This window comes from Miscanthus floridulus, chromosome 1 (genome assembly GCF_019320115.1).
Source record: "Miscanthus floridulus cultivar M001 chromosome 1, ASM1932011v1, whole genome shotgun sequence".
Classification (NCBI taxonomy): domain Eukaryota; kingdom Viridiplantae; phylum Streptophyta; class Magnoliopsida; order Poales; family Poaceae; genus Miscanthus; species Miscanthus floridulus.
In genome coordinates, this window is record NC_089580.1 from 92636122 (window position 1) to 92780300 (window position 144179).

Here is a 144179-nt window from a genome sequence, read left to right on the forward strand (position 1 = left end):
ACTGATGCCTAGTCACTTAGCCTGCGCAGTGACTGTGGCCATTGAAAGTCCCAACGTGAGTCGGAACTTCCGACAGTCGGAAGTCCCGACCCAAGTCGGGAGTCCCGACCCAAGTCTGTACGATACAATTGGACTATATACATTCTAATGAATTTACATTTAATCAGTGTACTAGATTTGTGCCTTTTCAACACACAAAACACATGAAATGGCATGTGAGATCATGTACCGAGCTAGGGTACAGAGTTCCTTTGACTAAACCTAAGATGCCTTAGGTAATTAAACTAAACAACAAACACATAGATGTGCCATGTGAATAAGATAAAGTCGTCCTAGTAGTGTGGCCACATAGCAAATTATGTTGCACCTTCTCCGAAGTAGCCTTCCATTGTTGGTGGTGGCGACGGCGGAGGACCCTTGTTCCTGTGATTAGGACAGGTGCAATATGAATCATTGCAGAGTGCCTTCTGTGAATCGGCACCATTTTGTTGTCGTCCTATCCGTCGTCCTTGTAACCGCTGTTAACTTCCCTTTCTAGATCGAAGATACGGTCCTACAGGTAGTAGATGTATTCCGCATGCGGATAAATAGGTCGAGGATCGACCCACCTAGTGAACTCTCAGTTTTCTTCAACCAAAGAAGACTATAATAAGTATGTCATGTAAGTTGTATTGACGAGGAACATATTGAAGAAACAAATACTAATAGCAAGTACCCATGCTCGCGGGCATTTGAAGAAACGACGACCTCCATCTATTCCCTCAGTGAACATCTGCACTTGGCAGTCCTCACCAAGCATGCATTTTGGCCACTCTTCTTTCCGTTCATCATATCCTCTCAGTGGTGCCTCTTTGGTGAAATTACTTTTGCTCTCAACTGGGAACCTCTCATAAAGAGCTTCCTCAAAGAAATCAGGACCAAGAGGACCCTCCCACCTAATGGTTGTTCCCTTCTCCTTTCCTCTCCTTCTGGACGACCCTCCAAACATTGGTACCACAACGAAAGAAAATGCTGAGGAGTGCTCTTCTTCCTTGTTGTGTGTGTGAATGAGAGGGAGTGATGGGTTATTTATAGGTTCAGATGTGGAATGGAGGTCTCTCAATGTGCCATCTCAGCGATCCGTGTGCCCCTTCACCTCAGCCCTTGGATCAAACAATCATAAGATGGATAGTGGAGATGGAGTGGAGTTGTGCTTCCTTGCATGCCGGTACTATGTTAGTGAAGTGATAAATCGCTGCTGTCATTGTAACTAAAAAGTCTATTTTCATTGTCTAAAAAGCCTTTATTCGTTCACTGTTACTTGAAAAGCCTAGATTCATCTACAAAGCGTCTGTACGATATGATTGGACTATACATGTTCTAATGAATTTACATTTAATCTGTGTACTATATTTGTGCCTTTTTAGCAATGTAGAATGATTAATGATTCACGGAAAAAAATCGCAAGAGTTTTCCTTGTTTCAGGAGCATCCACAGTTATAAACAGAGACATTATTATATAATCTAAACATTTAATCATCCAAAGAGCACAATGCAACCACAAAGAACATCACAATCAACATAAAATGTCCTGCACAGTCCAAATAGTCCACAATGTCCATACAGTCCCAAATTGTTACAGGAAAATAAATACAAAATCTATAATAATGCATACTAACATCTGCCACAACCCTCACAGCCTCCTATTCTTACCCTTACCCTTGTGATTGAGAGCGCTCGTACTTGGAGTGTAAGGGTCCGGTGGACGACATTGCCTAGTGCCTGGAGGCTGTGTAGGCTGAGTCGAGGGAGTGTCATGGAGCTAAGAGGGTCCAAGCTCCTTGTGCCTTTGGTCCACGTCGTCCTCGTCCCTGTCCCCTGTAGCTACTTGGCTTGAGGAACCTAAGCCTCCTCTGCCTGTGGAAGGAACGTACATGTTTTGCATCGTGTCTGTCCTGCAACCACAACGAGCAGCCGTACGACGTAGCTGACATGACAACCTCTATTGTACAAAATTATGTTAACTAAAAGAATTTAACGTATTAATAATATGTTTAAAAGAATATTTTGAATCTTACGTCCAGGAAGCTACGCATGTAGTCGTCCCTGACTCTCGGCCGAACGCGCTCAATTTCTTCAACGGAGCATTTGAGTGTATTGCCCTGCAACAAAGTTCTCAGTAATAATACTTCTGAACAGATAGCAATGGTAGTCCAGTGCGGCCACGGTGGTCCAGCGCGGGCATGGGGCATGGGGTGGGCATGGCGAGTGAGAGGGCGCGCGGGCGCCGACGGCCGGGTGCGGGAGAGGGCGCTGGTGGTTCGGCGCTCGGGCGAGGGAAAAGCAAGTGAGAGAGGGAGAGGAGAGAAAGGATTGGGGCCCATACGTAAGGCAGGCTCAGCGCCAGTCACCCTGGCGCCGAGCTTGGTTCTAAGATCTACGGCGCCGAGCTTGGCGCCAGGGTGACTGGCGCCGAGCTTCCTGCCTTGTCACCACCACGTTGGATTCGAGCCCAAGAGCTTGGCGCCAGGGACACTGGCACTGAGCAGTGTAAGCTCGGCGCCAATAACGATGGCGCCGAGCTAAGGGTCTAGATTTTGAAATCTTTCCTCCAGGGACATATTTGTGAAAAATTTCCAAAAAAAGGCTTAAAAATAAAAAAAACCGAAGTTGTGGAGTGCCAAGGAAGGCGACACGGGAGGCCGGCTACAGCCACAGCCCACAGCCGCCCCTGAGGGAACGCCACTGAATTCTGGGCCAGAACCCAACATGCATCCACCTCGTTTATCAGTACTAACGGTAGCCTACAGCCTTCTTGGGCACACTTGACCGGCTCTATTTGGGCCTTCAAGAATTTCACATGGTCCGATATCTTTTGTATTTAGGCTACGGAAAGGATTTGTAAAGACGATTAAAATTTATTAATTGATTTATAGAGAACCCGTTTTTATCTATGTATCCTAAAAGCTAATCTTTGATTTCTAGAGGCGAACAACAAAGTACCATACCTCTAAAGATAGTTTTCTAGAAGTTACAAATCGGCCAAAAAATAGCAAACATTTTTTTCGATCTTGAAAGAATCTTCACTAATATGGAACCCCACAGCAACACATGTGCGCCGCCTAGGACTTATTAACTCACAAGGCTCGCATGAGCTCCCATGCATAGGGTCACTCGTCACTGTTGGAGGGGAGCTTCCTCCCCAAGGGTCCTCCAAAGCTAACCCTCCTCTATGTATGTGCTGTGCTTTCAGGCAGGCCATGGGCCAGAACTGGCGGCCGAAGGTCAGAGGAGTCTTTGGAGAAAGCTTTGGAGAGTAGGTGATCGCAAGTGAAGATAGCCCTTGAAAGACAGGCCAAGGGCTAGAGTTGCTTTCGATGAAACCTTCAAAGAGAAGGTGACCGAAGATGAAGAGAGCCCTTAAGAGGTAGGCCCAGGGTCAATGGAGCCCTCGATGAAACCTTTAGAGAGAAGGAGACCAAAGGATGCTAGAGGTCCTCAGTAGGTGAAGCCTCCTGACCTGTGCTTAGAGGACTCTGGGATCCACGAAGACTCTGTCCGACCCTAGGGTTGGATGTGCTGTGGTGAAGAATTTGAGGGTTGCGGCCCGAGAAGGAAGGAGCCCAAGAGGGCCCATATTTGTAAAGGAGTGGAATGTTCCCCTATGGCCTTATGTCTGTAACAGTAAATAGGGATGAAAAATGGAAATGGATATACGAACTATCCGATATCTATATCCGCTAAAACTTGTAATATGTATATCCGTATTCATAGTCGTTAATGTGGATACTAAATTGATATATCCGAATCCGCTTTTCAATGTTTTTCTCTATCGATTTCAGATCCGTATTAAAAAATATCCGCAAAGAAAACAAGGTATCATTAACCTACTTAAAAGTTTTCTCCCCATAACAAGTGTCCAATTATTTAATTTTATTATAACTAATAATGCATTGAACCCATTTAATATTATATCTATAAATAACTTTTAGTATTGATTTAAAATTATTAATGATACATAAAGACTAAATTAATTTTAGTATTTTTCTGATTTAGTTTAATCATAATATATTTATTCTTTTAAATCATTGTAATAGTTTAGTTTATTTATTTATTGATGTAAATTATTTTATATAAATTTATAATTTCATGATAAATGTTTATATAAATATAATATTGATTGATTAATTGATATATTTAATTATTAAATATTTATTGATAACTATATTATTTTCATGTGCTATCCTTGTCTGTGTTATATACACAAATGATTTTAATCTATACTTGTGTGAGAATGTTTTTTGTAATTCCGATACTATTGATAAATTAATTGTTTTCTACCATTTTTATTTGAATTTCTTCACTTGATCTATTATTTTATTCAATATTATCCATTATAATTTAATTTACTTCGATATTGAAGATTATTAGAAGTGTACCTTCATTTAGTTCACTTTAGTTAACGATGTACTTAGTAGTAAAATTTTATTCATGTACGTTAAATTTAACAATATACATTTTGAGTTGGCTTGAGTAAATATCAGAATACAAATTTAAATCCACGACATCTGTTTTGTATTTGTATCAAAAAATATCTGAATCCGTATTCGTATTCGAATTAAAATGTGGTAAAAGGTGATATCCGGATCCGATTCCATGCGGATTTGATCAGTTTCCATCCTTAACAATTAAGATCCTAGGAATATCATGTAGCAGGTAGAGAGCATTCCCAGAATGACAAAAAGGTATATACCCATATCCTATAAAAGGAGAACAAAGCAATAGTAAAGAAGAGAATTCATTGCCCCACCAATCACTTTGTCACTAGCCTCGTAATCCATGATCCTATTACAAAGGTCCGAACCTAGACCATAGGCTAGTCTCAATGGGTTTTATGGCGTTGTTAATGAGACTGCCATGTCATATAGAATGAAGAAAATTTGGATGAAACACCCGCTCTTAATGTAAAGTTTCATTCTACAATTTTATATGCATTTAATTTCATGACTCATAAAGAGCTAGCAGTCGTGCCAAGAGAGTCTCATCTAGATGAAACTCATTTCTTCTCTCTTTTTAAATATATTGCCATGTCATAAAAAATGCATATGTGATAAACTATTTAATTAGTATAAATGAAACTCATATGAAACTATCACTGAGACAGGTCTTAGGGAGAGGCTAGATCAATAGTCACTGGCCAATTGTGGAATGCTATACTTTTTCCATTAACTTTCATGAATGTTGTAATATATATTTGGCCTTAAACAATTTTAAATGAAAAAATTTGAACTATAAGGTTTAAAATCTCCAGCACTAAAACTTTACTTTAGAGTCTCTCCATCTGACATCGTTTAAAAAGTTTTTAAAAAATTGAAAATTTTAAAATATAAGAACTTAAAACAAGATTTTTGGGACCCTAAATGATTTCAAATGAAAACAAGATCAACTACAAAGTTGTAGATCTCTTTGAGTTCTTAAACTTTGATGTAATGTTTGTCTTAATCTAACTCGATTTGATGAGTAGATCTATGTTGCAGTTTTAGATGAGTAGATCTCCACACCTACGCACGCACCCTCCACCTCAACAAATTCAATCAAGTGGAAGTGTGAGGATGTTAGGTCGAAAACTAAGCGAGCCTGACCGACAGAACGGAAGCTACATGGTAGTACATGCCATTTGTGGGTCGTCGGATTGCAGACAACGTAGCACTGTAATCCATCAGGCCCAGCACACCAACAAAGGACAAGGCCGCTGCTGATGAGGACATCCCTTCCATTGATACAACCACACCTGCTGCACAACAAGGTCCGATGACAAGAGCACGAGCACGACAACTTAATTATTAGGTAAAGTCGTTCCTCGCTGTTCATACAAACTCGTCTCAGAATTGGATGCTACTAAATCATGGTGATGATTGTCTTATTCTTAGGAATGTTGGTCAAGACCCCATTGCCTCATGTTTAGACCCCATGATGAGGATGGAGCAGCCGAACAAGTGGGAATCATCATTAATAGGGCGCTCAGCTCATCTCGAGACAACATGAAACACTCCATCAAAAGTACCATAACTCCTTGATACGAGATCTAATGAAGGTGGTTTTTGACTTGTTGGAAAGAGCACATCGTCCTCTTTTAGATGGGTCCAACCCCACTATCAGAATCTACCGAAGCTGTGCGCAGCAAGCAAAAGGACGCACAGACCTATAGCTTGGGCCTGAGCCTTGTACTGACTACAACCCATTGAGGGACGCCTAGATTAGGGTTTCCCACTCCCCCTTGTGCTCTCCTCCTTATAAATAGAACCAGCAGCCATCAGAATGAGGGTGGGTTTTGTTTAGATGCAAGATAGCTACTGCTTCTTCCTTGTAAACGCGTGTGTCAACTAGACCACCCGATTTGCTAGTTTCAAGACCCCAACTTGTGATTCAGATTCAGCCTTTGGCTTAAATCCGTGAGTTATTTGCTTGTTCATCTTGTTCTTGCTTGTTCTCGGTTGCTTGCAGGTTCATGGTGTTCTTGGCACGACAAGAACATCACAATCAGAGCCGGCGTACCTGTTGCTAAGGCGCAGCAACCTTGTGGTCATTGTAGTCGGACAACCAACATCGAATCCACCCCAAATTGAGTTTATCCACACTCACCAAAAGATCAAGAACAACCCCTTGTCCCATCATGTGGTAATCAGAGCAAGGTTCTTTGGTGAGTGATTTACCATTCATTACTTTACCTATAGTCCAGAAATATAAAAATAGGATAGAACTAAAATTCCAAACACAAGTTTGAGCCTTTGCTGATCTGCTTAGTTCTTTGTTTGTTGAGTTTGTGGTTTACATCGTGGTGTCAAGTGCTGGTTCTTAGGTTCTAATCCTTTAGAGTTTCGAGCTCTTGTCACATTTCAGTCACCACACAATCCGTTGTTGCCTTTCCCCCCACTTCAGCCACTGCAATCTCCACCAATACCACCACCACCACCACCAAAAGCACCGCTGCTCTCTCGACCTTTTTGCTGAAACCCTCACCACCATCACCTTCAGCCGCGCCTACACAAACACTACCTTATGCACCTGTCCTTTTGGTGCAAATCTGAGTACACTCAGTTTTGAAAATAAGAGAGTTCAAATTGCATATTTGTACTACTTGTTGCAATCCTTATCCCTAGTAAAAGAAAGTCTATGCTACTTGCTGCATTCTTGTTATAATCATATTGCAAAAGTTCAATTTGTGCTGCTTGTCGAAAAGAAAAGAAAAGAAAAGAAAAAGAAAACATAATAGAAAATAGAAAAGAAAAAGAAAGGAAAAGGAGGAAAGAAAGAAAAAAAAGAAGGGTTAAGTTGATGCTATTTACTCTCATCATTTCCATTGTTTGCTACTGTCCGGTGACAACATTTGTGTCTAGGCTCGCGTCTCTAGCACGGGTTAGCCTAGGACCAGCACGGTACTATCTATGAACAATTATTCAACTTGCATTGACTAACGTGGTTCTAGCTGTACCTTGATTTTTTAAGCCACCTACAGCTCCACAAATTATCTACAACGTCACAGGGTTCTACTTTCTACTACTTGTGTTGTTCTTGTCGTCGCCAACACCATCTACATAGCAAGGTAAGGACATGTAAGAACTCGGTTGCACATGCTGATAGAATGAAAATTGTTGTCACCTAATTAAGTTAGTTGATAGGACATATTTTCTTGTGATTCCCTTGCTACATACTAATCATGGCAGGAGAAGGTGAAAGGACCCCTCCACAATCACCTCGATCGAAAGCCTTGCTGCAACACTTTGAACGCAAAGTGAGGCTCCATGCTAAACACCTTGATGAGGATGTTCGTGTCACCAATGAGCGCCTTGGTCAATTGGAGATGGCTCAGATGGAGACCAACACCAAGTTGGCTTCCTTGGAAGGCACTCTTGGTTCTGTTAATACATCTCTTGTAGGTCTCTTGGAGCGATTGGAGAGGATGGAACATAATTGCTGTGATGGTTTCGAACAACGCAATCACAACAACAACAACAACACCATGGGCAGTGCTGCTGGTCATGATGAAGAAGAATATGCAGCGGACACTGGGCTAGATGAGGAGGTGAATGGTCATTGACGCATCGAACAACATCGCCGCCGCCATGAGATAGGTCCTCGCCCACCACGGTAAGAGGTACGTGCCAATGACTCATTTGGCAAGATTAAATTCACCATACCTGCTTTTGATGGCAGGTATAATCCTGATATGTACCTTAGTTGGGAATTAGCTGTTGATCAGAAATTTACTTGCCATGATTTCCCTAAGGACAAACGTGTTAGGGCTGCCACTAGTGAGTTTACTGACTTTGCCTCTGTTTGGTGGTCTGAATACCATCGTAAGAACCCAAATAACACACCAACTTGGGATGCTTTGAAACGGGTCATGCAGGCTAGATTTGTTCCTTCTTATTATGCCCGTGATCTTTTACATAAGTTGCTACAATTGAGGCAAGGATCCAAATCTATAGAAGAGTACTATCAAGAGCTACAAATGGGTATGCTTCGTTGTGGGCTAGAGGAAAATGAGGATGGTGCCATAGCTAGATTTATGGGTGGGCTAAACCGGGAGATTCAGGACATTCTAGCTTACATGGAATATAATTCTGTCAATCGTTTATTTCACCTTGCTTGTAAAGCTAAACGAGAAGTGCAGGGACGACGAGCTAGCATGAGGGCTAACATTCCTACAGGTCGTGCTAGCCCATGGACACCCTCCAATGCAGCTGCACCATCAACACGTGCTCCCACGCAATCTTCCTCGACCATCAAGCCACGCTCCTCTACAACAAATTCTGTACCATGCCCAAGTGAACCAACTAGAGGAGCAATGGCTACATTTGCCAAGAGTTCATCCTCGGTGGTATCCACGGGGAGAACAAGGGATATTCAGTGCCCACGCTGCAAAGGATATGGCCACGTACGCAAGGACTGCCCAAGCACACATGTGATGGTTGTGCGAGCTGATGGTGGGTACTCCTCTGCTAGTGATTTTGATGAAGAAACATATGCTTTGCTTGCTGCTAACAATGTAGCAGAAGGAGATGATTTCCAACAAGACGAAGAGCACATTGGGGCTGAAGCTGCTGAGCACTATGAGAGACTCGTGGTGCAGCGGGTGCTAAGTGCCCAAATGGAGAGGGCTGAACAAAATCAGCGCCACACTTTGTTTCAAACCAAGTGTGTGATCAAGGAACGCTCTTGCCGTGTGATCATAGATGGAGGAAGCTGCAACAACTTGGCAAGTGCTGAAATGGTGGAGAAGCTTTTGTTGAGCACAAAACCACACCCGCAGCCTTACTACATTCAGTGGCTTAATAGCAGCGGCAAGGTGAAGGTAACCCGATTGGTAAGGGTAGAGTTTGCCATTGGTTCTTATCATGATTCCATTGACTGCGATGTTGTGAATATGCAAGCATGCTCTATGTTGTTAGGTAGGCCATGGCAGTTTGATAAAGATTCCTTGTACTTTGGTAAAACAAATCAATACTCTTTTGTGCATAATGACAAGAAGATTGTGTTGCACCCCATGTCCCCTGAGGCTATTCTAAGAGATGAACTTGCTAGAGCTAGCAAACTTAAGAATCAGGCTATTGCTAGTGAAAATCAGATTGTCGCTAATGAACTTGAGAAACATAAGAAGAAGTCTAACAAATCTGTTCATCATAATAAAAATGAGATCAAGCTGAAAGGCTCTTGTTACTTTGCCACGAAATCTGATTTGGATGAGATTGATACTTGCAATGCTATATGCTATGCTTTGGTTTGCAAAGAAACTTTGTTTTCACTTGAGGATACTCCTATTTCTTTGCCTCCTGCTGTCACTAACCTTTTGCAGGAGTACGCCGATGTTTTCCCAAGGGAGGTACCACCAGGACTGCCACCAATTCGGGGAATTGAGCACCAGATTGACCTCATTCCTGGGGCCTCCTTGCCAAATCGTGCTCCTTACAGGACCAACCCGGAGGAAACTAAAGAGATACAGCGCCAAGTGCAAGAATTGCTTGACAAAGGTTATGTGCGTGAGTCTCTTAGCCCTTGCGCTGTTCCTGTACTTTTAGTTCCTAAGAAAGATGGATCCTAGCGCATGTGTGTGGATTGTAGAGCGATTAATAATATCACAATTAGATATCATCATCCAATTCCTAGACTAGATGATATGCTTGATGAATTGAGCGGCTCAATTGTGTTCTCTAAAATTGATTTGCATAGTGGTTACCACCAGATTCGCATGAAGTTAGGAGATGAATGGAAAACAACATTTAAAACCAAGTTCGGTCTATATGAGTGGTTAGTCATGCCTTTTGGCCTCACTAATGCACCCAGCACTTTCATGAGATTAATGAATGAAGTTTTACGTGCTTTCATTGGCAGATTTGTGGTGGTATACTTTGATGACATTATGATATATAGCAAAACTTTGGAGGAACATCTTGATCATTTACGTGCTGTTTTTGATGCTTTACGTAATGCTCAATTATTTGGTAATCTTGAGAAGTGCACGTTTTGCACAGATCGAGTCTCTTTCCTTGGCTATGTTGTGACCCCGCAGGGTATTGAAGTTGATCAAGCCAAGGTCGAGGCAATTCATAGCTGGCCAGTTCCCACTACGATTACACAAATAAGAAGTTTTCTAGGACTTGCGGGGTTCTATCGCCGCTTTGTGAGGGACTTTAGCACCATTGCAGCCCTGCTACATGAGCTCACCAAGAAGGGTGTGGCATTCACTTGTGCTGCAGCACACAGGAATGCATTCGACACGCTAAAAGATAAGTTAACACACGCACCTTTACTCCAACTTCCTGATTTCAACAAAACCTTTGAGCTTGAATGTGATGCTAGTGGAATTGGGTTGGGTGGTGTGCTGTTACAAGAGGGAAAACCTATGTCGTATTTCAGTGAAAAGTTGAGTGGCCCTAGTTTGAACTATTCTACTTATGATAAGGAATTGCTTGCTCTAGTTCGGACTTTGGAAACATGGCAGCATTATTTATGGCCCAAAGAGTTTGTCATACATTCTGATCATGAATCTTTGAAACACATCCGTAGTCAAGCAAAACTGAACCGTAGACATGCCAAGTGGGTTGAATTCATCGAGTCCTTTCCTTATGTCATCAAACACAAAAAGGGGAAGGAAAATATAATTGCTGATGCTTTGTCTAGACGTTACACCATGCTTTCACAACTTGAATTTAAAATCTTTGGTTTGGAAACTATTAAGGAACAATATGCACATGACAATGATTTCCAAGATGTATTGCTGAATTGCCAAGAGGGGAAAACATGGAACAGATTCGTCCTCACCGACGGGTTTGTCTTTAGAGCTAACAAGCTATGCATTCCAGCTAGCTCTATGCGTTTGTTATTGTTGCAGGAAGCACATGGAGGAGGACTCATGGGACATTTTGGTGTGAAAAAGACAGAGGACATCCTTGCTGGTCATTTCTTTTGGCCCAAGATGAGGAGAGATGTGGAGAGGTTCGTTGCTCGCTGCACAACATGCCAGAAAGCTAAGTCACGCCTTAATCCTCATGGTTTATACATGCCTCTTCCTATTCCAAGTGCACAGTGGGAAGATATTTCAATGGACTTTGTTTTAGGACTGCCTAGAACAAAGAAGGGGAGGGATAGTGTGTTTGTTGTTGTGGAAAGATTTTCTAAAATGGCACATTTCATACCATGTCATAAGAGCGATGATGCTACACATGTTGCTGATTTGTTCTTTCATGAGATTGTTCGATTGCACGGTGTGCCTAACACCATTGTTTCTGATCGGGATGCAAAATTTCGTAGTCATTTTTGGAGAACTTTGTGGGCTAAGCTAGTGACTAAGCTTTTATTTTCCACTACTTGTCATCCCCAAACTGATGGACAAACTGAGATTGTCAATAGAACATTATCTACTTTGCTTAGGGCTGTTTTGAAAAAGAATATAAAAATGTGGGAAGAGTGCTTGCCTCATGTTGAGTTTGCTTATAATAGTTCACAGCATTCTACCACTAAGAAAAGCCCTTTTGAGATTGTTTATGGGTTTGTGCCACATGCTCCTATTGATTTGTTACCTCTTCCGACCTCGGAGCGAGTGAACTTTGATGCTAAACAACATGCTGAACTGATCTTAAAATTGCATGAAACCACTAAAGAGACAATAGAGTGCATGAATGCGAAGTATAAACAAGCTAGTAGCAAAGGGAAGAAACATGTCATTTTTGAACCAGGTGATCTAGTTTGGCTCCATTTGAGAAAAAATAGGTTCCCTAATTTGTGAAAGTCTAAGTTGCTGCCTAGAGCCGATGGTCCTTTTAAAGTGTTAGAAAGGATTAATGATAATACATACAAACTTGAGCTACTTGTAGCTTTTGGGGTTAGCCCCACATTTAACATTGCAGATTTGAAGCCATATTTGGGAGAAGAGGATGAACTAGAGTCGAGGACGACTCAAATGCAAGAAGGGGAGGATGACGAGGACATCCCTTCCATTGATACAACCACACCTACTGCACAACAAGGTCCGATGACAAGAGCTCGAGCATGACAACTTAATTATCAGGTAAAGTCGTTCCTCGCTGTTCATACAAACTCGTCTCAGAATTGGATGCTACTAAATCATGGTGATGATTGTCTTATTCTTAGGAATGTTGGTAAAGACCCCATTGCCTCATGTTTAGACCCCATGATGAGGATGGAGCAGCCGAACAAGTGGGAATCATCATTAATGGGGCGCTCAGCTCATCTCGAGATAGCAGGAAACACTCCATCAAAAGTACCATAACTCCTTGATATGACATCCAATGAAGGTGGTTTTTGACTTGTTGGAAAGAGCGCATCGTCCTCTTTCAGATGGGTCCAACCCCACTATCAGAATCTACCGAAGCTGTGCGCAGCAAGCAAAAGGACACACAGACCTATAGCTTGGGCCTAGGCCTTGTACTGACTACAGCCCATTAAGGGATGCCCAGATTGGGGTTTCCCACTCCCCCTTGTGCTCTCCTCCTTATAAATAGAACCAGCAACCATCAGAATGAGGGTGTGTTTTGTTTAGATGCAAGATAGCTGCTGCTTCTTCCTTGTAAACGCATGTGTCGACTAGACCACCCGATTTGCTTGTTTCAAGACCCCAACTTGTGATTCAGATTTAGCCTTTGGCTTAAATCCGTGAGTTATTTGCTTGTTCATCTTGTTCTTGCTTGTTCTCGGTTGCTTGTAGGTTCATGGTGTTCTTGGCACGGCAAGAACATCACAATCGGAGCCGGTGTACCTATTGCTAAGGCACAACAACCTTGTGGTCGTTGTAGTCAGACAACCAACATCGAATCCACCCCAAATCGAGTTTATCCACACTCACCAAAAGATCAGGAACAACCCCTTGTCCCATCAGCTGCAACAATCTGAGACTATAACTTTTTGAAGGGGGAAAGGCAAGAAGGACAAGGAGGGTCGTTCACAAGTGAAGCTGGTGAAGTGGCAATTGCCCTTCCACCAGCTGCCATAGAAGAAGCCAATGACAGTCTATGAAAGCTTCTTACGGTGATAGGAGTCAGAGATGACATGATTCCAGGAGCAACAGACACACTTGCAGCAGCACAAGGACTGGACGGGAAGGTAGAGGAAGATATGCCAAGCACATCGTCTAAGAGGCTGTCCACTACATTCCTCATGTTGGGGGCCTCCTTCATCTGGAAGGACACCACCAACCAAAGAGATGAGGCCGCCCTGCTATGAATTGCATCAATAAACATTAGTAAGGAGATGAGTTTCGAGGAGAAGGGACTGCGATGCAAGTAAGGCCTTATTACACTTGCCTTTGGATCTGATGGCAGTGATCACGAGTGGCAACCCCGGTGACAGCAGCAGCTTGTTGGCCAGTGGATCTATGTGGGAATCCGGCGATGTGCATCGGCACGGATCAAGAGCTAAGAAGTGCTGATGAGCAGGAGCGGCGATGACAAACATCAGCAATGAGGAAAAGAAAAGCTATGTGTGTGTGGGGGAGTGAGGGCGGCGGTGGGGTGGGGGGTGCAGGGGGGTTAGGGGGGATGTTGGTGTAGGGGTTGCTTTCTCTCTATGTAATTTTTACAGCACGTGGGAATCGAACTTTCATCAGTTCCGCATGGAGGGTTCAAACACGGGATTGGAAATTTTGCAACTAAGCAATGGTGAATGCGTAGTGCCATCACCGGTGGCTAGGTCCTATTACCACCAGGAGACCTCCGTATGATACGGTGATGAACACTAAGGCACACAATCTCAATGCTTGTCATTAAAACAAAGCAAAATAGCGCACTTAGAAAACTAAGAAAAGCACAATTCCAGTACTCAGATTTAAAGGAAGCCAACTTGAGTTCGATGATGAATAATAAGGCACACAGATTTACATTGAAAGAAAGCCAAAACATGCACTTAGAAAACATAAGGAAAGCACAATGCCCGTACTCTCGGATTGAAAGGAATCCAACTTGAGTTCCATACATTCATACCAAATAAGTAGGTGGACACTACCAAGCTAACAAGCATACCGAAAGCTGAAATGCAGATACTAATTTGGCTAACACTATGCAAAAGTTAAGAGGCCTTCATATGTATATCATTGGTTGCATAATTAATCATTCTCCATGTAGATCTTAGTCGACCTCCATGGGATCATTGTGAATCTCCATAAGATCCTACAGATCGTTGTCGACCTCCACGGGATCATTATCAATCTCCATGTCATCCCGAGCCTTGACCACTACAACCCTGTCCACACCCATTGGTATACTTTCATTTAGCTCATCGATTTTGTTCACAAACCACTGATTCGGTGAACCAATACTAAGGACAATAAGGCCCATAAGCCGCACTCCATGGATATACAAGGCCACAAACTCTAGAATGAGAAGATGCATTTTTATCTGTAGATCCAACAAAATTACTGTAGCTAGGTTGGAGGTGAAGGAGCAGAGAGCACGAGAGAGCAATACAAAGGAATATAGAATCCAGTGAAGGAGAAGATCTAGTGTAGTTGCCTTAGATCCTGATGGAGCAGAGAAATAGGGACGGCACGCTGAAGATTTGTGCGCCGGTGAGGTTGGAGGTCAAGGAGCAGTGAGCACACGAGAGGCTGCCTTTCGTCTAGCGCTAGCAGGGTGAAGCAAAGCAAGGGAGCAGAGTTGGGAATGGATGGGAGGAAGGTGTGGTAGGACCGTAGGAGAGTCTATATATAGTTCAATAAATTGGTTGCCCCTGTACCAGGGTCTAGTGTCTAGGGAAGTAGGATACCTCCAACACATCAATTGATACTTGGATCCACTATCATTTAAAGTTCAATAAATGGAACACCTGGTTAATCACCTTGTATTTAGTTCCACAATAGTTGTACAAAAGTGATAGATTTCAGTCCGACACTTCAATTGATACTTGGATCTACTATCATTTACAGTTCAATAAATTGAATACCTGGTTAATCACCTTACATTTAGTTCAACAATAGTTATACAAAAGTGACAGATTTTAGTTCAACACATAAATTGATACTTGAATCTACTGCGGTGAACTAAGCAACTTACCAATAAACATACCAAGAACTAAGGTAAGTACAAAATAGGTGAAACTAGAATAGGAAGCAGATTTCTTTCTCAAAGGTACGAAATCTTTCATCATCTTCGTTGGAACCCTGGACATTTCTTTATTCTGTGGCATAATCTCTTCCTCCTCCTGCAGATGTTCTTCATTTGTTGTAACATTGGCCTCCGCCTTCAGCTCCCAAATCTTGTTACGTAAATCCAAAATCAAAGTCCACAGAAATTTTTCATATTTGGGATCGTGCCACTTAAAGAACCTGTAATCTAAGTTGGGCTATGAAAAAACCAAATTACCATAAGTACTGCAGGATCTCAGCATTTACATTGTGAAAATAGAATGAACAAAAAAGAAATCGAGTTACATTATTTGCCCTGTAGCATCGGTGATACCAACATCCTGGGTTTCCATCACTCCACGAAATCCACCGAGGCTTGTTCAAGCCGCAGCGACACAAAAATGGTGGCTGGTATGCGTAGGGGTGGTTCTCAACATAACACGGGATGGGTAGCCCCTCCCATTGTAGCCTCCTCCATTGGAAGCCGATGTTCTTCTCGCGACGGTGCCTTGGGATGGTGCCAACCACTGGGAGGAGTTGGAGCTAGATGCAGCCATGGAGCAGTAAGGGTTCAAAGTGTTGCACACTCTAAGTGAAGAGGTCGGCCCATGTCTTTTGTCTATGCTTTTGCCTCCTGCTAAGGCACCAAAACGTCCTTCAAAACCCTCGTACTCCAACCAAGAAGAAATGTTGTGCCACTGGCGGCTCAGGTGTAAGGTCGAGATGGTGGACTAGAGGGGGGGTGAATAGTCCTTTCTAAAATTAATCGCGTCTGCTAACCGAAACAAGTGCGGAATTAAAACTATCGGTCTAGCCAAGACTACACCCCTCTATCTATGTTTTCTAGCACCTTCCAAAGATACTAATTAAGCAACAAAGGTGCTGGGCTAGCTAGAGCTCACCAAACCAATTTTAGAAGCAAGGTCACACAAACCTTTGCCACTAGTACTTTAAGCAACAAGGGAGCTTCTACACATGCTAGTAAGCAAAAACACAAAGCCACCTAATGCTCACTAACAATGCTCAATAACAAGGCAACCAATGCCAAATTAGAGAGCGCAATTACTTAGCTACACAAACTAAGCAATGTGACTAACAAGGTCACACAAACCAAATTAGCCACGCAAGGGAGCTACTTCTATGCTACACAAGCAAGAAGGTAACTAGTAAGCTAGACAAGCTAACTAATTATAAGAGCAACTACACAAGCACAATATATGCAAAAGTAATTACAAGCTTGTGTAATGAGGATGCAAACCAACTGGAAGAACAAGGTTGACACGGTGATTTTTCTCCCAAGGTTCACGTGTTTGCCAACACGCTAGTCCCCGTTGTGTCGACCGCTCACTTGGTGGTTCGGCGGCTAATTGGCATCACCTGCCAAGCCCGCACGTCGGGCACCGCAAGAACCTACCCCGAAAGTGAGGATAGCTCAATGACACGCTCAACTAGAGTTGCTCTTCGTGGCTCCCGCGGGGCGAGCACAATGCCCCTCACAAAGCTCTTCTCCGGAGCACCGCACAAGCTTCTTGCGAGCTTCAACGGAGACCACCACCAAGCCATCTAGGAGGTGGCAACCTCCAAGAGTAACAAGCACCACCGGCTTGCAACTCGATCACCTAGTGCCACTCGATGCAACCTCACGATGCAATCGCACTAGAATCGCTCTCTCACACAATCAGATGATCACTATCAAGCATATGTGAGATGAAGGGCTCCCAAGCACTCACAAGCATGGACACAAAGTCTCCTGAGGTGCTTAGCTCCAGCCATGGTTGAGGCCACCTTCTATTTATAGCCCCACGGGCTAAACTAGCCGTTACCTCTTCACTGGGCAAAACTCGAGAAGACCGGACGCTCCAGTCCGATCGACCGGATGCTGGACCTCAGCGTCCGGTCGTGCGATGCACGCCACATGTCCCCTTCTTCAAATGCTGTTCATCTGATCTCAATGGTCATCTAACGACCGGACACTCCAGCTTGAACTAACCGGACGTAGCAACCCCAGCGTCCGGTCGTTTCCAGTAAGGTACCAGACATGACCAGACGTGTCCGGTCGATCGTGATCGGACGCACTACCAGCGTCTGGTCACTTCCAGCTTCTCTGCTCTACCTGCGTCATCACACATCACCCTAACCAGATGCATACGGCCAGCGTCCAGTCACTTCTAGTGCCAGCGTCCGGTCAATGACCGACACCTACCCGCTGACTACCACTACTGATCGGACGCTGGAACCCAGCGTCCAGTCACTGTGTGACTAGAGTCCGGTCCACTCTGTGGGACCCTATCTTTTCTATATAGCGCACCAGTGGCACCATCGGACTGTCCGCACTCTACGGGCAGACACTCCGTCGGTGGAGTTCCTAACCCTTCTCGCCACCGTTTTATCACCAAGTTGATCCACATCAACTCCAACTCCATCTCCTTTGTAAATGTGCCAACACCACCAAGTGTACACCATCATGTGTATGTGTGTTAGCTTTTCACAAACATTTCCCAAAGGATTAGCCACTCAACTTGCCACGCCACTCAATCCTAGCGATGATGCAAAGTTAGATCACTCGAGTGGCACTAGATGACCGATATGCAATCAAGTTTGCCCCTCTTGATAGTACGGCCATCTATCCTAAACCCGGTCATCAACTTCTCTACACACCTATGACCGGTGAAATGAAATGCCCTAGGTTATACCTTTGCCTTGCGCATTCCATTCCATCTCCGCCAATGTTGATGCAACACATGCATCAACATGATCAACAATGATATGATTCACTTCATATCATCACGTGATCATATTGGTTCATCGATCTTGACATCACTTGCTTTTCACCGTTGCCTTCGTCCATCGGCGCCAAGTCTTGCTCAAGCTTCACCGCCACGTGGTCCATTGCTCCAAAGCCTCCGACTTGCCCTTCACGCTTGCAACCGGTCCATCAAGCCAAGTCTTATCTTGATCTTCTCCACCTTGATCACATGAGTCAATGTCATGTCTCTTGTGCAATGAGCTCCTTCATCATCACATGTGTGAGCTTTGCAACATCTCCAAGCCATTTTCACCTTCATGGCATATGTTGCTCACACACATGTACCTGTGGACTAATTACCTGTGTATCTCACATAAACACAATTAGTCCACCTAGGTTGTCACTTAATTACCAAAACCACACGAGGACCTTTCAATCTCCCCCTTTTTGGTAATTGATGACAACTCTACAAAGATATGGAAATTAAGCTCTTTTGGATTCATGTTGCTTGCCCAAGCAATTTTACCATGTGAAAATGATTTTGGACAAGTACCACAAACCTAAAATGGTAGTATTTGCTCCCCCTACATATGTGCTAGAGTGTTTGATTTTGAAGGTCTCACATATGCATAGATTAAAATTATGGGAGAGTAATTACTACTAAATGATGCTAAGGTGTATAGAATATACCTTTGAAGCGTGTACCAATCGGAGTTGCACCTTTGAGTTCATCCTTAGCACCATGGTTAGCTAGATATCACTTGAAAATAAAAGCACTAGATACCTTGTGAGATCAACATTAAAAGCAAGGTACTAGCATTACTTGAAAAACATATCAAGTGTCTAGCTATCATCCTATGCATGCTAGTTATCAAATCATCATTCAAGTTCTACAACTAGCATACACCACACAAGCATGCATATTGAATTTGAAAGCTTATGCAATGCAAGCAAGCACATGAATATGCATATATCAAATGCAACCAATCAAAGTTCATGAGCTTGCTCCCCCCTACTTGTGTGCTTCTCTTGTCCAAGAATTTTGATCCATCTCTTTTCTTCAATGTTGCTCCCTCTTTGTCCATGTCCAACCTCTACTTCTTTGAGCTTTTATATCTTATCTCTTATCTTTGTACAATCTCTCCCCCTTTGTCATCAATTTCCATAAAAGGTGAGCTTCTCATTGATGCAAAGGTATACGTTTGGGGTAGATGGTTGAGGCTTGAATCTTGCATTTTTGATGGACATCACTTGATTGTTGGAATGACATCACTTGTAGATACCACATGTAACTCATACCACTTGTATCTTGTGTAAGGCTTCTTGAGATACCACACATAGGATCTTTGATCTTGATACCAATTTGTGTGACACCTCCCCCTATGTGATAGCATGGGTCATCCATTTGATACACTTGAGCTCTTGTAGGTGAGGGATGCATTCTTCATTTAATGATCAGTTAAAGTTGAGGATCACTTGTGGAACCATGTTCTTGCATGATTGATATTATGTGTAGATGTGAAATCACTTGAAAGAATCTTCTAGTATGGAACCACTTATTGGATTTTTCAATAAAAACCATTTCTTGAACATTTGCTATCTTCATGAGTACCACTTATAGGATATCACTTATGAGTTGATCTAGACATCATTTGTAGGTTCTTGATAAAGTACTTGAGTCTAGATACCATTTGAAACAAACAAACTAGATACCCATTTGCATTGTTGTCTTGTGCTTGTACTCTTATCACTATCATGAGCTTCTATGATTGACTTGAACTAAATTGATTTGCCTAAGCTTCCAAGTCCGGTTTGAACCAATGACAAGCTTCTTCACACCTCTTGCAAGGGTTATCTTGCCAATGTTGTACTTGTCATTTGTTAGCAATCCAAATTAAGTCAAGTAATTGGGTTCACTAGCTCTTGAACAAGTTCATATACTCACCACTAGATCAATTAATCATTCAAGCAATAGTGGTAGGCTATGATTGTAAACATTTCATTTGTTATGCATGATCCTATGAAGTATGTACTATATGCACTAACCGCTTACTAGTAAGGGATGAAATGATCATGCACATTACAATGATACATTTGCCATGTTGGAGTAGAGGATAGTCATATAGATTCCAATTCATTACTCCAATAGCAATGTGAAGTCCAATTATAAGCTTGGTGAAGACCAATAGATACCATGTTGAATTCCATTCTTCACCCATATGAAATGAATACCACTTATGATCAAGTGCTCTTTCTTGTTGTGGTTGGCTTGCTTCATCTTTTGATCAATGCTTGTATGAGAGCATCAACGTGAGAATACCCTTTGAAATATCATGACTAGCTGTCTTTTGGGTGTTGCTTGATTTTCTTGATCAACCCTTTTGATTGCTTCAACTAAGCATCTCAAATGTTCCTCAGATCACCACTTCCATGTTAGCCTTCCAAGTACCACACTTGGTTCACCTACACATAGGCGGTAAGCCCCTACACTAGGGAGAAGTGACCTCTCTCCAAGAATCATTCTTGATACTCACTTGAAATGACTTGATTGATTGATCCAAGTGATGGACTTAACTTGGTGAGTAACCTTGATTCCTTCTTTAAGTCCTTTTCTTTCTTCTTGTTTAAGTCCTTTTCTTTCTACCAAATGATTTCCAATAGTCACTAGAACTTAAACTTCAACTTCATCTTGAGTTTGATCTTGATCTTTCAATTTGAGTACCGAATGTGTGCAAAATACACTCCACCTTCAAATAGCCTTGTACTCTTTGATTGTCTTGCTTCTATATCATCTCAAAATCAAACTTAGGTACCTCAAACACTTGTAAACATGTTTCCAACTTGAGGACCTTTCAGTCAAAGTGACTCTAGATCAATCCAACATTTGTCACTTTTCTGATAGATTTTGTACCCTTCAAAGAAATAAGCATATCTCCCAAAGTACAAATCCAAATACCACTAAATTTGGTGGAGGTGTGCAACACTAAGTTACCTAGCTGCTGTAAAAATTTTAGCTTCATTTGACTTCTAGATTGCTATCAGATTTCAATTCGTCCACCACTGCTTCATGCTGAAAACAGCTGCACTATAGCTGACAAGATCCACTCCAAAACTATAACACCCTAGGTGTTTGGCTTCCACATTTGCACTTGCATTTCATGAACATGAGCATCATTCATTCATTCATAAGCTCATATCACATGAAACATGAATTTGAAACATGGCAACATGTTGCATATGTCATGTGTGTTGTTTCTTGTATGAAATGAAAAGTGTGCAACACTTAAGTGCAACATGTGCAACTCACTTTAGGATAATATGGTTAGTTAATACTATGCAACAAGATCATGAAACGTGTGAAACATGACTATGAAACATTGTAACATTTCATGTGTTTTTCATTGTTTCAGTACATACGATGCTAGATTCTTGTGCGACCAAGGTGTGGTGTGGCTAATAATTCTTTTAAACAACTTAGTGACACCTAGAATGTCATTTGGAACATTGTTCATATTGATCATGTTGCCTAAATAGGATTTCAAAAAGTGATTTGACTTGTTTTGACCCCTAAACCCTTTTGTTTGACTGTTTAAAAAGTGTAGCTTAGGATGTATGCATGTCCGAGCAACCTAAAGCAAAGTTGTAGCAAATTTTATAAGGAACAAACTTTGTTTAGGAGCCAAGTCAAGAAAATGTGCACAACATGTTCAAAAATGGCCCACAAGTCAGTTTTGAGATCTATTTTGTAACTCCGAAAATTTTCTAAGTCACAAAGCATGTTTCAGTTCCTTGTACTGATGTTTAGTGCAGTGTATCTCCCAAACAAAGCGAAACCAGCTTGAGCTCCAATTGTAAAAGTTGTAGTTCAAATGTAGATGTTCAACTTTGTCAATTACACCTTGAGCTATATCATCACGAATTAGGAGTGAATCAGTGTCAAACTTCGCCTGTCAGTCGGGATCGATGAGCTCTGAAACACGAGGTTCAGACCGGTTATGGCTGACCGAGGTCAGAAGATGGCCGCCGTGTGGCCACCATGTGCCTAGCTTGGTATGACCGCGCCGCGCACTGGCCGGCTTGAAGTGGAGAACGCCCTGCTGCCCTCCGCACGCCCTCTGCCTTCTCATTCGCTTCCTCCGCTCGTAGCAGCAGCAGCCGAGGCGCAGCTGCTCCGCCATTGCTGCCAAGGAGCTCCGCCATCGCTGGGCTCACTCACCACTGCAATAACACGACCGCTAGCTCCACAACCGCTCTGCTGTGTCCTCCTCTGCCTCATCGACCTTCTAACTGAGTCAATCGTGCTGTAGGTAAGGACCCTTGGCTAGTTTTCCGACGCCGTAGCCATGGCCATACCTCGCCGGAGTTGTGGTTCGTCGTGGCCAGCGCATCACCGCACCGTTCCTTCTTCCCTAGCCTTCATTCCGTCTTCTCTAGCATGCATAGTTGCTCTAGTAATGATGCTACCAACGAAGCCAGTCCGGCTGAGCCGGAACACGGCCATGCACCACCGCGCCATGGTCGCCGCCGGTGACTTCACATGGCTACACTCGAGCACTTCACCACAGCCATTAGCAGTAGCATAGACAGGTTCGCCTTGGTCACTGGAAGCTGATGCGCGCTTTGTCTGGGTACCTAGCACTGGGGTTCGCCAGAGCGTCGCCGTGTGCCATGGCCGAGCCGCTGTGCGCCATGGTCGGCGTACCTAGAGGTCGATAGAGCTTAGTTGGTGTAGGTCAATCGATGCGGGAGATCGTGACGGTCACGGAGGTAACCTCCTCGTCGCCGGAGAAGTCGCCGTCGGCGAGCTTCACCGCTGCCGCGCCATCGTGAGCGTCTTCCCTGTTTTCGTCTCACTGACAAGCGGGTCCGGCTGACACCCGGGTCCCACACGTCAGTGACTGCTTGCTCCAAAGGATAGTTCAAATTTCCAGTTTTGAATGCTGTTTTGTAAATTTTGTAACTCCAAATGTGTAGATCCAAATGGTGTGATTCAAATTTTATTAGACTCACAGTGAGGTCTAGTATTTAAGAAAAATATGTCTTGAGCACATGATGCAGAAATTTTGGATGAATTAAATAGGAACTTGAAAGGTGTTTTTGAATGCATGCAAACTTGTTTAAATCATATCTTGAGTTTCTGTGATCCAAAAATTATGAAATTTTGTGGGTAAGCTAGTCTTGCTTAGTAGAAGCTCTGGTTAAAATTTGAGAGTCATTGCATGTATAGTTTTGGAGTTATAGATTCTCCTTTTATCATTGATGGATACTTGTGTGAATTTTTGTAAATTATCTAGGAATCCTATGACCATGCAACTTGTTGGGTAGTATCTTAGTACCTTAAGGATGCTAGGAAAAATATGAAATCTATTGCTTGACACTTTTCATTAAGGTTTCCTAATTATGCCATTTTAAGCCATTATGCCTTATCATTTTTGTGTAGGCTGTTATACTTACTCAAATGGTGTGAAATTTTTATGGTAGTCTACTTAGAGCATGTAGTATCTACTGTAATTTTTGTAGATTTAATGGTGTAGTTTTCATATATGTTTACCATTTCCTCTAATTAATTAAATAAATTAAGAAAGGTATTAGAAGAAATATTTTGGTGATGAACACCCTACTTTATGGTGTTCTTGTGGTATGAGTAATAAGTGAGTAGAGTTAGTTTTGTTCTAATTATGTGTTTGTATCATAAGTTAATAATTATTTCGTTTGCATTGTGTCCCTCTGGACAGATCTGGGGACTTTAGAAAGTTCCCTATGATATTTTGGTTTGCTGTGAATGTGATGAATACAAAAGTTGTGGATAATTTATGTATGTAGCTCCTGTCAAAAATTGAGGGCATTTGGCCCAGTAGTTTAGGAACTACAGATGTTTAAAGTTAGGTTCCAGTTTTACCTACTCTCTATCATGTGTGGACATATTTCTGTTGATTGATGAATTCGACCTGGTAAAGGTTTGAATCATGCTTTGAGGTCATGAAAATTCATTGTAGACAATTTCATAAGCTTTCCAAATTGTCTTGTTGCATGTCATTTGGATTTATAAATCTCCAGTTATGGCTAGTTTACTGTACCGCTACATAGTCTTCATTTTGCTGAAATACAAATGCTTGAGTGTATGCTTGTGCAGTGTTCTCGATTGATTGTTTAGGGGTTAGCCTAACTTGAGAATATGCTTAGGTACAGGTGCTAGGTCATTAACTGAAGATGAGCAATTATACATTAGGTTGTATAAACTTGGTAAGTAAAGTGATTTGAATAGGGCTTATGTTGGAATATGCAGACTGCAGCGAACATGTGCATTCCCCGAGCATCCCTGACATTCGTCATGTGCATCCATGATATTTATCTTGCGCATTCATGCAATAGGTGCGCCGGAGGGAGTGACGTTGCTGGAGTTCGAGGGAGCCAACCAGGAGGAGGAGCCCGAGGTGCAGGAAGCCGACGAAGCAGCCGCCGCGGAGGAGCTGCCCGAGTGCCCTGACCACCAGCCTTCCTCGTTCCTGAAAGGCAAGCCCCAGAGCATACTAAGTCTCCCATGTTTTTACAAGTACATTGAGTATCTTTTATTTGTTGATGATGCATTAAGTATAGGAATTGGTTGGAATCAATTGCAGCATTATATATCCCTCCTTGTCCAGATATCGCACTAGAATCCTATTTAAGTTCAGGAATGGGTTAAATGCTTAGCCATGCTTAGTGCGGTAGAAGTCAGGTGATTTCCTGTCACCTGTGAGCTTTAGGATGAGGTGGATCAAGGTTGGCTATATTTGCTATCGTGAAAAAGAACCATGTTAATAATGAATTAAGACCGGGCGGAGTCTTGTGTAGGTTTGGACATAGTGACTCCGTCTGAGTCATTTAAGGACCGATACACTATATGTCCTTATGTCATGTTGAATGCAGCCTAACACTTAGCTGGCCGGATAAGTCGTTCCGACCGCGAAGCCTAGTAGCTCGGTTCAGACCGGGGATGCGAGCAGGGGTCCGCAATATGGATGGAAGTAAGGATGTGCAGGGAACCATTAGGCGTAAGCCCAAGGGCGGGTTAAGTCACCGAGCACTCAGTGGCAGAGTGGTTCTCTGATTTTGTGGCACTATTTCGGACTCGTGACTTCTGAATTGTACCAACGGTGACATGTTTGTGACCCTGATGGGGGAAGCAGGGTTTGTGTTAGGAATACCCCTCCAGCTGGATAGGAATTCGATTCGAATCAGCCGTCTCTCCCTGGATAGTGAGAACTTGACTGAGCAGCGGCACCGTAGATTCAATTAATTTAACGATATGGTTAAATGGATGATGATGATAAGGTTGCCACAATGAATACCTGATATGGTTATTAATGTTTGCACCCTAATAAAATGATTGCTTAGTACAGGTGCTAATATAGTTGACAGGTTAATGGCTAAAAGTCACTGCTAGTTCAGGTTAAGAGTTGATCTTATTACTTATGCTTTTCCACAAAAAGAAAGTGTCAGCCAGATCCACTACATTAAGCTATGCATAATCCTTGGTGTCATTTGTTTGGTTTTCGACGGGTAAGTCTAGCTGAGTACATTCTCGTACTTAGGGTTTATTCCCTCTTGTTGCAGATGACCTTCTATATCACGGATTCTGTAAGTATTGTCTCCACCCAGCGGGTGATGAAGACTAGATCATGGGCATGATCTCTGTTCTCTTATCTGAATGCTTTTGCGGGTTGTGATCAGCGAACCAGTATTTGTATTTGAACTCGGGTGTGTAAGTTAAACTATTTGCTTCCGCATGTTTTACAAGACTGGTTTTGTAATAACGATGGACTCTGTGATGATGTAATCTATTTGCGAACGTCTACGAAATGTTGTAACGTATGATATGTTATGTTGAATTACTGTGATCTTGGTTGTATGCAAGTTGGTTTGAAATCCTTCAAGATTTTGGTTGACTACCAGGTTTATATGGGCTCAAGTTCGAGAATTTGATCGTTTCGGCGATTGTTTTTGTACTTGTGCTCTTATAAATTGGTCGGTTCTATGACAGCTAGCATCAGAGCTAGATTCAACTATTAAACATGTCTTACGGCTATTTAAAACAAAAGCTTTTGTTGTAAAAACGGTTTTCCAACTTATAGTTATATATAAGTGGTCAAAAATCAAAATGTTTATGGTATACTGGTGATCACATCCCTTATAGCCCACTTAAGGACTTCTAGGTGGCTTATATATAATTACTAACTTGGGGGAATTGATTGTTTCTATTTCGTCGTCCATGCGGCGTGATATTGCATGGATGCCATTCGCTTGAATGGTAATGTATGGATCAATTGCCTCTACGCTAAGGTAAGTGTGAGTTACGAAGAGCATGACCATCCAACCATCGGTCTAGAGGAGAGCTAGTTGTGGTTACTGGAGTATTTACATGTGACATACATGTATATATGAAGGTACTTAATTGTGGGTACATTTGTCGGGTAGTTTGGATACCGAAGTATATATATCGGGGGGATGTATATATGGAGAGTATCTTAGTTACTACTTGTGATTATTAGCATTATATCTTGTTGGGTTGGGCTACAATGAAGTTTTCTGCAGGTACGCTAACAATGCACCGTGTAGATCGACTAGTTACCACTAATTGAGAGAACGTATGTATGCCACCGTATATTCTGCTAAAGCTTAAATTTTCATAGGTTTGTGAGGACGTACGGAACGCGCATGCATCATATTCACTCATGTCATTCATATTGCATTACTCCCTCCCTTATAATTGCTTATCCCAAGTGTAAAGTGCAATCTCTCAGCAAAATAATCCTCTCACGTGAATTGCATCCCTTTTTGATACAGATGGCCGCACCCGTGTTTTCTACTGGTAGCAGCACCTTTTTTGACTAGTTTGGTACTCCCACCTTGCTCTGGAGGGTGCTCTGTTCAGTTGGGTACCCGGAGGCACCCAGCTACATGTGGAGACAGGCAGTACCATTGGGAGATGTACCATGGTACGTCGTAACCTTTGTAGTGCCGCAAAACCCCACAAGACCATTGTGGCATGGGTGGAGCATTGAGACTGATGGACGAAGCCCATGGGAAGCCGCTCAGGTTGCTGCCCTTGATGTGCTGATGGATATAGCACAGAGCTTCAAGGATGAGTTAGTGGGTGGACCAGCTTCATCCATTCCCCGAGTGTCTCCTACTGAGGCTGAGTGGACTCAGGACGTTGGTCAGGCCTTGGTTCAAGGCCGTGGCGAACGTGTGCAGAGTGACAACGCTGGAATGAGTGCTATGATGGTAGTCTTGAAGCTTTGTCGAGTTAGGCAAAACACCCTCTCTAGTGCGCTAGACGAAGCTGGCAAGGCAATGGCAGCCCAGCACAAGTTCAGGTTGCGTGCCCGCAAGTATCGCCGTAGGGCGGATGCATGTGGGAGAGCTCAGCAAGAAGTTGAGGAGATTCGTGGTATTGCAAATTATCGTCTGTAGCAGTGGGGTCAAACCGCACACGAGAGAGACGAGCTTCATAACCAGCTGATGAACCTCACTATTGAGAGAGATGAGGCTGCACAAGAGTTGGATCGTGTGACCCGTCATAGGGATGCAGCTTTAGAGTTAGCAGAAGAAAGACGTCGAGGTTGGATTTTGGTTAACCACAATGCCTTTCAAAGAGAGCAAGCACTACAAGAACAGCTTGAAGAGCTTCAGGTTGAGCACCATCAGCTGCACAACCATCTGTTTCCTATTCCTCGCCCCGTACCAAGGTATCCAAATGTGGGTGGACCTCAAGTGATTGAGGCCGATGATGAAGAAGAGGACGTGCAGATGTATGACAATGCAGCTGAGCCTGCAGATGAAGAAGAAGAGGAAGACCCAGAAGAAGTCCAAGGTGTCTCTGATGTGGACAGCGATCAGTTCGATGAGTAGTTCGTTAGCAAGTTTCACTAGTTAAGCTTTTGCAGTCAATTGATGTAATGAACTTAAGTACGAAGACTGATGTTGGATGTACCCTTTTAAATTCGAACTCGACATGTAATGTACTTTAATTCGCTCCCTCCGGGATGCGTATCGTGATGGTTAAGTTTAAAACTTGTCATGTTGGAATGCACTGCGTATGGTGCTAGTAATCTACTTGATGATGTGGTGATTGGAGAATGAATTATTGCCTCTATTTATTGTATGAAGTTTTTCATTCTCGTTAGTAAATTCAGTTTGGCACAATTACATTGTTCCTCTCCAATGTGCTAACATCATCAATAATTACTGGTTGTGCATTGTGCAGATGCCTCGTACTCGTTCCACCGGTGCGGGTGATGATGATGATCTTCCACCGCCACCACCACCCACACCAACGGAATTAATAGCAATGCTTGCGGAAGGACAGCGCACTATGGCCGAGGCCCTTCGTATGATTGCGAATCGGGATGGCCGTGGTCCACGCCAAGGACCAAAACCAAATCAATACAGTGATTTCAAGGATTTCCTTGACATGAAACCTCCGATCTTCAAGGAGGCTGAGGAGCCTCTACAAGCTGATGAGTGGTTGAATACTCTCGAGCAGAAGTTCCATCTGCTCCGCTTGACTGAGGTGCTGAAGACTGAGTACGCATCTCACCAACTGCATGGGCCAGATGGCATTTGGTGGAGTCATCATCGGTCCACTATGCCCGCTAATGCCCAAATCACTTGGGATCAGTTCAAGTCTGCTTTCAGGGGAAATTACATTCCTCCTGGTCTCATGGCGATCAAGCATACAAAGTTCATAAAGCTAACCCAGGGGAACAAGAGCTTGAATGAATACCTACAGGCTTTCAACAACCTTGCAAGGTATGCTACCGAGTTTGTGGACATCGATGCCAAGAAGATTGCTAGCTTCAAGCAGGGACTTAGCCCCAAATTGATGAAGACCATGGGAAATTGCAAGTGTGCTCTTTTTAATGAGTTTGTGAGTGATGCCTTATCGCAAGAGAACAACAATGTTGTGTATGCTGCTTTGAAAAGTCATAAGCGGGCCTATGAGGTGGGCGCCTCACAATCCAAGGCTCCCATCACACAGAGGGCTCCATTCCGTCCTCCAGCGTCAGCTGCTAAGTTCCGCCCACCACTGAAGAAGAACCCCGCCTAGACTGGGTTTCACAAGGCGTTTACAGTTGCTCTTCCCAAGGGCACTACCAGTTAGGGCAGTTCTAGTGTGCCACCCAGCAACATGCTGTGCTGGAATTGCAACAAGCCAGGCCACTGGTCGAGGAAGTGTCCTTACCCTAAGAAGAACAACTACCAAGGTGGCCGTCAGGGGCAGGTGAACCACACTAATATTACTGAAATTCCTTCAGGAGAGGTAGTGACTGCTGGTAAGTTTCTGATTGATCAACACCCCGCAGTTGTACTATTTGATTCAGGTGCTTCGCATTCCTTTATTAGTCCAGCATTTGCATCCAAGTTCATGCAGAAAACATATACTGTTGAGGGTGAGTGTTATTGTATTAGGGCTGCCAGTGGTATTATCCCAACCAAGCTGGTAGTTGGGGATGTACAATTTGAGATAGAGGGGCGAAGTTATCAGGTTGATCTGGTAGTTTTATCGGGGCTAGGTATCGACATGATATTGGGAATGAATTGGATGAGCCGTCATGGAGTGCTTATTGATACATCGACTAGGGTAGTCATGCTCAGAGATCCTGGTAATCAGGAGGGTTTTCTAGTATAGTTACCCCGTGACATCAATCTTTCTTGCACAACCAATGCGGTGCAAGCAAAGTCTCTGGCAGATATCCCTGTCGTGTGTGACTTTTTGGATGTTTTCCCGATGATTTGCCTGGATTGCCCCTGGATCGGGAAGTGGAATTCAAGATAGAGTTGCTTCCTGGCACAACTCCCATCTCTAGAAGGCCATATAGAATGCCTCCCAATGAACTAGCCGAACTTAAGACCCAGTTGAATGAACTTTTAAAGAAAGGCCTTATCCGTCCTAGTTCATCTCCGTGGGGGTGCCCAGCTATCTTTATGAAGAAGAAGGATCAATCCCTACGCATGTGTGTAGATTATAGACCCTTGAATGCAGTTTCAATCAAGAATAAGTACCCTCTGCCACGCATAGATATCTTATTTGATCAGTTATCTAAAGCAAAAGTCTTTTCTAAGATTGATTTGAGATCTGGGTATCATCAAATCAAAATTCGGCCTAAGGATGTCCCAAAAACCGCATTCTCTACAAGATATGGTCTATATGAGTACCTTGTGTTTATGCCCGAGTTGGACAAAATTGTGGTGGTATTTATTGATGATATCTTGGTCTATTCTGAGAATGAAGATGATCACGTTGAACATTTGTGGGTGGTTCTCACTAGATTGCGGGAACACCAGCTGCATGCAAAGTTTAGCAAATGTGAATTTTGGCTTCGTGAGGTACCTTTTCTTGGACACGTGTTGTCCGATGGTGGAATTATGGTTGATCCCACCAAAGTGCAAGAAGTGTTGAACTGGAAGGCTCCAATCTCGGTGCACGTGGTTCAGAGTTTTCTGGGGTTGGCTGGCTATTATCATCGCTTCATCCCGGATTTCTCTAAAATAGCCATGCCTATGACTCGATTGCTGCAAAAAGACATGAAGTTTGTCTGGACTCCGGAATGTGATGCGGCTTTCCACACCCTGCGAACTCTTCTAACTTCGGCCCCGGTTTTGGCACAATCGGATATCGAGAAACCTTTTGATGTGTTCTGTGATGCATCAGGTATTGGGTTAGGAGGTGTTCTTATGCAAGAGGGTAGAGTCATTGCTTATACCTCTCGCCAACTTCGAAAGCATGAAGTAAATTATCCAACGCATGACTTGGAACTCGCTGCTGTTGTTCATGCTTTGAAGGCCTGGAGACATTATTTACTTGGCAATGTGTGCAACATCTACACTGATCATAAAAGTCTCAAGTACATCTTCACTCAACCAGAGTTGAATATGCATTCAGAGAAGATGGCTCGAGTTGATCAAGGATTATAACCTCCAAGTGCACTATCACCCTGGCAAGGCAAACGTCGTAGCGGATGCCTTAAGCAGGAAATCTCATTGCCACTCTTTGATTGAAAGTGACGTCCATTTGTCAAAGCTCCTTCATCCTACAGTCCTTCACAACATCACTATCAGTTGTACTCTACAGAGTCGAATTATCGAGCTACAGAAGACAGATGCCGGTGTGTTTCACATCAAGCGCAAGATGAAAGAGCAAGAAACCAAACATTTTCGAGTAGATGAGGAAGGCGTGTTATGGTTCAAGGATAGGTTGGTAGTTCCAAAGGATAGAGAACTTAGAAATCAAATCATATCCAAAGCCCATTCTTCTAAATTATCTATTCATCCTGGTAGTAGCAAAATGTATCACTGAATTGAAGCCTCGATTTTGGTGGACCAAAATGAAGAAAGAGATAGCCGCTTATGTGGCTAGGTGTGACACTTGTTGTCGGGTCAAGGCTGTGCACATGAAAGCTGGATTACTTCAGCCACTGTCTATTCCAGGTTGGAAATGGGAGGAGATAAGTATGGATTTTATTGTTGGACTCCCTACTACGTCAGAGGAATTTTAACTCCATTTGGGTGATTGTAGACCGTCTGACCAAGTCCTGCACACTTCATTCCTATCCGCATAGATTTCCATCCGACCGACTATGCGGAGTTGTATTTCAATCAGATAGTCCGACTTCATGGGATCCCTCATACTATTGTCTCGGATAGAGGACCACAGTTCACTGCTCGCTTTTGGGAGCACTTACACGGATTATTAGGAACTAAGCTAGTAAGAAGTTCTGCCTATCATCCGCAAACCAATGGGCAAACTGAACGAGTGAATCAAATTTTAGAAGATATGTTGAGAGCATGTGTCATCTCGGCTAAGGGCTCATGGGAAAAATGGTTGCCCCTAGCTGAATTCTCGTACAATAATAGTTATCAAGAGAGCATCAAGATGGCACCGTTTGAAGCTTTGTATGGCTGAAAGTGTAGAACCCCTGTTAAATTGGGTAGAAGCCGGTGAAAGGAGATATTATGGAATTGATTTTGTTCAAGAAGCCAAAGAACAAGTCCGTACTATCCAAACCCACATGGCCAGCAGCTCAAGCTAGGCAGAAAAGTTATGCTGATCGACGTAGAAAACCTATTGAGTTCGAAGTTGGAGACTTCGTTTACCTGAAAGTCTCACCTATGAAGAGTGTCCAGCGCTTTGGTGTGAAGCGAAAGCTTGCACCGAGATATGTTGGCCCGTTTGAAATCATTGGACAAAGTGGTAAGGTGGCGTACAAGATTCAATTACCTCCTGAGATGAGTGCTATCTTCAATGTCTTTCATGTATCCCAATTGAAGAAATGTCTTCGCATCCCTGAAGAGAGAGTTCCATTGGGGGATATCGAGTTAAAATCTGATTTGACCTTTGAGGAAAAGCCGGTCCGAGTGATTGACACTCGTGAGCGAGTGACTCGGAGTCGGGTGGTCAAGTTTTACAAAGTCATGTGGAGTAATCAGGGTAGTGAACGCGATGCAACGTGGGAAAGAGAAGATTATTTGAGGGATGGTTATAAGGAATTCTATCAACAATGGTACGCTTTTCAAATCTCGGGATGAGATTTTTATAAGGGGGGAGGGCTGTTACACCCCAGGTGTTTGGCTTCCACATTTGCACTTGCATTTCATGAACATGAGCATCATTCATTCATTCATAAGCTTATATCACATGAAACATGAATTTGAAACATGGCAACATGTTGCATATGTCATGTGTGTTGTTTCTTGTATGAAATGAAAAGTGTGCAACACTTAAGTGCAACATGTGCAACTCACTTTAGGGAAATATGGTTAGTTAATACTATGCAACAAGATCATGAAACATGTGAAACATGACTATGAAACATTGTAACATTTCATGTGTTTTTCATTGTTTCAGTACATACGATGCTTGATTCTTGTGTGACCAAGGTGTGGTGTGGCTAATAATTCTTTTAAACAACTTAGTGACACCTAGAATGTCATTTGGAACATTGTTCATATTGATCATGTTGCCTAAATAGGATTTCAAAAAGTGGTTTGACTTGTTTTGACCCCTAAACCCTTTTGTTTGACTGTTTAAAAAGTGTAGCTTAGGATGTATGCATGTCCGAGCAACCTAAAGCAAAGTTGTAGCAAATTTTATAAGGAACAAACTTTGTTTAGGAGCCAAGTCAAGAAAATGTGCGCAACATGTTCAAAAATGGCCCACAAGTCAGTTTTGAGATCTATTTTGTAACTCCAAAAATTTTCTAAGTCACAAAGCATGTTTTAGTTCCTTGTACTGATGTTTAGTGCAGTGTATCTCCCAAACAAAGCCAAACCAGCTCGAGCTCCAATTTTAAAAGTTGTAGTTCACATGTAGATGTTCAACTTTGTCAATTACACCTTGAGCTATATCATCACGAATTAGGAGTGAATCAGTGTCAAACTTTGCCTGTCAGTCAGGATTGATGAGCTCTGAAACGTGAGGTTCAGACCGGTTATGGTCGACCAAGGTCAGAAGATGGCCGCCGCGTGGCCACCACAGGCCTGGCTTGGCCTGACCGTGTCGTGCGCTGGCCGGCTTGAAGTGGAGAACGCCCTGCTGCCCTCCGCACGCGCTCTGCCTTCTCCTTTGCTTCCTCCGCTTGCAGTAGCAGCAGCCGAGGCGCAGCCGCTCCGCCATTGCTGCCAAGGAGCTCCACCATCGCTGGGCTCACTCGCCACCGCAAAAACACAACCGCCAACTCCACAACCGCTCCGCTGTGTCCTCCTCTACCTCATCGACCTTCTAGCTGAGTCAATCGTGCTGTAGGTAAGGACCCTTGGCTAGTTTTCCGACGCGTAGCCATGGCCATTCCTCGCCGGAGTTGCGGTTCGTCGTGGCCAGCGCATCACCACACCGTTCCTTCTTCCCTAGCCTTCGTTTCGTCTTCTCTAGCATGTGTAGTTGCTCTAGTAATGATGCTACCGACGAAGCCAGTCCGGCTGAGCCGGAACACGGCCACGCACCACGCGCCATGGTCGCTGCCGGTGACTTCACATGGCTACACTCGAGCACTTCACTGCAGCCATTAGTAGTAGCATAGACAGGTTCGCCTTGGTCACTGGAAGCTGATGCACGCTTTGTATCAGGGTACCTAGTGCCGGGGTTCGCCGAGAGCAGCCGCCGTGCGCCATGGGCCGAGCCCCGTGCGCCATGGCCGGCGTACCTAGATGTCGATAGAGCTTAGTGGTGGTGTAGGTCAATCGGATGCGGGAGATCAGTGACGGTCACGGAGGTAACCTCCTCGTCGCCGGAGAAGTCGCCGTCGGATGAGCTTCACCTGCTGCCGTGCAGTCGCGAGCGTCTCCCCTGTTTTCAGTCTCACTGACAAGTGGAGTCCGGCTGACACCGGGTCCCACACGTCCAGTGACTGCTTGCTCCAAAGGATAGTTCAAATTTCCAGTTTTGAAATGTTGTTTTGTAAATTTGTAACTCCAAATGTGTAGATCCAAATGGTGTGATTCAAATTTTAGTTAGACTCATCGTGAGGTCTAGTATTTAAGAAAATATGTCTTGAGCACATGATGCTAGAAATTTTGATGAATTAAATAGGAACTTGAAAGGTGTTTTTGAATGCATGCAAACTTGTTTAAATCATATCTTGAGTTTCTGTGATCCAAAAATTATGAAATTTTGTGGGTAAGCTAGTCTTGCTTAGTAGAAGCTCTGGTTAAAATTTGAGAGTCATTGCATGTATAGTTTTGGAGTTATAGATTTTCCTTTTATCATTGATGGATACTTGTGTGAATTTTTGTAAATTATCTAGGAATCCTATGACCATGAAACTTGTTGGGTAGTATCTTAGTACCTTAAGGATGCTAGGAAAAATATGAAATCTATTGCTTGACACTTTTCACTAAGGTTTCCTAATTATGCCATTTTAAGCCATTATGCCTTATCATTTTTGTGTAGGCTGTTATACTTACTCAAATGGTGTGAAATTTTTATGGTAGTCTACTTAGAGCATGTAGTATCTACTGTAATTTTTGTATATTTAATGGTGTAGTTTTCATATATGTTTACCATTTCCTCTAATTAATTAAATAAATTAAGAAAGGTATTAGAAGAAATATTTTGGTGATGAACACCCTACTTTATGGTGTTCTTGTGATATGAGTAATAAGTGAGTAGAGTTAGTTTTGTCCAATTATGTGTTTGCATCATAAGTTAATAATTATTTCGTTTGCATTATGTCCCTCTAGGACAGATCTGGGGACTTTAGAAAGTTCCCCATGATATTTTGGTTTGCCTGTGAATGTGATGAATACAAAAGTTGTGGATAATTTATGTATGTAGCTCCTGTAAAAAATTGAGGGCATTTGGCCCTAGTAGTTTAGGAACTACAGATGTTTAAAGTTAGGTTCCAGTTTTACCTACTCTCTATCATGTGTGGACAGATTTCTGTTGATTGATGAATTCGACCTGGTAAAGGTTTGAATCATGCTTTGAGGTCTGAAAATTCATCGTAGACAATTTCATAAGCTTTCCAAATTGTCTTGTTGCATGTCATTTGGATTTATAAATCTCCAGTTATGGCTAGTTTACTGTACCGCTACATAGTCTTCATTTTGCTGAAATACAAATGCTTGAGTGTATGCTTGTGCAGTGTTCTCGATTGATTGTTTAGGGGTTAGCCTAACTTGAGAATATGCTTAGGTGCAGGTGCTAGGTCATTAACTGAAGATGAGCAATTATACATTAGGTTGTATAAACTTGGTAAGTAAAGTGATTTGAATAGGGCTTATGTTGGAATATGCAGACTGCAGCGAACATGTGCATTCCCCGAGCATCCCTGACATTCGTCATGTGCATCCATGATATTTATCTTGCGCATTCATGCAATAGGTGTGCCGGAGGGAGTGACGTTGCTGGAGTTCGAGGGAGCCAACCAGGAGGAGGAGCCCGAGGTGCAGGAAGCCGACGAAGCAGCCGCCGCGGAGGAGCTGCCCGAGTGCCCTGACCACCAGCCTTCCTCGTTCCTGAAAGGCAAGCCCCGGAGCATACTAAGTCTCCCATGTTTTTACAAGTACATTGAGTATCTTTTATTCATTGATGATGCATTAAGTATAGGAATTGGTTGGAACCAATTGCTGCATTATATATCCCTCCTTGTCCAGATATCGCACTGGAATCCTATTTAAGTTCAGGAACGGGTTAAATGCTTAGCCATGCTTAGTGCGGTAGAAGTCAGGTGATTTCCTGTCACCTGCGAGCTTTAGGATGAGGTGGATCACTGGTTGGCTATATTTGCTATCGTGAAAAGAACCATGTTAATAATGAATTAAGACCGGGCGGAGTCTTGTGTAGGTTTGGACATAGTGACTCCGTCTGAGTCATTTAAGGACCTGATACGCTGTACGTCCTTATGTCATGTTGAACATAGCCTAACACTTAGCTGGCCAGATAAGTCGTTCCGACCGCGAAGCCTAGTAGCTCGGTTCAGGCCGGGGACACGAGCAGGGGTCCTGCAATCTGGATGGAAGTAAGGATGTGCAGGGAACCATTGGCGTAAGCCCAAGGGCGGGTTAAGTCACCGAGCACTCATGGCAGAGTGGTTCTCTGATTTTGCGGCACTAGTTCGGACTCGCGACTTCTGAATTGTACCAATGGTGACTTGTTTGCGACCCTGACGGGGGAAGCAGGTTTGTGTTAGGAATACCCCTCCAGCTGGATAGGAATCGATTCGAATCGCCGTCTCTCCCGGATAGTGAGAACTTGACTGAGCAGCGGCAACGTAGATTCAATTAATTTAACGATATGGTTAAATGGATGATGATGATAAGGTTGCCACAATGAATACCTGATATGGTTATTAATGTTTGCACCCTAATAAAATGATTGCTTAGTACAGGTGCTAATATAGTTGACAGGTTAATGGCTAAAAGTCACTGCTAGTTCAGGTTAAGAGTTGATCTTATTACTTATGCTTTTCCGCAAAAAGAAAGTGTCAGCCAGATCCACTACATTAAGCTATGCATAATCCTTGGTGTCATTTGTTTGGTTTTCGACGGGTAAGTCTAGCTGAGTACATTCTCGTACTCAGGGTTTATTCCCTCTTGTTGCAGATGACCTTCTATATCAGGGATTCTGTAAGTATTGTCTCCACCCAGCGGGTGATGAAGACTAGATCATGGGCATGATCTCTGTTCTCTTATCTGAATGCTTTTGCGGGTTGTGATCAGCGAACCAGTATTTGTATTTGAACTCGGGTGTGTAAGTTAAACTATTTGCTTCCGCATGTTTTACAAGACTGGTTTTGTAATAACGATGACTCTGTGATGATGTAATCTATTTGCGAACGTCTGCGAAATGTTGTAACGTACGATATGTTATGTTGAATTACTGTGATCTTGGTTGTATGCAAGTTGGTTTGAAATCCTTCGAGATTTCGGTTGACTACCGGGTTTATATGGGCTCAAGTTCGAGAATTTGATCGTTTCGGCGATTGTTTTTGTACTTGTGCTCTTATAAATTGGTCGGTTCTGTGACAGCCGGCATCAGAGCTAGATTCAACATTAAACATGTCTTACGGCTATTTAAAACAAAAGCTTTTGTTGTAAAAACGGTTTTCCAACTTATAGTTATATATAAGTGGTCAAAAATCAAAATTTTTATGGTATACTTGTGATCACATCCCTTATAGCCCACTTAAGGACTTCTAGGTGGCTTATATATAATTACTAACTTGGGGGAATTGATTGTTTCTATTTCGTCGTCCATGCGGCGTGATATTGCATGGATGCCATTCGCTTGAATGGTAATGTATGGATCAATTGCCTCTACGCTAAGGTAAGTGTGAGTTGCTGAGAGCATGACCGTCTAACCGTCGGTCTAGGGGAGAGCTAGTTGTGGTTACTGGAGTATTTACATGTTGCATACATGTATATATGAAGGTACTTAATTGTGGGTACATTTGTCGGTAGTTTGGATACCGAAGTATATATATCGGGGGGATGTATATATGGAGAGTATCTTAGTTACTACTTGTGATTAATTAGCATTATAGCTTGTTGGGTTGGGCTGCAATGAAGTTTTCTGTAGGTACGCTAACAATGCACCGTGTAGATCGACTAGTTACCACTAATTGAGAGAACGTATGTATGCCACCGTATATTCTGCTAAAGCTTAAATTTTCATAGGTTTGTGAGGACGTACGGAACGCGCATGCATCATATTCACTCATGTCATTCATATTGCATTACTCCCTCCCTTATAATTGCTTATCCCAAGTGTAAAGTGCAATCTCTCAGCAAAATAATCCTCTCACGTGAATTGCATCCCTTTTTGATACAGATGGCCGCGACCCGTGTTTCCTACTGGTAGCAGCACCTTTTTGGACCAGTTCGGTACTCCCACCCTTGCTCTGGAGGGTGCTCAGTTTCAGTTGGGTACCCAGAGGCACCCTAGCTACATGTGGAGATAGGCGGTACCATTGGGAGATGTACCATGGTACGTCGTAACCTTTGTAGTGCCGCAAAACCCCACAAGACCGTTGTGGCATGGGTGGAGCATTGAGACTGATGGACAAAGCCCATGGGAAGCCGCTCAGGTTGCTGCCCTTGATGTGCTGATGGATATAGCACAGAGCTTCGAGGATGAGTTAGTGGGTGGACCTGCTTCATCCATTCCCCGAGTGTCTCCTACTGAGGCTGAGTGGACTCAGGACGTTGGTCAGGCCTTGGTTCGAGGCCGTGGCAACGTGTGCAGAGTGACAATGCTGGAATGAGTGCTATGATGGTAGTCTTGAAGCTTTGTCGAGTCAGGCAAAACACCCTCTCTAGTGCGCTAGACGAAGCTGGCAAGGCAATGGCAGCCCAGCACAAGTTCAGGTTGCGTGCCCGCAAGTATCGCCGTAGGGCGGATGCATGTGGGAGAGCTCAGCAAGAAGTTGAGGAGATTCGTGGTATTGCAAATTATCGTCTGTAGCAGTGGGGGTCAAACCACACGCGAGAGAGACGAGCTTCATAACCAGCTGATGAACCTCACTATTGAGAGAGATGAGGCTACACAAGAGTTGGATCGTGTGACCCGTCATAGGGATGCAGCTTTAGAGTTAGTAGAAGAAAGACGTCGGGGTTGGATTTTGGCTAACCACAACGCCTTTCAAAGAGAGCAAGCACTACAAGAATAGCTTGAAGAGCTTCAGGTTGAGCACCATCAGCTGCCCAACCGTCTGTTTCCTATTCCTCGCCCCGTACCAAGGTATCCAAATGTGGGTGGACCTCAAGTGATTGAGGCCGATGATGAAGAAGAGGACGTGCAGATGTATGACAATGCAGCTGAGCCTATAGATGAAGAAGAAGAGGAAGACCTAGAAGAAGTCCAAGGTGTCTCTGATGTGGACAGCGATCAGTTCGATGAGTAGTTCGTTAGCAAGTGTCACTAGTTAAGCTTTTGCAGTCATTGATGTAATGAACTTAAGTACGAAGACTGATGTTGGATGTACCCTTTTAAATTTGAACTCAACATGTAATGTACTTTAATTCGCTCCCTCCGGGATGCGTATCGTGATGGTTAAGTTTAAAACTTATCATGTTGGAATGCACTGCGTATGGCGCTAGTAATCTACTTGATGATTGTGGTGATTGGAGAATGAATTATTGCCTCTGTTTATTGTATGAAGTTTTTCATTCTCGTCAGTAAATTCAGTTTGGCACAATTACATTGTTCCTCTCCAATGTGCTAACATCATCAATAATTACTGGTTGTGCATTGTGCAGATGCCTCGTACTCGTTCCACCGGTGCGGGTGATGATGATGATCTTCCACCGCCACCATCACCCACACCAACGGAATTAATAGCAATGCTTGCGGAAGGACAATGCACTATGGCCGAGGCCCTCCATACGATTGCGAATTGGGATGGCCGTGGTCCACACCAAGGACCAAAACCAAATCAATACAGTGATTTCAAGGATTTCCTTGACATGAAACCTCCGATCTTCAAGGAGGCTGAGGAGCCTCTACAAGCTGATGAGTGGTTGAATACTCTCGAGCAGAAGTTCCATCTGCTCCGCTTGACTGAGGTGCTGAAGACTGAGTACGCATCTCACCAACTGCATGGGCCAGATGGCATTTGGTGGAGTCATCATCGGTCCCACTATGCCTGCTAATGCCCAAATCACTTGGGATCAGTTCAAGTCTGCTTTCAGGGGAAATTACATTCCTCTTGGTCTCATGGCGATCAAGCATACAAAGTTCATAAAGCTAACCCAGGGGAACAAGAGCTTGAATGAATACCTGCAGGCTTTCAACAACCTTGCAAGGTATGCTACCGAGTTTGTGGACACCGATGCCAAGAAGATTGCTAGCTTCAAGCAGGGACTTAGCCCCAAATTGATGAAGACCATGGGAAATTGCAAGTGTGCTCTTTTTAATGAGTTTGTGAGTGATGCCTTATCGCAAGAGAACAACAATGCTGTGTATGCTGCTTCGAAAAGTCATAAGCGGGCCTATGAGGCGGGCGCCTCACAATCCAAGGCTCCGTCACACAGAGGGCTCCATTCCGTCCTCCAGCATCAGCTACTAAGTTCCGCCCACCACTGAAGAAGAACCCCGTCCAGACTGGGTTTCGCAAGGCGTTTACAGTTGCTCTTCCCAAGGGCACTACCAGTCAGGGCAGTTCCAGTGTGCCACCCAGCAACATGCCGTGCTGGAATTGCAACAAGGCAGTTGAATGAACTTTTAAAGAAAGGCCTTATCCATCCAAGTTCATCTCCGTGGGGGTGCCCAGCTATCTTTGTGAAGAAGAAGGATCAATCCCTATGCATGTGTGTAGATTATAGACCCTTGAATGCAGTTTCAATCAAGAATAAGTACCCTCTGCCACGCATAGATATCTTATTTGATCAGTTGTCTAAAGCAAAAGTCTTTTCTAAGATTGATTTGAGATCTGGGTATCATCAAATCAAAATTCAGCCTAAGGATGTCCCAAAAACCACATTCTCTACAAGATATGGTCTATATGAGTTCCTTGTTATGTCTTTTGGATTGACCAATGCCCCCGCACATTTTATGTATCTGATGAATTCGGTGTTTATGCCCGAGTTGGACAAATTTGTGGTGGTATTTATTGATGATATCTTGGTCTATTCTAAGAATGAAGATGATCACGTTGAACATTTGCGGGTGGTTCTCACTAGATTGCGGGAACACCAGCTGTATGCAAAGTTTAGCAAATGTGAATTTTGGCTTTGTGAGGTACCTTTTCTTGGACACGTGTTGTCCGATGGTGTAATTATGGTTGATCCCACCAAGGTGCAAGAAGTGTTGAACTGGAAGGCTCTAATCTCGATGCACGTGGTTTGGAGTTTTCTGGGGTTGGCTGGCTATTATCGTCGCTTCATCCCGGATTTCTCTAAAATAGCCATGCCTATGACTCGATTGCTGCAAAAAGACATGAAGTTTGTCTGGACTCTGGAATGTGATGCGGCTTTCCACACCCTGCGAACTCTTCTAACTTCGGCCCCAGTTTTGGCACAACCGGATATCGAGAAACCTTTTGATGTGTTCTGTGATGCATCAGGTATTGGGTTAGGAGGTGTTCTTATGCAAGAGGGTAGAGTCATTGCTTATACCTCTCACCAACTTCGAAAGCATGAAGTAAATTATCCAACGCATGACTTGGAACTCGCTGCTGTTGTTCATGCTTTGAAGGCCTAGAGACATTATTTACTTGGCAATGTGTGCAACATCTACACTGATCATAAAAGTCTCAAGTACATCTTCACTCAACCAGAGTTGAATATGCATCAGAGAAGATGGCTCGAGTTGATCAAGGATTATAACCTCCAAGTGCACTATCACCTTGGCAAGGCAAACGTCGTAGCGGATGCCTTAAGCAGGAAATCTCATTGCCACTCTTTGATTGAAAGTGACGTCCATTTGTCAAAGCTCCTTCATCCTACAGTCCTTCACAACATCACTATTAGTTGTACTCTACAGAGTCGAATTATTGAGCTACAAAAGACAGATGCCGGTGTGTTTCACATCAAGCGCAAGATGAAAGAGCAAGAAACCAAACATTTTCGAGTAGATGAGGAAGGCGTGTTATGGTTCAAGGATAGGTTGGTAGTTCCGAAGGATAGAGAACTTAGAAATCAAATCATATCCAAAGCCCATTCTTCTAAATTATCTATTCATCCTGGTAGTAGCAAAATGTATCATGAATTGAAGCCTCGATTTTGGTGGACCAAAATGAAGAAAGAGATAGCCGCTTATGTGGCTAGGTGTGACACTTGTTGTCGGGTCAAGGCTGTGCACATGAAAGCTGGATTACTTCAGCCACTGTCTATTCCAGGTTGGAAATGGGAGGAGATAAGTATGGATTTTATTGTTGGACTCCCTACTACTCAGAGGAATTTTAACTCCATTTGGGTGAATGTAGACCATCTTACCAAGTCTGCACACTTCATTCCCGTCCACATAGATTTCCGTCCGACCGACTATGCGGAGTTGTATTTCAATCAGATAGTCCGACTTCATGGGATCCCTCATACTATTGTCTCGGATAGAGGACCATAGTTCACTGCTCGCTTTTGGGAGCACTTACACGGATTATTAGGAACTAAGCTAGTAAGAAGTTCTGCCTATCATCCGCAAACCAATGGGCAAACTGAACGAGTGAATCAAATTTTAGAAGATATGTTGAGAGCATGTGTCATCTCGGCTAAGGGCTCATGGGAAAAATGGTTGCCCCTAGCTGAATTCTTGTACAATAATAGTTATCAAGAGAGCATCAAGATGGCACTGTTTGAAGCTTTGTATGGCTGAAAGTGTAGAACCCCGTTAAATTGGGTAGAAGCCGGTGAAAGGAGATATTATGGAATTGATTTTGTTCAAGAAGCCGAAGAACAAGTCCATACTATCCAAACCCACATGGCCGCAGCTCAAGCTAGGCAGAAAAGTTATGTTGATCGACGTAGAAAACCTATTGAGTTCAAAGTTGGAGACTTCGTTTACCTAAAAGTCTCACCTATGAAGAGTGTCCAGCGCTTTGGTGTGAAGCGAAAGCTTGCGCCGAGATATGTTGGCCCGTTTGAAATCATTGGACAATGTGGTAAGGTGGCGTACAATATTCAATTACCTCCTGAGATGAGTGCTATCTTCAATTTTTTTCATGTATCCCAATTGAAGAAATGTCTTCGCGTCCCTGAAGAGAGAGTTCCATTGGGGGATATCGAGTTAAAATCTGATTTGACCTTTGAGGAAAAGCCGGTCTGAGTGATTGACACTCGTGAGCGAGTGACTCGGAGTCCAGTGGTCAAGTTTTACAAAGTCATGTGGAGTAATCAGGGTAGTGAACGTGATGCAACGTGGGAAAGAGAAGATTATTTGAGGGGTGGTTATAAGGAATTCTATCAACAATGGTACGCTTTTCAAATCTCAGGACGAGATTTTTATAAGGGGGGAGGGCTGTAACACCCCAGGTGTTTGGCTTCCACATTTGCACTTGCATTTCATGAACATGAGCATCATTCATTCATTCATAAGCTTATATCACGTGAAACATGAATTTGAAACATGGCAACATGTTGCATATGTCATGTGTGTTGTTTCTTGTATGAAATGAAAAGTGTGCAACACTTAAGTGCAACATGTGCAGCTCACTTTAGGGAAATATGGTTAGTTAATACTATGCAACAAGATCATGAAACGTGTGAAACATGACTATGAAACATTGTAACATTTCATGTGTTTTTCATTGTTTTAGTACATACGATGCTTGATTCTTGTGTGACCAAGGTGTGGTGTGGCTAATAATTCTTTTAAACAACTTAGTGACACCTAGAATGTCATTTGGAACATTGTTCATATTGATCATGTTGCCTAAATAGGATTTCAAAAAGTGGTTTGACTTGTTTTGACCCCTAAACCCTTTTGTTTGACTGTTTAAAAAGTGTAGCTTAGGATGTTTGCATGTCTGAGCAACCTAAAGCAAAGTTGTAGCAAATTTTATAAGGAACAAACTTTGTTTAGGAGCCAAGTCATGAAAATGTGCACAACATGTTCAAAAATGGCCCACAAGTCAGTTTTGAGATCTATTTTGTAACTCTGAAAATTTTCTAAGTCACAAAGCATGTTTCAGTTCCTTGTACTGATGTTTAGCGTAGTGTATCTCCCAAACAAAGCCAAACCAGCTTGAGCTCCAATTGTAAAAGTTGTAGTTCACATGTAGATGTTCAACTTTGTCAATTACACCTTGAGCTATATCATCACGGATTAGGAGTGAATCAGTGTCAAACTTCGCCTGTTAGTCGGGATCGATGAGCTCTGAAACACGAGGTTCAGACCGGTCATGGCCGACCAAGGTCAGAAGATGGCTGCCGCGTGGCTGTCACGCGCCTGGCTTGGCCTGACCGTGCCGTGCACTGGCTGGCTTGAAGTGGAGAATGCCCTGCTGCCCTCCGCATGCGCTCTGCCTTCTCCTTCACTTCCTCCGCTCACAGCAGCAGCAGCTGAGGCGCAGCCGCTCCGCCATTACTGCCAAGGAGCTCCACCGTCGCTGGGCTCACTCGCCGCCGCAAAAACGCGACCGCCAGCTCCACAACCGCTCCGCTGTGTCCTCGTCTACCTCATCGACCTTCTAGCTGAGTAAATTGTGATGTAGGTAAGGACCCTTGGCCAGTTTTCCGACGCCGTAGCCATGGCCATACCTCACCGGAGTTGCGGTTCGTCGTGGCCAGCGCATCACCGCACCGTTCCTTCTTCCCTAGCCTTCGTTTTGTCTTCTCTAGCACGCGTAGTTGCCCTAGTAATGATGCTACCGATGAAGCCAGTCTAGCTGAGCCGAAACACGGCCACGCACCACTGCGCCATGGTCGCCGCCGGTGACTTCACATGGCTACACTCGAGCACTTCACCGCAGCCATTAGCAGTAGCATAGACAGGTTCGCCTTGGTCACTGGAAGCTGATGCACGCTTTATCAGGGTACCTAGCGCCGGGGTTCGCCGGAGCGCCGCCGTGCGCCATGGCCGAGCCACCGTGCGCCATGGCCGGCGTACCTAGACGTTGATAGAGCTTAGGTGGTGTAGGTCAATCGATGCGGGAGATCGTGACGGTCACGGAGGTAACCTCCTCGTCGCCGGAGAAGTCGCCGTCGGCGAGCTTCACTGCTGCCGCGCCGTCGCGAGCGTCTCCCCTGTTTTTGTCTCACTGACAAGCGAGTCCGGCTGACACCCGGGTCCCACACGTCAGTGACTGCTTGCTCCAAAGGATAGTTCAAATTTCCAGTTTTGAATGCTGTTTTGTAAATTTTGTAACTCCAAATGTGTAGATCCAAATGGTGTGATTCAAATTTTGTTAGACTCATAGTGGGGTCTAGTATTTAAGAAAAATATGTCTTGAGCACATGATGTAGAAATTTTGGATGAATTAAATAGGAACTTGAAAGGTGTTTTTGAATGCGTGCAAATTTGTTTAAATCATATCTTGAGTTTCTGTGATCCAAAAATTATGAAATTTTGTGGGTAAGCTAGTCTTGCTTAGTAGAAGCTCTGGTTAAAATTTGAGAGTCATTGCATATATAGTTTTTGAGTTATAGATTTTCCTTTTATCATTGATGGATACTTGTGTGGATTTTTGTAAATTATCTAGGAATCCTATGACCATGAAACTTGTTGGGTAGTATCTTAGTACCTTAAGGATGCTAGGAAAAATATGAAATCTGTTGCTTGACACTTTTCACTAAGGTTTCCTAATTATGCCATTTTAAGCCATTATGCCTTATCATTCTTGTGTAGGCTGTTATACTTACTCAAATGGTGTGAAATTTTTATGGTAGTCTACTTAGAGCATGTAGTATCTACTGTAATTTTTATAGATTTAATGGTGTAGTTTTCATATATGTTTACCATTTCCTCTAATTAATTAAATAAATTAAGAAAGGTATTAGAAGGAATGTTTTGGTGATGAACACCCTACTTTCTGGTGTTCTTGTGATATGAGTAATAAGTGAGTAGAGTTAGTTTTGTCCAATTATGTGTTTACATCATAAGTTAATAATTATTTCGTTTGCATTATGTCCCTCTGGACAGATCTGGGGACTTTAGAAAGTTCCCCATGATATTTTGGTTTGCTGTGAATGTGATGAATACAAAAGTTGTGGATAATTTATGTATGTAGCTCCTGTAAAAAATTGAGGGCATTTGGCCTAGTAGTTTAGGAACTATAGTTGTTTAAAGTTAGGTTCCAGTTTTACCTACTCTCTGTCATGTGTGGACAGATTTCTGTTGATTGATGAATTCGATGTGGTAAAGGTTTGAATCATGCTTTGAGGTCTGAACATGCATTGTAGACAATTTCATAAGCTTTCCAAATTGTCTTATTGCATGTCATTTGGATTTATAAATCTCCTGTTATGGCTAGTTTACTGTACCGCTACATAGTCTTCATTTTGCTGAAATACAAATGCTTGAGTGTATGCTTGTGCAGTGTTCTCGATTGATTGTTTAGGGGTTAGCCTAACTTGAGAATATGCTTAGGTGTAGGTGCTAGGTCATTAACTGAAGATGAGCAATTATACATTAGGTTGTATAAACTTGGTAAGTAAAGTGATTTGAATAGGGCTTATGTTGGAATATGCAGACTGCAGCGAACATGTGCATTCCCCGAGCATCCCTGACATTCGTCATGTGCATCCATAATATTTATCTTGCGCATTCATGCAATAGGTGTGCCGGAGGGAGTGATGTTGCTGGAGTTCGAGGGAGCCAACCAGGAGGAGGAGCCCGAGGTGCAAGAAGCCGACGAAGCACCCGCCGCGGAGGAGCTGCCCGAGTGCCCTGACCACCAGCCTTCCTCGTTCCTGAACGGCAAGCCCCGGAGCATACTAAGTCTCCCATGTTTTTACAAGTACATTGAGTATCTTTTATTCATTGATGATGCATTAAGTATAGGAATTGGTTGGAACCAATTGCTGCATTATATATCCCTCCTTGTCTAGATATCGTACTGGAATCCTATTTAAGTTCAGGAACGGGTTAAATGCTTAGCCATGCTTAGTGCGGTAGAAGTCAGATGATTTCCTGTCACCTGCGAGCTTTAGGATGAGGTGGATCACGGTTGGCTATATTTGCTATCATGGAAAAGAGCCATGTTAATAATGAATTAAGACCGGGCGGAGTCTTGTGTAGGTTTGGACATAGTGACTCCGTCTGAGTCGTTTAAGGACCGATACGCTGTACGTCCTTATGTCATGTTGAACATAGCCTAACACTTAGCTGGCCAGATAAGTCGTTCCGACCGCGAAGCCTAGTAGCTCGGTTTAGGCCGGGGACACGAGCAGGGGTCCGCAATCTGGATGGAAGTAAGGATGTGCAGGGAACCATTGGTGTAAGCCCAAGGGCGGGTTAAGTCACCGAGCACTCATGGCAGAGTGGTTCTCTGATTTTGCGGCACTGTTCGGACTCACGACTTCTGAATTGTACCAACGGTGACTTGTTTGCGACCCTGACGGGGGAAGCAGGGTTTGTGTTAGGAATACCCCTCCAGCTGGATAGGAATCGATTCGAATCGTCGTCTCTCCCGGATAGTGAGAACTTGACTGAGCAGCGACAACGTAGATTCAATTAATTTAACGATATAGTTAAATGGATGATGATGATAAGGTTGCCACAATGAATACCTGATATGGTTATTAATGTTTGCACCCTAATAAAATGATTGCTTAGTACAGGTGCTAATATAGTTGACAGGTTAATGGCTAAAAGTCACTGCTAGTTCAGGTTAAGAGTTGATCTTATTACTTATGCTTTTCCGCAAAAAGAAAGTGTCAGCCAGATCCACTACATTAAGCTATGCATAATCCTTGGTGTCATTTGTTTGGTTTTCAATGGGTAAGTCTAGCTGAGTACATTCTCGTACTCAGGGTTTATTCCCTCTTGTTGCAGATGACCTTCTATATCAGGGATTCTGTAAGTATTGTCTCCACCCGACGGGTGATGAAGACTAGATCATGGGCATGATCTCTGTTCTCTTATCTGAATCCTTTTGTGGGTTGTGATCAGCGAACCAGTATTTGTATTTGAACTCGGGTGTGTAAGTTAAACTATTTGCTTCCGCATGTTTTACAAGACTGGTTTTGTAATAACGATGACTCTGTGATGATGTAATCTATTTGCGAACGTCTACGAAATGTTGTAACGTACGATATGTTATGTTGAATTACTGTGATCTTGGTTGTATGCAAGTTGGTTTGAAATCCTTCGAGATTTTGGTTGACTACCGGGTTTATATGGGTTCAAGTTCGAGAATTTGATTGTTTCGGCGATTGTTTTTGTACTTGTGCTCTTATAAATTGGTCGGTTCTATGACAAAAACCGAAGCATTTCTTATCCAATTCTCATGAAAATTGTACATCATCTTATACCATAAGTCTAGAGCATCTACACCAATTTTTATGCCAATCCAATAAGTGTTGATTACTCAAACATGGCTAAGATCACAGCTCACTCAGATTTTCAATATAGGATAGATTTCAATCACTTGAGCTAACTTGAAACTAACTCGTTTGAATACTTTCACAAGACATAAATCCATTCAAACCACTTACTAAAAGTCATCTCATGAATTTATCCAACACAAGTCAATCCAAACTTGACTACTAATCAATTTATCCATTCAAACATCTCATAGCAAGCAACATTGCATATTTATCCAATTCAATCAACTCATATGCACCCAAATGAAATGATCAACAAGAGATATACCTTGGTTAGCTCATGATCATCCAACTAGCAAGCTTCAACTCAATTATTTGCAAGTCATCAAATATATCCAATGAATTACCAACAACTTGAATTATAACACTTGTATGTTGATAGCACTTTGGACTTCACTCAATTTTCACTTAGCATTGGGTTTGGATGTGCACTAGGCTTCATATCTTGACTCAACATATGATGATCAATATGAAATCAATTGAATCATGTCTCCAATGCCGATGGTACCTACAATCAATCATCCACTTCTTGATGGTACCCAAACAAGTTTGGGTCCTCTCAAGTTAGGAGCAACATACTTAGGCAACTCCTTAGTATGACTAGCGGGATGTCTTGTAATAACAACCATAGAGGTACCATTACCATCCTTTCTAAGCATGTTATCATCAACAATTGAAATAGGCTTAGAAATGTCACCTAGGGGACATGAATGTGCCATGTGTCCCCTTTCCCAGCATGAGTAGCACTTTCTCTTTGCTTGAGCCTTCTCTTCTTTGCTCATGTGGTGCTTCTCATTGCCTTGCCTTTCATGGATTGCTTGAGCCTTCTTCTCAAGCTTGGTAGGACACTTAGAGGCAAAGTGTCCCATACTTCCACACTTGAAGCACTTGATGTGAGCATAATCTTTCTTCTCATCTTCATTCTTGCTCATCATCTTGGCATCTTGAGTTTGCATTGGATGCCTTGCCTTTCCACCCCTTCTTGGTTTCTTCTTCTTTATCATCAAATCACCACTATCTTCATGGTTGATCTTGATTTGCTCTTGGGTGTCTTCTCTTGCTCAACTTGTGGCTTTGGTTGAGGCTCTTTTAGTTGCTTCACCAATTGCTTGGTTGGGCACATTGAGGTAAGGTGACCCCGAGTGCGGCACTTGAAGCACTTCACATACCTTAGCCTCTCTTCCTCTTTCTTCAACTTGAGCTTTTCTTTATTGGGGCAACCATTTGCAAGATGTCCCACTTCATGGCACTTGAAGCACATGAAATGAGAGAGCTTCTCTTGTTCTTGCTTCTTCATCTCTCTTTCATATCTTCTCTTGCCCCATCTTTTGCCCTTGATCTTGCTCTTGTTGAAGCCAATGCCACTTATATCATTTTGGCTTTCTTGATGATTGACTTTGCTAGTCTTGAAGCCGACTCCACTCTTGTCACCAAAGTTTCTTTGAGTCTTCAACATATGCTCAAAGGTGACTTGAGAGTTGTAACACCTCTCTAACTTGTTGTTCAATTTCTTCACTTGTTCATTGAGCTCATTGTTCTCCTTCAAAAGGTTAGTCTCACAAGACATAGAAGTAGAACAAGCATCTATATGCAAAGAACATGGCATTTCTAATAAATCATCACAAGAGGTGGATACATGCTTCTTGCCTACATCACAAGGGTTAGCAACATTTTGCAATTTATCATTTGATCCATGTGATGAGCTCTCATTATTTTTAAGTTTCTTTGTAAACACTTTAATGAGAGAAGCATGTTGTTCTAATAATTCATCATGAGATGCAAGTAGTGTCTCATGATTCAATTTAAGCTCATCATGTGAAGATTTAAAAGCATCAAGTAATTTCTTATGTTCTTCACAAGAATTCTTTAGAAATGAGTTTTCATTTTCTAATTTCATTGTTTTAGCTTTCTCATTTTCTAAAGACATGTTCATGCTAGCAAGTCTACTAACAAGCTCATCATATGAATCAACATGATCAACCACATTATCATTTGATACCTTGGTGTCACCTTGTGACATGAAGCAATGTGGTGATGTAGTTGGAGAGCTTGTAGTAGCATTTTCATCATGGCTTGAGCATGAACCATCATCACCATCAAGTGTGCATGGGGTAGCATCATCACTTGCAACACTTGTGGCGTCATCATCAACCTTGTCAAGTGAACTTGTAGTGGATCGATCATCATCATCACTTGACCATGAGGTGGAGCAATCTTTCACAATCGCCACATTGTGATCATGCTCGACACACTCATGCGCCTCCTTCTTAGGCTCATCCTCCTTCTTGAATTTGTCATCATCCCATGTGGAGGAATCGCCATAGAAGGCTTGGAGTGCCATCCACATATCATGAGCACTCATAATAAAGAGCACGATGATCAAGTTGTAAGCAATCCTCTTGTGCTTGGGTTAGGTTGTCCTTATCCAAAGCATCACGAGAGAAACCAACAACAATGATCCACCATGCCTTGGGACCCAAATCACAGAAATGATCAAGCATATGATGTTTCCACCGTGCATAGTGTGTGTCATAAAAAATGTGTGTGTCACAAACAACTTCTAGCCCAAAGTTTGCCATCCTCTCAGGTCGGTAAAGACCACAAATGAGAGACTGGGCTCTGATACCACTTGTAAGGTCGAGATGGCGGACTAGAGGGGGGGTGAATAGTCATTTCTAAAATTAATCATGTCGGCTAACCGAAACAAGTGCGGAATTAAAACTATCAGTCTAGCCAAGACTACACCCCTCTATCTATGTTTTCTAGCACCTTCCAAAGATACTAATTAAGCAACAAAGGTGCCGGGCTAGATAGAGCTCACCTAACCAATTTTAGAAGCAAGGTCACACAAACCTATGCCACTAGTACTTTAAGCAACAAGGGAGCTTCTACACATGCTAGTAAGCAAAAGCACAAAGCCACCTAATGCTCACTAACAATGCTGAATAACAAGGCAACCAATGCCAAATTAGAGAGCGCAATTACTTAGCTACACAAACTAAGCAATGTGACTAACAAGGTCACACAAACCAAATTAGCCACGCAAGGGAGCTACTTCTATGCTACACAAGCAAGAAGGTAACTAGTAAGCTACACAAGCTAACTAATTATAAGAGCAACTACACAAGCACAATATATGCAAAAGTAATTACAAGCTTGTGTAATGAGGATGCAAACCAACTGGAAGAACAAGGTTGACATGGTGATTTTTCTCCCGAGGTTCACGTGTTTGCCAACACGCTAGTCCCCATTGTGTCGACCGCTCACTTGGTGGTTCGGCGGCTAATTGGCATCACCTACCAAGCCCGCACATCGGGCACCGCAAGAACCTACCCCGAAAGTGAGGGTAGCTCAATGACACGCTCAACTAGAGTTGCTCTTCGTGGCTCCAGCGGGGTGAGCACAATGCCCCTCACAAAGCTCTTCTCCGGAGCACCGCACAAGCTTCTTGTGGGCTTCAATGGAAACCACCACCAAGCCGTCTAGGAGGTGGCAACCTCCAAGAGTAACAAGCACCACCGACTTGCAACTCGATCACCTAGTGCCACTCGATGCAACCTCACAATGCAATCACACTAGAATCGCTCTCTCACACAAATCGGATGATCACTATCAAGCATATGTGAGATGAAGGGCTCCCAAGCACACACAAGCATGGACACAAAGTCCCCTGAGGTGCTCAGCTCCAGCCATGGTCGAGGGCACCTTCTATTTATAGCCTCATGGGCTAAACTAGCCGTTACCCCTTCACTGGGCAAAACTCAGGAAGACCGGACGCTCCGGTCCGATCGACCGGACGCTGGACCTCAGTGTCCGGTCGTGCGATGCACGCCACGTGTCCCCTTCTTCAAACGCTGTTCATCCGATCTCAACGGTCATCTGACGACCGGATGCTCTAGCTAGAACTGATCGGACGCAATAACCCCAGCATCCGATCATTTCTAGTAAGGTACCAGACACGACCGGACGCGTCCAGTCGATCGTGATCAGACGCACTCCCAGTGTCCGATCACTTCTAGCTTCTCTGCTCAGCCTGTGTCATCACACGTCACCCTGACCGGATGCATACGGCCAGCGTTCGGTCACTTCCAGTGCCAGCGTCCGGTCGATGACCGATGCCTACCCGCTGACTGCCACTACTGACTAGACGTTGGAACCCAGCGTCCGGTCACTGCATGACCAGAGTTCGGTCCACTCTGTAGGACCCTATCTTTTCTATATAGGGCGCTAGTGGCACCGTCGGACTGTCCACACTCTACGGGCGGACACTCCGCTGGTGGAGTTCCTAACCCTTCTCACCACCGCTTTATCGCCAAGTTGATCCACATCAACTCCAACTCCATCTCCTTTGTAAATGTGCCAACACCACCAAGTGTACACCATCATGTGTATGTGTGTTAGCTTTTCGCAAACATTTCCCAAAGGATTAGCCACTCAACTTGCCACACCACTCAATCCTAGCGATGATGCAAAGTTAGATCACTCGAGTGGCACTAGATGACCGATATGCAATAAAGTTTGCCCCTCTTAATAGTACGGCCATCTATCCTAAACCTGGTCATCAACTTCTCTACACACCTATGACCGGTGAAATGAAATGCCCTAGGTTATACCTTTGCCTTGCGCATTCCATTCCATCTCCTCCAATGTTGATGCGACACATGCATCAACATGATCAACAATGATATGATTCACTTCATATCATCACGTGATCATATTGGTTCATCGATCTTGACATCACTTGATTTTCACCGTTGCCTTCGTCCATCGGCGCCAAGTCTTGCTCAAGCTTCACCACCACGCGGTCCATTGCTCCAAAGCCTCAAACTTGCCCTTCACACTTGCAACCGGTCCATCAAGCCAAGTCTTGTCTTGATCTTCTCCACCTTGATCACATGACTCAATGTCATGTCTCATGTGCAATGAGCTCCTTTGTCATCACATGTGTGAGCTTTGTGACATCTCCAAGCCATTTTCACCTTCATGGCATATGTTGCTCACACACATGTACCTGTGGACTAATTACCTGTGTATCTCACATAAACACAATTAGTCCACCTAGGTTGTCACTCAATTACCAAAACCACACGAGGACCTTTCATCAGGGTACTATCCGCCTGTAAAAGAAGGCATGTTTTGGATCCTCTGTGCTTACATAGAGGTGTACATGTGGAACACAATCAAGACCAACTAATTCAATTAACAGTTCAATCGAAGTAATAGTTCAATGATTACGCAGCACTCATACATACTAATCTAGAGGTTTCATCAGTACATAGAAACTTCATTAACATAAAAGTTTCACAAATTCTAAGACTCAATGTCGAATGGGTAGGTAGTTGCTAAGGTACTCAATTGGTTGATGCGGTCCCAAAAGTTAGAGCTAGTGAACCATAGCGAAGATGACGGCATCTCCATCCACGGACACATTGTATCTATAAAGTATGTCTACTTCTTGTCCAGTCCTGCAAAGCACAAAATCTCTCTACAAATAGGGTCTTGAATGATTCTTGTCAAATTTTATGGTCTGATAAGGTGACGAACGACGGCTTCAACAATCAACAATCGGTCTAGGTGAATGCTCCATCCCCATGCAGCAAACAACATCATCTAGGGTCCTAGTGCCACCCCTAGCCGCCAAAACGCAAGGTTGCTCGCATTGAAATGGCTTCTTCTAAAGTAAGACATGTTGCAATGAAGAAATTCCTAATATGAACAAAATTGATACCGAACCCAAAACATATTGGAACCAAATGCAAATAGGGGGGGTGACCAAATCCATCTAACCTTCATGGGGCATTGTCCACGATGACAATGTAAGGTGCTCGAGGCAGGGCAGGTACATGCGACGGGTCAAAATGAAGATGAAGCAACAATGGGTGGGGAGAACTAATTTGTATTGGGGTTTTTTAGTTGGTCGAACCGCCACCAAGGCACCGACAAGATCCAAGGGGAGTTGGGAATATACAAAAATAAAATACAAAAAAAATTAAAAAAACATTCATCGAGAGATCAAATCCTTGCATTCAAAAGAACTTGCTTTGCATTGCATATAAAAAAGGTGGCATTGAAGAGATCAAATCTACGCGAATAGAATTTATTTCATTGATTGATTATATATATCTAACATATAGATGCAATTTGGACGAGTATATGAATGTACTCATCTGGAAGCATAATAACTAACCTAAACTATTAAAACTACTTGTGCTAACTATAAACTACTTATTCCTCGCTCGCTTAGGACGAGGCGAGGTGAAGTCGAAGTCAGAGTTAGAGTCATCGTCGGAGTCATCATTGTTGTCTTCGGCGTTGGTGTTGGCGTTGTCCTCATCCTCCTCCTCCAGGTCCTCCTTCTTGGAGCTCCACGGAGGACCATAATCAGACATCCCGTCATCGGAGGAGACATTCTCGTCGGAGGAGTGGTGGGAAGGCAATTTGTCCTCACTGAACGATGGGCTACTTGGAAACTTGATGGGGTTGTCTGACATTTTCTTTGTAGATTGGAAGAGAAGGGGATGATGGATGAAGAAGAGGGGTCATTTCAGAGGGCACCGGGCCTAAAGTATATATAGAGCAGTGGGTACACGGCTCTTAGGCTTTAGGCAACGGAAGTAATGGTGATTTGATGGCCTTGGAAGTTGAGGCAATTCAACACTCATGCTGAATTTACCGCTGGTGGACCAAACACTACTTTAGGGCCGGCAGGCAAAATGCGTATCCTAGTCGGCCCGACTTTTCAAGCGATAGAGGAAATGCAACCCCAATACCACTACCTCATCTATCATTAACCCGTCAGTGGTAGAAGTCTGAACTGATGGTTTCAATCCTATGAGGCCTCGCTATCGTTCCAACCAACAGTGCAAGTATCACACCGTCGCATCTATCACTATGGTAGTGAAAGTGGCGACAGTTATAAATCAATCTGTAGTAGTGTATTCCGTATGGGAGCCTATTGGTATTTAGTAATGACACTTGTAATAAAGAATATTTATATTAAGGAATTTCATGAGCTTTGGTAAATATTTGTATGCAGGAGGATTTATCCAGAAAACAACTCTCGGGACCACTATCATACACTCCAAATAGGCAAACCGACGACAACAAGTGATTCAACCCACAAAAACTATGAAAGACAACTCTAGAAGGTTCCAGCAGACACCACGCCGAAGCTTGGGCCAAACGGCCATGAAAGTGGGTTGGCCAGCCCAGCCCATAGGCCGACCGGCCTATCATGGAGCCCGCTCGCCCTCCGCCGCCTCATACTCCTTCCTACGATCTACACCATTTATTTTAAGATGGTTTTAGGTCGGTTTATCCAACGGTGGTTGAGGGAGTTGATGCGGATCGATGATTTAGCGATTCCTTGCCCCCTACTCTAGCTCAGCCTATATATAGTAGCCCCTACCCCCCTCCCTGGTGGCCATCCTGAAACCCTAATTCATATCCTTCTTGTCAGGATCAGAGCCAGTTCTCAAGATGTAGAAGTAGAATAGCTCTAGTTGAGAGTTAGGGAGAGTGGAGCCATGCTCAGGTTCTGGAGATATCTTCGGAGGTCAGGTAAATTTTTGTATCTTACCTTTGGAAGACTTATGCTTTAATATAGTTATCTTCTCTATTCACTTTCATGCCTTTCATGTGTATGGTTAGTATAGTTATCATATCTTAGCATGGGATCTTCGCTCGCATCGAGTGCTCTAGTTATTATATGTCATTAGAGTAGTAATTAATAGTGTAGACGTGGTGTCTAGACTATGAGTTACCTGAGATTGCACCCAACCCCACGGATAGTTGTGGTAGCTCTAGGTGGTGATAGCCCTGACGGCCGACGTAGTCCACCACGTTCGAGTTGGTGTTTGTAGGACCATAGTTGAAGCTTCCTAGTCCTTTTCTCATCCTTTTCTGTGGCTAGTGTTCCGACGTCCCAAAGTACTATTGTGTGTGATCGCTATATTTACCCATGAGTTAGTTCTACCCTATAGAACCAAAGTAATAGAGAAGTATTTAGGAACCTTGAACTTAACCGTTGTCCTCTCAACTTAGCTAGACTGCTCATTTACGGAATTCTCTTATGTGTGTTATTATTCATAACTCTTATCATAAACAACACTTATCCCCACTTTAGTTTAGTTAGTATACTAGTTAGTAGATATATGATAGTGAACTATCAACTTCTTTAACTATTGTTTTCCTATGGATAAATACGATACTCTGGAATACTCCCGGGTGAAAGCTACAACGGTATCCATGTGCTTGCGGATTTATCTATGTGCGTTTAAAAATACCAACAAGCTTTCTGGCGTCATTGCCAGGAAAACAATTGGCGTAAAGATTTTGATACTAGCTTGATATATGCTAATCTAGTTATAACTAGCTTTTGTGGGGTTACCCCTATTCTATTGAATTATGGAAAAGACAGGATAGCAGACGCCATTGCGACCTTTTGGCGAGTTTCAACAAAGAAAGAAGAAACATTGAAGAACCTAGGGTTCCTAAACATTCAAGACCCATTAACATTGGAACCCTGCTATCTCACAGGTATGTATAAACATATATATATCAATCTAACCACGTATAGATTGGAGAAAAATGTTAATGTCATAAGAATTCAAATCACATCTCAAGTGACAAATACAGACGCTGCACTACTCACAAATTCCATCATGTGATTCATGGTAAGTATGATCGAGAAAGGTGAGATAGTCTTGCTCATGGACTTTAAACTTAATGAGTAGTTATCTCTAATTTTTTGTATTTCACTGCACATTTACTTTGAATAATCCATGCATCCACTCCATTTAGTTTAAATTCTCTCATATCAAATCCACAACATATTTAGTTCCTTCCATACATTCATGCCACTTGCATCTTTTATTAAAAAAATCTCTCACCATGATCATGCTCTTTCATCTCTATTTGAATAAATCTCTATAATGCTTTAATATTACCTTTTGTTTACTACAGTATGTTTAGGTTTGGAAGTATCTTTATACAACTTTTAAAGTAAGCATAATGCTTAGGTTAAAATGCCTTCCTTAATCAAATTAGACATTGAGTTTAGTTTGGTTATTGAACTAAAACTTGCTGTAGTAGATACTGGTTATTTTGTTGGACTAACCCCTATAGAAAACTCTCAAACTAAAATTGGGGAAGTCTTGAGATAAATTCACACCGGAGATGAAGCAAGGCATATGAATTCCAGAAACTTTGCACAAAGAAGACCTAGCTCATTCTTCATGGAAGGAAGAACTGCGAGTATCAAGGTTTATTCACTTATGTTTGTTGCAAGTTATCTTAAGCCTTGAACCAAGCTAGAATGCAGCCAACACATAAAGTTTGTTAATAAAAAAAATCTATGCTAAAGCAATCCTAAAACTATCCTTTCATTTGCATAGAGGAAAACTACAAAAGTTATGGACAACAATCTGTAATGCAAATTTGTTTTATTCCCTTGGGTATGTATCCACTAACATTTTGCAGAAAAAATGAGTATAAGCTATGCCTGTTCATGGTATGAACCTGCAAATCTAGAAATCACCACTATAACTGTAGAAGTGGACGAACATATCGACATGCTATGAGCAACATCAAAGACAACCTAGCATTGAGCCTTTCCAAGACTCAAGCTAGGATGTTGATGAGAAGCAGGATGAAACCCACCTTGTATTAGCCAGAATATGCCTGCTTTCATCATCTTTGAAAGGACCAGCTCGCGCATTGGCAACAAGGACCAAGACAATGAGATGCCACTACATCATGGCGTGCATCATTGTGTCAACAAGCATCGGTAATCAATGAGGTCAGTTGACGGTGTCTTGTAAGGCCTTGAATGACCATGGACGTGAGACGACATCCCTTAGTCGTTGGAGATGAAGCTTTCATGCAAGTACCAATGCGGTTCCTTCTTTGACCATCAAGACGGTTGGCGTATCGCTAACAAACAAAGAAGAACTACTCTCCGCCACACCGTTAGACAATCAAGGAGGAACTTGAGTTTGCATCTTCAATGAACCCCAACTCATCAACCAAGAATCAACAGAAATCAAGAAAGATTGATGGAAGGAGAATATGCAATTGTTCGTATCTTCATCTCTAAGATCGGATGGTGCAAAGAAAAGCTAAAAGCAAGGGAGAGGTCCTGCTCAATGGATCTAAAACCATGAGTTCTCACCGATAGTGTCAAGTGACGTAAAGGTCCAAGTGAGGGGAGGAAGCCTGACTTTTCTATAGTAGATACAACCTTGCTCTTCTTCCTCCTAGGCTCCCGTCGCTCTGACACGCTGGTTTGCAATCCCTCTGCTCAATATTGCTTTGTTTCTACAAGTTTGAATATGTTTACAAATTTAATATATGAAAATCAATCTTAAGATATAAATTAAAATCAATCCTTGCGAGAAGAAGTTTTTGCAACAATTGTGGCACATTATTTAAAACATGGGATCCAGATTCTATGCTAATTAAAATGTTAAAACTGATTCTGTTGTAGCATAGAAGATGACCTTTAGCTCTATGACAATACTATCCTGTTTCAAATTATTTTTACATCCCTTCGGGTATGTGTTGTCCACTAATCTTTTGTAGGAATGAAACAATGAATGGAGCAGAAGGTCCAAACAAAATGACAAGATTCACAAAAGAAAGAAGAAAAAGATGGCATCATAAAAGAATGAGAAAGGAGTGCGATATAGGAGACAAGATGCTCATGAACAGCTCAAGCAAGGAAAGCTTCAAAACAGGAAGAAAGGATCACCACAGTCATCTACCTTCGTCACATGGTGTTATCACGCTCCAATGATGAAGGTAACATCTTAAGGTAAGTGGTCATTATTTAGAAAGCTTCCCTTTGATCTTGGTATTCACATAAATGAAGAAACAAACATGTTTGAGTTATTTGCTTGATCCAACCTGTTTAACTCAACAAGTCTTGGTCCTTAAGCTTGTTCATAGCACCACTTTCTTGATCTCATAGTCTTAATCAAATGGCCTAAAATTTTGCATATCTTATCTTTGGAAGATGATAGTCATAATCATGTAAGGTTAGATACATTATAAATAGTCCTTCCATAGGTTAAGCAAGTCCACTCTTTTTGACAAATGTATTCAAATGCCACATTAATACTCATCCTTCTGATCTTATCACCCATGTTGTAAGAATGAATGCACATAACATCAACTATAACATGATTTGATGTGCCTAGGCTAGGAAAAAATAATAAATAAAGTTTTGGTTCTATTGGTGTCTTCCACCAACAAACTCATGCACTTGATCTCTACCTTATCTTTATGAGCAGAATACACTTCGAGCAAAGTGTGGCAAAGTTGATCCCCCAAATTCTATAAGTGAAAGTTCTAAACTGGCAATAATGATGCACACAAGATGTTGCTAGCTTCTACTACTAATGCCTGAACAAGGAGGTAGAACAAGTCAAAAAGATGAACTTGTCAGACTAACATCAAATTTAAAACCAAGACGGGTTTGACAAAAGAAGGTGGCATCACCATTGGAAGTGTCACTACAGGAGGCGCCACCTCAAGAATCCGCATCTTAAAGAGCAAACTGAGGTACAATGCACTTCCACAGCTACCAAGGGCAAGATCATGAAGCAACCTTAAGTGGGCATTAGGGAGGATGCATGTCTTTCTCTGGACGAGGGTATTATGACTCTTAGGAGGCCTTCCACCGCTTCGACAACAGACTCGCAACCATTGAAGAGACAATTGGTACCATACAAGGTACGTTACACAATCACACATAATGGTAGATAAGCATGAGACAAGAGATGGCCAGCCTCCATCAACAATAGCAACATCAAAATCAAAATTGGAGGCTCTGTTCCAGCACCTCCACATTTGGCCACCTCGTTGAGCAACCACGTCAACATCTAGCTTGGGGGAGGAGCATCCCCCATTTATTTAGCTAAGTATCTCTTTTCCCTTATTATTTTTACTATTCTTAGTTCGCTTTATATATCTAAAAGAAAGATGAATAACTAAAACAAAATAAAAAGTTATCTTTATATAAATATATATAGTTATAACGCGTGAACTAAAAATGAAAATAAAATAAAAAGAGTGTGTCTAGTTTGCTTTAATTTCTTTTAAGAGCTAAATAAATAAAAAGGGACTCTGAAGATAATCTCTTAAAATGGAAATAATGAATAGTTTCTCTATTGTAATTCCTTTCAAATGCCTAGCTTTTAGCCTTAAATTCTCCCAAGTTTTGGATAAGATTGTTTTGATATAAGCATTTACTCTGAACTTGAAACTTGTGGGTAGCATATGCTTGATCAAAGTCTAGGTAATTGATGGATATGATATGAGAAGGTCTAAGCTGCTATTGATCTGGTTCAAGTGACACCAAAGTTCTAGAGATTTATCTTTTAAAAACACTAAAAATGCTACATGATGAGTTCCTGTATCACAAAGCTTGAATTCCCATCAGAGCCACACATGTTATTTAGGCTAGTAAAACTTCCACATATATGCTACTTACTTTTGCATTGAGTTTTGTCAAGCTTTGTTGACCCTTATGAGAGATTTGTCACACTACTAGAAATGTGTTCATCAATGACGATTCAGTCGTGATGCTTACAAATTTTGTCACAGAACAAGCGCTTTCCATGACGAAATTTCTAGCTTCGTCATAAGTAACAAGTGACGGAGCTTTGGCACGAAGAATAATGATGAAAACAAAAGAATCGTCATAAAACAACAAAACTAAATCATCATAGATCGTTTGGCTCATGTACCACCTCGAGGACGTGGCGCCGTGGTCCCACCAGCAGGTCCCACCTCGAGGACATGGCGATTTGGTCCCAGCATTGGGTCCCAACCTTGAAGACATGGCGATGCGGTCCCACCAGTGGGTCTTAGCCTGAGGACGTGGCGGCGAACAAGTGGGGCAGCATGGCCCACACGGTCCAGCTGATCCTGCATCCTTCCGCCTCCCTTTTTTTTTGCCAAAAAATAGCGCACGCAGGGAGATTCAAACCCACGACCTGCTGTTAGACATGTTGGTGCGTTACCACTGGAGCACTCACCATTTTGTGATAAAGGCATGCATGTTTTTCTATTTGTAAACGTATAGCTAAGCAGTAAGCACAGAAGCCTTGGCCTAATAGCAACATCACCCATTAGCAAGCCTATTAGCCCAATAGAAAATGATTTCCTGGCCGCTGGATGGATGTTGTTTTGTCTCCCAGATTGCTGCGATCCCAAGTCTCGACTCGACGTCTCCTATCGCCCTGATGCCCTATCGGCCACATATCGTGTTGAGCGTGATGAACTGACCAGACGGCGGCGAGGCACCCAGACCCAGGCGAGGCGAGGCGCTAAGGCCCTAAAGGTAAATAGTAATCATTCATATTTTTTTTCAATTCATTCACAATCACAGCAAACTATATATATAGCGAGTAGTGGGTCGATCTCTAAATTTTGTTCTTTTCATCTTTTCATCTAGACGCCTACTACAATAGTGTTCAAATATTGAAGCCATGTCGTCTGCAAATAGGTCTAGAAAATTTGAATCGGGTTCGGAAAAGCGTAAGAAAAAACAAAGAATAGAGGATGTAATCCAATTCATTCACAATGGGTTTTGATCTTTTCTCAAGCTAGTAGGCCTCAATTTTTAGTTTCGTACAAGGCCTTGGATTTCCCCAGGACGGGCCTAGTGGCGCACGAGCAGAGGAGCGCTGGGTAGCGGCAGCGCTCATGGGACAGAGCAGCGGCGGCACGCGTGGGTCAGTGCACCAGCGTCGGCGATCGTGGGGCGGTCAGAGCAGCGCCGGTGATCGTGGGGTGAGGAGAGCAGCGGCGGGCAGTGGCGACTTGCGTGGGACAGGGCGGCGGCGGTTTGCATGGGACAGAGGAGCATCGGCGATTGTGGGACAGAGCAGCGGTGGCGCATGGGACAGAGCAGTACAAGGTTTGATTTGTTTTTGAATTTCTTTATATATATGCATGTGTTGGATGTGTTTTTGAATTTTGTTGAGTTTACTCTAATTTTAGGACTGAGTGCAAGGTTTATTTTACTCTCAAAATAGATGGATAGAAGCTGGATTTATGGGACACAATTTACACCTGCATATGTGAAAGGAGTTGAAGAGTTCATGAAATTTGTTAGTGAAAGATACCCCGAAGACAGCCACATACTTTGTCCATGCAACAAATGTCTTAATCAAAGTTTATGGCCTCAGGATGATGTAAATGACCATATACACATTTATGGAATGTCAGTTGCATACACCAGGTGGATTCATCATGGGGAGTCGGCTGATACTGTAGTAGTTGAAAATTTGGAGCAGGAGGTCGAAGGAAGTGATCATGACTTGGGGATACATGTGGATGTGGCCGATGATGATTATGATGAGGATCACGGAGTACCAGAGATGATAGGAGATCTATATGCTGTGGCAGAGGCTGATGGAGAACAACCAAGGTTTGCAAGAGTCCTTGAAGATGCGAAGAAGTCACTTAGCCCGGGATCTAGCCATTCAAAATTCTCTTTTCTGGTGAGGATGTTGTATATCAAGTCTCGTTATCGAATTGGCAATACAGCATTTTCCACAATGCTGAAGTTGTTGTCATCAGGATACCCTCAGAGTGAGTTGCCAAAATCATATGATGAGGCCAAGAAATATCTTGGAGAATTGGGCCTTGGTTTCGAAAACATCCATGTGTGCAAGAACAATTGTGTGTTGTTTCGGAAGAGGTATTATAAAGAGAATGTGTGCCCAGTATGCAAGGCGTCTAGATGGCAAGATGAAACTAGGAACAAGCAGGTTCCACACAAGGTATTGAGACATTTTCCACTTTTGCCAAGGTTGAAAAGAATTTTTGCTTCAAAGCGCACTTCTGAGGAAACACAATGGCACAAGAAAACGAGGACGCCAGTCGACAATGTAATGAGCCATCCAGCTAATGGAGAAGCATGGAAGGAGTTCAACACGAGGGAACCAACCTTTGCAGATGATTCAAGGAACCTAAGGCTTGCCTTAGCTACCGATGGATTCAATCCATTTGGCAACATGAGTATGCAGTACAGTATGTGGCCAGTGCTTCTAACACCGCTGAATCTCCCACCATGGGAATGCGTGAATCCAGCAAACTGCTTTATGTCTTTACTCATCCTAGGTCCAAAATCTCCAGGAAAGGATTTTGATTTGTTCCTTGAGCCCCTAATTGAAGAACTGCTCGATCTATGGAAGGGTGTCAGTACCTATGATGCATGTACTGGTCGGAAGTTTAACCTTCGTGCTACCATGCTATGGTGTATACATGATTTTCCAGCATTGAGCACGTTATCAGGGCGAACAACAAAAGGGTATTATGCATGTATTCATTGTGACAAGGATCCGTTGTCCCGGGCAATAAGGAGTAAAATATGTTACATTGGACATCGTCGTTACCTTCCAAGGACACATGCATGGCGGAGAAGCTTGGCTTTCGATGGTAAGCGTGAAAACAAAGATGAGCCAGGCAAGTTCACTTTGGAGGAGGTCCTAGAGGAGCTAGAGAAGGTGAAAGACGTCAGGCCAGGGAAGCATCCTAAAATTATTGGAAATAAAAGGAAGTGCAACGAGGGTCCAAGGATTTATAGCCGCAAAGTTGGGTTGTGGAGATTGCCATATTGGAAACATTTGAAGCTTCCACATAATCTCGATGTGATGCACATAGAGAAAAACATATGTGAAAACATTCTTGGCACATTACTCAATGTGCAGGGCAAGACCAAGGACACAACCAATGCTAGGCTAGATTTGCATGATATGGGCATAAGACCTGAATTGCACTTACAGCAGCATGGCAACTCAGTCACTGCTCCACCTGCTCCGTATGTCTTAGGGAAGGATCAGAAAATTGAGTTCTGCAAGTTTCTCAAAGGTATCAAGTTTCCTGATGGATATGCGGCTAACCTAGCATGATACATAAGTGAAGATGGTTCGAAGGTGCAGGGAAAGCTGAAAACACATTCTTGCCACATACTCCTGCAAAGAATCATACCTGCTAGCCTAAGAGGACTGGTGAGGAAGGATGTATATGAAGCAGTTGCAGAGCTCGGGACCTTCTTCAGGGAACTATGCAGTAGAAATATGAGGATTGATGTTGTCAAACGGCTAAAAGAAGAAATTCCATTGATCCTATGCAAGCTTGAGAAAATCTTTCCACCTGCCTTCTTTGATGTCATGGTGCACTTGGCTGCCCATCTTCCTGATGAGGCACTGCTAAGAGGACCTATTCAGTATGGATGGATGTACCCAATTGAAAGGCGGCTAGGCACTTTGAAGAATTTTGTAAGGAACAGGGCTAGGCCAGAAGGATCAATTGCTGAGGCATATATGGCAAGTGACACCTTGACTTTTTGTTCTAGGTATATGGAGGATATTGACAATAGATTTAACCATGATGATGGTAGTGATGGAGAGATGCCATTGCCTGATGACATCTCTGTTTTTAAGCATGGTGTTACTCTTGTTGGATCTAATAGGAGCCAGTACATTGATGATGTTGACCTCAATAAGTTAGTTTGGTATGTGCTAAATAATTGTGAAGAAGCTGAGGAATATTTGGAGTAAGTATCTATTAGATGTTTTGGGGATTAGTTTTTGTTTTATTTCTAATTTTTCAAATTATTCTTATGACTTAACTTTGCCCTGCAGCTTGTACAGGGACGATCTTGAGCAGCAAGGTGCACTTGATGTTGATAAAATGGTTGAACAAGGATTTGCAAAGTGGTTTAGGTGCCATGTAAGTCACTACACATTGTGTTTCTAGGTTCAGTAAATGCATTAGTATCCATATGTAATTGGTTAACTGAGTACTTTTGTTGCAACAGATTGAGAACAAACGCAAGGATAATCCAGAATCAGTTAGCGAAGGATTGTGGGCACTGTCATGTGGCCCAGATCTGCGAGTTAAGACTTGTGCAACTTGCAAGGTTAATGGAGTGCGGTATAGCACTGTGGATCGTGAGAATTTCCTTCTGACACAAAATAGTGGTGTAATGACTGAAGGTTCACATGATGGGAACAACATAGATTTTTATGGAGTCCTTAAAGAGGTAATTGAGTTGCAATATAACTCAAATCTTCAAGTCCGTCGGATGGTGGTTCTATTTCGATGCGATTGGTTCAAGTAAGAAGGCAAGACGATAGGCCTTCGAGATGACGGACATTTCAAATCCATCAATATGCAATCATTATGGTACAAGACTGATCCTTTCATCTTAGCAACTCAATCGAAAAAGATATTTTACCTGCAAGACACATCTTTAGGTAAAGATTGGCGAGTTGTGCTGAAATTTGAACATAGGAATATTTATGATGTCGTTGAAAAAGATGAGGCCAGTCATGATGTGCATCAGGATGATTATTGTTCTGATACTGAACATGTAGTGCAAGCAGGGGCTGATAATGAGGTTACGCACAATATTCAAGGTGGAGAAGCCAGTATAATTGAAGGAAATTTACAAGACCTTATAAGCAGCAAGAAGCAACCTATTATTTGTGAAGATAGTGAGGATGAGGAGGAAGATGAGACAGTACTGCAGTACAGTAGTGATGGTGGCAATGATAACAATGATGACATGTCCCTAGACGATGAAGATGATGATTTCAAGTATGGACCACTGACATGTCCCTAGACTGCACTACTGTTTTGTTTTCCCTGGACATGTTACCTGAACCTGTAATCTGAACATGTAATCTGGACATGTTATCTCGGCCTATCATGTTATCTGGACCTATGTTACTATAACTTAAGTGCTACCTATCTATTGTGTGAACCTATATGTCCAAATTCTATTGAAATTGTATCCACTTTCATGCAGAACTGCATACAACCAGTGAAAAATACTCTATCAAAAATTGGCGTCCTATGGCGCCTTTGTGTGCTGTGGTGGGCGCAATAGACGGTGAGGGTGAGGGTGAGGCCATGAGGGTACCTGTATAGGCCGAGTGGCCGATTGGAGTCCTCCGAGACCGAGCCCGAGACGCAACCGCAAGCAGCCCTCCGAGCCGCCGCCGCCGCCGTCGGCCGCCTGGATCTCCCGAGGCGCCAACCCTCAAGCTTCAGCGCCCACCTGGATCTCCGCCTTAGGCTCGAGCCAAAGGGCACCACCGTGGTGCCGCTCGACGGTGCCACGCGCGGCTCCGGCTACACGCGTGTGCCGGCGAGGGGTGCCACGATGGAGCCGCCATCCCCGCGTCGCGTCTGCTGTGAGCTCTCGGCTGCGCTCTGTCTCTCGCTGGACTGAGAGCGAAAGGGCGAAGAGAAGTGAGCTAGGGTTTTGGGAGCCGGCGCCGCGTCGCCGTTTTTGATCCTCCAAAGCGCTTGCTCGGCTGTCCGATCTGCATCGACAGCGCAGAATCCTAGGGGCAGCGGGGCCGGATTGATGCGGCAGAAAAGGGATACGGTTTAGGGGTAAAACGGGATCTCATAAGCATGGGCGATGCGGATCTCATAGAGTTTATCTAAAACTGCGCTCGAGTACTAACGAACCCACTTGAATAGCGCAATGGTCTGGCCCTTTGAGTTTGACATCGAGCTCCCGGGTTCAAACCCTGTGGTAGCCATTTTTTTTGCAACATTTTTTATTAGATATTACGTTCTGAGATTTTCTAAATATTAGCAATAATATGACAGTATCTTATTAGTTTTCTGATTTTCTAGGTTCCACAAAAATATCTAACTTTAATATCAAGATTTCAGTTTACAGTTTGATTAATTAGTTGAACTATTTCAAGTTATACAATAATAACTCATTTGTAATCAAATTATATCGACAACTTAAAAAATAGAAATAATTATTTATTGTAGGTAATTATTTTATTTTATCTTTATGAGAAATAAAATATTTGAGTTACATTTAAAAAAAATAAAAATATCATAAAAATTAAAAATGAAATACTTGAGTCAGTGAGAGAAGGAAGTGAGAGAAGGAAGTCCTAGAGAGGGGCAGTGAGAGAAGGAAGTCCTAGAGAGGGGCACTATTTCTTCCGAGAAGTGCAAGATGGGGAATAACCTATTGATATCGCTGAGTCAAGATAGAAAGGAGCCTTATTTCTATCAGCTAGTGCAAGCTAGGTTGTTTGTTTTGGGCATAAAGCCTTGCTCTCCCCAATCAAAGTATAATAGTTGGGCGGCTAGTGCTGCAAGCAAGCAATCAACATTTCGTTCACTTAGTGAATATAGAACTGTGATCGGTGACGCTAAGTCAGCTAGTTATTGTCTCTTCTCCCTATTTATTTTATTAAAGAAAGTCTATTCCCTAAGGAAGTGATGGATCACGGAAGTCTTTAGCCACCACCTTCAGAAGAATGAAGCATAGATAGACCTATATCCTTCGTTCAAATTTTCTGAAAGGTAACTATCTCGGTTTCGTTTCTTTCTTTTAAATATCATATATGATCGAAACTAAACCGATATGACTTTCTCCGGAGCATCGCAATCTAAGTTCCTGGTGTACCACCCTTGCTCTCCGAGGCATATGACTTTATTACGAGAATCGCTATCAATCCTAGTCAGAGGGTTATCCTTTTTGCCACCAGCTCGTGGTCCATCTCTGGAGGGATGAGTGATTGAAGGGTTCGGGGAACCCAATGTGTCCTTGCTTGTTTCTAATAACCCAGTTAGCATATCTTTCCGAGTTCAGGGTTTCTTCCAGTAACCATACCTTAAGCTAGGTAGAAAAATCTTAAAACTTACATGGACACCTCATTTTGGAGTATAATGATGACAACAAAGTTTCAATTGATTATAAGAATGTGGTCATGCACATCCTCACAACGGCATACTCCCTCTGTCACGTATTATTAGTCGTTTTAGACTATGAGCAAGTACGATAGAGATTCCATATATCTGGACTGAAGTTCTTTACAGATGTATAATACCACTTTGTCGAAATCCTTTTGAAATTTTTATGTCATGATCATACACTAAAATAAGGTGTCCATCCAAATTTTTAGAAATTTTTATGTCATGATCATACACTAAAATAAGGTAAATCATTAAGCTATATTGTACTAATTAAAAATCTGGGGAAAAAAAGAACATGGAGAAATAAAAAAAAGGAATAAACACAATAAATGTTGACAAAATCCAAAAATTGAAAAAACCCAAAAAAATTGGCTATCATCGGGTTCGAACCCAGGAGCTCGGGATCAAACTCAAAGGGCCATACCATTGCGCTACTCAAGTGGTTTCATTAGTTCTCGAGCGCAGTCTTTGATAAATAGATCCTGCAATGCCAAAAAAAAGACCGCAACCTCTCGCGCCTCAAGGCACCAAAACAATTTTTGTCGTCAAAAAATTTTGCCAAAAACACCGGTATATTTACTCATTTCCCGCACTCGTCACCTCCTCGGCCACTCATTCTCTCTTCCCCCCATTTCTCCAACCCTATCCACCACCATCGGGACACAACCGCTGTCGACGAGCTGCGTCCCCGCCCACGAGCTGCGTCCTCGCCGACATCAATCGCCGCATCCCCCTCTCTCTCATCGCCCCATGCACCTATCTCGCCCCATCCACCTCTTTCTCACCTCAACCCAACCCTAACCACCATCGGATTGTGGGTCGTCGCCGCACTGGATCTACTTCCCCGTCGACTAGGGTTCACCGCACCAGGGTTGCTTCCCCTTTGACGACCACCGATGACGAGCACCTGGTCTACATCCGCAACCTAGCCACAACCGCAATGGTGGCAACAAGGGGGCAAGGTAGGAAGCGACCTACAGAACAAGAACAAGGTAAGCAAAACTCTTCTGTATTGATGAATTCTGTTGTACAATTCTATTGCCCTGGTATCTAGTTAGGGTTTGCTAACCATTCAGTCAAATTGTATTCTAAATCTTGGATCTGTAATCTATTTTGGACTTGTATTTGTCTGAAATAGAAGCAGCAGTGATGTTTTCTGAAAGCAATTGTAGTACAATTCTGAAAGTAGCTGTGACTCTTGACTTCAAATAGATTTTGGCGTGGTCTGTTTGACCATTTTAATGATCTGGATTTGGATGTAGCAGAGTGCATGCATGTGTGTTGATAGGAAAAGAGTAGTTTAGTACAAGCTATCTTCAAAATTTTTAGATAATTTAGAGTATTTGTGCTTCAGTACAAAAAAAGTTGTAACTCTTACCTCTGACCTATTACTTGTTGCCTATAACCTATCACCTCTTATCCCTTAGCTCTTCAGCAGGCACTACTAGCTCCTACCTCTTATCTATCTAGCATCTAGTATTACTACCTCTTAGTACTTAGTTCACTCCTTTTTATTTTCTAATAGACACAATTTGCTTGTTTTTGTAAGAACCTCCAAAAACTGATTATGAGAGACGCCGGGATACATGCGTGGCGAACAATTTAAAGAAGATGCAAGAATTCGGCCTGAACAATCTATCTACTGAATTTAATAACTCTGTATCACAATCTGCATCAAAGAAGGGGGAAATCAGCAAACAAGAAAACAAATAGTGAAGATTCAGATTCATCGGAATATCTCCTTGAAGATGATGATTAAGGAGATAGTGATGATGATGACACTGAATCTGATGTGCAGCCACAACCCCTAGCAACTAAGGTGCTTCTTCTATCTTCAAAGTACTGGATGGGGAATATTTGTATTGCATTTGAATGTTTTAATCTGTTCTTTAATATATGCCCTTGCTTTTAGATGCATCTTGTTTCTTGCATACCTGTTCTTTAATATATGGTCTTGCTTATTAATGCACATGACTTACTTGATTTTTTTTCCACAATATCCTGCAGGGTATAGTCGGAAAGTCCTAGCTTCAAAGAAGAAGAAGATAGGTCCCACCATGGCGCCAGGAGTTAGGGCTAGTAAGAGAGTGAGGGCATCTCAAGGATCATAGGTGCAAACTCCTGAATCCCAAACAAGATCATCAAAAAGGCTTCAACCTTCAGCGAGAGATGGCCAGAATGTAGAGGATCCTATAGATGGTCATGATGAAATACCACCACAAAGGTCTTATACAGATGCAGAGGAAGGCAATGGAGCTGGTGGTCAGGACAATACAGCTGCAGAGGAAGTCAGTGGAGCTGGTGCTCAAGACAGTACAGGTGCTGATGAAGACAATGTAGCTAGAGAGGAAGACACTGAAGGCAAGTTATAGTTTCTTTGTCATTCAAATATGTCATCTATTTTGCTTATCTGCATGAAACTAAATCATTTTAATGCAAATTCTATTTTGTAGCTCCTGCACAGCGAGCCCCAAGGAGACCCAGGCCACCCACCAAGGGAACACAGCTGGACAGGATGACAAAAGCTATGGGAAGGAGAATGTCCATAGCTGTTGCTGAAGGCAAAAGAAGGCCTCATGAACCTGTTCAAGCAGCCAAGTTTGCATCTAAGGCTGGTGTCATCATTTGGGATAAGGTTCCTGTCCTACCTCATTGGAAAGAATACAAGAGAGACGATCAATATTACAAAAACTTTGTGGGAAACCTCTCTGTAAGTGCATTACTGTTTCTATGGTTAACATGTATATCTGTTTAACCTGAATTGACTAACTAAATATGGAATTGTCATATGACTAGGGGCGCTTGGCCATTAACCCTGACGACAAGCCAACAGAGGAAGCTTGCACCGATATGCTGCGCTCTGGGGTGCGACAAATGCGTTATCGACTCAAGAATAAATACTTCAATGGTGTACCTACAAATGAGATTAGGACAACTTCTCCAGTTGCATGCATGACTGATGAATAGTGGAAGGCACTAGTTGCAAAGTGGTCTGATCCAAAAAACATGGTATGGGTATCTTCTCATATATTCTTTCTCATTCAGTTTCCAAAGGATCTTCTCATTTTAAACATATCATCTCATCAATCCTTCTTGCTATACCCAGGCCCTTCAATGAAAAGCAGTGTAACACATAAATATTTTCAAACATAAAGATTCCCTAAGCTCCTAAATTGGAGCAATTAGCAGAATGTACTTGGGAAAAAAGGGTTGGTCATATATATCCTGCAAACAAAAAGGATTACAAATATGCCCTTAAATATCAGTCCATTCATCAAAGGATAGAATAACATATTCTAAAGGACAAAATCATGAACAGAACAATAGAAAGGCAGTTCATGGTGAGCATTCAGACAATTTGAGATGTACATTTCATAGAAGTTGTATAGGGGCATAAAAGAGTAGACAACTCTGCAGGAGTTGAAAAATTACCATCTTACTATTTTTTAGATAAATAGGTATCTTGTCATATATTCTTTCTCAATCAGTTTCCAAAGGATCTTCTCATTTTAAACCTATGAGCTCATCTGACATGTTCATTATCTTGTAGGAATCAAGTGAAAAGAACAAGCAGAATCGCCGTAAAGTCAAGTATCATCAAGCTACGGGTTCTCGCAGCTATGTGGCACACTTACATGCATATGTAAGTAAAGAGTACCCTATACATATTTGCACTAAACAACTTATTTTGCATTTCATCTGAGAAAACTTTGCTATAATTGATTATCTATGAAACAGAAGAAGAAGAAAAACAATGCAGAACCAAGCACAGAACAAAATGAAGAACTTGATGCGGTGGAGGCCTTCAAGACCTGCCATACCAGCTCCAAACATGGTCTGACTGAACTAGCAAGAGAAGCAGTTGTAAGTCACGACATCTGTTTCGCTGTGCCAACAACTATTCATTAATTGGATAATATGTCTTGTTTCAAACATTTTGTATTCTGTCTTTTGCTCAAAACTGGTCATAATCCAATATAGCTAGACATACTTGCTAAATAATAATCCTATGTTGTTGACTTCTACTTGTATTCAGTTACCTAACAACAAATAAATGACTCATGATTGCATACCATTTGGCATCAGTTTCTATCAATGCAGCATAGGTTTTTATTTTTTAAAATACATCTTGTGTGATATTTCCTCCTCAAATTAATGCAATAAGTATCAACTAATGATGGGTCATTGCTGTTTCAGTCAAATATGGAAGCTTTGAGGATAGAACCTGTTGCTGAAGGTGAGACAGCAGTGTCCAGTGTGCAGGTTGTGTCCTAGGTGCTCTCCCAAAATAGCTCAAACCTTTTCCTGAAGAGTATTGGCATCAAACCAGTGCCATCCTCCAAATCATCATCATCAAATGAAAGCGAGCTTCGGGAGCAACTAGCAGCTGAAGCTACGGTTGCTGTACAAGGTGAAATCGATGAACTCAGGAAGAGAAGTGAAGAAGCTGAGGAAAAGCTGGCGAGGACACAAAAGGAGATGGAGGAGTACAAGAAGCTGACAGAGATAAACAACAAGGCAATGGAGGAGAACAATGCGCTGCTCAAGCGTATCTTGGCCATCAACAATGCTTGTTCGACATGAGCGCTGCTCGTAGCTGCTGGTTCATTAAGCAAGGGGTCTGCTGGTGATTTTGTTTATGTAGTAACTTATGTTGCTGGTGGTTGGCAACTTTTTATTATTTCCTATGATGTTAATGTGAACTGAGATGAAACTAGTAGTTCAAATGTGATGTCTAGTGAGTTATGTGAACCGAGTTTAGAATTGTTGATTAAGTTGTTGGTCATTGGAATACTGGATCTGTTAATTTATGGAAGCTTTTGGTCATTCCAGTATTATTTGCATTCTGTAATGAAATCAGCATGTGCACTTGTGATGAATTATCTGACCTTTCTGTGATGATTTGGTAATTGATTCTGTGACGAATTTCTATTTACTTCAGTGACGAAAATGAGAACCTATCACAGCAAGCCTTGTGGCCCAATAAAAAGTGGACACGTGGACCATCCACATCACTAGCCACGTCAGCTGCCACGTGGTCGGACACATCACCTGCAATGTGGATGCGCCACATGGACAAGACACGTCAGCTGCCAGCATGGCAGACGTCGTCTGGCTGCCTAACAGACGGCAAGTCATGACGAAAAAGGGGCTATATCAATAACGAAAATAGATCGTCATAGAAAGAATACACTTCTATGACGACGGCCATTTCATCATAGAACAAATGCACATCTATGACGAAAATACACATTTCGTCATGGTAGGTAAAATATGGCGCGCATTCAATGACGAATACCATATCGTCACAACTTCGTCATAAAATAATATATGTGACGATTTTGGAGTCTTCAGTGACGAAAGAAGAGCATCATTGATGTACACATCCCTAGTAGTGTCATGCTCTTAAAATCAAGATCACATACACACCACCCACATATGCACTACTCCTACACTAGGGTTAGGCGTAGAAACATGCCTTTTCTCTTCAATGGATCAGGAGTTGCTACAATGTTTTCACTCCTAAAAGTACGCATGTGTTCAAACAAAAATTTTCCTCTGGATTAGAATAAACTAACCTGAGTTTCAAACTTACCCATATTACCTTCAACCATGGGGTTCTTAGCCTTCACTTGGGTCTTGAGCAATTGAAAGATAGAACGATCAAGTCAAGCACTGCGTTTCAAGTTCTTCGCTCAGCCATTATTCTGAAATTTTTAGTAAGTTTTCAAAATAAAACTTAGAGCTTCCATTCTATGACATACTCAAGTCTCTCAATATATGTGGTATTTGTGGATAGTATGCCTTTTCTCTTCCTACAACTAAGGCTTATGTGGAGCTCATAGGAGTGAAAAAAGCATGAAAGCATACTTGTAGTACATATATTGTAAAGTCAAACCTTGGATCCAAAGAGAGTTGAGTCATACATTTAAATCAAGATGTGCATGTCTGTGAAAATATGTAGTGGATATATATGGTGGCTAACCTAATTCTACTATGCTCCTTGAAAACTTATCTCTCTTTTAAAACTTGCAAAATATTTTTGCAAGATCACGGGGGATATCTTGTTCATCTCTTTTTTTTTCTCTTTTTTCATGCAGGCATCTGAGTACCCATTGTTTTCAATATCTCGGACACTTGTCCATTTTTTCTCAACTCTTTTTTATGAATAACTTTTGAATAGCCCATGCTTCTTTTATGCAACAAAACTTTTGAGATATAGCAACAAGAACTTGGAGCATTTATTTGGTGGATGCAAAACCTATCAAGCATGTTTTTGTTGTTCACTCCTGGTGCAGGAGTAAAACATTTTTAGTGCATATAAATGAAATGACATGTTTTTGCGCCTACCCTTAGTGTAGGAGTAGTGCATATTTGGGTGGTGTGTACGTGGTCTTGATTTTAAGAGCATGACAAACCTCTCAAAAGGGTCAACAAAGCTTGACAAAACTCAATGCAAAACAAGCAGCATATAAGTGGAAGTTTTCCTAGCCTAAATAACATGTATGGCTCTGGTAGGAATTCAAGCTTTGTCATACAGGAACTCATCATGTAGCATTTTTATGTTTTTTCAAAAGATAAATCTCCAAAATTTTAGTGTCACTTGGAACAAGATAAATAGCAACTCAGACCTTCTCATATCATATCCGTCAGTTACCTTGACTTACATCAAGCATATGCTGCCCACGAGTTTTAAGTTCAGAGTAAATTCTTATATCAAAACAATCTTATCCAAAACTCGGGAGAATTCAAGGCTAAAAACTAAGTACTTGAAAGGAATTACAATAGAGCAACTATTCATCATTTTCATTTTAAAAGATTATCTTCAGAGTCCATTTTATTTTATTCAGCTCTTAAAAATCAAACTTAAAGCAAACTAGACACACTCTTTTTATTTTTTTAGATCACACATTAATACTATATATAACTATATATAGAGATAAATTTTTTATTTTGTTTTTAGTTATGCATCTTTTTTAGCAAATGTATGAATCAAACTTAAAAATAATAAAACAAAAGGAAAGAAATACTCATCTTGGATACACGGGGGATGCCCTTCCCCCAAGCTGGTTGTTGTCGTAGTTGCTCAATGAGGTGGCCGGATGTGGAGGTTCTGGAACAAAATATCCTAGTTTTGGTTCTGCTGTTGCTGTTGCTGTTGCTGTTGTTGTTGGAGACTAGCCATCTTGTGTCCCATCACCGCTTGCCATTGTGCATGACTATGTAATGTACCTTGTATGGCAGCGGTGGTCTCCTCAATGGTTGTAAGCCTGTTGTCGATGCGATGCTGGGTCTCGTGGAAGTCATGGTACCCTTGGTCAGAGGAAGACATGCGTCCTCCCTGATGCCCACTTGAGGTTGCTTCATAGTTCACCCATGGTAGTTGTGGAAGTTCCCATTATACCATTGTTCACTTGGAGCTTGCTGCCAGGAGCCGCCTGAGTGATTAGGTGTAGGTTGGCTCCAGACAATGTGCTCCTGTTGGAACTTGCGGGAAGGTCATGCTTGCTCGAACCCTGTGTAACTGGCATAGGCTGGTTCTTCTGGTGTTGGATCGGCAACATAGAACTGTGGGTGAGGGGCTGCTTCATTCTTCTGCAAATTCATGGTTAACATTTGCACAACGTACAAGCCGATGTTCCGGTTAGGTAACATAACCTCATTTGTATAGCCACGGTACATCATAACAAGATTCCCATTGTCTTTCTTTTTAAGCATGTGAGCTTGCCGAAAATATTCAAAATCAATGTAAGGGCGTTTAGTAATGAGTGAAACAAAATATCTTTGCATGAGACCCATGTTGGTGGTAATTCAGGTGACCAAGGAGGTACACTCAATATCACCAACAAGGGTGAATTTGAGCTGAGCTTGAGGCAGAGAGCAGCCAGGGGCTTGGTATTTATAGAGGGGAGGAGGCAGCAGGCCGGCCGACCAAGTAGTGGGGCCGGCCAGCCCCACCCTAGGCCCACTCGCCCTCATCCTCCACCAGATGGTGGTTTGCTTCGAAGTTAAGCAATATCTTTGCTCTTTCAGTGGATACGATCTGAAAATTCGGTGATAGTGCATGGTGGAGGTGATGGTGGGTCCTAGGTGTCTCCTATGTGTCTTGGTTTCCTGTATTTCCTCTATATACAATTGTATATACGTGCTATGCAGAAAACATTTGATGATGCAATGAAATATAATTAGATGTATGCATGATATTTTTATTTTTGTACGCCTCCACGGTAAAATATTCTTACTAGTTTTTACACACCATAAAAATTATTCACATGGGGCTAAAGATTTTATAATGCAGTGATGAAATTTTTATTTTATATTCTAGATGTAATGCAAATGCAGAAAAATTAAATTTGTCAAACATAATTTATGTAATGTAAAAAAATATGGATAACTACTGATTTTACCTCCCGGCGAGGGTTCAGAATTTTGAGTCCACCGAACCGGACTTCTTCAGTCTTATTGATTCTTCGGGTGCATCAATCGGCCCCGAAGATGGAGACCTTGATGGTTGCACCTCTTCCAATAGTGACATTGATGATGTGGCCACCATTTCCTTCTAGATCTGCTTAGGTTGTGGACTTGATTTTGGTGTAATAAGTTTGTCATTCTCAAATTGTCCTTCTTCCTCATTCTTTGGGAGTTGATTCCTTCATTATTGGGATGATCGATATCTTCTCTTTGGATGGATCTTCTTTGCCTGCTCATAAGTTGTATAACTATTGAAATTGCATCATATCTTTTGTCCTAGAAATTAGAAGTGAATTTGTCCTGATCCAACATAGATGATCGTGTTGGTAGTGTTGAGGAACGGTCTTCCAAGGATGATAGGTACATCTTCTTCTTCTTCTTCCATGTCAAGAATTATGAAGTCGGCAGGGACATAGTTATCTTGTATTTTGATCGTGAAGTCTTTTACTATTCCCTCTAGAAATCAGATTGTTTGGTCCGCCATCTGTAATTGCATATATGCAGGGAACAAAGGTTCACCAAACAAATAGGAATAAGTTTCCTTGAACATGATGTTGACACCCGATCCAAGATCACAGAAGGTGTTGTGGAAAATTCTTTGTCCGATTGTACACTCGATTGTCAGTACGCTCGGATCTTCCTTCTTGGTAAGGAATGGTGAAGCGAGGAGGTGGTCGTACTCCAATCAAAGTGTGTTGATCATCATGACTGATTCTTCTCTTGGCTGCCTAGCCCTGTACTTCCTTGCTCTTCTATTATTTTTCTTCTTGCTTGCTGTGTCTTCTATCAAAGTTTGTACCTACAGATGGCTAGGAGAATGCAATATATGATTCTTGAAAGTAAATTTCTCCTTCCTATCCTTAATTGTGAAATAGATTTTGGCATTGTTAGCATAAATGATGGCTTTTGCGGTGCTCAGGAAAGGTTGACCCAAAATGATGGATACCCTTATATCTCGGCCTGTGTCCAAAACCACAAAGTCTACGGGTACGTACGAACATCCGACTCATACACAGATATCTTCAAGAATTCCTTTGGGGTAGCAGAGTGATTGATCTGCAAGCTGCAAATGCATGGTTGTATATAGCAAAGGTCTCCATGAATTTTCTCATAAATTACCTGTGGCATAATATTGATGCTTGCTCCAAAATCGCAAATAGCTTCTTGGAATACATGAGGTCTAGTGGCTATGGGGATGATGGGTCTTCCTGGATCACCTTTCTTGATGGGCAAGGAATAATCTTCCCATCCTCAGCTAGATGGTTCTTTGTAGAATCCTACATTGTGAATATCAACAAGATTTGTAGTTTTGGGGTCTTTCGGTTGCCCTAGAATCTTACCTTTATCGATCGAAGGAAGAGCAGCCGCCAGCTGGGCTATTTATGATTCTATCATTTTATTAAAGCTATGCTGGCTTTTAATAGCTGAGGAGAAACAATCCATTCTATTATTGATATTTTCTAAGACTTTATCATTGGAAGCTAGTTTTCTAGATAATCCTTCCATAATTTTAGCTTATCCAAAGACCAAATCTTTCAAAGATGGTTGATTATTGAAATTATTACCTTGATAGTTACCTTGGTAATTACCTTGGTAATTTGGACTCTATTGCTGATTCCATCCTTGATTCTGTTGAGGACGATAGTTGTTATTGTTGATGAAGTTCACATCCTCATGAGTTTTAGGACAGTTGTTACCTGAATGCCTAGTGTTTCCACATTCTTCATATGTCATGCGAGAATCATGAATGTGCATGACATCTTGCTTTTCATTGGCTTGATCTTTGTTGGCGGTGCTTAACTCATAGAGCCTGTTCGCTTGCTCATAAACGATCGTAAATTTCTAGCCAGCAATAGTGTTTTTCTCTCACACCAAACCAGCCAGCAGTAAATAATCCACGATCGTTTACGGCCTCCCGAACAGGCCGATAATTCCTACCACCAATATTTTAACAAAACAAACAAATAATGAATACCAAAACTTAGAAATAGGGCTTTTAACTCACAATCTCCACAAGTTTTGGTATTTAAGTTTTTTGTAGGATAAAAATACAAATACATGGAGAAAATTCACTGAAAGACGTTTTCTGACGCTGATTTGCGCAAAGGAACAACCAAGACACCCATCAACTCAACTCAACCGAGTGCAACACCTACCAAGGAGCAGTACAGGTCTAGCCCACAACCCACCACGTGAAGGCGGTCGTGAGGAGGCTTGGTCAGGGGGCGGCCGACCCCTAAGGGCGGGTGACACCGCACCGACGCTTCTCGGCCACCCCTTGCTCTGGTGGTGGCATGCCTCCATGCAGAAGGCGGTGGTGCATGGACATCATGCTAGGAATAACCACAGCACTATCTTTCCTCCTTGTATAAATAGAGGCACAACCCCCCACTATGAACATAAGACACAACACAAGAGAGTCACAATGTGACACAAAGAGAAGAGCTCCATTCATATCTTAGTTCTCTAGCTAGTTCTAGTGTAGGGAGTGAGTGTGTAAGAGTGGGGAAGTACCGGAGTTGTCAGCTACATCCACTTGTGTACTTGGGGCCCCTTGTACACTTAGCAAAAGGAATGCCAGGAATCATTGACTGCTCTCCACTTGTAACTCTATGATCCGTATACTATTTGGAGAAGGTTCGTGTTTATCTTTGGTGGTGAGTTCTACTTTAAGTTAGTCTTGTTCATTGTTTACTTGCGGGTTCGTCGGTCATCCTTTTGATGAATACTCTAGTAAAGGGCCCTGATAAAGACGGATAACCCTAATTGATGCTAGAGTAGAAGTCAATAGCGTAGACGTGGTGTCTAGGCTAGAGGCTACCTTCGTTTGCCTCGTACACCACAGTTGAGGGGTAGGCGGCAGGTGGTGATAGCCCTATCCGTTCTTTGTAATCCCCACATCTGGGTACGGTGTAGAGCCATAGGCTGGCAACGCTTGGCAGACCAAGTGTTATCCGGTGCCCGAAGTAAGTCTATAGTGGCAAAGTTATCCCTAGAAAACCTCAGTACCTGGGCTATCCTTCTTCTTGTTATCATTAGGTGAACTAGGTTAAGAGACTCTTATACCTCCATTCCTTGTGGAAATACGATACCCTGAATACTTCTGGGTGAAATGCTACAACGGTAATTCCATGCGGTTGTGGATTATTTCTGTATGCGTTAAGAAATACCAACAAGCATTTCTGGCTCCGTTGCTGGGGAACGGTTGTCGTAATTATCTCTGAACCTAGTTCACTCATGTATCCTTGTGTTTTATCTTTCTTTCCAAGAAAAAAAAGAAAAAAGTTATTCCTTCTATTCTTTTTCACCATGAAGCCCTTCCATCCAAAAAAAATCTTTCTGCTCCTTAGGATGAGTTCTTAGAGCCACCACCATCGAAGCCAACCACAACTCCTAGCTATAAACTCTGTCCTAGCTTTAGCGGTCAAGCTTATGACCATAAACTAAGCACTGTCGAGAGATACCCTGGGTTATCATAAAAAACACAACTTTTTCTTGTCAATAACAGCAAGATCATGTTTTCAAGTTAGAATGCACCTTTAGGTATTCTTGTTTGCTAACCATGACATGTTAAGATCAAGAAGAATAGGGGACATACGATGCTCAAAATCATGCGAGCTGCACCGACTACATACCTTGATAACCTTTGGTGATGCGACACACACAAAAGGAGACCCCAACACTACACACTGGACTTTCACAAAAGTCCAAGTGTGGGGGGAATGGGGATCATCACGAGCCTAGGGTGCCCAATCATTCATGAACAATCAACACCTCCACCCTGCCATTTCATAGAAAGGTATATATATACTAACCATATGTAGAAAGAGAGAAGGTCGCTGTCAAGTGAAAACAAAAGCATCAAATATGATGGAACAACTACATTACATCACTCGCAATTCAATCACAAATTGTGGGTGATGGTACAATTAATCAAGGTATGAGAGAACCAACCCAAAAATATCTTTCCTATTTTTAGTTACTTTCTACCATTGTATGTTTGCATGCATGTCACTCATTTAATTTTCTTTTCAAAAAACCATGGCATGTTTGTTTAAATTGCATTCATCCACCCCGTTTGCATTGCCTACATATAAAAAAATGGTTCTCTGATTCACCATTCAAAGTTATCACCTTCGTTTAAGTGAATCTCATGTTACTTTCATGCACCTTTTTTCTATTCTAGTATGTTTTGGTTTGGATGTTGATCATACATCTTTTAAATTAGGCATGGTGCTTAGTTTGGATGTAATGATCATACTTCCATAGGCTATTTAAATTAAGCGTGGTGCTTAGGTTAATTAGCCTACCTTAATCAAATTGGACATGGAGTCTAGTTTGATTTTTGAACTAAAACTGCCAAATATAGACTTTGGTTGCATGTATGGACTAACCCCTACGGGATATTATCAAATTCATGTGGGCAAGTCCTTGAGATAAATTCATAATGGAGATAAACCAAAACTCATTTGGTGAACTTTGAATAAACAAATTTTTCGAATCTAAAAAAAGAAGGGGCTCTCTTTGCTAACTAAACATGAATGCCAACTTTTCATTTAGCATAGAGGAAAACCTTTAGCTCATAAACATCAACCACCATAGTTTCAAAACCTTTGTAAAATCCCTCGGGTATGTATTCTTCACTAACCTTATGAAGGGACGAACACTTGATCAAAAGAAAGACGGATCACACACCCGCCAAGCCAAACCACATGAAGATCAAGATGGCATGGCAGAAACAAAAAGTGCATTATCCATATCCTCATCTCTGGGATTGGGTAGCACAAACGCAAGCTGAATTCAATGGAGAAGTCCTGCTCAACAAATTGAAAACAGTGAGCCCTTGCCGAAGGTAAATTGGTAGTTATCACATAATTGATGCATTCTTAATTTCGAACCTCAAATGCATCAATAGTTGAAAAAACAAGAAAAGAAAGAAAATGATATAAAAAACAAAGAAAAAGAAGAAGAAGAGAGAGAAGGAGCCGGAAGATGAGTGCTCCTCATCTAGAACTTTGCCATCAATATGGCTCATGATGCATACACACTAGTTGTGTGTGTGGCATGGCCTTGGTGCTAACCTGAGATGGACCATATATAAGCCATCGCCACAGTAGCCTCAAGCTCCATCCACTTATGCTACCAGTAAGTACACCCAGGTATGCAAATGTAAATAAAAGTTCACCAATTCTTTCACTCATATTTATCTCCGTAAGAAAATAACTTGCTCATATAAAGCCATACTTCCCTTAATTGTCATATGCTCTGGTTTGGGTGTACTCATGTACAGTACATATATAGTGCATCCATAGGCCTTTTAAATTAAGCATGATACTTAGGTTAAGATGGCCTTCTTTAATCAAAATTAGACATGGTGTTTGATCTTGGTTAAATGTACTTTGAGCTAATAACTTCATAAACAATGGAAGTAATCTATTATGGAGATGAATCAAGGCTATATTTATTTTTCAAACTTTACCTTAGCCTGGTTTATGCTAAATGATAGAAAGTTGGGTGAACCCATAAAATGAAATATAAATAATAATAATAATAATAGTAATAATAAATAACAAAAATAAAAGTACTAATAATTATAATAAAATTAAGGCTCCCTAGTGTTTCAACTGGTAGAGCCCTTGTCTGTTTCTTTTTGTTTTTCTTTGTTAAGTAAAAAACAGGTACAACAATAAGTGTGGGGGAGGTCTCTCAAGCATGATGAACACACATTCGAGATCTCCCACCAACACATTGCACAAAACATTAGACAATACAACATGCAGAAGGACATGACAGATGGCCCCAGAGAGGATTGGATAAACCCCTGGTTTAGTCAAACCATCTCTGACTCCTCGTAGCTCTTTCATCTTGAATGATGGTTTGTGCAACATTACCCTCAAGTACCTACATTAAAGAAAAGCTAAAACTAAACAAATTATAAAAAAATACAAAACAAATGACACTCCATCTCCATGCTATCCTTTGATGAGAATTTTGCATACTCTTTATTCCTCGCCAATATTCCTAAACTTGTGAACAACTTATCATAGGGACCCCAATTTATCTAGGTAATTAGAATATGATATATAGTAGGATAGAAATGAAACTTGCTCACTTTTGCAAAAGTAGTTGGGATTTATTTACAAAATCAAAATCTCAATTAGCATGCTCCTCAAATGATTATAATTCCTACCAAGGCCATATGACAATATTCCATGATACAAAACCTTAGTCATATGCTGCTTGTATTTACATTGAGCTTTGTCAAATTGTTGTGACCCTTGTCGAGATTATCATCATGCACCCATGATCTAGATTCACGTACACCCACAAAATAATATGCTCACTCTTACACCGAGAGTTACGCAAAAACATGCCTTTCCGTCCACCAAATTAAAATACTCCAATCATTTGACATGAGTCTATCTCTCAAAATTCTTCATATGCCAAAAGAAAATTATGGGATATGCTAAAAAAGAAGAAGAAAATATATCCATGCTAAGAAGCATGAAGAAAAGCAAAAGAAAGAAAGATAGTCCACACTTTCAAATAAAAAGCAATCATCAAAAAGAGAGAGAGTCATGATCAAAGGAGTACAAAAATATTTAGAATTAAGAAAAATTCAAAATTCCACACACTTGCACAATCTTGATCAAAGTGTATGACTTGCATCTCCTTGGATCCGGTTTTTGACTTAGCAATATTATGTGATGCAAGTATGCCCCTCTTTCATACCTACCCAAAACTCCACAAAAAAGTCTTTAGAGGTAGGATGAAAAGAAGGCAAATATCAAAAGCCTTTGGTGAGGACTATACACATTGAGCGATCGAGTGAATCATTTTGAGGAGCAAGGCTAAACTTTATATTTTCAAAATCAAGCAAAACCCAAGTTTCTAAGCAAGAGTAGAGTAAGAAGATTTGAATCCTTACTGTTTCATTATTCAATCACTCAAGATTCTATGGTAAACACTCAGAATGCTCACAAGTATAGGTGAGGTTTGGAATAACTAGTATGTAGATTTTGAAAATCAAGGAGTTGAACCTGCTTAGTCTTTAGAACTTTACTTGAGGATGAGCAAAGGACTAAGTGTGGGGGAGCTTGTTGGCGGTGCTTAACTCATAATTCCTACCGCCAACATTTTAACAAAACAAACAAATAATGAATACCAAAACTTAGAAATATGGTTTTTAACTCACAATCTCCACAAGTTTTGGTGTTTAACTATTTTGCAGGATAAAAATACAAATACATGGAGAAAATTCACTGAAAGGCGCTTTCTGACGCTGATTTGGGCAAAGAAATAACCAAGACGCCCATCAACTCAACTCAACCGGGTGCAACACCGACAAAGGAGCAGCCCAGGTCTAGCCCACAACCCACAACATGAAGGCGGTGGTGAGGAGGCTTGGTCAGGGGGCGGTCGACCCCTAGGGGCAGGCGACCCGCCATCGGCGCTTCTCGGCCACCCCATGCTCTGGAGGTGGCATGCCTCCATGCAGAAGGCGGTGGTGCATGGACTTTGCTCTAGGAAAAGCCATAGCATCGCCTCTCCTCCTTGTATAAATAGAGGGGCAACCCCCCTCTACGAACATAAGACACAACACAAGAGAGTCACAATGTGATAGGAAGAGAAGAGCTCCATTCATATCTTAGTTCTCTAGCTAGTTCTAGTGTAGGGAGTGAGTGAGTAAGAGTGGCGAAGTACCGGAGTTGTCAACTACATCCACTTGTGTACTTGGGGCCCCTTGTACACATAGCAAAAGGAATGTCGAGAATCATCGGCTCCTCTCCAATTGTACCTCTACGATCCGAATACTATTTGGAGTATAAGGTTCGTGTTTATCTTTGGTGGTGAGTTCTACTTTAAGTTAGTCTTATTCATTATTTACTTGCGGGTTCATGTTCGTCCTTGTGACGAATACTCTAGTAAAGGGCCCTGATAAAGACGGATAACCCTGATCGAGGTAAGAGTAGTAGTCGATAGTGTAGACGTGGTGTCTAGGCTAGAGACTACCTTCGTTTGCCTCGTACTCCATGGTTGAGGGGTAGATGGCAGGTGGTGACAGCCCTGTCCGTCCTTTGTAATCCCCCACGTCCGGGTACAATGTAGAGCCATAGGCCAGCAATGCTTGGCAGACCAAGTGTTATATGGTGCCCGAAGTAAGTCTATAGTGGTAAAGCTATCTTAGCTTAGGATCTCTATCCCTAGAAAAGTTCACTACCTAGGCTATCCTTCTTGTTATCATTAGGTGAACTAACTTAAGAGACTCTTACACCTCCGTCCCTCGTGGAAATACGATACCCTGAATACTTCCAGGTGAAATGCTACAATAGTAATTCTGTGCGCTTGCAGATTATTTCTGTATGCGTTAAGAAATACCAACAGTCTTCAAGCCTCTTTATCAGCAGATCCATCTTGGTAGATAGCATGTCTACCTCCTTGAGTTGACACATACGTCAACCTCTCTTGCGGGGTTGAAGAAGTTCTTCATTCCATCCTTGGTTGGAGGCCATCTTCTCAACGAGAGTTGTTGCTTGTGGGATTGTGAGTGATAAAAATGCACCTCCAGCAACAGCATCCACATTCTCATGGGTGTTGTTTGTCAAACCGTGGTAGAAAGTCTAGATGAGTAGCCAATTCTCTATCCCATGATGAGGACATTATGATATGTAGTCTTGAAAATTTTCCCATGTCTCTAGGATAGATTCATCATGTTGCTGCTAAAAGCTTGAGATTCTTCCACGCAGGGCATTGGTTTTGCCCATGGGAAAGAACTTTGCTAGGAAGGTAGTGGAGTAGTTTGCTCATGTGGTATTCTTATCTTTGTTGGTATAGAACCATTGCTTCACCTTCCCCAAAAATAGGAATGGGAAGAGGCAAAGTAATATGGCGTCTCTTGTAACTCCTTTGATGGTGAAAGTGCTACAAATCTCTAGGAAGTGTTGGAGATGAGCACTCGCATCTTCATGTGCCTTTCCACAAAATTGGCAAGCTTGCACCATATTGATGAGAGTTGGCTTGTACTCAAAAGCATTGTCTCCAATGTCAATTGCTGGTCCAATACGGATGTTGGCCATAGTTGGATCAGAGAATTCACGGAGAGTCTTGTTAGCCATAGCCTCAAAAACCAGTGTTAAGCTACGCCTTATCTGGTTGTCTTCCGATTCTGAAGTTGAAACTATCTTGAGTTTAACTTTAGTCCTCCTGAATAATGCTTCTAGATCTTCAATATAGTTTTTTGGAAGGTCAAAACTAGTCATACATTTCTCTGCATAAGATATAAGAGTTGACAAAACAAGGGTAAGCCTGTTTGAGTAGAGGTAAATGGTTTTTCGATCACATCTATAAGTAAAAGTTTATCAATATTCCATTTGATTGTCAAGCTACCTTCTCCGGCAACGGCGCCAGAAATGCTTATTGGTATTTAGTAATGACACTTGTAATAAAGAATATTTATATTAAGGAATTATGTAAGCGCACAGATGATATAACATTGTAGCACTTCACCCGGGAGTATTCAAGGTATCGTTATTTATATTTTTACCTCAGGGGAGGACTAGCAAAGGAGATATATTGATTACTTATACTTATGATGGATGAATCAACCAACCTTCTACTCTAAATAGGGGTAAATCAAAAGATATGATAATATATATGGTAAATGATAAATGAACACTCAGAGTACTCCTTAGGATAGCAATAGCAAGACTAAGTAGATACAATAGAGAAACTAATTCCTAAGTTATTCTTTAATTACAAGTCAAAGCATACATTGATTGTGCAATTATACTTAATAATCATGGCTAAGGATTAATCTTTGTATCTACACACAAGGGACATTACTAGGGAAGATCAAGAACAAAGCCTGACTTCCATCACAACCGCGTCCTACTTGGCCTACAACGGGAGGTGGACTACAAAGGACTTAACGAGGCTGTCACCCTCGCGATCTACCACACAATCTAGAATGTAGGGTGCATCTGCAGGTAAACAACATATAAGCACCACGCTTACACAATGTCGACCAATCACCCCGTATGTACATAAGAGCGAGCGCTTTGCAAACTTATGCATAAACATAATGATAACTCTAGCTATACTAAGCATATAATCAAAATAAGCCATGAACATAATAACTAAGAACATGAGTAATATTAAGAACAATGTCATAGCAGATGTAGCAAACATATGAATAATGAAAGATACAAAAGAGGATACAAAGGGCTTTACCAAGCCACGCTCTTGATAAGATCAGGAATCCAAGCAAGGAGCTTGCCTCTCTCTAGGTCTAACTTAGCTAGCTATGCCTATGAAAAATTTGTGGAGCTCTGAGGTTCTTCTCCTCTCTTCTGATGATGATGAATTGCAGGAGGATTAATGCCTTAGGGGGGTATGGGTGGCCTTATATAAGGGGAACCAGGGGTCCTGTGGGTCCATGAATCCATAGCAACGTCAAATCTGAGCCCTCGATAGGAACCGACCTAGAGGAACGGCGTAGATTGAATCTTGGAGGTGGTGGAGCACCGACATAACAAGGAGGGGCTGACACGTGGACCCCATAGGCCAGTCGACCAGCAGGTAGGGCCGGCCAGCCCCACCCTGCCACGTCTCAGGTTGGGTCGTGGTGTGTTGTCTTCTACATGCTTCCAGAGTCTTTCTAAGTCGGTTTCGCTGTGGATAAATGTGATTTAATCTGACGATTGGGTCCACCTTGCTCATTTTCTGAATAAATCCTGCTGAAAACACAGATTCACCAAAACTCATAGAATTTGTTAGTTTAAACCCCTAAACCTATGTTAGTGATCATATTCATGCATTTATACAAGTTATATTGATGGTTTATGATGAGTGTTAACTACCGTCAAAAGAGCCAACCCAACCCACATCAACCCCAAACCAAACACTGCTAAACCTAGGTCCAACCCACTCTGACCCACCTGAACCCTCCATCCAAACACATGCTTATAGTATCTTGGACGTCACCCCCTGGGCGTGCCTCCTAATGGGCTCTAAGACGATACACGGCCCAATGGACAAAAATATGGTGTTGCAGCACCATGTCAAATTTTGGATGCTGACTTGTTGTTTCGATGATTCCCGTTGACTCAGGATGAATTTTGACATGAAACCAAAGCCATCGGTTAGGTTATCAAATTATCTTTCATGCATATATAGATCGTCGAAAACGGAGTCTGCATGCGTCGTAGGCATTGATTTTACCCGAAACTGCTTTTCAAATCCGAGATGGACTCGAACTTGATTTGGGCCTCCACCTTGGCGAATCTGGCGGATAAGATTTCGTCTTCCTTCTCCATTTCGACAACCTTGCCTCCTCCGCTATGGTGCCCTTCCTCCCCATGCCCTCCTCCTCCCCTACTGCGAGTGCTCGTGTGGCGGCGGTGGATCCAGCGAGGACAAGCCCAGATCCGGTAAGGAAGAGCTCGGATCCGGTGGTGCTTGTGCGGCGCGGCAGATCCAGCGAGGACGAGCCCGGATCTGACGAGGAGGAGCTCAGATCTGGCGGTGCTCGATCGGCGGCAGCGGATCCGATGAGCGACCCCTCCAGCGGGCGCTCTGGCCGTGGCGCGGGGCGCTCCGGCGAGCAGAGCGGCGCCCCGTTGATGGGCTCGATGGGCTTGTCCACTGGTTTTCATTTTTTTTGTTTTTTATTTGATTAACCGAGGCGGGCGACCAACCGCCTCCGTTAAGGCACGATTTACCAAGACCGCCTCGGTTAAGGCTTTTTGCCCATCTTGGTTAAGATTGTTGTAGTAGTGTTTGCTTCCTCAAAAAGCTCGAAAAGGCACAAGCTTCCCTAAACAGGGTTGCTTCTTCAAGCCGACAAAAGCTCCAAAAGCTACACTTTTTGTACTTAAGGCAGAGAAACCATCTTATTCTCAAGCTTTTCTAAAAAACTTCTTGAGGAGGTGCTTTTAGAAAAGCTATAACTTTTACAAAACAGGGCCTAAGAATTCTTAGGAGGAGATCCTAAGAATTCTGAGACAGGCACAGGATTATTATTATTATTGTATCATCTCTGAGGGTGTATGGCATGCATGCCAGCACCCCTTCCCCTTCTCATCCATATTATTCTCCTGTAAATGGTGAAGGGTTTCAGAGCCTGAGCCACGAGGCATCATCAGGCACGTCTTCCGCGGGGTTGTTGCCGGCGCCGGCGGAGTCTCTCTTCTTCCACGGCGAAGAATCCTCATTGTGGTCAGGGTCGTCAGTGCCGGCGTTCCTGCGAGTAATAACACACGTGCAGATATTATCATCCAGTGCTGTATCCAAAATTCCGAATAGCACCGAGAAAGAAATTACTGACAAGACAATGCAAATCCCATATATCGATATATATAGTGGATCTCAGATGTGAGAGTGCATGCATGTGATCTCTCCTCACCTGTTCTTCCTCTTCCTAAGAAACCTCTGTAGCGTCAGCTTCCTTGCGATGGGCTGCATGCCTGCCCCTGCAGCCGATGGCTCATCACTGGTCTCCGCCTTTTCTGGCACGGCGGTCATCACCCCCTTCTCCGGCGCCTTCACGGTCACAGAACCTGCCATCTGCAAGAACCCCTTCTCCGGCTCCTTCCCGGTCACAGAACCTGCCATCTGCAGGAGGTCCTTGGCTCTGTCTGCCGGGAAGTCGTGGAACGTGGCCACCTGCCCCTGGTAGAAGATGGTCAGGGTGGCCTTGGTCTCCTCTGGCCTGCAACAAACCGATCGAGAAATTAAACCGGGCCAAGAACACGTCAGCCAGCAGATCAATTAATATATAACTCGATCAAGCTCACCTGATGATCTCCGTGCCAGTGCCAGCGGGGAACAGCGACAAGGTCGTGGCGCCGGTGTCCCAGGTCCCCGCCGGCCCCGTCGCTACAGGGACCGGGGTCAGTTGCAGTGGCCTCTGGAACGAGGAGGAGCCGACGAGGTCACCCATCCGCACCTGCCTGCTCCGCTCCATCATGAACTGCCGCACCTGAGCGCACGTAAGGCCGAACCTGTTGTTCCCAGAGGCGGCCATCTCCTCCCCGTCCTCCTCGATCGGTACCTTAGCTTGGCCGGGTCACTGGTGGTGGTGCTGGTGCTTCGGCCTCTCTCTCCCTCACTGTGCAGTTTCTCTCTTGCGTGGGCGGGCTGTTGCTATTATAGCCGCGAGGCCCGGGCAGCCTTCGTTTGTTTGTGCGTCTGGGGGAGCGAGGGAGCACGTGAAATGCGAGGCCCTGCTAGCGGCGGGCTGACGAGCGCGTGGGAGGACCTCGGCTAGAGCCACAGCCACTGATGTGCAAAAATGTACACAATGCGCTATTTCTATCCCTCCTTTTTGCACTGTGGGTTATTTTGCATGCATTTACTTTGCCTCTCTATATCTTCTATCTAATTTTGGACTAGTTTTAGCCGGTGCCTAATCTGATGTGTTGTGTTATTTTTAGGGGCAAGAGTGGACTTTAGATGATTGGCTTCCCGGCGGGCAGTCATCCTACTACAGAAATAGTTTTTGCCAACCACATTTTCTCATAATATGATGTGACAGTGAAAATCATTTACATGAATAGTTCATTATACCAACTGTTGGTGAAAAATTTTGCACTTTTATTATCTTTGTAAAAGGCCCGTCTGGCCCACCTTAGCTCGTGAATAGCCTCAGAGTATACGGATAACAACGGGTCAAATAATAAGGTGGGGGTTGCAGTAACTACCCACCCGCCACAAATTGTCTACCAAGTCAAATTTAATACATCCACCCATACCTATGGGTAAGATTTTGTGTGCACACTGGTACAATACCTATGGATACCGGCACCCATGAGTTAGATTATCACTAGAATAGATAGAATAATTTGTACTTTTAGCATTAATGAGTGATGCGACATACCCACACCCGTGGTTGAAAAACTTTAGACCCAGGACTACACCTGTCGTGTACAATATCTATGGGTACGATTGCCATCGTTATTAGAATATATTGGGAAACCCTAATAGCCTCCACTTCCACTCAACCTCATCCCAAGTTCTCAACCGCACCTATCTCTCTCTCTATCCTCTCTCTCTCTCTCTCTCTCTCTCTCTCTCTCTCTCTCTCTCTCTCTCTCTCTCTCTCTCTCTCTCTTATCCCCTCCTACTACTACTCCTCCTCCTCGCCCTCTTCCCGATGGATGTACAGGAAGGGAGCCATAGTCCCTCTAGCGGTAGTAGACATGCTAGGCTAGTGGGCTCAGTTGATGCTTTTTTTCATTTTCTACAATTATCACCGCTGGTCCGCAAAAGAGTCGGCGGTGATGACCATTTCCCACACCGGTTTGAACCGGCGGCGATAGCTCACCTCATCGTCACCCACTTTCACCATTGATGGGCGAAAAAGGTGATGATGTGGTCATTGGAGCCAACAGTTATGAGTATTCTGTAGTAGTGGTTGTAAGCAAGATTGTGGTCTTTATATTTCAAAATAGGCAACTGATTATGTTATGCTTAATTAGTGTGCATGTGTGTGCTTGGAGAGAGAGAGAGAGAGAGAGAGAGAGAGAGAGAGAGAGAGAGAGAGAATTTCCTACTCCTAGGTGTAGCTACTTCCATTTTTAATAAACCACCTTGTGTATGGGTGTATAGTGCATACTCATTTATCAGTTTGAGTATGTTTATATACTCATTTTAAGATACTTCAAATCTTACTACATGAAAATGTTCAAAGGAGCCCATATTTTTTGTTTATTATTATAATACCATCATAGTAGTATATAAAATAAGTATAACCACATACTCTATGCATACTTACATACTTGACATCCATATATACTATCCCAGATGATCTAGTATGATTATATGTATACACTTCATCGGGCCTAATCTTGAGATACACATATGGGTGTAGCTACATTCTAGGAGTAGAAATGATTTTTTCATATATATATATATATATATATATATATATATATATATATATATATATATATATATATATATATATATATATATATATGCGAAAGGTTGATTGTAACTACTCTCAATTACTTCACAGAATATGTTATTGGCAAAGTTAATGTTTTTCTTCATTTTTTTATTAGACAAAGCACTACATTTGTTTTGGTGGCTTATTGTTAGCATTCTTTTGCCATCAAGGATAGAAAAACACCCTATTTTTGTTGATATTAACACTTGTGTTGTCACACATTATCGATTTAATGCATGTGTTCTCACACACTGCATACAATTATTGGTCTCTGGTGGCTTATAGTTGTGTTCTTGTCATCAAGTATAAGAGATCCCTTTTTCTATGACTTCCACACACATGTGGGAGAAAACATACGCAATCTTTGTCCCCCCTAGACCACCCTTACACATAACACTACTACCGGAATTGCACCCACACTTGTACAATGTCCTACACATCCATCTAAGTACATTATGTATAGGTTTGACCTAGAACAAAACTCAAATTTGAGTTAATCGGAGCAATAATCAGATTGGTGTGAATAGGTTATGCCTGAGTCCACACAAGCAACATTGTCATCAAAATTCTTATTGCATGATAGATATATCAATGGACATAGTGCTCATGTGCTATATATCAAGAGTACTTTTTATAACTTATTGTTGGGTTGTTCTTGATGAATAAAATACCCCAATATGTATACTTCCTCAGTCGGCTAGAGGAACTAAATCAACATAATCCCCCTCCCCCTGCCACCTCTTTCCACATGGATCCACAAACTTATGAGAGAGAAAATTTTCCTCATTAGGGTGCCTTAGTGTAACATAGTGTTTACCAATGCATGCTTGACCTAGATTGAAGATCAAGAGGGACAGTGAGTATGTTAGAGTTATGTTGCACAACTAATATTGTACACTCAAAGTCATTGGGAAAATATGTCACTGACAGAACATAAAAAATGTTTCTTTTTTTCTTAAATTATGTAGTGGTCTACTCTCATTGTATTTGGAGGGTCTTCTTTGTTTCCTAGAAGGTCGAACTCATTAGAAGAAAGGACAACCTAGCCTAGCTAATTAAGTAGAGTAACTACTAAAGTGCTAATGGATACTATGGGGTATCTTCTCAAAGAATAGTATAGACAAGCTACAATTGAAGTAGGATGATATGGCGACACCTGCCATAAAAACATTAAGGCAAATACATGCAATATAGTGTGAAATAACAGTATTGACATTTAAAGATGTCAAGAGACAAAGCAAATAGTTCATTTTGATACCACCTGTAGGCACGAACATGGAGCAAGTTGTTTTGAATCACCATCGAACCATGCACCAAAGTAAGCTTCAACGATTCTAGCCATCACAATACGAATCGACACGCTCTATAAGGAGAAAAATAAACATTTGTTTCCAAGTTAGTGTCAGGAGCTCAGCCAATCTAGCACTATAGTGATAGTTTGAAACTTTAATAAAATTTTAATTAGGTCCTTTATGGCAAATAATAAGTCTAAATTCTCGCCTCACGTCACCTCTCGCCATAAGTTTATATACACCTGATGTCTTACTTGATTGTGATATATTTAGGAAGCTTCAGCAATCTAAAAACTAATGAGGCTCTTGCTACTTCACCACCTTCCTTCTCGCTACTCGTCCTTCCTAATTTGCCACAAAGCAATTCAAGGTCCAGTAAATCCCCTCTTCCCATCATGCTAAAATTGAATTCTAAATTACTAATATTATTAATTTCTCCCGGTTTAGCAAATGTTTGCTACTTAACTATCTAATGGTAAATAGCTAGGTTCTGCGTATAAATCTAAGCTTGACCAAAGTAACAATTTCACTACTAGAGAACAGACTTTAGAACGATGTCTCAATTTAGCATTAGCCTCGGCATTTTTTGTCCCCAGGACTAAAGGACCTTTAGTCCTGGTTGGTAATACCAACCGGGACTAAAGGTTCCTTTACTCCCGGTTGGAGCCACCAACCGGGACTAAAAAGTCCTTCAACCTTTAGTCCCGGTTGGTAATACCAACCCGGACTAAAGGTACACCCTTTAGTCCCGGTTGGTAACACCAACCCGGACTAAAGGACCCTTTAGTCCCGGTTGGTAACACCAACCGGGACTAAAGGTCCCCCGATGGGTTAGTTCAAAAGGAAAGCATCCCATCCATTGTTAGATGTGTTGTGTAGGTGGGGTGGTAAGCTCCGCGCAAGGCAGTGCATGAGGTCTTGGGTTCGAATCTCACGGGGCGCAGCGGTGGGAGACATTATTTTTTTTAAGCTGGGAGGATCTTTAGTCCCGGTTGTAGCAAACCGGGACTAAAGGTCCCCACCTTTAGTCTCAGATTCATAGTCCCGGTTGGGAAACCGGGACAAAAGCCCTTTCCCAACCGGGACAAAAGCCACGTTGTGTAGTAGTGATTAGTCGAGATCAGTGAGATACATATGGGCCGCCACAATATGCTATGGTTTGGTTGCCCATGATGGGAGCCTAGTTAAGTACGACATAATTTTGTCGATCTCATGTTGTCGTAAAAGAGTCAAATTGCAAAAGTGGGCTTCATTAATCCCCACAAGCTAGGCCCATAAAAATTGTCGAGATGTGTATCCATCGGGGTCAGGGTCGCATGGTGTTGTTACATCTTTGGGCCTAGCCCAAGCATAAAAAAGCTTACATTCACTTGTCGGCGCTAAGCCAAGTTCGAAGTGCATAACTTTACCCACAAGTCCATCATTCTCTAACTTCCGCAACATTATACCTCGTCCAGAGATGTCCATGCCAATGCTTATTATTTGCTAACTTCTATGAACACTACTACAAAAATGGTATTTTCCAACAACATTTTCACTCTCTGTTTTATTAAAGCCATTGTGATAATATATCACCACAGTTCAGAATAAAACCTGCGGTGAAAATCATTTTCACCTCCGGTTCGGGAGAAGAGTCGATGATGAAAACCTACTCAGAGCAGCCTCGACATTTGTCTCTGTCACCGACCGCTTGTGTTCTCTCTGGGTGGCTAACAGGCGGGGCCTGTGCACTCGCGTGTGGCCCCGAGAATAGATGAGCGTGAACCATGCAGATCCTTAGGCCTACCAGCTCCTTGATATACTCTGTGTGTTCTCTATTTCCCTTGACATGTGAAGAAACGCCTCTCTCTCACTCTCTCTCTCTCTCTCTCTCTCTCTCTCTCTCTCTCTCTCTCTCTCTCTCTCTCTCTCTCTCTCTCTCTCTCTCTCTCTTCCTCCCTCCCGCCATCTCTCCCTCCATATGACTCTCGCCAGCAATGGCGGCCCAATGGTAGTAGACCCTAGGGAGTGGCTACACCCCTGAGTGGACGCCTAGTGGCCCCTGCATGTGGTGACCCCCTGCACGACTGCATCGGGTGGAGGTGGATTGAATGGACTTGCAACATCAGGCGCAGTGGCATCGAGTAGAAGCCCATCCCTTCCTTTCCTTGCGTGGATTTGGGCATGCCACTGTTGTGTGGGTGCGTGCGGCGGCGCACCAACGGGATCAGTGGGTGACAACGGCAGGACTGGCAGTAGGGTGCGGGCGGTGGCGCACCAGCGAGATCAATGGGTGTATTGATTTTTTTAAATTCATTAATCGATTTTCACCACCAGTTTCTAGGCATTTGGCATTGCTGAAGTTGATTATCACCATGCACTTTCATCGCCACATCATGAAACCAGCGGTTAAAATATTTGTGTAGCAGTGGAACTACCAAGCCAAGAAGTGCAAACACAGTGCAACCCTTTTGTCATCACAGCCTCCACAATTTCTCTATGCCCCTATATATCAGGCGCCTCCAAAATAATGCATATACGAAGCTAGAACTTACCAAACAACTGTCGCACGTATCCACATGCAAATTTCGAAAATCCTTCTGTAAATTTCAAAAAACTTGAGTCAACAGTTGTGTCTAATTTTTTTTGTAGCAATTTAACTGCTTAGTTAAAATTTTGGAATTACATGTGTGTGTATGTATGGTAAGTTCACATATTTGTAAAGAACAAAGTTTGTTGGAGAGTTAAAACAGGAAGGTGCATTTGGGGAGCAGGAGGTGGACAACGATGGGGTGCGCGAAGCAAAGATGGGGTACTCCTGTTGGACACATGTTACAAACTGTGGTCCCCAATCACCTAGCTTTCCACTGATAATAATCGGTGGTACACATGGCAGAGAATGAAACTGACCCGCATAGATACGCAAAGTTGTCTTTTTTTTTAGAAAGCCCTAAAACACTGCCTACTTTGGTCTCACTGGATGCGTTAAGCGGCGTCACCTTCGTCTTATATACTCAATACAAACAAAGTATACTTATGCTAACGTCTCCAAAAGCTAGCTCTTACGCTCTCCGCGCCTGGCGCTCACTGACAGGTGACAGGCAGTGCTTCACATGCCAAGCGCAACCCCTCAAGCAGTCAAGCCTTATGTTTCGCACGGCATGTAACGTGACAAGAGGAAATCCGCATGGCCCTTGCTTGCGAGACGCCACGGCATTATGTTTGTACGTGTCGCTGATGATGATCTAGCTGGTTCCCATCCATGCAGCCATGACGTGGTTGATAGTAAGAAACACGTTACGTAATGTAACGCTGGCTGGGCGTCTGGATCTATCGATCTTGTGTGTTAGCAAAAGCCGGGTGAGTGACGTGGAACGGCGCTTGGCTCCAGCGCGCGAGAGTATACGTAGTTTGTCGCGTGACGGTGACGGAGCACCACCTAATAACGTGCCGCGACAAGAATACATGCCATGGAGCGTCGACTGCGCGCGTACGTAGGGGGCGCACCGACTGCAGGAAGTCATCACTGCTAGCTGTTCTCGTGATATCGGGGCGATCGACTCTTTTCGCGTCCATGCAAGCATGCATGTAAATGGTACTCCTAATAGAAGTGGAAGCTGTTAGGTTGATCTCCACCTACTTGGCCCAACGATGAATTGAGCTCTTGATCTGCGTCCTGATCGGGGACGCCCAACCGTTCTATGATTGGTGGGCCCCGTCGCACATCGCCATAAAAGGGAGGTGGGGGCCGAGGCAAAGGCACGAGACGCACCTAATAACGCCTACTCCTAATAGAAGTGGAAGCGTGTGAGATCGAGTGAGAGAGGCGAGTTAATGTATAGTATACATCAAACGGAAAGTATCGCTAGGATAATGACGCTTTGTTGTACACAAGCATACATATCTATATCTGCAACTAACTGTAATTTTAGGTTTGTCGTCCTATGTTGGTATAGACAAATATACTATACGCAATGACGTGGTTTAATTTGTCGCTAGCACTACGTGAAAAACGGTTTGTAGCAACGAGATAAATTTTTTGGAGGGGCGGCTGGTGATGGAGCCGCCCCTACAGTGGCGTGCTCGGGAGCCACGGGACCAGCTGCCCCTACAAATGGAATAGCTGGGGCGGCTGGTGATACGAGCCGCCCCTACAAATGGATCGGATTTGTAGGGGCGGCTCACTCACCAGCCGCCCCCAGTATTGCTATTTGTAAGGGCGGCTGGTAATTGAGCCGCCCCTATAAATGCCCGCGTATAAATACCTGCGATTTGTAGGGGCGGCTCAATCACCAGCCGCCCCTACAAATGACCCACATATAAAACAAGCTGCAGCACCATCTTCCTCATCGGGTCACTCACTCTAACCCGTGAAAGAATGGTGGGGAGGCCTTGGACACCTCCCAAAAATTGCTCTACTAAGGGAGGAAGGTTTTGGTCTCAAATCCTTTGATGGAGAGGTTGTAGACGGTAAGACAATGCTATTCTACATTTTTTTTGAAGTTTTAATGGTTGGTTAATGAGTAATTAGAGTTTTGCTTTTCTCTCTCTTCTATGGTGCTTGAGCTACTTATGAAGCAAATTAGATCCAAGTTTTGAATGTACTAGGGTAAATTAGGGAGGGGAACAAGATCATACCCTTATTTGGTCCATGTTTCTTGATTTTAGTGAACAATTAGTTAGTTTTATGGATGTTTTATGTGCATGTAGATCTAGATCTAGGGTTTGGTTTTTTTATTAATTTCGATTTTGTAAATTTATGTTTGATGAAATTAGACTAGGGTTTGCATGAAAGATATTGGGTAAAATATAATTATTGCTAATTGTTGTCTTTAAAATTGTTTATTGTAATCAACAAATATATATTTTAATTATTTATGGATAAATGGGCCATTAATTAATTTTCTTCTACCATGGTGTGTTTGTATGCTTCATGTAATTATATTTGATTTATATTCATATATATCTAAAGTATATACAATTATTCTCAAGTAATTATTAATTTGATTCATTTTTATATATATCAGAATAAGTAGTCATTTATGTTTGTTTTGTTGTTGTTGTAAAAGATGGAGTACAGAAACTCTTGGATGTATGGTTCGTTAAGGTTCAAGGCAGGTTTTTGTGAAGAGGTGGATAAATTTATTGAGGCCGCAAAGGAGCATGCAACGACATTGACAGAGAATAAGGATACAATTATTTGTTCCTGTAAAGATTGCAAGAACCGTATGGCATGGACAGATGTGACTATCATCAGATCACATTAGATTATACGAGGATTTGTTGAGGACTACAAAGTGTGGATTCATCATGGTGAAATAGTTATTGTTAACGACGAGGATGAGGAGGAATACGGCGACGAAACCCTAGAATTCCTGTCCCAATATTCAACAGAGCTTGATGCTCGAATGGATTTGGAGTTTGGCAATGAACAAGGTGATGATGCTGGTGGTTGGGATGGTAACGACGAATGTGGTGCCAATAATGATGGTGGAGCACGTGTCGGGGATGAAGATGAATTGGAGGACATGATTCGAGCCCTTAGACCAGAGATTTTACTAAATAGCCCGAAAGGTCTAGAAAATTTGGAAAGGGTGACAAAAACATCGAAGGAGACCGTGTATGGTGTTGAAAAGGGCTGTCTGACACATTGGACATCGCTACGTTTTGTGCTTGATCTACTCATCCTGAAGGCTAAGTACGGCTGGTCAGACTATAGTTTCAATGATCTATTGCATCTCCTGTCATGGGTGCTGCCATAACCAAACTCAGTTCCCGCCAACACATACCAAGCGAAGAAGGTCATAAGTCCATTGACAATGGGGGTTGAAAAATCCATGCATGCCCCAACCACTGTATACTTTTTTCGTGGCGAAACGTTCAAGTCACTGGATAAATGTCCCCGGTGTGGGGCCAGCCGGTACAAGAACAATGACCTTTACGGTGGGGACGAAGCCTCCACGAGGAAAAAGAGGAATAGGAAGGGTACAAAAAAGGTGGTACAAGAATCTCAGCCCCAGAGGACACTCCATTAGGCAACGATGCAAAGCAGAGAAGAATTCCTGTCTTGGTAATGTGGTACCTGCCAGTGACCGACCGCTTGAGACGTATCTTCCTAAACCCTAAAGAAGCCGCACTCATGACATGGTGGGATGATGAGCGCAAGGTGGATGATGATAAGATTGCACACCCGGCTGATTGTAGTCAGTGGCAAAGGTTCGATGAGAAACACAAAGAATTCAGCGATGACCTAAGAAATATACGGTTTGGCTTGAGCACCGATGGAATGAATCCCTTCAATGAGAGCATGAGCGACCACATCACTTGGCCAGTGATCTTGACCATATACAACATCCCAACGTAGTTGTGTCAGAAGAGAAAGTACCTTCTCCTCACTATTCTTATTTCTAGCCCTAAACAACTAGGCATTGATATAGACGTGTTCCTCGAGCCTTTGATGCAAGAAATGGAGAGGCTATGGAGGCATGGGGAGCTGATGTACGATGCGTTCCGAAAGGAGGACTTCATATGTAGAGCAATAATATTTGTTACTACCAATGATTACCCCGCGCTGTTTGCTTTGTCTGGACAGATCAAAGGAAAGACGGGATGCTTGGTTTGCTTGGAAGGTACTACATGGGTGTACCTGGATGCATCCAAGAAGATAGTTTACCTAAAGAACCGATGCTTCTTAAAGACAAGTCACAAGTACCGCAGCAAATTATTCTTTAGATTTTATGACAACACCCAGGAGATTGAACTCCCTCCGGAGAGACGTCATAACGGAGAACACGTGTACAGAATGGTAAAAAACATACACGTCATCTATGGAAAGAAGAATCCAGATAGGACGAACAGAGATAGAAGCACACCTCCTGTCGAAGGCGTACCTTTCAAGAAACAATCGATCTTCTTTCAGTATCTGCCTTATTGGCCAGACTTGGAGGTCCCCCATGCCATTGATGCTATGCACATGTAGAAGAATGTCTTTGAGAGTCTCATTGCTACCTTGCTAGACACAGGCAAGTCAAAGGATGGTCTGAAAGCACAGAAAAACATGGTGCAGCTATACGTGATGCCATAGCTTCACCCGGTACCTGAGGCTAATGGAAAATACACTCTGCCCATGGCGTGCTTCAACCTAACACCAGACAAGAAGAGAGCTATATGCACTTTCCTGAGGGGGGTAAAAGTCCCGACTGGGTTTTCGGCGAATGTGAAGAAGCTAGTGTCGATGAAGGACTTGTCAATAACACACTGCAAGTCTCACGATTGTCATGTGATGCTGACAGTGTTTCTACCTATTGCAATCAGGGATATAAAGCCAGAGTTCTTGAAAATGGTCATCACCCGCATGTGCTATTTCTTTTCGAAGATATCACAGAAGACGATTGGCAAGCAAGAGTTGAGTGACCTACATGAATTTGTGGTGGAGACACAAAACCAACTAGAGATGTGTTTACCTCCTGCTTTTTTTGATATAATGCCACATCTCATGATTCACATGGTTCATTAGATATAGGCATTGGGCCCTTGCTACTTGCATGAAATGTGGTCCTACGAGCGGTTCATGTCGGTTCTAAGCCGATACATGCATAATCGAGCATACTCAGAGGGCTCCAAGAAACATGGCAGAGACTGGGAGACTAATCTTGAGCTCCAAGTGAAGGCTCTAGTTGCGAAGGTGCTAGAGGAGCAAGGACTGTCTACGGAGCCACGAATATTAGTGACGCCGTCGGGAGAAATGGCATTAGTTGGCAGCCCTCCGAAAGTTCCTAGCAGCCAAGGTTCTACTGCAGCCACAACCCTCGTCGATCGTATACAGGAACCAACTAGTTGCACCTTGGTGTTTCTCAGCGGCTGACATAACATTGTGATGGAGGTGGCAATGGGTGTGGCACATCCTCCCGGTGGCTTACACCACAATAATAAGATACCGCCGGACTACACTAGGGTCGAGGTGCATACCGTAAAGCCCAAGTTCATGCAGTGGAGGATAGACTACGCAACTCCCGAGGGGCTAGTGTTACTCGGAGACGTTATTGGGCAGTTCATCCTCTGGCACAAACGGGACATTATATTGACTGCTTCTTCGCCGCATCCCCCTCTCTAAATTTTGGAGCGAGTTGTTGAGGCTGAGGAGATATTTTCACCATCTCGTGACCACCACATTCCTGAGATGCCACAGTCTTCTCAACAAGCACAACCGATACATGAACAATGAGTGCCTCCTGAAGAAGATGATGCACAAGAAGATGAGGGCGTGCCTGAATGGGAGCTTCGAAAGAAGCATCCAATCACCATAAGGCCAGTTTATGTTCTGATGAAAGATGTCTCGTCGGTGTCCAGTGGTATTCCCATGACCAGTTCAAGCCTGAGAACCAAGTTAAAAAAGTCCCATCACGGGGTTCTGAGGAGGCCATCATAAGCAAACTCCACCAAATTGCAAAGCAGTATCCAAATGTTAATGCCATCAAATGGTCAAAGGATTGCCCGAAAACATATGAAAGAGGCAACCCTTCCTACCAAACCGGGACATCCAACGCCTACCACTTGGAATGAGAAGGTTCTGTGATTGGTACTTCCATGTTCTCCCAACGAGCATAGACCTCATCCAAGCATGCTTCCCCACCAGCACATTTGGAAGCCTAGCCGAGAAAATTGTCTTTGACTTCAATGGCATGCAGACATGCTTTCACCTGAGAGCAATGGAGATGAATCTAATTCGCACGTGGTGTTTGTAAGTCCTTGTCCTCCCGAAATGATATGAATGTAATCTTTAAATTTTGTTGTAACTAACCCACGCCGTGATTTGTAGAATGCAAGTGCACATTGTCAAATAAATGGCAAGTGTGAAAGCCGGGTATATAGACCCTCAAGCTATAGCCCAAACAAATTTTAATTACCCTAAACAATGGAAACTGGATGCCAAAGAGCTAGCTGCTGCAAAGACTCTTTGGGAGAAAGAGCACATCCGTACAGCGAAACTAAGGGAAGAGTCCCTTAAGGTTGCAGCATACATTGCCCTGGCTTTCAAAATTCTCCAACAGCACTCTACTATATGGCTCCCATACAACTTTGAGTAAGTTCAACTCTATACTTAAAGCTTTGTTCGATATATTTTATTCGATGCAAAAGAGTTTATCTAGTTCTATGATTAAATCCATGCAGCAACCACTGGATTTGTATAGCCGTCGATGTCGGGAGAAGCATGGCATGGGTCTTTGATTCAATAGATAGGGACCCGGTGATATACAAAGACTTCATATCGATCCTCAAGACGTATACATATCGACAATCCTCATTAGCTTATATGTTTGTATACATACTTGTAACGTTCACTTTTGATACTAACAAGTTGTATTTGCTAAAATAATTCGAACAGGGCATTTAGGTTCTATGTCACTACACACCATGGAAGGTATGATCCAGCAAGGAAGGAAAAGCTGGCTATAAAAACACTATGTGCGGTAAGTGTAACTTACTTCTTCAGTACTCTATTACATGGTTATTAAAAGCATTACTTAACATTTTCATATGTAAAACACACAGTGCCTCAAGCAGAAGCCTAGAAGTGTACGTTGTGGATACTATATATGTTCTATGATAAGTAACACCGGTACCTACATGAGACACCCCTTAAGGGTAAGTTTGAACCTCTTCACCCGTAGTATAAAAACTTCGTACATGGTATGAAATACTAAATCGAAACTTGTTCTCTTGTAGTGGAAAGAAGAGAGAGAAATGAAAAGAGACCCATACAAGGATGACCAACTCTTAGAGCTCGTCGGCGACTTTTGCAACTTCATATTGGACCAGATTGTACACATCAAAGGCGCCTACCATGACCGAGAGTCTGACTTAGGTAGTAATCCTCAGTACCAACACCTTCGTGAGATTGAAAGGCTAGCTCTAGGACGTTGATAACAATGTGTATGGAATTTGACATTGGTTTTACCTTGTGAATTATGTCTATTTAATGATAGATTGTATATATTCTTGTGAATTGGACTTGTAATTGTAGTTTATATAATACTCTTGTGCTTGTAGTCTAAGGGGTTCGGAACGCTGGTCGCGGGGCGTTCAGCAACGCGAACGCGGTTCGGAACGTTGGTCGCGGGGCGTTCGGCAACGCGAACGCTGAATGGAATACGCGGAAACAAACAATGTTCTGGTCGAATTTGAATTGTAAATTTAAATTTTTTTGACGGGAAAACGTATAGGGACGACTGTAGTACCAGCCGCCCCTACAAATCAGTTTATAGGGGCGGCTGTAGTACCAGCCGCCCCTACAAATTGATTTGTAGGGACGGCATGAGAACTGTCCTTACAAATATATGATTTATAGAGACGGTTTGGTAGGGGCGACTGACCAAATTATCCTAACAAAGGGTTACGAGCCACCACTAAAAAAAACATTTATGTAGTAGTGTAGCCGTGTAGGTCAGTACGTACTCGTAATTCCGCCAACAAACGAACGGGTTGTGAGTGCAAAAGGGAACATCACATGCATATGCAAGCGTTCTTGGCTGGCGTATTACTTTTTATTTATTTAGCCGCTATACATCCACATTGTTTCAGAAGAGAAACGCCGTTGCTCGCTCTAGCGTGTGGGATCGACGAACGTTTGGTGCAACGTATACAGTGAACCTTGACAGTGCATGTTGGCGCTTAATTAGCTTCCGACGGCCCCCTTCAAGTTCGCTCCGACCAAATTAATGATCTGAAAATGTGACGAGTAGTGCTAACTAGAAACAGGTACAACCAGGCGAGTCACCAGTGACGCGGCACAGCCCTTTGCTCGAGGCGACCGCCGAGTGCTACTCTTGACGACAAAAGATGGCACTGCACACACATACTCCCTTTTTATCCTAAAATAAGTGTAGTTCTGGTTTCATAAGGAGTCAATCATTTTATCTTTGACTAAATATATACAAGAAAATGTATCATTATATAAAATCGTTGAATATATTTTTATAACTAGTAAATATGGCCGTGCGTTGCTACGGATTTGTAATTTTTATCTCCCTGTTTCATTGTTTTCAACTGAGAATTTGAATTTGACCCTTGTTTGAAAACTAACTTTTTTAAGAAATATGTCACGGCATCATCGTAGAATAGATAATTGTTCAGCAATAAATACGTGATAGAATATGTTGGAAATTAATAATTAATTCACTAATATACTGTTTGAACTATATATGAATATGCACTATGACAGACTTTTCATTTTCTCGTACATATTTTGTAAAGCACTTAAAATATAACGTCCAGAGTATACATCTTTTTCTTTAATAACTGTCAATGTTCCAAGAGTCGTTCCATGGTGTCTTGATAAAGCTCTGTTGTTGCTGGAGCAAGTGATGTGTCAAATCAACGCATATAGCAGTCAACAATTATTATTATATATATCTTTTTCTTTTACACTTATGTATCTATCATGCTTTTCTTTTATATTGTGTATGTCGACTATTGCCAAGTACAGTATGTAACTTATTCGAATCTAGATGTGCTGCCTGCTATACTTTTTTTTGATATTTAAATATCCTTTGTTTAATAGAACACATATCCGATTGTATTCTTGCCAAGGAGTTGGTCGTTTGAATTCTCCATTGTCCGCCACACAAAGATCTTTAGCCTATAGCGGGAAACATCAAAATATAGCACCAACCCCTCCTTCACCCGTGACCCGCTGAACCCCAGCGACAGCTGCCAGCCATGTACGTGGTGGCGGCCGCACCGCCGCACGACACCACACCACCGCCGACGTGGATCAGCAAGCTAGTGTACAGTACATACGTTTACACAGCGGCAACAGAACTTCCATTACTGACGCTAAAATTATTATTCTGACTCTCTTCCCATTGTGCCCCCATGTCCCAGGACTTACATTTAGGACTAAAATCTCTAACCAGTACAAACAACAAAAGCTCTGATCCTGATTTCTCTAATTATTATTGCTAACACACCCATAAATCACCATAACTTACAGGATTGACCTACTTGTACACCACTGAAGTACAATTTGGACAAACAGGAGACCTCCAATGACCTGCAATGCGTCGCTGGGATCCTGCATGCCATAGAATTCCAAACAACCTGCACAGGGAACTCAAAACAGCGACAATCCTTTGTTATTCACGCGTCCTACCATGCCACAGAGTGATGGATAAGTCTGGCCGATCTGGTCTTTGTGGGGCTACTGGCTGTTGCTGCCACAAGGACAGCATCTTAGAGGACAACATCTTAGCATCTTAGACTAGCATTTTGGTATATGTTTGGCTGGCTAGCAGCCTATAAATATGTATCCCCAACCCATCAGATTGGTATGACATTTGCGTGAGAAATAAATCAGAAAATTGCCCCAACTCCTAGTGTCATCCTCTCTCGATGAGAGTAAGAATTCAGCGACTAACAAGTGGTATCGAAGCCGTATTATCCTGTAGCCTGAGCATCTCCTGCTCATCTTCTTTCCTAGCCTCGCAACAGCCCTAGCTAAGAGCAGCAGCAGCTCCGGCCGCTCCTGCTCACTCCTCTCCCTCTGCGCAGACGAGTAGCAGCTCATCTGAAGTAGCCATCTCCCCACGCAGCAGCCCCCTGGTAGCGCGTCATGTCCGCAGGGCAGTCTCAGCGCTCGGTCGCCTCGAGCACGCGGCGTCGACAGGAGGCCGAACTTGCCGCGGCAAAGGAACGCGAGCGAGCGGCGGCAGACTGCTGCGGCGGCGGCAAGGGCGTCAAGGCTGGCAGCGGCGGAGCTGGCAGCAGCCAGAGCGGAGGCGGAAGCAGCGGCAGCGGCGGATGCAGCGCGTGTGGCGGCAGCAGAGGTCGAGGCCCTGCGCGGCAGCATCAGCAGCTCCGTTTCTGCTGACGACAGCGCCGACGCGGACCTTGAGCTGCTGGGGAGGGAGGCAGGACGGGCGCGGGCGACGCAGTGGGCAGTCGCGCACGCCCACGAGCGCGGCGGCAGCCCAGACAGGCGCGGACGCGCCGGCGGTGCTCCTGGAGGAGGCGTGCACGGTGGTGGCGCTCCTGGAGGAGGCGCGCACGGTGGCGGCGCTCCTGGAGGAGGCACGCACGGCGGTGGCGCTCCTGGAGGAGGCGTGCATGGCAACGGTGGTGGACGGGTCGATGGAGAGCGTAGCCTTCACAGGCAGCGTGGCTCTCTCTCCCCGGATCGGTACCGTGGTTACCACGGGCTCTAGGCTGTCGTCAGGGACGTCGGCCTCGGCGGTGGGTGGCCTACCCTCACTAAGACCAACTACATCGAATGGGCTGCGGTGATGAGGGTAAAGCTCCAGGTGCGGCACATGTGGGAGGCAGTCCGGTACGGCGACGTCGACTACGACCTATATCGACGGACGCTGGATGTCCTCATCGCTGCAGTCCCGCCCGAGATGCAGTTCTCGCTTACGAACAAGCGGACTGCCAAGGAGGCTTGGGACGCCATCGCTGCAGCACGCATCGGCTGCGACCGCGCCTGCAAGTCCACACTGCAGGCACTTCGCAAGGAGTGGGAGAACCTGGCCTTCAAGCTAGGTGAGGACGTTGACGACTTTGCTCTCTGTCTCAACACTCTATTGTAGAAGATGGTGCAATTCGGCGATGACACCTACGGCGAGGAGAGAGCTATCGAAAAGCTCTTCCGCTGCGTCCTCGAGAAGTACAAGCAGATGGCTCGCTCAATCGAGTCCCTGCTGGATCTCTCCACGATGTCGATCGAGGAGGCGATAGGTCGTCTCAAGGTCGTCGACAGCGATGAGCTACAGTCTCTCTCGGGGCCCATCACCACTGGCGGGAAGCTCCTTCTCACTCGGGAGCAGTGGGATGCCTGCCAAGGTGACCGGAAGAAGGGGGAGCCTTCTTCCGTGACTGGCAGCCGCAAGCATGGCAAGCCACGCAAGGCGCGCAGAGACGCCCAGGCCGGGGCGCGAGGACATGCCGAGGGTGATGCCCGCAGAGGCGCCCAGGGCGGCGCCGCCGGCAAGCACAAGCCAGCACGAGATGACGCCTGCCGCAACTGCGGCCAGCTTGGCCATTGGGCCAAGGACTGTCGACAGCCACGACGCGGCTAGGCCCACGTCGCACAAGCGGAGGAGCCGGCCCTGTTCATGGCACATGCAAGCATCGAGCTACCTCCAGCGGCACCGGCCGCAGCGGGTCTCCTCCACCTTGACGAGCCAAAAGCACACGTCCTCCTCAGCGACGGCTCTGGCAACGACAAGACTGACGGGTGGTGCCTCGACATCGGCCCCACCCATCACATGACCGGTTGACGGGAGTTCTTCACCGAGCTTGACTCTAGCATCCGAGGCTCCGTCAAGTTTGGGGATGCCTTCGGCGTGGAGATCAAGGGCGTCGGCTCCGTCATCTTCACCGCCGTGTCTGGTGAGCACAGGCTGCTCACCGGAGTCTACTACATCCCCGCGTTGAGGAACTCCATCATCAGCTTGGGACAGCTGGATGAGAACGGTTCACGCGTGGTGGTTGAGGATGGGGTCATGAGGATTTGGGATCGCCGTCGTCGCCTTCTTGCCAAGGTATCTAGAAGCGCAAATCGACTCTACGTCCTTAACGTGCAGGTGGCACAACCCCTCTGTCTCGCTGCTCGTCGGGACGACGAGGCGTGGCAGTGGCACGAGCATTTCGGGTACCTTCACTTCGAGGCCCTGAAACGGCTCAGTGCCATGGAGATGGTGCGAGGCCTACCGTGCCTCGACCATGTGGAGCAGCTCTGCGACGTCTATGTGTTGACGAAGCAGAGGCGACTCCCCTTTCCCCAGCGGGCGAGCTTTCGAGCTAAGGAGAGGCTCGAGCTTGTGCACGGGGACTTGTGTGGCCCGGTGACACCGGCCACACCGGGAGGACGACGCTACTTCCTGCTGCTCGTCGACGACCTCTCCCGCTACATGTGGGTGATGGTCCTCGGCAGTAAGGGAGAGGCTACGGACGCCATCAGGCGCTCGTAGGCTGCTGCGGAGGCGGAGTGCGACCGCAAGCTGCGCGTGTTGCGCATCGACAATGGCGGCGAATTCACGGCGGCTGAATTCGCGTCGTACTGCGCTGATGAGGGCATTCAGCGCCACTACTCCGCGCCGTACAGCCCACAACAGAACGACGTCGTCGAGCGGCGCAACCAGACGGTTGTGGGGATGGCTCGGGCCCTTCTCAAGCAGAGGGGGATGCCGAATGTCTTCTGGGGAGAGGCGGTGGTGTCGGCCGTCTACATCCTCAACCGCTCGCCTACCAAGGCGCTCGACGGCAGGACGCCGTATGAGGCTTGGCATGGGCGCAAGCCGGCGGTCTCCCACTTGCGGGTCTGCGGCTGCCTCGCGTTCACCAAGGAGCTTGGCCACATCAGCAAGCTCAACGACAGGAGCACTCCGGGAGTTTTCATCGGCTACGCGGAGGGCTCGAAGGCGTACCGCATCCTCGACCCGAAGACACAGCGTGTGCGTACGACGCGCGACGTTGTGTTCGACGAAGGGCGAGGATGGGCGTGGGACAAGGCGGTGGACGACGGCTCGGCTCCGACGTACGACGACTTCACTGTCGAGTACGTCCACTTCGAGGGAGCTAGGAGAGTAGGCAGCTCTTCTTCGGCGAGCGCGTCTACCCCAGTCCCCGAGCCTCCACCGACCCCGATGCCTGTTACTCCGACAGCACCACACTCTCCAGCTAGGACCTCGGCTACGATGAGTCCTTCGCCAGCTCCACCACAGCCGGCACCGCCATGCACTCCAGCACCGACATGTACCTCTCCGAGCACGTCTACTCCAACACTAGCTCGTGTCGAGCACAGCCCGGTTGAGCTCACTACTCCGCTCTCTCACGACAAGGAGCGCATCGACGTGTACCACGACGGCGAGCCGTTGCGGTATCATACAATGGAGAACCTTCTCGGCGACCAGCCGGTGTCGGGACCGGTGCCTCATGACCTAGAGGCGCAGTTGCACCTTGCGTGTGACGACGACGAGCCTCGGTCGTTTGTAGAGGCCAAGAGACACGCGGCATGGCGTGCCGCGATGTAGTTGGAGATGGATGCAGTCGAGAAGAACCGCACCTGGGAGCTTGCTGACCTTCCTCGTGGTCATCGTGCAATCACCCTTAAGTGGGTGTACAAGCTGAAGAGGGATGAAGCCGACGCCATCGTCAAGCACAAGGCTCGCTTGGTGGCACGAGGTTTCGTGCAGCAGGAGGGGGTCGACTTCGACGACGCCTTTGCTCCCGTGGCACGGATGGAGTCCGTGCGACTCCTTGCGCTAGCTGCCATGAGGGCTGGCGTGTTCATCACATGGACGTCAAGTCAACGTTCCTTAACGGCAACTTGAAGGAGGAGGTCTACGTGCACCAGCCACCGGGATTTGCGATCCCCGGTAAGGAGGGCAAGGTGCTCCGCCTGCGCAAGGCCCTCTATGGCTTGCGGCAGGCACCGAGGGCGTGGAATGCCAAGTTGGATTCCATGCTAAAGGGGATTGGCTTCGAGCAAAGCCCGCACGAGGCGGCCATCTACCGACGGGGCAGTGGAGGAAATGCTCTGCTGGTGGGTGTCTACGTCGACGACTTGGTGATCACCGGCACCAATGATGCGGAGGTGGCGGCATTCAAGGAAGAGATGAAGGCCACCTTCCAAATGAGTGACCTGGGGCCTCTCTCCTTCTACCTGGGAATCGAGGTGCACCAGGATGACTCCGGGATCACGCTTCGACAGACCGCCTACGCCAAGCGCGTCGTTGAGCTAGCTGGGCTCACCGACTGCAACCCAGCCCTCACTTCGATGGAGGAGAAGCTGAAGCTGAGCCGCGACAGCACGACGGAGGAGGTGGACGCTACGCAGTACCGGCGTCTTGTGGGGAGCCTTCGCTACCTCGCCCACACACGGCCGGACTTGGCATTCTCCGTCGGCTACGTTAGTCGGTTCATGCAGCGACCGACGACGGAGCACCAGCAGGCTGTGAAGAGGATCATCCGCTACGTTGCGGGGACTCTCGATCACGGCCTCTACTACCCTAGGTGTCCTGGGACGGCACACTTCGTCGGGTACAGCGACAGCGACCACGCTGGCGACATCGACACCAGCAAGAGCACGAGCGGGATCCTCTTCTTCCTCGGCAAGTGCCTCGTTAGCTGGCAGTCGGTCAAGCAGCAGGTGGTGGCCCTGTCTAGCTGCGAGGCCGAGTACATAGCGGCCTCCACCGCTTCGACTCAGGCGCTCTAGCTCACTCGACTGCTTGGTGATCCCTCGACAGAGACACTAGAGCGGTGGAGCTCAGGGTGGACAGCAAGTCCGCTCTGGCCCTGGCAAAGAACCCTGTTTTCCATGAACGCAGCAAGCACATCCGGATGAGGTACCACTTCATCCGAGGCTGTTTGGAGGAAGAGAGCATCAAGGCGAGCTACATCAACACCAAGGACCAGCTTGCAGACCTGCTCACCAAGCCCCTTAGGAGGATCAAGTTCCTTGAGCTCTACTTGAGGACCGGGATGGTTCAACTTTCACATAAGACGACGCACAAGACTTAGGAGGAGAATGATGGCTAAGTCTGTCTGGTCTGGTCTTTGTGGGGCTGCTGACTGTTGCTGTCACAAGGACAACATCTTAGCATCTAGGACAACATCTTAGAGAACAGCATCTTAGCATCTTAGACTAGCATCTTGGCATATGCTTGGCTGGCTAACAGTCTATAAATATGTATCCCCAATCCCTTAGGTTGGTATGGCATTTGTGTGAGAAATAAACCAGAAAATTGCCCCAACTCCTAGTGTCATCCTCTCTCGATGAGAGTAAGAATTCTGCTACTACCAAGAGTAAGAATTCAGCGACTAACACAGAGAACTTAAAGCACACAACCGCGAAAAGTAGTCATGGCAAGAATTACTCTTCAAAATTAATGCAACAAAACTAAATAAACAGTACACAACACAAGTGACAGCCTAAAACCACATAGGTTGTTGAATGACAACATATTGCCCACAAGGATACAAAGAGATGCTCACCTGGCGAAGAAAATTCTCTAGTGTCCCAAGTTGGCCATGGCCATCTGACCCGTGTAGTTTGCCACATTTCCTGAAGAACCTGATGGACCAAGAGATCCAGCCAAAGTCTCTGCCAAAGATTGCTGCAATGCTTCCATGCCCTGTGAGAACGCATCCTCTGCTTGCTGGAAAGATTGCTGGAGGTTGGTTACTGCTCAGTTAGGGGCTCGAGGTGATTCGCTAGGAGCTGAAATTTTCAATTATGCTGAAAAATCAGCAATTTTAAATTCCCCGTGAGGGCACAGGAAAAACAAAAGACTGAGAATGAATATTTCACTCACCTTTGAAAGCTCATATGGACGAAAACCCCCAAGCCACAGGAAGCACCTTTGCAGCAACACCTTTGACCTCGAATATTTCACATGCCTGAATATTCCACCTTTGACCTGAAAGTCGTAGATCACTGTCACCTCGAATATTTGACCTCGAATATTCCACATGCCTGAAAGTATATGAAATACATCAGCCTTTGCAGCAACACCTTTGACCTCGAATATTTCATCATATTGTGCCATTACGCCATCTAGAATAAGTCGTAGATCACTGTCACTTGCATGAGCATTCACTGCAGTACTCAACTCATTTATCTGCTTATTTTGGTCCTCTAGCCATCTAGCATATTCTATGTCAAAAGTAAACACTCCTGCAACAAGTTTATAATTTCAGATGCACTTCTAAGGATAAAGATAGCACTCAACTAAGATAGATTAATTAAATCCAGAAACACATAGAGCCACACAGATATAACGAATTAAAATATTTCCATTTCCACTCATGGCATAGGTTTGATCTCCAGAGCTGGAAATTAAGATTCCCTGAAAGTAATATCAAAGAGAGTCAAAATAACAGCACAAAGGTACTATTTTCCAAGCACTCAGTAAACATACATGCAACCAAGAAAGAGTAACCTGCTGGTGAGCTTTCTGGAGTTCCTGCTCCAGTTGTGCAAGTTTCAGCTTACTGGCTACTGCACATATGCCTTCACCGAAGATGAGAAGTAAATTGTGATGGCTAATTTGATATATGGAGAACAGACGTGCATCTTGTTGCTCCAAATTAATTTGACATGGATGGCTCAAGTTTGCAGGTGAGCCTCAACCACGATGCTTTTGATTTGAGAACTATGAAGATGAAGCTAAACAGTACGCTGTTAGCGTGTAGTTGGAAGAAAGCAAGATCAACTTATCTGAACTTAATCATACACAGCAGCAGCAGATATACTTTATAAGAACAAAAATATTGAATGATCAAGATTGGCTGAAAAAACACAAAATTCTTTGGTCCAACCAAAATGAACCAGAATAAATCCTTTGGTCCACCAAATGAATCAGATTAAACTTCATTCATTCCCCAGAGGACCAGTCAGTTTTAGGAGCATCTAGATTTCCAGAGGAAACGCTTAGTTATCGCTCTAATCAGAGCTTTATTCCATCATATGTTGTGCTATCTATAACATGTACCTCAGGCTTCAACAAGAATTCCAGTTCTTATGCGTGCTGATCAACGCCAAGAGCAGGCCAGCTGATGCCATTAGCCGATCAGCATGGAGCTTCCGAGCATACCTCTATCAAACTAAAATCAATGAGCCAATTATATCCAATTTGACTTGCAAATTAACAATCCAATAATAGTACCATCGTATGCAATGCAAGCAATCGCACGGAACAGCACCACACCAACTTGCTGTGATAGCTGTAGCGAAATCGCTGCAGGACAAACAAGACACAGGACGCCTAGTGCTGACAGCCTGACATGGCATGCATGGTGGGGCAGTATGTATAACCTGCTGCGCCGTTTGGCTGTCAAAATAATAATTAGTAAGGAAGCTAACCTTGTCGATCGTGTGTATGGCAAGAAGATTTGTTTCTTGCTCAGCTCGGCGAAATCAGAATTTGAAGGTGAGGTTTGTACGGCAAGATCAGGAGCTTCTCTGCTCGGCGAGATTAGGTAATTGTTCTGCTCGGCGAGATCAAGTAATTGTTCTGCTCATCGATGAAATCCCAATGGCACCTTCTAGTTTTATATAGAAGATCCAACCGAAGAAAAAACCAAAAGGAATTCGTGTAGAACGTGGAGTTCGTAACATACCATAGATGTGATGTTTGCTTTGATTCCAATCCAATTCCGATCCGATTCCGACTCTGACGATCAACACGGCGGCGTCGGTAGCCTGGGTTCCCGCAGGGGAACAGCTGGGGGCCTGCGACGGCCGGCTGTGGCCGCGCTGAGCCGCCTGGGTTGCCGGCAGAGCCGTCATGTGTGGCCGCGGTGGCTGCCCTGGATCCAAAGGACGAGGAGACGTTCCTCCGGCCTGCGCCCGCGCCGCCGTCCATCTCCCGGCGAGGAGATGCTACTCCGGCCTGTGCCCGCGCCGCCGTCGATCTCCAGTCGCGTCGCGCCGGCCTCAAGAGGGAACGAGCGCGTGGATCGCGGCTGCCACCTTCAGAGGGAGCGGAGAGGCGCACAGGGATGGAATCCAGCTCGATTCCGCGCCGGGCATGGCTGGAGAGATGGACCGTAGGAGGGAGAGACGGGCCGCGCCACGCCGTGCGGGAGAGACGGGAGCTGGGGAGAGCCGCGCCGTGCGGGAGAGACGGAGGGGAGGGACAGCGGAGCGGGTGAGGGAGAGTGGGCTTTTTCAGAGAAGCGAGGAAGAGGGCCGCGGAACGAGTGGGACAGTTGGGCTGAAGAATAGGCCAGACAAAAAAAAAGGCTGAAATTTTATATTTTTATTATTAGATATAGATAAACCTATTTGGAGATGCTGCCGCAACAACAACAACAAAGCCTTTAAATCCCAAACAAATTGGGTAGGCTAGAGTTGAAACCCAGCAGAAGCAATCAAGGTTCAGGTACGTGAATAGCTATTTTCCAAGCACTCCTATCTAAGGCTAAGTCTTTAGGTATATTCCATACTTTCACGTCTTCTTTTATTGCCTCTACCCAAGACAACTTCGGTCTTCCTCTGCCTCTCTTCACGTTACTATCCTGGCTTAGGATTCTACTATGCACCGGTGCCTCTAGAGGTCTCAATTGGACATGTCCAAACCATCTCAACCCGTGTTGGACAAGCTTTTCTTCAATTGGTGCTACCCCTAATCTATCACGTATATCATCGTTCCGAACTCGATCCCTTCTTGTATGACCGCAAATCCAATGCAATATACACATTTCCGCGACAATTATCTATTGAATATGTCGTCTTTTTCGTAGACCAACATTCGGCACCATACAACATAGCAGATCTAATCGCCATCCTATAAAACTTGCATTTTACCTTCTGTGGTACCCTTTTGTCACATAGGACACCAGATGCTTGGCGCCACTTCATCCACCCTGCTTTAATTCTATGGCTAACATCTTCATCAATATCCCCATCCTCTATAGCATGGATGCTAAATATCGAAAGGTATCCTTCCTAGGCACTACTTGACCTTCCAAACTAATATCTTCCTCCTCCTGAGTAGTAGTGTCGAAGTCACATCTCATATATTCAGTTTTAGTTCTACTGAGTCTAAAACCTTTGGACTTCAAAGTCTCCCGCCATAACTCCAGTTTCTGATTCACTCTAGTCCGGTATTCATCAAATAGCAATACATCGTCCGTGAAAAGTAAACACCAAGGGATGTCCCCTTGTATGTCCCTTGTGACCTCATCCATCACTGAGGCAAACATATAAGGGCTCAAAGCTAACCCTTGATGTAGTCCTATCCTAATCGAGAAGTCATCCGTGTCTCCATCACTTATTCGAACACTATTCACAACATTATTGTACATGTCCTTAATGAGCCCGACGTACTTCATTGGGACTTTATGTTTGTCCAAAGCCCACCACATAACATTCTTTCGTATTTTATCATAAGCCTTCTCGAAGTCAATAAAAATCATGTGTAGGTCCTTCTTCTTCTCCCTATACCGCTTCATAACTTGTCTTATTAAGAAAATGGCTTCCATGGTTGACCGTCCTGGCATAAAACCAAATTGGTTCATAGAGACCCACGTTATTGCTCTCAAGCGATGCTCGATAACTCTCTTCCATAGCTTCATAGTATGGCTCATCAACTTAATTCCTCGGTAATTAGTACAACTTTGAATATCCCCTTTATTCTTGTAGATCAGTACCAATATACTTCTCCACTCGTCAGGCATCTTATTCGGTCAAAAAATATGGTTGAATAGCTTGGTTAGCCATACTATAGCTATGTCCCCGAGGCATCTCCACACCTCGATTGGGATACCATCCGGTCCCATCGCCTTACCTCCTTTCATCCTTTTCAACGCCTCTCTGACCTTAGATTCTTAGATTCTCCGCACAAAGCGCCTATTGGTGTCATAAAAAGAGTCATCCAACTGAAAGGTTGTGTCCGTATTCTCACCATTGAACAATTTGTCAAAATACTCTTGCCATTGATGTCGGATCTCATCCTCCTTCACCAAGAGATGCTCCCTTTCATCCTTAATGCACTTAACTTGGTTGATGTGGCAGAACCGTCCGACATAACGCACTTGCGGAGGCGCTCGTCTTCTACCAGACACTAAGCACCCCGAAAGCAAGCTATAGCGGGCAGGTTCCGTCGGGCACACCCCAAGGGAGAGCCCGAATAGACCACATTTTTCCCCAAGGATCCAATAATGAGAACAAGTTACAATACTTGGTACATTTCATACATCCAGAGTTCTTAGAAATTCATTATTACATTGCCAAATTCAGAGTGCGGAATATTAAACAGCGGAATGATAATAAACATCTATCAATAATGAATAAGGATCCATCTGTGCCCACTAGAAGAATCCTTCACACGACGGTACTCCTCAAGTTGAACCTACAATGGGGGTAAATAAACCCTGAGTACACAATGTACTCGCAAGACTTATCCGACTAGTGGGAATATTTTTTCCGACTCCAAGGGATATGATAAGCTTTATGGTTTGCTGGATTTCTTTTTACAGAAAGCAATGCTAATAGTGAATCCTTATTTATGTTATTATTAGCAGTCATGATTAATTCTTTATCTAGCCATTCTATGTAAGCATTTGTTCTACTTTCAAGCAAGAGTTGAGCAATCAGTTCAATTTCATCACCTTTCATCTTTCAGTTCTTACTACGGTGCTAGACCATAGACAAGTCGTATCGGATTGCCCGGTGATTCGTGAATCAATGCCCCCAGCTAGGTACCCCGAAAACACACGCCCTGCTTGTACCCCAGGCTCAAGTAGGACCAACCCATCACCCTCCTATCACGAGGTCTAGGTCCCCGTCCAAACTTGGACTCTAAGCCCCCACTCCTGAGTCCTAGACTCAGTGCGGTGCAAGGACCTCCACCATCCCCGCTTCCAATCAGTCGGTCCAGAAAAGAGCCAAAACCCACGACAAGAGAGCACCAAGTCTTTCCTGCGCTCATACCCAAGTATGTGCTCGGGATAATAAATCTGTGACTTGCCTAGAGCCCAATGCAACGGCCGGTCCTTAACCGACACAGACAAGGAAAAAGTGTGACCAAGCTATGCCCTGTTGGCCATAGGACATAACCTCTTACATCCACCAACACCCAAACCATATCCCTGCCCGGTCACCATTTTTCCTTTCCACCATTTTATTATGAGTGATCATAATTATCACCTATTGTGAGTAACGGTAGGTTACTCACGCTACCGATACCCTAAGCATAGCAGCTACTCAACCTATACTAATATGACTCATAGGTAAGTATATCTATGCATGTAGTTTCCATAAAATGCCTATAACATAAATGCACATCATATATATATATATATATATATATAATGTGCATATATATATATATATATTCACTGATCATTTAAAATAAGGGTTATGCACCGGGGATTGCCTTGGGAAGGCGGTGTGTCAACAAAGTCAGCAACAAACGGCTCTGGGGCTCCCTCCTGCACGAGGATCTCCTCCTTGTACTCCTCAATAATCTCCTCGTAGTCTGTTCATCCGCAGGCACGAACTCTACCAACTCGTTATTTACATGCATGAAATGATGATGCAACACTTAGTAATACGACAACAACTACTCTTAAAATAAAATACATCTGTCAAGCTACTAAGCTAGTCGTACCGACTGAGGTGCTAAGTTACCTATTGTTACCACTAACAAGTATGAAACATGGCATGTACTACCTTAGCAACTAAAGGCATTCTTACTCTTAATACCGATTTACTCTACATATGATAAAACAAGGAGTACTAGCTATTCTATCTATCAACCTACTCTAGGGCTACAAAAATTACAGTAAGCACATACTAATCTAATGAGCCTACTATAAAAATTTCATTGCTAAAGCTATCACCAATTTGCCACAAAAATTCATACAAATATTAAGCTAGATAATACTAAACTTTCTAAAGTGAATTTATGAGTATATCATTACCACAACTAACTGTAAACTAACTACACCAACAGATAGATAGCATTTTTATGAACCTAACAAATTTTGTTTCACTATTTTTGGGCACCTACATAATTTACTATAATTTTACAAAGATCAATTCAAAACTAAATTGAATAAACCTTTACTAATTCCCTGGAAAATGAAAAACCTAAATCTACCGCGTGGCCCAAAGCACGAGTGGCTCGGCCCACTCTAGTGCAACGCGCGTGCACACGCGACGCACATCGTGGCCCACGCAGGCGTAGCCCAGTACGCGCGACGATGGCCCACGACGGGGAGGACCCGTGCGCGCCGGTCATCTTGCGAAAATGCCCTCGTCTACCTGGTAATTGCGCGAGCACTAAGAGCACTATTCCTCTAGTTTGCTATCTTACAATTATGCCCCTCCCCCTTTCCATCTTTACCACACCATACCCTCGGGCCCCTTGCACGCGCACCGGCGCGGCGGCGTTGGCACCGAGCGGTTACGCCGGCCAGACCAGTCCCTCCCCGCCCCCAAATGCGAGCCAATATCTACCTAGGCGTGAGCGCGTGACGCTGGGCGAAGAAAGCGTGAGCTGGGACGCCGCAGTAAGGCCAGACCACGGTGGTGGAGCTCCTGCACTAAAAACAGTGACATTCCGGTGAGCTACAACAACACCGGAAAAGTTTGGGTAGCAAGTGAGCTCAAGGAACTCACCACGGACACAGACGAGGTGGTGGTTCGGCTAGAGGTGGCTCGAGCCGAGCTGGCCACGTGCGCGTGGTTGGTTCAGTGCTGCCCTACAGTGGCAAGACCGCGTTAGAGGTGGCTAGGAGGTGGTAGCGATTAGGCAAAGGTGCGCCGGGTGATGGGTAGGTGGAGGCGAAGCTGGCGGTGCAACAAAACAAGCAGAGCAGCTCTGGATAGGGGGCCTTCCGCCGATGATGCCGACATGTCTTATTGACCTGGTGGGAAGGAAGCTCCAAATTGGAGCATGGCATGGCAAGGCTCACTAAAATCAAGGATCAGGAGGCTGGCTGACTACACGACAAAGCAGCGGGTAAGGTTAATTGGACCGAGGTGACTCCACGCTGAATTGAAGATGCGGGTCCGACGACCATGGCGACAGAGGAAATAGGGAACGACAAGCATGGCTTGGCTCGTCGCTGCCATGGCATGACGCAGCTATCAATCAGTCCACAAACATGCATGTGCTACAAGCCGCTGTGGAAATAGCCAAACACGCTTTGGACGGTGGGACGCATGACCATAAATCGCAAACCGACGATGACGGCTCGGCCTAGTGCACCGTAGTGGATGGCGCCGGTCTGAGGAGGCAGCAGCGCAGCGTCAATGAGCACCGATGTGATGGCAAGGCAGGCAGGGCAAGCCCATGCGTGTGTAGTCATGAGGGTTAGCAGCAGCAGTGGCCACGCGACAGCGGCGGTCGGAGCGCAGCGCGATCGGAGACGCAGCACGACGTGACGGTGAGCATCAGTGGCACCACATGACAGTAGCCTAGACTGGCCAAGCCACAGGCCAGTCGAGGATGGCCACGTGCACACGGTCCTACACAGACGAGCATGAGGTGGTAGAGCGGTCAGGTGAACACGATGGTGGTGGCAGAGCGGCCAGGCGGGCACGACGGCGGTGGCCGAGCGGCCAGGCTCGTCGGGCATGGCGTGCGTGTGCGTGTGCGTGTGTGCGTGCGTGGAGTGACAGGGTGCGGCAACGGCGGTGCAGCCTGCGTGCCGGTGTGCTTAGGCGCACCTGGGCATGCCAGTGCAACGGCGCTGAGCCGACCAGAGGCATGGTGACTGCATCCAAATGCTGAAGCCGGCCGGGAACGTGCCTTGCATGATTTTTAAATCGCCCCAAACATCCAACTTAGTGATCCAGTTGCTAAACCACATATTTTACAGTCAAGATGGCATGTCAAGCTATTAAAACAAACCCTAAGACCATACCACTACTTAATCCAAATCTCCTACAAAAATTGTCGAACTTAGCTTTGTCAAAGCGTTGTCTGACTTTAGGAAATTCGACTAAGTCTCAAACGGTTTCGCGTCGAATTCGATTTCCAAGCTATTCGATACGCTAGCTAGTGAATTATGTTCTCGACCGCAAGTATTTCACCGTCACCTATGAAGCTTGTACTACAAACTTTATTAAAGTGCCAGATATGAATTCTATAGCATCTTTGTTCAATAAAAATTCATTTAGAACTCTAAGCGATATAACGCGATATGAAATATAACATTCGTTTCACATTTCCGATGAACGTTTTGAGTCATAGGAATTGATTTACACACTATAATTCATACACTATCACATAAACATGATCCACATGCAGTGTTTTAGCAAAAGATTTATAGTGTAACACCGAGGTGTTACAAATCTACCCCCCTAAAACAAAATCTCGACCCGAGATTTCATGTGCCTAGTGTGGGAAAGGAGATAGAAAATACATTTCAATGTAAAGAAGTACCTATCTGAACCAGAGAGAAGGTGGGGGTAATGCTTCAATATATAGCTCTCTTGTTCCCACGTGGCTTCATCCTCTGAGTGGTTTTGCCACTGCACCTGGTAGGACTTCACCACATTGTTCCTTGTCACTCTTTCCTTTTCATCTAGGATTTTGATAGGGTGCTCAATATAAGTCAAATCAGGCTGGAGGGGAAGCCCTTCCATTTCCATAGCTTCATCAGGGACCCACAAACATTTCTTCAATTGCGATACATGAAACACATTGTGTACCGCAAATAAAATATCGGGAAGCTGGAGACGATAAGCAACTGGGCCACACTGCTCCAAAACCTTGTAAGGACCCACATATCAAGGGGCTAGCTTGCCACGAACACCAAACCGATGCACCCCTCTCATAGGAGACACCTTGAGGTACACATAATCTCCAACTGCAAACTGCAAAGGCCTTCTTCGCTTGTCCATATAAGCTTTCAGTCGGCTCTGAGCTACCTTCAAGTGACTCTGAATAATGCTTACTTGCTCTCGAGCCTCTTTGATGAAATCAGGCCCAAAATATCCACGGTCTCCTACTTCAACCCAGTTAGTTGGTGTCCTATATTTCCTTCCATATAGAGCTTCAAATGGTGCCATACGAATGCTCTCTTGGTAGCTATTATTGTAAGAAAATTCAGCTAACTTCAGGCATTCATTCCACTTCTCAGGAAAAGTAATGGCACAAGCTCTCAACATGTCCTCGAGAACCTGGTTCACCTTTTTAGTTTGGTAGTCAGTTTGTGGATGATATGCTAAGCTTCTGAGGAGACGAGTACCAAGACATTGTTGTAGTTACTCCCAAAAATGAGGGACAAAAACTAACCCTCTATCAGAGATGATAGTAAAGGGAACACCGTGTAGGGTCACAATCCGATCAAAATATATCTCAGCATACTTCTTGGCTGTATATCTAGTGTCCACCGGGATAAAATGAGTAGACTTAGTGTGATGGTACACAATGACCCAAATAGAACCATAGCCCTTGGATGTGCGGGGCATACCCACCACAAAGTCCATGGAGATATCTTCCCATTTCCAAACACGAATGGGCAAGGGCTGCAAATATCTCAGAGTACGCATATGATCTGCTTTAACTCTCCCACAAGTGTCGCACTCCATGACGTACTGGGTGATATCCTGCTTCATGTTGGACCACCAGTACAAGTGGCGCGAATCATGGTACATCTTGTTGCTGTTAGGATGGATAGACAACTTTGAATGATGGGCTTCATTCAAAATCTTCCTTCTCAGCTCCTTATTTGATGGAACCACCAGTCTATCCTTGTACCTCACTACACCTTGCTCATCAATACTGAACTGAGGGCCACGCCCTTCGGCAATTAGTTTCTTGATGTGAGGAATTTCTAAAGTATCTTGCCTTTGGTCCATAATAATCTGCTCAAGCAATTATGAGACTAAGGCAATGTGAGCTAGCACCTCAACATGATTGAGAGACAAAGGTGTTTCTTCAACCTGATACGACTTCTAGCTCAAGGCATCAGCTACCACATTGGCCTTTCCGGGGTGATAATGTACCTCCAAGTTATAATCCTTGATCAATTCCAACCATCTCCTTTGCCTCATATTTAACTCAGACTAGGTAAAAATATATTTGAGGCTCTTATGATCTGTAAAAAATATATACTTTGTTGCCCAACAAATAATGCCTCCAAATTTTTAGAGCATGGACCACAGCAACCAGCTCTAAATCATGGGTGGGGTAATTCACTTCGTGCTTTTTCAGTTGGCATGAAGCATAAACTATCACACGCCCATCCTGCATAAGCACACATCCCAACCCCATCTTTGAGGCATCACAATATACATCAAAAGGTCTGTCAATATCTGGTTGGGCCAAGATAGGAGTAGTGGTAAGAAATGTCTTCAAAGCTTGGAAGACTTCTTCATAGGCTAGACTCCAATCAAACTTGGCTTCTTTTTAGAGCAGCTTGGTCATCGGCTGAGCTATCTTGGAGAAATCTGGGATGAAACGCCGATAGTACCCAGCTAGACCAAGGAATAGACGAATCTAGTGCACTGACTTGGGAGACTTCTAGTTTAGCACATCTTGCACCTTGCTGGAATCAACGGAGATGCCGTCAGGTGTCAAAACATGCCCCAAAAACCACACTCGATCTAACCAGAATTCACACTTGCTGAATTTAGCATACAACTTGTGTTCCCTCAATCGAGTCAGTACTATCCGAAGGTGTTGGGCATGCTCTTCCTTGTTCTTGGAATATATCAGGATATGATCAATAAAAACCACTACAAACTTATCCAGCTCTAGCATAAAAACTAAATTCATCAGGTACATGAAGAATGCAGGAGCATTGGTGAGACCAAAAGACATGACTAGGTACTCATATAGCCCATACCTAGTAGAAAAAGATGTCTTTGATATATCTTGTGGCCTAATCTTGATTTGATGATAGCCTGAACGAAGGTCAATCTTGGAGAACACCTTAGCACCAGCTAGTTGATCGAACAAAGTATCGATATGAGGTAAAGGATACTTGTTCTTAATGGTTACCGCATTGAGAGGGCAGTAATCCACACACATCCAAAGAGTGACATCCTTCTTCACAAAAATGGCTAGACAACCCCATGGTGAAGAGCTAGGACGGATGAAGCCTTTTTCCAACAACTCTTCCAACTGCTTCTTCATTTAAGCCAATTCCTTCGGGGCCATGCGGTACGGGTGTCGGGAGATAGGAGTAGTACCAGACTCTAACTCAATGGAGAATTCCACATCTCTGTCCGGTGGCAACCTAGGTAGATCTTTAGGAAAAACATCCAGGAACTCACATACCATAGGAATAGAGGTAAGATCAGGAGAGGCTTCAGCATGAGCAGCAACAGGTAAGACTAGATCTAAGGGTACAAGAAGAGACATTCTATCCTCAAAAGAAGAAAGCTGTAACTCGACAACTCTCTGCTTTAGATCCAAGGCTACTCCATATACCCGCAACCAGTTCATTCCCAAAATTGCATCAATGCCTTGCCCAGGTAGTACCATGAACTAGTGACAGTAAGTGTGAGTTGCTAATACCAAGCTCACTGTGTACGTCTAAGTATTAACGCACATCTGCGCACCTAAAGTACTTATTCTATAGGTAAAAGGTATAGCCATAAGAGGTATATTGTGCCGGTGTGCAAATCCCATGCTCATGAATGAATGTGATGCACTAGAATCAAATAACACATAAGCTGGATGGGAATCAATGGTGAACATACTAGCCATCACTGGTTCATTTTGCAATATCTGCTCAGCCTTCGTGAAATTAACCTGTCCAGAACAACTGACTGGCACTTTCTTCTTGATCACTGTCCGCTTGACTAGCCTGGAGTTAGCCGATGGCTGAGCAGACTGGTTTAGCGGACACTCCTGGGCATAGTGGCCTTCTTTGCCACATTTGAAACAAGCACCAGGCTTATTCCCCAGTCCTTGATGAGGTGGGACCTGCTGTCCCTGAGGCTGCTGATGTTGCACCTGCTAAGTGGGTGCATGATACTGAGTGGAAGGAGCCTAAAAAGTCTGCTAAGGCTATCGAAATGAATGCCCACCTGAAGATTGATAGGGTACCCGCCTGACAACCTATACTTTTTTTAGAATGGGGGTGACTAGAAGACCCCATAGCCACTCGCTTGTGCTTCCATTCTGCCTAGGAATCCTGCTGCAAGCCCTCCATGGCGATAGCAACATTCATCATTGCTCCAAAGGTCTGATAGTTCCCAGTATATAACTCCTTCTATAAGCTGCAAGAGAGGCCACGATAGAAGCAGTCCCTCTTCTTCTTCTCATTTGTGTCAACATGAGTCCTAGCATACCATGACAAGTGATTGAACTTGTTGAAGTAGTCCATCACAGACATACTCCCTTGCCGCAAGTCTAGGAACTCCGTCCACTTCCTGTTGAGAACACCAGCAGAAATATAATATTCTCTGAAGGCTACAGTGAACTCCTGCTAGGTCAACCAATGATCTGGCTGCTGCATGGCATTGAAGGTGTCCCACCATGCACTCGTGGATCTCAACAGCTATTGCATCGCAAAGCGCACCTTTTGCTCATCTGTTACGGTGAGCAATAGAAATTTTTGCTCTAGAATGCGAAGCCAATGCTCTGCATCTAGAGACTCAGCCATCAGTGTGAATGTGGGCGGGTGTGTCTTTAAGAAATCCTGATAAGAGCAGGGTCCCTCTGGACCACGGGCACCACCCCCATTCCCACCATTGCCCCCATGGCTTCCACGGGCGAAGCCACCGATAGCCTATGCCAGTAGCTCCATGGCAAAGGCAGACTCACGGTGAGCTGTCAACATTTCCACCATCATCTCCACATTAGTCATCGGAGGCGGTGGTGGCGGAGGAGGAGGAGCCAGAAGTGGAGCCTCATGGCTCTCCCCATTGCCGTGCTCATTGCCTCAGCCATTTTCACCTTGGCCTTCGCCAAGACTGTGGCCTGGTCCGGCACTGGTGCTCCTACGATCGGACCTCAGGTTCATCTGTAATAGATAGGAACCATCCATTTAGAACAACCCTCCAGATTAGAAACATGGGATTAGAGAAATGACAAGACATTTATTAAAGCATTCTTTTAATTTATCCTATCAATTTACTAATCCAATTATACGTGTAGGGGGAATTTAGTTAAGCAAGATTCTCTTATCATGATGCATGCATCGGCCTATACGCTCACTCAGGCCGAAATATAGCAGCATTCGCAAAAATTTCGGCACATCGCACACTCACTTTCTGTAAGCTAAGCGATTTCTTACGCAACGTAAGTCAATGTACCTACAAAAAACTGATTACATAAAACCAGTGCTGCTATACTAGATAGACCATATTGCTAGGGCTTATACTTATTTAGATAATTTATTGTATCCTACATTTCGCAAAACTTTTGTTGGTCAAATTTTAAGTTTTGAAAAAAGAGTGATGAAACTCATAGACTCATTATGGGCTCTTGTACCAACTGTGGCAGAACCGCCCAAAATAACGCACTTGCGGAGGCGCTTGTCTTCCACCATACACTAAGCACCCCGAAAGCAAGCTACAGAGGGTGGGTTCCGTTGGGCACACGCCAAGGGAGAGCCCAAATAGACCACATTTTTTCCCAAGGATCCAATAATGAGAACAAGTTACAATACTTAGTACATTTCATACATCTAGAGTTCTTAGAAATTCATTATTACATTGCCAAATTCAGAGTGCGGAATATTAAACAGCGGAATGATAATAAACATCTATCGATAACGAACAAGGATCCGTTTATGCCCACCAGAAGAATCCTTCACACAACGGTACTCCTCAAGTTGAACCTGCAACAGGGGTAAATAAACCCTGAGTACACAATGTACTCGCAAGACTTATCCAACTAGTGGGAATAATTTTCCCAACTCCAAGGGATATGATAAGCTTTATGGTTTGCTAGGTTTCTTTTTGCAGAAAGCAATGCTAATAGTGAATCCTTATTTATGTTAATATTAGCAGTCATGATTAATTCTTTATCTAGCCATTCTATGTAAGCACCTGTTCTACTTTCAAGCAAGAGTTGAGCAATCAGTTCCATTTCATCACCTTTCATCTTTCTGTTCTTACTACGGTGCTAGATCATAGACAAGCAGTACCGAATTGCTCGGCGATTCGTGAATCAATGCCTCGAGCTGGGTACCCCAAAAAGACACGCCCCACATGTACCCCAGGCACAAGCTGGACCAACCCATCACCCTCCTGTCATAGGGTCTAGGTCCCTGTAAAACTTGGACTCCAAGCCCCCGCTCTTGAGTCCCGGACTAAGTGCGGCGCAAGGACCTCCACCATCCCTACCTCCAATCAGTCGGTCCTGAAAGAGCCAGAACCCACGACAAGAGAGCAACAAGTCTTCCATGCACCCATACCCAAGTATGTGCTCAGGATAATAAATCTGTGACTTGCCTAGAGCCTAATGCAATGGCCAGTCCTTAACCGACACAGACAGGGAAAAAGTGTAACCAAGCTATGCCCTGTTGGCCGTAGGACACAACCTCTTACACCCACTAACACCCAAACCATATCCCTGCCCGGTCACCATTTTTCCTTTCCACCATTTTATCATGAGTGATCATAATTATCACCTATTGTGAGTAACGGCAGGTTACTCACATTATCGATACCCTGAGCATAGCAGCTACTTGACCTATACTAGTAGGACTCATAGGTAAGTATATCTATGCATGTAGTTTCCATAAAATACCTATAACGTAAATGCACACATCATATATATATATATTCACTAATCATTCCAAATAAGGGTTATGCACCAGGGCTTGCCTTGGGCAGGCGGTGTGTCAACAAAGTCAGCAATGAACGGCTCTGGGGCTCCCTCCTACATGAGGATCTCCTCATCGTACTCCTCAATAATCTCCTCATAGTCCTATTCATCCGCAGGCACGAACTCTACCAACTCGTTATCTACATGCATGAACTGATGATGCAACACTTAGTAATACGGCAACAACAACTCTTAAAATAAAATACATCCATCAAGCTACTAAGCTAGTCCTACCGATTAAGGTGCTAAGTTACCTACTGCTACCACTAACAAGTATGATACATGGCATGTACTACCTTAGCAACTAAAGGCATTCTTACTCTTAATACCGATTTACTCTACATATGATAAAACAAGGAGTACTAGCTATTCTATCTATCAACCTACTCTAGGGCTACAAAAATTACAGTAAGCACATACTAATCTAATGAGCCTACTATAAAAATTTCATGGCTAAATCTATCACCAATTTGCCACAAAAATTCCTACAAATATTAAGCTAGATAATACTAAGCTTTCTAAAGTGAATTTATGAGTCTATCATTACCACAGCGAACTATAAACTAACTACACCAACAGAAGATAGCATTTTTATGAATCTAACAAATTTTGTTTCACTATTTTTGGGCACCTATATAATCTCCTACAACTAAAAAAATAAAGCGTGGACATTTTTTGGTGCGAGATTTGTTTTGGTTCATCCGTCTGCCCACACCTACAATCCCACACCCATCGCTCCCTCGGTCTGCCTTCCCCTGTGATCCCCTGCCGCTCACCGCACGACCACGTCCACGCCGCAGAAGGAAAGCCCGATCCGCATGATCATCGCGAGTCCACGCCGCACAAAAGGAAACCGCTCCTGTGATTCAGCCTCGATCTCGTGATTCCTCCACCCACCTCCCCGTCGTCACCCACCCGCAGCTGGCCGCACCACCGCCACCCCCCACAGCTCGCCTTAATGCAGCCCGCGCCCGCCTGGAGCTGGCCATGATGCCGGCCGCGCCCACTCGTAGGTTGCTACGCCGACGGTGCCTGCGCCCACCCGCAGGTGCCCGCGATAGCCCTACAGACCACCCGCCGCCGCTGTAGTGTCTTCCTCTACCCACCCTTGATTCGCCTAGCGAGGCCACCTCCGTCGTCAGTGCCAGCACTGATGCCAGGTTGGCACGCTTCGTGTCGGCTTCAGCCCGCTCCGTCATCGTCGTGTTTTTGTCTTCCCGCCCTCGATTCTCCTACTTCCTCTCTGGCTCGAACGTCACGGCAACCTCGCCCGCGCCTCCTACTCCCCTAATTCGTGTCGGCTCCAATCATGCCTTGAAGGAGCAATTGGGGCCTGGTTCGTGCGTTCTTGGGAGCATCAAAGTTTTCAGGTATGTTCTTGAGCGATTCCTATTTGGTTGTGATTTGGCCTTTGGGAGATCGAATCCTGCTGTTCTTGGGGATCTTGGGGGAGGATTTAGGGTACAGGAGTCTAAAGCTAAGAAATTGTATGCCATCCTAGAGTAGGGGTGGAATCATTCAGCAGATGTTGGGGCCAAATTCTATTTCTGGGTTGCTTAGAGTGGCAACGATCTTGCAGAGACTTTTGTAGGTGCTTGTTCTTGCGCTTTTTTAATCGATTTCTATTCAATTGGATGTCATGCTTTCATTTAACCATCAAATGTCAGGGCCACTCTATGTTTTTTTGAGATAGTATAAACCAATGTAGTTTATTTATATCATCAGCCGATTACATGCATTGCTGCTTTTAAGTAGACTAACTATTAAATGCAATGTTTTTTCTTGCTACTAACTTCTAATTAGGTAGCTTACCTAGATCTCTAGAGCCTTCCTGATGCAGAGTAGATTCACAGCAGTACCAAATTGTCATTTGGAGTGCCTAAAAACCCTTTATGGTTTCATGTAAGCAGTACCAAATTGTCATTTGGAGTGCCTGGCGTATCACGAAGCCTTCAGCTTTTCTTAAGCAAGCAAATTTACTTTCAGGCTTTTTAGCATACTGTATTGGAATTACAGAAATAACTATGAGCCTAAACTGAAACTTCCTGCCAGTAACCTATATTGCAGGAACAAGAACAACCCCTTTTTTTCATCGATCACATGTTCCAAACATCAGACAATATGGGCAGTGTCTTTAGTTCACTACCATTGTTAGATAAATCAAAATGCCTAACAAAAGTATATTTTCAGTGACCATTTTTAGTGAACAGATTTCTCCCTGCACTTTTGTATTTACATCTATGCATTGTAGAGAGATTATTTGCTTAGTATGGAGGAGGCTATACAAAACTACTAGCTGTGTTATAGCATCGGCAATGTAAGGATAATATTTGGTTGCACTTTTAGACTAACTGCACTATACTCTGTAATGAAAAATTCAACCCCCATGCATACATGTGCACACCCATGTCCTTTACTGAATCTACGCCTATGGTTCTGTGTGCTTTGCTCTGAATGTTCCAAGCCCTTCTGTTCTTCATCCTCCCCACCTTGGTGGCATTTTGGATAGGCAGTGCAGATGGGATCAGGATATGTGATGATGAGACAATTAGATTTATGTTTTGTTAGCACTAGCACAGTACTGAAAAATGTAACTTGTAGACACTGTTTACTTCATTACTTCCTTTAGGCTTAATATTCTAATCCTTAACTAATTGACAAACCTGATAAGTTGACTTTCTTAGGTATTTAATTTTTAAGGAATTCTCAGGAACACATGGTCCCATTTGATGATTTTGGCACCCCTACTGGTTGTTAGAAACTTGTGGAAGTCTGCAGAATCTAAATCGTCACTTAGCTTTTAGAGCTGCAATTTGGTTCCATATATTTCGATAATGATCTTTGGGCTGCTACCTTACTGAAGTGATCATGAACAAGATGATAATTTCAACACCGAAACTTATTATTATATAAATTGTTATATCCACCAATGAAAATTATTGAATTTGGTCACACCTATTTGTTTGTTACCTAAACTTGCCTCAGTGTTATATACATTGTTGAACATACATTATATTAGTTTACATACACTATTTAGATTTAGCATCCAATACTCTTCAGCAGTGAGTACTCTATGTGTGCCTATCTATATATCCCATGCTTTAATACTGCTTTTGCAATAATGAACTTGCCCCTATGTCTGTCCTCAACAAGAATAATAGTAAATGAGAGAATTACTTTGAAGCTCCTCTTTCTGCAGACGTCGAAGAAAAAAATCCCTCAGCTTTGATCCCATTGCCAAACCATTAAAATCATGATGTAAATCACAAATTCAACGACAATGATAGCATCATGTAGAAATACGCATAATTTTTAGGCTTGAGGGTGTACTGACCTCTCACGCCTTTTGTCATCATGTAGATGCAGTAGACCTGTGTGGCTGCATGTGCTTTTGTGTGAAGTCAGACCATATTTCATATGTCACTATTGTCCCATTTGTTGATTTTGGCACCCCTTATGGGTTGTTAGGAACTTGTGGAAGTTTGCAGAATCTAAATCACCACTTAGCTTTTACAGCTGCAACTTGGTTCTAGATATTCAATAATGATCTTTGGGCTGCTACCTTACTGAACTCAGGTTCTGCCGCTGGAGCAGGTGGTCCTAATCTGCCATAATTGACGGCATTGCCACTCCCAGGTTAGCCTATTTCATCACTTAGCATTTACAGCTGCAACTTGGTTCTAGATATTTCGATAATGATCTTTTGGGCTTCTACCTTACTGAACTTTAGGCTGCCGTCAACTTAGTTTGTACCACAATCACCATGAGTGCCACTCCCTGGTTAGCCTATATCATCACTTAGTTTGTATTTGCAACGGAGGGAGTAATTACAAGTGCATAAATGTAGACATGGAAATCATGCCCAATCTATGAATGGAGTGCTCATGAAGTGGATGATGTTCTGTCTTTTCTCAATTGCATGCCATTGAGCAGTTGACGCAGCTGCAAGTATCTAACTGGAGCTGACACTGTCCCCTTCTAAAGCCTATTTATTCTTTATTTAATTTAGGTTTCCAGCCATCAGCCAACAAGCTAAAATATGGTTACTCAAAGAGACAAGTACCTGATGTAAATGCATGTAAACGCCCGGCCCTTATAACTTAATTCAGACAATGCTTGTATTATCTGTACTGAACTGCAATACTTTTTCTATTTCTGCATTCATAATCAGTGCACCATCACCATGCATCAGTCATCTCTGAGAGAGATAGGAGCATTGCAGGCTCTGAGAAACAGTACCACATGTTTTAGTCTGGACATTTGGAGCTACAAAGCTTCCAATTATACATGTTGGGCTCAATTAAGAGTTTATTTTCAATTTATAGATTTTTTTGTTTATCACTGCTGGAAATAGTTTCTGGACAGCTGCTGGTCATTTGACTACATGTGCTTCCATTACTTTGGTTGGTTTGTAAGTCCTTCAGGCATACCTGTTCATTCATTGTGCCCATTGTCTTCATTAGGTGTGTGATATTGTGGAGCCAAATTTTCTAACACTATTATAACTTTGATTGCTTTGGTATTTACTACATGTATCAGTGTTTCCTAATTAGCATAAATTTTGATTCATTCATGTAACTCAGGGATAGGCTCTAGAAAAACTTGCTTATGGTAACTTTGTTTGATTATGTGGTTATCCTTCAGCTACTTTGTATTTTTTTTAACCGAAGCTACTCTGTATCTTCGGTATTAGAAAATAGAATCAGATGACCAGATAACCCTATTGTGTTTAGCGCTTGCAAGCGCTAGTAGTACTATTCCTGTTTTAGTCAAATTATCATCATAATTAATTTGTCAAATAGCTTTGCTGGTGCATAACTACATCAGCCTGTAACTGTGATGCGCAGATGCAGAAATTGTTATCTATTGACATTATTATGTGATTGTAGTAGTTAATTCTCTGTCTGACAATACTTCCAATCAACGATATTAATGCTAGCTGAAGTTTCAATCCATGTTCCGCAATTTCTAGAGAACAATCCATGGGTAAGAACTGAAACTCTACTAGCAACCAGCCTTGACTGAAAAAGAATGCAGCAGCACCTTTGCCATATAAATTTTTTGATTTTGTTGTGCTACTTTTACTATTTGTTTAATTTCTTTTTCTACCTGTTTAATCAATGCCTCCATTCACTGCTCACTGTGGTCCTAAATCTCAATTCAGGATCTGAATTCAGTATAGATTTAGGACCACGTGCTCTACTAATGCTTGACTGGGGCAAACAATTATAAAATTGATGAACATGAAAGCTGGTGTTACACTGTATGCAGTTGCAGGCACATAGTTGCAGTTGTAGGCACATAGTTCCTTCAGCTTCAGTAATAGTTTCTGGATGTAAAAGAGAAAGTGGAACAACTTTAGAGACCACATATGAAACTTACTCTGATATGTCTTATTAACAGTCCATTTGGCAAAATTAATTTTGTTAATTAGATTGATCACAGTTGGTTTTGTGTATGAATATACAACCAGCTTAGGCAAAAATCAACATAACTGAGCCGTGATGGGCTACCTTCTCAGAAAGCTTTTTGTTGATTATTAGTAGACCGATGAATTATCTCATCGCAGTGGAGCGTGTGATTAGTTAACTCTTCTTTCTGATATTTCCTTAGGTTGCTGAGAATTCCCATCACTGAGTGAAGGTCCCTAGAAGATTGTGAACCTTCACTGGTTCTCAGGTAATTATGTACACACTTTCTAGATATGGTGTTTAGCAATGTCGTTTTTTACTTGATTCACCTTGGCAAACTAATATACATTCCCATACAGTATGAAGTTGTCTACCTAAGAATTTCAGTACTGGAGTTGGTAGAAATTTCACAACTACCTCACTTAACCAATTTGAGTTTGTAGCTAGGAACTTTCATGGCTCTCTAGCTCACTGAACCAATTTCATTTCTAGAGTTTGTAACTCACTGATGAGTTTCTACTGCACTTGGTCTGGTGCAGCATGAATAAAATTCAGAAAAATTATAGTGCACTTGGTCTACTACCACCTCTTTGCTTCTTGCAGCAAACTGCCATGCTGTACAAACTAGGTCTCTTTCAGAACTGCAACATGACATATGCCTTCACCTGGTTGTGTAGTTACTACTGCATTTCGCCTGGTGCAGCATGAATAAAATTTAGAAAAATTATAGTGCACTTAGTCTACTGCCACCTCTTTGCTTCTTCGATCGTATCCTAAAAAATATGTAAGGGTATCATCAGCGCCTCTCCGTATCGCTCCACTCGTTCCTCGGTCAAATTCTGTATCCTAAAAGAAAACCCGTATATCACGTCGTCTCTCCTTCCCCTTCCTTTACTTGTCCTTCATAGAGCATACCTCTCCTTCCCCTTCTTCCTTTACCTGTCCTTCATCACCTTCTTCCGTAGATACGAGATCCACCGGAGCGATGCTTCGTAAACGTCGGCACTGGCCGCTTCATTCATATGGACCTACCGCTGCTCCGCGCTGAGCGACGCGCGGCTCGTCGTCAATGTCAAAACCAGCCGCTTCATCCATAAGGACCTACCGCTGCTCCGTAGGTACTTCTGCGGCAGCCATATGAAATTTTGATTGCTTCATTGTTTCTTGCTTGTCCTGTTTAAAACATATTCAGAGTTGCATACTTGTTACATCCGATCTCTTGATTGGAGGCTTGGAGCCATTGCATTTGAGTATTTGACCATAGAAAACATGATTTGCAAGTACTCAAAGTACCAAATTTCAGATTATGAAATTTAATGGTAAGCATATGCAATGGTTGTGCCTCAGAAGTCAGAACTTGCAACCATCCGTGAATTCTTTGCTAAGCTGTTGAGAGGCTCCATCGCTAGGCAAGACATATATGGGTGGTGGCGGCGTGCGTTGGTTGAGTCCGTGTCGACGATGATGGGCAAGCCCTGCAGGAACACAGCACCGCGATGCACAAGGCCTGCATAGGCAAGCCCCAGCCCGCGTTGTTGTTCATCCGCAGACAGTGTAGAGTTTGTAAAAAAAACTACACCACCTCACTTTGGCTTTGCTGCGGAGTCTGCGTTGAATGATACATGTGATACAAAATAGTATGGAAAAAGAGAGAAACTAATTTTATTAGCTTTGTATAAACTAATCTATATGACATAGGTCATAAAGATCATGAGACGGGCTTTATATTTTTAAAATAAATTAGATTTGTAAATTTCTATCGTCTAAGCTATAAGCACATGCATCGTTATTGGTGTAGATAAAATTTACAGGATCCATGCAACGTACTGACATTATTTGTAAAAATATATTGTTTTCACTCCTATCTACTGTTCATGGTCCGGCAATTGTAACCAGGATTGGTTTGATAGTTGATTTTTATATTGATAGTTGATTTTCATATTCAAATCATTTAATCGTATGACTGGTTATTACTAATTACAAGTCTGGGTATCTCCAAATTTCAGATAAACAGCACAGGAACAAAGATTGCATGGTTTAGAAGAGCAGAGAAGGTCTCGATGGATAGTTTAGATGCAAAGGTTTTGAAGGAAAATGGAGGCCACTTAGAAGATATTGTACAAACAGAAAATTCCAGTGAGCCTATAGATGATTCTAGATGGTTGCAAGAAACCATGAGTACAGAAGTTATCCATAAAGCTCTACCAGTTGATCAGGTCTTTAGCACGGCCCATGATCAAAAGGCCCTATCAACTTCTGGGGTGGATCCGATGGGAGAAAAAGGACTTTCGGAAATCATAATCGTACAAAATAAACCCAAAAAATCTATGTCTTCACCGGTTGCCCCCAGAAGGTATTGATATTTTCTCTTTGATGGATTATCCTAGAAAAACTGCTAACTATTGTTGTATACTTTAATTTAATCCTCTTTTTTAGATTATGTTTGTACCGATACTAATAGAGCCATAATTGAATCTATCAAAAAAATTCCATCTTCACCTGTGAATGAGGAGCTTGTGCTCATAGATGATGTTCTGGTGTCGAGAAACCACATGGAATGTCTTTTTCAGCCATATGAATACTTGTCTGACGAGGTAACAGATACAAGTCATAATACTCAATCAAACATTGCCAACTTCAATGCTCTTTCTCTCTATTGGCGAAATGTATGTAGATCATAGATGCTTATATTAAACTGCTGGAGGCCCAGGAGGGTTTGAAAAAGAGGCTAGGAGGTACAGTCTATCTTGAAACTGCGTGGTTAGTTACAATCATGAAGCGGGATGGAGAAAAGGATGAGACCGTTGAAGCCAATTACCCTAACTGTGGCACTTCACAGTGTCCTGGTTTAGTTCAAAGGGTGCTAGCTTACTTGAAGCATGACATGGTAGCAACTTTTTTAAACGATCTATTGGTCTTTCATTATCAATTTTTTATGCCTGGCAAAATGTTTATTGTTTGATTTTATAGGTGTTCCTTCAAATAAATGTTACAAATACACATTGGTACCTTGCTGTTATAAACGCCGACAAACGTGAGGTTCAGGTGCTAGACTCAATAAAATTGTGGGTATTTCCTAACACGGCTATTTGTACACATTTTATATTTTAGAAATGCTGATTGATTCGTTCTTCTATGAACAAATAGCGAGGTGGATTGCGAAAACAGATAGATTTCATATTGGAGGAGATAGGCCCGAAAGAGCACAAATGGCTAGATATTGAGGTTGATACCTGGTGAAAGGATCAAGATGCCCAAGAGGGGGGGTGAATTGGGCTAATTCTAAATTTTCTTGCAATAATCGAATCCTACGGATAGCCCAATTAACCCCTTGTGCTTAGAAAAGTGTTTAAATCAAACTAATGCACAACAACCTCGCAACCTATGTTCCAAACTTACTCTAGCAAGCAATTCTATGGATGTAAAACAAGTATTGAATTGCTCAAAGTAAATTCTCAAATTAAGTGCTCAAAGTAAATAGAGAGAGAAAGGAACGCGGCGATGTTTTGCCAAGGTATCGGAGAGTCGCCACTCCCCACTAGTCCTCGTTGGAGCACCCGCGCAAGGGTGTAGCTCCCCCTTGATTCGCGCAAGGATCAAGTGCTCTCTACGGGTTGATTCTTCGACACTCCGTCGCGGCGAATCACCCAAAACCGCTCACAACTTGAGTTGGGTCACCCACAAGCTCCGCCGGGTGATCACCAAGCTCCCAATCACCACCAAGCCGTCTAGGTGATGGCGATCACCAAGAGTAACAAGCACGAACTCTCACTTGACCACGCGAAGCCTAATGAGAAGATGGATGCACACTTGTCTACTCTTGATTCACTAATGAGGTTTCACTCTTGGATTCTCAAATCACAAACACCTCACTAGGACCTTGCTCTTCTTGGCACTCACAAACATGTTTCTTAGCTGTTGGAATGAGCAAAAGCAACTCCACTCACGAGTGGAGCTTCTATTTATAAGGCAGCCTGAAAAACGAACCGTTATGAGCTTCTGCGGGGTGACCGGACGCTCCGATCGTTTTGACCGGACGCTCCGGTCAGTTCAACCCACGAACAGTTTTCAAGTGATGACCGAACACTGTCAGGGTCCGGTCAGTACCGACCGGACGCGTCCGGTCGCTCTTGGATGCTTACTGTAAACGACCGGACGCTGGATACTCAGGGTCCAGTCACCACTGACCGGACGCGTCCGGTCACACTTTCTCAAGTCTGGACCCTTACTGGAGTCGACCGGACGCTGGTCCTCAGCGTCCGGTCACATGACCTTCCAGCGTCCGGTCACTCCAGACTTGTTCTCCTCAGTCAAATAAACTAACTGGACCCTGCGGCCAGCGTCTGGTCGCACCGGAGCCAGCGTCCGGTCAGTATTTGACCCTCCATTCACTTCCAACTTTCGATCATATGTGAATGAAGTTTGGTCCAAAGGATCTTAGGCATTCATAGGAGCTACCTAGAGCTAGTTTTAACAAGTGTGCACCACACCTAACTCACTAGACTCAACTAGGTCAAGCTACCCATCCATACCCCCCTTAATAGTACGGCCAAAGGAAAAACAAAGTCCTAAACTACTCTAAGTGTCTCTCCAACTTCAATTGACACTTAGAACTAGTTATCCTTAACCTTGTCGTCCATCCTTTGAAAACCGAAACGATTTCCATCGTAGGGGCATGACAACCTCAATTGCCCAATTGATCTCCATTACCATGACCTAACTTAATTGCCTCTGCAAAACACACGTTAGTCATAGTAATCTTGTATTGACATTAATCACCGAAATCCACTTAGGGGCCTAGATGCTTTCAATCTCCCCCTTTTTGGTGATTGATGACAATACCACCTCGAGTATGTTAAAGAGTGAGGTTTTTGAAGGGCTTGGTTCATATAAGCTTTTGTCGTTAAGAACAAAAGAATTAGGCAAGCTTATATGACCCAAGCCAACACAGTGTACTCAAAGGATATGAATTAAGCATGAGTACGAGTAACAAAGCTCATTTGCTTCGAAGTTTAAACGCGGAAGCAAAAGCAAATGAGCATAACACAAGTGATATGACATATAGATAATGCAAAGTAGAAATCACACATGTCAAATATCACAAACACGTAGATAGCACTATCACATATATATAATAGTATGCATGAAAGTAAACACACGAATGCATAAGTAATAGTGTATCACACAAATTAAACTCCAAATGTATATAATAAGCTAATACTATATAACTAGCTCCCCCTAAATGTAGCTCCCCCTGAGACTACATACTCGAACACCCTCTCCCCCTTTGGCGTCAAACACCAAAACCTAGGGCGGGGCTGCAGCGGACGAGCCGGGCGCTGAAGAACGTGGGGCAAGCTGGAACTGGGCACCATCATCATCTGACCCTGAGCTCTGAACTGACTGACCCTCTGTGGCAGGAAGTGTCGCTGAAGCGGTCTGGGTCTGAGCTGGGGCTGGGGCTGCCTGTGAAGCTGCAAGTATGTCTGTCGTAGGATCGTAGGCGACAGATGAGGGGAGCCTCTGAGTAGTCACTGCGACTGGAGCTGCTATAGACGGACCGGCAGTATGCATATGAGGCGGAGTAGGCATGCCGGTCAACTCGCTGAAGGATGCTCCAAGACTCCTGGAGACTGACGTCTCAGGCACGAATAGCGAGGAAGACTGCTCTGGTGTGAAGCCCGTCTGAAGTGGAGTGAACTGCGGGGCTACCACGGGTGAGGCTAACCACTGGGACACCTGTACAAGAGGTGAAGCAAACTGAGCTAGAGGCTATCCCTGACTCTGGAGCCCACTGGGCTGTACTGCTGGAGTCGTCGAAGTGGTAGGAGGCTGTGCAAGCTGGGGTGAAGGCTATGGCAGTGGGACCCCAATGGCTGTCACTACATGCTGCATGAATCCCATGAGCTGCTACTGCATAAGTAACTGCTGATGCTGAAGGAGCTGCTGCTGCCGCTGGAACTCGTCCTGACGAGCCTAAAACTATGCGAAGTTGGCAGCTATCTCCTGTGCCTGTTGTGTCTGATCCTGCTGCATCCGCTCAAGAATAGCAATGAGAGCGGGGTCTGTCTGCGGAGCAGGTGGAGCAGAACTAGAGCTACCGGCCTCTGCATCGTGTCTGCGTGGAGGCATCTGAGGTATGGGCAGATAGTCATCGTCAAAACTGTCACTGTACTCGCTCACCTCCTGCTATGCCTCTAGCTCCTCCTCCTCAGTGGCTGCAATCCCTCTGATGATCTCATCCTGCTGAGCTGCGGACTCTGGCATGTCGGGACGACGGCTAGGCTGTCTGGGTGCCTGAGGAGTGGTGTGTCTGATCCTCTGTGACAGGTTGTAAGCTGGGAACTCTGTGGTGGCACCTGTATACTCATCCATCATACCAGGGGGCTTATCAAGCACTACTCTACGGATAAGAAATGTGATCCAATGCGCATAAGGAAGCTACCTGCGACCCTTGAATCCCTCAGCTATAGTGTCCTCCATCTCTGAAAGAAGGAGGTCCTAGATATCAAATACTGTCTGCTGCATCAGGGCATTAATAAGCCAGAGCTATAAGCGAGTCAGACCCTCTCTATATCCCAACCTAGGAAGCAGTGTCCTCCTGATAATGGCCTCTAGCACTCTCGCTGTAGGAGTCAAGTCACTGGGGTTCCTCCTCGACCCCTCTCCAAAAGGCTCCTTGAAGCAATGTCGCACTAAATCTGTAGGAGGCACCAACCCTCCATGAGGACGCCTGGGAGGCTCCTGCTGTCCATAACAGACCTCATGCATCTTGACAGGCTGCTCCTATAGCCTCAGTATTTCTCTAACCCTGCCACTTGTCACTCTGTAGTCTTTGCCTCTGAAAGCAAAGTGAATAAACCTGTGATGTGGATCGATGAAGAGTGAAGCATAAAACTGACGAACCCAAGATGGTACATATATCCCCGTCCGTCCAATCAAATCTGTCAGTCCTGGCAAATATGACAAGTATGGACGAATGCTCTCTCCGGCTGCTGCCACAATAGACTCTATCTGACAGACTCTCTGAGATCTGAACACTGCCCCACTGTTGAGATAAGCATTGTAGAAATCCTCCTGCAGTGGCGTGTAGAAACCCTCAGCTGCTCTCTCATCCCTCCTTGGAGGAAACCAAACCTCAAACTCAACAAATTGCAGCTGCTGAACCTGTCTGGTGGTAGCGGCCCTCAAGTCGAGGTGAACCACTGGAGGTGGACCCTGAGGTCTAGGCGAAGGACGTGAACCTCTGCGCTGTGTAACTGGCCTCGGTGGAACTGTAGCACTGGTATGACTCGAGCGGCGTAGCTGAGGTGGCGGCTCAGTCTCCTGACCCTCCTGAGTCTCCTGGGCTGGCTAAGGCTCTGCTGGTGGTGGCTGCTGCTGAGCTGACGGACCCTCCTCAATGGCAACCCGTCGTCCTGCAAACGTGGCAGTCCCAGCTGGACTCCTGTGACGATGCTCAACATCCTCAATCGCAGCTCTCAGTGCTGGTGAAACCGGCTGATCTACAATGACAACTCCGCTGCGGACACCACCTCTCTCGGCACGCTCTGCGGCCTCTGCAACAGCTGCTGCTCTCGCTGTCTCTGCGTCGGGGTACTTCCGCTTCTTGGATGTCACCTGCTTGGTTGACTTGCCCTTCGATCCGGCTGGCTGGCGAGGTGGGGGCCTCCGATCATCATCACTTGGGCCACCACCAACATTCTTGGTGCGAGCCATCTGAGCTAACAAGATGGTGAACTGCCGCTGATGAAGATCAACTGTCAAACTACCGCTTTCGAGGCTTGGCCTCGATCCTTACTCGCGAGCTTGGCTCCGAGTTGACTGCCAACTGCCACAAGAATCACAACAGAACCGACTCGCTGACGATCCGCGAACTGAGAAAAGATAAGGCGACACACGGGGGATCTTCGGAACCGAGCGAGGGTTAGGGTAAAAGTCCAACGATGGAGGAGGTAGGATTAGGGCACAATGACTCTTGATGACCCTGGAAGACCGGAGGCACGGCGGTGAGGCTTGGCAGCGGGCTCGCGGTGCGGAGGACACAGTGGCGCGTGGGGAGGCACGGCGGCGCGGTGAGCTTTGGTGGCGCGCGGCTGGCGAGGGGGCCGGGCGAGCACGAGCAAGGGAGGCGCGGGCTGTGCTGGCGCGGTGCGGCGGCGCGCGGCACGGCTGTGGGCTAGACTGCGGCGGCGAGTTGGCGGCGGCGCAGGCTAGGGCTTGGAGGCAGGTCACGGCTGGATACGAAAAAGGATGCGGTGGTACGGTTAAATAGTCCCCCAAACGCGATAGAAAAGGAAATGGAAAAGAGTCCTGAAAACACGCGAGATCCACTAACCGGACGCTCCGGTGGTAGCGACCGGACGCTACCACCCAGCGTCCGGTCGATTCTAGAGAGGTCCAAATCCTCTGGAATCGGGACCGGACGCGTCCGGTGGTCCATGACCGGACGCAGGCAGGGTCCGGTCAGTACAACTTGTGCACTCCACGATCGACCGGACGCAGAACCCTTCCTGACCGGACGCACAGACGCAGCGTTCGGTCACTCCTTCGGCAGCAGTTCACCTCCTATGAACTGACCGGACACTGGACAACAGCGTCCGGTGCAGCGTCCGGTGCACCTTTTCCAGCAAATCTTCAAACTTCCTTCGCGCTGCCTGTTCCCAATCAAGTCCCAACTTGAATAAGATCCAAATAAACACCAATTGGGACTGATGTGAGTGACCTCTCTCAAACCCTCATATTTTTCAAAATATTTTGCCTTAGGCTATAATTCTTTTTAAGAAAATAGGCAACAAGAGGGCAAATGGAACAAAACGACAAAGACAACATTCATGCATATGTAATACTTGTAAGTAAATCTAGTTGCTTGTCAAGTTTGATCCAAGGTTAAGCTTCTTCACACGCTTTTCGGCGGTTATCTTAACCATGTTAGACAAGCCCTATGTGCATTGCCACAAATTAAACATGTTGTATATTACAATGAATGCAAGGGACAACACAAGCTCGATTTTAAGTGAAGTTACCAAAATCAAGTACATTGAGCTCATTCCACAATCTACAAAATGTAGCCTCATCTAGCGGTTTAGTGAAGATATCCGCTAATTGATCTTCGGATCTTACACCTTCTAGTGATATATCATTTTTAGCCACATGATCTCTTAGAAAGTGATGGCGGATATCTATATGCTTGGTGCGAGAGTGTTGAACCGGATTATTTGCAAGTTTTACCGCACTTTCATTGTCGCACAAAAGAGGTACTTTCTCTAGAACTACTCCATAGTCTAGCAAAGTTTGTTTCATGTATAATATTTGTGCGCAACAAGCACCCGCGGCAATGTATTCCGCTTCGGCGGTGGACAAAGCCACACTATTTTGTTTCTTGGAGGACCAAGACACAAGTGATCTACCAAGCAAATGGCACCCTCCGGATGTGCTTTTTCTATCAACTTTGCATCCGGCATAATCCGAATCGGAATAGCCAATTAATTCAAATAAAGCTCCTTTGGGATACCAAAGACCAATGCTTGGTGTGTGCTTAAGATACCTAAGGATTCTTTTTACGGCAATAAAATGTGTTTCCTTAGGACTAGCTTGAAATCTAGCACACATACACACACTAAATATGATGTCGGGCCTAGATGCGGTTAAATATAACAAGCTACCAATCATAGAACGGTAGAGAGTTTGATCAACCGGGTTACCTCCCTCATCTAGGTCGAGATGTCCATTTGTAGGCATTGGTGTCTTGATTGGCTTACATTCATCCATCTTGAATCTCTTGAGAAGATCTTTTGTGTATTTCTCTTGAGAGATGAAGATGCCTTCTTTCATTTGCTTGACTTGAAAACCAAGAAAGAATGTAAGCTCACCAATCATTGACATCTCGAACTCCTTCGACATCAATTCACCAAATTCTTTGCATGAGTCTTCATTTGATGATCCAAAGATGATATCATCAACATATACTTGACAAATGAAGATATGCTCATCAAGCTTCTTGGTGAATAGTGTGGTGTCGACCTTCCCAATGGTGAAGCCCTTCTCAATGAGGAAGTCCTGAAGGCGCTCATACCAAGCTCTTGGGGCTTGCTTAAGCCCATATAATGCCTTGGACAACCTATAAACATGATTAGGATATCTAGGGTCTTCAAACCTGGGAGGTTGATCAACATAGACTAGTTCATTTATAAAGCCATTTAAAAAAGCACTTTTCACATCCATTTGATATAGTTTCATTTCATGATGTGATGCATATGCAAGAAGGGTACGTATGGCTTCTAATCTTACAACCGGTGCAAAGGTCTCTCCAAAATCTAAACCTTCAACTTGAGAGAACCCCTTTGCAACTAGTCTTGCCTTGTTCCTCACAACAACACCTTGATCATCTTGCTTGTTGCGGAACACCCACTTTGTTCCAATGACTCTTGCACCTTTTGGTCGCTCTTCAAGAGTCCAAACTTCATTGCGAGTGAAGTTGTTCAACTCTTCATGCATGGCATTGATCCAATCCGGATCTTTAAGAGCTTCTTCTACCTTGGTAGGCTCATAACAAGAGACAAAAGAGTGATGAGCAATAAATGAAGTAAGTTTTTGAGATCGAGTCATTACACCCTTTGATGGACTCCCTATGATAAGATCTTGTGGATGATCTTGTAGGAGAGGTGTGTTTCTTCTATTGACCACTTGAGGAGGAGGTTGTGGAGCATCAACATCTTGTGCTTGTACCACCATTTGCTCATGAGAGATATGAGTATCTTCATTTTCCACTCTCCCATCTTTTTCTCCATCTTGTGGTACATTTGATGAAGAAGGTTGGTTAATGACTTGTACATCATCTTCATCATCTTTTGGCTTGATGTCTCCCACCGGAATGTTCTTCATAGCCTCCCTCAATGGTTCATCACCTACATCATCAAGATTCTCATGTGCTCCTTGGGAGCCGTTAGATTCATCAAATTCCACATCATATGTTTCTTCAACCAAGCCGGTGGCATGATTAAATACTCTATATGCTTTGGACTTCAATGAGTAACCAACAAGAAAACCTATATCACAATGTCTTTGAAACTTCCCTAGGTGTTGCCGCTTCTTGTAGATGTAGCACTTGCAACCAAACACCCTAAAGAAGGAGACGTCCGGCTTCTTCCCATTGAGCAACTCATACGGTGTCTTGACAAGGAACTTTTGAAGAAATTGGCGGTTGGATGCATAACATGCGGTGTTGATTGCTTCCGCCCATAAAGCTTCGGGAGTGTTGTACTCATCTAGCATTGTCCTTGCAAGAGTGATCAAAGTCCGGTTCTTCCTCTCAACTACACCATTTTGTTGAGGAGTATAGGTTGCGGAGACTTCATGTTTGATTCCAACTTCATCGCAATAAGCTTCTATGTTTGTGTTGTCAAATTCTTTGCCATTGTCACTTCTTATCTTCTTGAGCTTCACTTCAAATTCATTTTGAGCTCTCTTGGCAAACTTCTTGAAACAAGATGCAACTTCGGATTTGTCATGAAGGAAGAACACCTATGTATACCTTGAATAGTCATCCACAATCACAAGACAATAGAGATTTCCTCCCAAACTCTTGTATGTTGTTGGTCCAAATAAATCCATGTGTAGGAGTTCTAGCACTCTTGTGGTTGACATGAAAGCTTTGGTTGGATGAGTGTTTGCAACTTGCTTGCCGGCTTGACATGCACTACAAAGCTTGTCCTTCTCAAACTTCACATCCTTCAACCCTCTCACCAAATCATTCTTCATAAGCTTCTTGAGTGAGCTCATCCCAACATGAGCAAGTCTTCTATGCCATAGCCACCCAAGTGTTGTTTTGGTGAATAGGCAAGTCTTCAAGTTTGCATCTTCGGAGGTGAAGTCAACTAGATATAAGTTGTTGTATCTAAATCCATTGAATATCACTTGCTTGTCATCTACTTTGGATACAACAACCTCCTTTTCGGTGAATAAGCATTGGAAACCAAGATCACACAATTGCCCAACGGATAGCAAGTTGAAACTCAATGAGGCAACATAGAGCACATTGGAGATGGAATGATCATTTGATATTGCCACTTTGCCCAATCCTTTAACCTTGCCCTTTGAATTATCTCCAAATGTTATTTTCTCTTGTCCATCTACCTCTTCATCTAGTGAGGTGAACATACGAGGATCACCGGTCATATGTTGAGTGCAACCACTATCAATAACCCAATGACTTCCACCGGTCTTGTAGTTCACCTACACACAAGAGATTCAAGCTT

At 43.8% G+C, this 144179-nt stretch overlaps 3 protein-coding genes, 1 non-coding gene and 4 pseudogenes across 4 annotated transcripts; 5 read left to right on the plus strand and 3 right to left on the minus strand.

Annotated features, from left to right (window-relative positions):
• Nucleotides 1-8827: 8827 nt before the first annotated feature.
• Nucleotides 8828-10081, plus strand: LOC136460326 (uncharacterized). Its single transcript, XM_066460070.1, has one exon. The coding sequence runs from the start codon at nucleotides 8828-8830 to the stop codon at nucleotides 10079-10081; it is 1254 nt and encodes a 417-aa protein (XP_066316167.1).
• A 52779-nt stretch (nucleotides 10082-62860) lies between these two features.
• On the plus strand, nucleotides 62861-65392 carry LOC136460336 (uncharacterized). The gene is made up of 4 exons (XM_066460075.1): nucleotides 62861-63860; nucleotides 63951-64027; nucleotides 64541-64700; nucleotides 64755-65392. The coding sequence occupies exons 1-4, from the start codon at nucleotides 62861-62863 to the stop codon at nucleotides 65390-65392; spliced, it is 1875 nt and encodes a 624-aa protein (XP_066316172.1).
• Nucleotides 65393-65525: 133 nt separating this feature from the next.
• LOC136460343 (uncharacterized) lies at nucleotides 65526-66459 on the plus strand (annotated as a pseudogene).
• A 4171-nt stretch (nucleotides 66460-70630) lies between these two features.
• Nucleotides 70631-73453, plus strand: LOC136489705 (uncharacterized; annotated as a pseudogene).
• Nucleotides 73454-85688: 12235 nt separating this feature from the next.
• Nucleotides 85689-85795, plus strand: LOC136511365 (small nucleolar RNA R71). Its single transcript, XR_010772687.1, has one exon. It is a non-coding gene; the product is annotated as a small nucleolar RNA R71 (small nucleolar RNA).
• Nucleotides 85796-89159: 3364 nt separating this feature from the next.
• LOC136489717 (protein TIFY 11d-like) lies at nucleotides 89160-90069 on the minus strand. Its single transcript, XM_066486282.1, has 3 exons — nucleotides 89840-90069; nucleotides 89449-89754; nucleotides 89160-89286 (listed from the first exon to the last, which is right to left on the minus strand). The coding sequence occupies exons 1-3, from the start codon at nucleotides 90067-90069 to the stop codon at nucleotides 89160-89162; spliced, it is 663 nt and encodes a 220-aa protein (XP_066342379.1).
• Nucleotides 90070-104941: 14872 nt separating this feature from the next.
• Nucleotides 104942-107521, minus strand: LOC136460352 (uncharacterized; annotated as a pseudogene).
• Nucleotides 107522-111083: 3562 nt separating this feature from the next.
• LOC136460362 (transcription factor TGA2.1-like) lies at nucleotides 111084-112827 on the minus strand (annotated as a pseudogene).
• Nucleotides 112828-144179: the final 31352 nt, after the last annotated feature.

What these genes read in the sequence shown, in the direction of transcription:
- LOC136460326 (XM_066460070.1), top strand. Translation starts at nt 8,828, where the DNA reads ATGGCTACATTTGCCAAGAGTTCATCCTCGGTGGTATCCACGGGGAGA.
- LOC136460336 (XM_066460075.1), top strand. Translation starts at nt 62,861, where the DNA reads ATGGATAGAAGCTGGATTTATGGGACACAATTTACACCTGCATATGTG. An exon ending in CAACATGAGTATGCAGTACA is followed by an intron (nt 63,861 to 63,950) that starts GTATGTGGCCAG and finishes TACTCATCCTAG; the next exon opens with GTCCAAAATCTCCAGGAAAG. An exon ending in TGCTCGATCTATGGAAGGGT is followed by an intron (nt 64,028 to 64,540) that starts GTCAGTACCTAT and finishes CTCAATGTGCAG; the next exon opens with GGCAAGACCAAGGACACAAC.
- LOC136489717 (XM_066486282.1), bottom strand. Translation starts at nt 90,069, where the DNA reads ATGGCCGCCTCTGGGAACAACAGGTTCGGCCTTACGTGCGCTCAGGTG. An exon ending in ACTGGCACGGAGATCATCAG is followed by an intron (nt 89,755 to 89,839) that starts GTGAGCTTGATC and finishes GGTTTGTTGCAG; the next exon opens with GCCAGAGGAGACCAAGGCCA. An exon ending in CTTAGGAAGAGGAAGAACAG is followed by an intron (nt 89,287 to 89,448) that starts GTGAGGAGAGAT and finishes TATTACTCGCAG; the next exon opens with GAACGCCGGCACTGACGACC.